Raw genomic sequence first — 144,179 nt, forward strand, 5'->3', positions numbered from 1 at the left:
TAGTTCACTCACTGAACAGTTCCTGGCTAAAAAGACGCATGGAACATACAAAATTCTTAATTGCGGCTATCCTAGATTCCTTCTTTTACTCGATTCCTCAGACACCCCTTCTGAAAGCCGTCAGACATTTTGGCCAAAAGAAAAATGGCTACGGTAGAAATAGAAAGCCTATATCATTTTATAAACGTCCTTTCCCCGCACATTTCATTGCTTCAGTAATTTCAGCAGCCTTTATGTAATTACGGCTCGAGACAGCCACAAATGCTAGCAGGGTTACGTAATAATGTTCTGAAATGTGCTCCTTGATATAAGTGCGCGAGGATTATGAGAAAAATGCAGCGCAAGATTTTTTTCCCAATACTCGACAACTGACACTGCATCACTAATTCAAATTGTTCAGCCATAAGTGGTACATTATGGTTTTCGAAGGGCACTGCGTTTATCACAACGGCATCGCCCTGCAATGAGGTCTGTGTGCTTGAGGTGTCATGGTGTTGATACCAGGCTACTTTATGAAAGGAACTCTCGCGCCTATGCAGGTTAAAATAAAGAAAACAAGCATTGGAATAGCCAATAGATCTCGCCTTTGGGACCTTATAAGTGTTTAGCCAAGCAACAGTTAATGTTGTTGCACCAAGGAAATTGTGCTGGATAACAAACACTTATAAGGTCCCAAAGGCGAGACCTATTGGCTAAGCCACTGCTTTTAAGTTTTAGGCTGGGCATGGGTTTCGGAGATGAAATTTGGGTTGTATTATGGGGTAAAACCTTAAATTTGGGTGGCGTATTTGGGGTCAATTGTGAAATTTGGGGAGTGCATTTGGGTGAATTTGAAAATTGGGGTGTGTATTTGGGTCAAATATGATTTTTCTGGTGTGTTTTGGGGGCTTAAAGATGAGTTTTAGGGTTCAGGGTGTGCTTTGAGGTGCAAGGGTTAGCTTTAGGTGTGCACTCATTGAAGTGGAAATAGTAGTTTTTACATTTATGCTATCCAGCACCTTCCCCACTGTTGCAATATGCCAAGTATTAGTATGCATTGAAACGGAATGGGATGTAATGGTATGCATTGTAACTTTATATATACTGTTGGCACACCAGTGGTATGCCCGCTGCACATAGGTGCACAGCGGCCATCATTGAGTAGTTCTGCGGGGGGCTGGACAGCTGGAGGTGGGAAACGCCGAAAGGACACTGGATGGGGCGGGGACGCGGGGGGTGTGTGTGAGCGGGTGTTGTGAATATTTACATGAGAGACATCTTACCTCGAGGCCAGGTCCCATGTCTTCATTGCTCCTGCTCTCCTGAGGCTGCTTCCTGGAAAAGGGGGTAGGCAGCCAGGCTCCCTCACCTAAGCCAATCACAACGCTGCAATGTGGCTTTGGGATTGGTCATTGGCATTGGAACAAAGCGATATCCAGGGTCTGGAGGGGTGGGCATGTTCTCCATGCAGGCTGTAATGCAGCGTGCATTGTGAACAGGACAGTGCACATGACTGCTTTGGGCGGCCTGAGTGGGTGGACCAAACAGTCACTGCGCACCTGAGTGGGCATGCCACTCTGCCCCTGCCCTGCTCCGTCAGTGGAGCAGCCCTACCCACCCTCTGGCCAGCAAAGGAAACATAGCACGATTACATCAGGAAGTCATCATCATGTGATGATTTTTCTTCTTCATGCACTGCTTGAAAGCAGTGGGGTGGTGCTTTTCCCCCTTAGCGGATGAGCCGCCACTGGGGTGCGTCATCTACAGGTGCTAGGCCTGGGCGACTCGACCCCCGGGTCTCCTCCGCTATGTATCTCACCTTCTCCTTACCTGGACATTGACAATGTGGCGCAATCCACAGTACTCTCTCCAAATCTGTGACTCAGGCAGCAGGAGCCTCAGCCAGGTGGGATTTCACAAGCTTGGGTACAGCAGTCATTGCCAAGTCCACTGGTGAACCTCCCCATGCAGTTTATGAGGCAGGGCCCCCATAGGTGTGAAGTTGCAGCGCACCCGCCACACAAGTTTGGCGCAGCTCAGTGGCCTCACCCTCCAGCTCAATATCATCCATCCTGTGATGTAGAGAGGCGCCGCCCACCATTGGTAATCCCCTCCATGCACCCCTGTGTAGTGGTGGATTGTAGCAAGCAATCTAGACCTCCCCACGTTGGTGCGAAGGAACCCTTGACCATTCACAGCTCCAAGGGTCTCAAGGTGGTCTTCTCACACATGTCAGCAACCTGTCTCCATACGACCTGCCAGACTTCACCACCAGGTACGGGCAATTGCCGCACCTCAATGTCTACCGCCATGGCTCTTCGACTCCACAGCACCTCCGCATCACACTCCAGGACCCATACGCAGGTCCAGCGAGGCATCCAGGCTCTCATTCTGGTCATCCTGGATGTTGGGTGGCTTGAGGGGGGTTGTTGATCTATCCTGCACTTGGCCCTGGCTGCTCCATTCTGCATTTCATTGTTTTTTGCCTATTCTCCTATTTGAGGTCGATTTTTCTAACAGAGGCAATAAAACCTAATTTTGGCTGACTAATGTGCGTTTTTTGCCGCTAATGGGCCTTTCATTGCTTACCGCCTGCTAACGCCGGAATTCCTATAGCCATCACGCTAATGTTAGCGACAGTTTTCGCCGCTGATCCCTGAAGCTATCACCATGTAGCGATGTCTTGTAAATATGTTGCTAACATGGTGATAGTTTTCAGTGGTACGCGGCGGTAAGAAAACTGAATCTAACTAGTGTTAGCGGTAGTTATCACCAATCCTTGTACATATGGCCCTTTGTCCCTTTCTATCTCAGTGTGGATGGTACTGAGCTAATCCGACGCTTAAAGACTATGATAGAAAAGGAGACATTTGAGTTGAGCAAACTTAGAGTGTTGCTGGTGTTGAGAGTGCTCTATATAGGAGCTGCTTTCCATCTTAATTTGAGAATTACCCAGAGTTCTCTGCTTCTTGTTTGCATAATTTATATGTCACTATCTGCCTGAAAGGGTTTTCTTTTGACTTATAATGTGTGCTTCCTTCTGTCTGGACAAAACTTTACCTCTCTGAAGAGGTCTAATGAGAGTGAAACAGGTGTCAGGGATTACTTTTATTCATTCCAGGTTGGCTTGGATGGTATTTTACCAATCCAAAGCTGTAATAGTGCGCCTGGAGTGGTAACAGGTTTTGGCCATTTTACAGCTTGGCATGAATAGCTGTGTGCTAATCCTATGCTTACAGACTTCGCTGTAGAAATGGCAAAATACTTTGTCCCTTTCTATCTTGGCGTGGATGGCACTGTGCTAATCCTATGCTCAAAGACTATGATAGAAAAGCAGACATTTGAGGTGAGCAAATTTAGAGTGTCAATGGTGTTGAGAGTGCTCTATACTGGAGCTGCTTCCCACCTATACTTGTGAATTACACAGAGTCTCTGCTTCTTTTTCTGTATAAATATATATATATATATATATATATATATATATATATATATATATATATATATATATATATATATATATATATATATATATATATATATATATATATATATATATATTACCTACTGGCGGTTGCCAGTAGATATATATAGTTAGGATTTTTTCTCTATGGGATTTTTGAAAATTCTATGTCTAATAACTTTGGCGTTTGTGGACGGAATTGGCTGAAATTTTCAGGAAAATGGAACATTTTGTTTCTGAGCAGCCCCTGACAATTTGGGGGGGGGTTTCATCAAGGGGGGGCCGAGAAAAAAGGGGGGTCCCAAAACGCGTTTTTCCCATGTTAATTTCCATAGGGCGGTTGGCCTCACTTTTAGCTCGAACGGCTGAATGGATTTGCACGAAACTTGGCAAAATTGTAGGGACTGTTAGCCCGATGTGCCTTTGCTAGGTCTCAATATATGTGCTCCAGTGGATTTTGAGTAATTTAGGTTCAAAAAAAGATATATATCTGGGCGGAGCCTAACCACACATCTGATCTGATTGGCTGTCAGCACTTCATCCAAGAAGTGTTGGCAGCCATCTTGGGACCAATATACATGATAGCACCTCATTAAAAAGCATTGTAGTTAATAGAGGGTTTTAGGACTTTAGTTACATTATAAATCATTTGTTGATGGTACCATACTCGTTTTAGGAATTGTGGTGGGTTCTAAGGTGATTTTACCATGTGAAAAAACCTTCTGCTGTGATATCATGAATATTGTTTGAAAGAAAACTAATATCTCATGATTTTCCCACAGTGGTTTGGAAGGGGATCTATAAGCTAAACTGAAAGCATATTTTCTGTAAATTCACATTATCTTTCTCAGTCATGTGAAAATGAAGTCTGACATTCTCAGTAAAACATGTACATCCAACAAGGACAGAGACTGTCAGTTGATTCCTTTGTGTTCTACTGCAGCCTCCTAGAGTGTTCTAAAGAACAACTAGAGCGCTAACAGTCGTACTTATTACAAAGGTATGGCACACCTGAAGCCATCTTGATTGGAATAAAGTGGTAACTCTTAAAACATTTAATTTAAAGAGAAACAACATGAGTGGGTATATTTTGCCATAGAAAGTATGATTAGTGCTGCAGAATGAAAAATTAGGGCACATTTTGAGTGACTTCTCAAATCCTTTTCTATTTCATTAAAACATTCTGACATGCAGTCTCCCAAAATGGCCACCAGAGACAAAAGAGCCCAAATGTAGCCCAAATATCACCCAGATGTAGCCCAAGTATAGCCCAATGACAGAATGTCCCAGAGTGTTCTAAAGAACAACTAGAGCGCTAACAGTCCTACTTATTACAAAGGTATGGCACACCTGAAGCCATCTTGATTGGAATAAAGTGGTAACTCTTAAAACATTTAATTTAAAAAGAAACAACATGAGGGGGTATATTTTGCCATAGAAAGTATGATTAGTGCTGCAGAATGAAAAATTAGGGCACATTTTGAGTGACTTTTCAAATCCTCTTCTATTTCATTAAAAAATTCTGACATGCAGTCTCCCAAAATGGCCACCAGAGACAAAAGAGCCCAAATGTAGCCCAAATATCACCCAGATGTAGCCCAAGTATAGCCCAATGACAGAATGTCCCAGAGTGTTCTAAAGAACAACTAGAGCGCTAACAGTCCTACTTATTACAAAGGTATGGCACACCTGAAGCCATCTTGATTGGAATAAAGTGGTAACTCTTAAAACATTTAATTTAAAAAGGAACAAAATGAGGGGGTATATTTTGCCATATGAATTATGATTAGTGCTGCAGAAAGAAAAATTAGGGCACATTTTGAGTGACTTCTCAAACCCTCTTCAATTTCATTAAAACATTCTGACATACAGTCTCCCAAGATGGCCACCAGAGACAAAAGAGCCTAAATGTAGCTCAAATATCACCCAGATGTACCCCAAGTATAGCCCAATGACAGAATGTCCCAGAGTGTTCTAAAGAACAACTAGAGCGCTAACAGTCTTACTTATGACAAAAGTATGGCACACCAGAAGCCATCTTGATTGGAATGAAGTGGTAAGTCTGAAAACACTCAATTTAAAAAGGAACAACATGAGGGGGTTAATTTTGCCATAGAAAGTATGATTAGTGCTTCAGAAAGAAAAATTAGGGATCATTTTGAGTGACTTCTCAAATCCTCTTCTATTTCATTAAAAAAATTCTGACATGCAGACTGAAACATGCACTTTGAATACCAGCAGCAGGCGTCCCTGGTGAGCAGTAGCTTTACTACAGTGATCTAATGTGCAACTAGAGTGCTAACATTCAGAATTTATGGCAAATGTGTGACACATCTGAATGCCTTCTTGATGGAACCAAAGTAAACAAGCATTGAAAATGCAATAGATCTCGCCCTCGTTTAATTTAAAGCCATTCTGTTTGTAATGAGGTGGCTTTTTAGCTTTGCTTTTATTAGTGTTTTTTCAACTTTCATGTAAATAACATGCATCTGTATGCATATAAGTATATGTATGCATGCATTTATGTTTGTATTTATATAGATATACAGATGATATATGTTTATATATGTATGTATATATATATATTCACTGAAAAAACCATAGGTTATAGACCATATATAGTTAGGAATTAGCATTTACAAAACCTTGAAAATTCACTGAAAAAACCATAGGTTATAGACCATATATAGTTAGGAATTAGCATTTACAAAACCTTGAAAATTCACTGAAAAAACCATAGGTTATAGACCATATATAGTTAGGAATTCGCATTTACAAAACCTTATTTTACTCACACAAAACCATTGAAATTCCATATATAGTTAGTTGCACTAACTATATATCGCGCACCCGCAATCCACTGCTGATGATGTCACATATTACATCATTCATGACATGGTCAGTGACATCACTGATGACATCACTGATGACATCTCAAATGACATCACTGATGACATCACTGATGACAACATCCAGTGACTGTATGTTTCTGTAAAGTTAAAATATGTCTTACATATTGAAGAATGAGTGGATGTATAAGTGTCTGGATGAAGGATTTAGTAGGTGCATGACTGACTGTATGAGTGAGTGATTAAATGTGTCTCATTGAGTGCATGGGTTAGTGACTAAACTGTCTTAATTTGTGCATCATTATGTCTGTTGTTCTGTAAACTGTTGCATGTGTTGATAAGTAGCTATATGAGTAACTATATGGGTTATTGATTGGTTGCCCAAGTATTTGTATGGGAGACTGAGTGTGTGTGTGGGTGGCTGGGAGGTGTATGACTCTGTGCATAGATGTGTGAGCAGTTGATTCACTAGATGTATGGTTTCAAAAGTTCATGTGGAAACAGCTGTATGGGCGGTTGACTGTGTGCATGAGTGTATTGGTGAGTGAATGGATATCTCAGTGCTACATGTCAAAGTAAGTACATATGTAAAACACAGTACATGTGAGAGTTGACATATATAAATAACTGTGCATAAGAGCCAGTGAATGTGTGAGTGGCTGTATGGATCATTGTGAACTTGTATCAGGGATTGTAAAAGAGAGTAAATATGTGTTAGTATATGTATGAATAAGTAAAGTTTGTATAACTGTATAGTTGAGGAAATGGAGGTGTGATTGATTCTTTGCATGACTGACTAGGTGTGTGAGTAACTCCATGGATGAGTGACAGTCTGTGAGTGTCTGTTTACACTGATTGTATCTAAGGTTATATTAGAGTCTGAAGAGGTTCATCGTATTATCACATGAATGATATCATCAGTGATGTGATCAGTAATGTCAAATGAGATGTCATCAGTGATGTCATCAGTGATGTCATTTGAGATGTCATCAGTGATGTCATTTGAGATGTCATCAGTGATGTCATCAGTGATGTCACTGACCATGTCATGAATGATGTAATATGTGACATCATCAGCAGTGGATTGCGGGTGCGCGATATATAGTTAGTGCAACTAACTATATATGGAATTTCAATGGTTTTGTGTGAGTAAAATAAGGTTTTGTAAATGCGAATTCCTAACTATATATGGTCTATAACCTATGGTTTTTTCAGTGAATATATATATATATATTCACTGAAAAAACCATAGGTTATAGACTATATATAGTTAGGAATTAGCCTTTAAAAAACCTTGGAAATTCACTGAAAAAACCATAGGTTTTAGCCCTTATATAGTTAGGAATTAACATATAAAAAACCATTGAAATTCCTCCTATATAGTTAGCTGGACATTTTATTGATATAACACCAATGAAATTCCACATATAGTTAGTTGCACTAACTATATATTTCGCCCATCCGCAATCCAATGCTAATGATGTCACATATTACATCATTCATGACATGGTCAGTGACATCACTGATGACATCACTGATGACATCTCAAATGACATCACTGATGACATCATCCAGTGTCTGTGTTTTTTTGTAAAGTTTAAATATGTTTTACATATTGAAGAATGAGTGGATGTATAAGAGTATGGATGAAGGATTTGATTGTATAAGTGAGTAAGTATGTGTTAGTATATCTGTGAAAATGTAAGCTGTTCTGTGTTTAACTGTATAGATTAAGAAATCAAAGTGTGATTGATTCTTTACAGGTCTGACTAGGTGTGTGAGTAACTCCATGGATGAGTGGCAGTGTGTGAGTGTCTGCATAGGTGTATGAGTGCATATGATAGTGTTGTAACTATGAGTGACTGTATGTACGAGTGACCTTATGGGTGAATGAATGAATGTGTGTGTAGACGTAGGAATCAGTGAGTGCGTATGTAGTAAATGGTATTGGTGTGTCAATAGTTTAAAAAATGATACTCTGTATTTTACACTAGGTGTAACAGATGTTATATTAGAGTGTAAGGAGGTGCATTGTATTATCACATGAAGTATATCATCAGTGGTGTGATCATTGATGTTAAATGAGATGTCATCAGTGATGTCATCAGTGATGTCACTGACCATTATTATTATTATTATTATGTTTCTTATATAGCGCCTGAATCGACCCCCGAAGGGGTATCTCCGCGCTTGCCTTGGAAACCCGTCCTGGCTTTTCCCTGTGAGATAGCCCCTACAGGGCAATCCCAAGGTGAATGCCAGGCATCCCGCCGCGGGGGGGCCGTTGTGGAGATTAAGCAAGCTTAATGCCCAGAGTTGCAGAGTGTGAACCCATGATTAGGTCAGGCACCGAAGCGAGAATTATCGAGTCCATGGACATTTGAGCTCAAGACCCTGCCGCGTCGGGAATTGAACCCTGGTCCCGGGTCTGACCTCTGCTTCAGGGTCTGCCTGCTCTAACCAGTGAGCCACACTTCTCCACCATGTCATGAATGATGTAATATGTGACATCATCAGCATTGGATTGCGGATGCGCGAAATATATAGTTAGTGCAACTAACTATATGTGGAATTTCATTGGTTTTAAATCAATAAAATGTCCAGCTAACTATATAGGAGGAATTTCAATGGTTTTTTATATGTTAATTCCTAACTATATAAGGGCTAAAACCTATGGTTTTTTCAGTGAATTTCCAAGGTTTTTTAAAGGCTAATTACTTACTATATATAGTCTATAACCTATGGTTTTTTCAGTGAATTTCATTGGTTTTTTAAAAGCTAATATATACATCTATATATATATATATACATATATATATATATATCTTTTCACTTCTCTCTCTTTCTCTTTCTTACGGACTCTCCCTTGAAAGTCCCACTGCCCGTTCTCTCTCTCTCTGTCGAACTCCTTCTTACTCTGCTCCATCTTTCTCTCTCCACCCCTCTCTTCAACTCTACATTCTAGCTCTGATTTATTTCTTCTCACTCCCATCTGTATTTCTCTTCCTCTCGTTATCTGCATCACTCTCCCATTCGTCTCATATATATATATATATGGAACCGTGGCAACCACGAAACTGAGGAAGTCTTCAGGGTGGAGTCGTGGTGTCATGGTTCAGAAACAGCTGACCTGCTTCGTCCTGCTCAGTAACGATCAAGACTTGTGGAAACTGATGTCATGCATAATGGTAGCTCAGTGGGTGAAGGACACGCTCCCGAGATATGCGTGAACACTGTTTGCGTAGGTTCCTACCACTTACTGATACTGCCTCGCGCCTTCTGTCGAGCTTTACGTGTATCTCGTGGTGCACGGGTTCGAGTGCAGCAATACGCCCAATCACGCAAGCGCAAAGAGGCAGCTCAGTTTGCGGCATGCGCTATAAAAAACGCTCAAACCCAAATCAACAAAATACACCTCTTCACAGTATTGAGTGATTCTGGCCCACACAAGAATTGGACACCATTCATTATTGTAAACATGCGCAGGCGCCATTAGCTAAGGTAGCTCAGTGCACGAGTAAGCATGGGCGGAAAATCCGTTACGCTCGCGGATTTTCGGTAAATTCGCAATCCGCGAGATTCGCGAATTTCCCGCAAAATCCGCAAATCCGCGAGCAGCGGATTTTATGGCTTGCTCGCACTGTTTGCGTGAGTTTGCGGCTTCCCAGTTCAACTTCGCGCCCCGCGAATAAGCGCTAAATTGCAGAAATACGATCTTAGCAAAACTGAAACTACTTACCAGGTTCAAAAGTTCAAGCTCATCATTAGTAGCCATTTCCTGTAGTGCTTCCTGAGGGGCCCCTCCAGAGTTCAGTTGCCTACTTGCAACTATTATGTGACCCTGCTCTGACCCTCAGAATAGTTACACAAAGGTCCTGAATTACAGCTAAGGCAGACAAGCAGGAGCCAGGTTGGAAGTTCAAATCCAGTGACACATTAATCAGCCCCTAATTCATTATTGTCAGTTGGGGCAGGGCAGGTGTTGTAACTAATTTTGCAACAATGAAAGCACTTAGCAAGTGCAAAAGATCACTAATCAGGAAGCACTAAGGAAGCAGGTGCCAGCTAAATAAATATTCTGTGACACATTAATCAGCCCCAAATTAATTCAGGTCACTTGAGGCAGGGAAGGTGTGCTCTGCTTTGCCAAAATAATGTACACTGGACAACCAGAGGGTGCTGTGATGAAACAGAGGGTGGCATGGGTGGGCCAGAGGGTGGCATGAGTAGTCAGAGAGTGGCAGTGGTGACAGAGAGTGGCAGTGATGAAGAAGAGTGTCCCAAACAGGCTGGACACGTAGAAACAACAAGTTCGCAAAACTTGCGACCCGACAGGTAAGTTCGCGTTTGCGAAATTGTACAAAACCCTCGCGAACTGGCAGAAACCCGCGCGAACACAAAAAAAAATCCGCAAATTCACGAGAATTCGTGGATTTTGCGGATTGCGAGTTCGCAAATCCGCAAAATTCGCGAACGCGAGATTCGCAAAATTCGCCCATGCTTATGCAAGAGCGCCTGCTGCAGAAACCCGTCTGTGGCCTGGAAGCCCCAGCTCCTGCTTCTTTTTTCGGCAGACAACACAGCGAGAACCATTGTGAGGTAATATCAGCACCTCCCGCTAGCGCCTAGAAACGATAGTTAGTTTCTACTATATGTGTGTGCTTGGTGTGAACACAATATCATCCTTATGTAATTACTACTGTAAACCATTGCAGAACGCATCTGCACCACCCACGATAGTTCTAATACAAAAAAAACCACAAACATGTATTTGCATATTCCTTGTTTGAATGGCTCAATACTCTAGCGTCTGCACAAGACAGCGCGCCCTAAATAGCACGTGTTACGACCACCCAGTTGAGCTGTTTTTACCCACGCGTCTCCAGCATGCGTATCAACCCTCTAGGCTATCTTAAGAAACTGATCTGTGTTCGCGAACTGAGATTTTGTTTGGCTCCCGTGCAGGTGCGGAGTCGCTGTTATCGGATATAGGGGCGGCTGAGTCGCATGCTTGCCCCCCTCCCCACACACACACACCCACAGGCAGACACACACACGAACACTGTTATTTGTCAGCCTGGCAAGAGCAGACCCAGCCTCCCGCCGCCGTCACATGCGCACACTGCGCTCACAAGCCTTCCTGTTACTACCCCGATTACATCTGAGAGAAGGATTTGGGAGTCTGCGGGCGGCTGCTCCGCAGATCAAAGGCTAGGTGAGCGCTCCAGCCCAGAGGCCATGGAAATGACAGGGGAGCGAGTCTTCCAATGAATATGACCCCCCCCAAATTTCACTGACAAAAAAAACGTCTAGGCAACGGCAGGCAGACGGGGAGCTCCCCATTCAGGGCTCCAAAACAGTGACATCATCACAGGGCAAGCGCGAAGACACAAACATGCTGTCAAACACACGTACACGCAATCACGCAATCACACCAAGGCACACGCAAGTAGAAACGCCTGCACAACCGCAGGTAGGGGCAAAACTACACCAAAAGCAACAGCACGAAAACACGACCATATCTAAACACACCTAACCGCACTCCCACAGATTACACAAACACACAATGCACACATGCACATATCCAAAGTTAGGCACACAACCACACGCGTGCGCACAATTGCAAAGACGCACGAGTAGAATCGGATGCATCGACACACAGCCGCAGTCACGCCACACCCACCAGAGCAGAATTAATTTGGTATAGCCGGGAATAAAACAACAGAAATGAAACGTAATTGTGTGTAGGCAGCCGTCATTTTCGACCCCGTTTGCTAGTAGCAAGCACACAGAACCAGGGATGCCGCCTCACACACTGCCCCCCCACCTCGGAATGTCATTCACATTCTTGCTAGACTCCGCCCCCCTGAGTGGCACGGCCTGCCCTCCACTCCCCCCCCCTCCCCCTAGCATGGGACTCTGAGCCGCGCTGACACCTGCAGACCTCGCTCACCAGGAAGGGACAGCCAGAGAATCCCCACTCTGCATTTCAAGCGAAGACATGTGTGACCCTGTGCATGTGCGAGCTTGTAGCTATGCGACTTCATTAGGACACAGACAGGCCATGTCTGCGGTCTCAAAAGACCTCACGATGAACACACACATTTACATCAACCCAGAGCTCAAAACAATCACAGCTGACCAAATTCTGAATGGAAACGCGCAAGTTACACCTCCAACCCCGGTACTCAAAGACAACTCAACAGGTGAAAAGGTTACAACGCACTTCAGGCAGCAAGGGGTGGGGGAAGGGTCAAGTGTTAGCCGCAATGTGCACAGAAATAGTGTGCTGGGCACTGTCCGCTGTGATGGTGAACCATGGGCGTGTAAAACGTGGCCGTGCATAGTGATTTGTGTGGGTTGGGTGTGGTGTCTGCGCCTTTGGCTCTGCACGTGGAGAAATCGCTGCCTCTTAGGAGTTGTGAATACAGCCCTGTCCAGTGACGTACCCCGTGCGTCGCGAGCCCTAGTGCTAGAAAGGAGGTGCCCCTCCCCCTGGCCGCTGTTTGAAATGTGAAATACAGCAATAGTCAATGTTCGGTGACCCCTCCGGGCTCTGGTGCCACTGCACCTGCTGCACCAGGAAGCTACGCCCCAGGCGCCATCATTACAAACTTGATGCTCACAGTTGTCGGTCCCAGCTGCATCTTACCCCGTTGTGCTGCTTCTGAGACCCGACTGCTTTCGCAGCTGCAGAAGTGCAGATGACGCGCTCACACTCAGAGGCCCCTCTGCGCGTCACAATGTATCCCGGGCCCCGCCCACAACCAGGCGGCGGCCATCTTGGGGTGGCTCGGGCCGTGGCGGTGATCTCGGGGGTAAAACGAGGGGTGGGCACCCTCGAAATAAAAAAAAAAACATTATAAAATAAAAGACAGAAGCCCCCCAAGCCCCCCCCCCCCCCCCAAAAAAAATGTTAACGAAAAATCGCGGGGTGCCAACACTTCTTCGATGAACTGCTGACAGCCAATCAGATCTCACGATGAGATGCTGACAGCCAATCAGATCTCACGATCAGAGATATGTGGTTAGGCTCCGCCCAGATATATAATTTGATTCTCTTCTGATTTTCTCAGGAACTACTGGAGGGATTTACACTATTTAACAAAAAGCGTGATCTGCGTACCAGACACTACCATTTTGACAAGTTTGGTGTAATTCCCTTCAGTGGTTCAAGCTGTAGCCGAGTCTAAAGGTCCTATGGAAATTAACATGGGGAAAACACGTTTTGGGACCCCCCTTTTTTCTCAGCTCCCACTTGACTAATCCCCCCAAACTTTCAGGGAAGGAGAGGAGCGGAGCGAGCCATCTTCTTTGAGAAATTTGCGAAGATTCATCAACCAGCGCCAAAGTTATTCCCAATAGAATGTTGGTGATTTCCTATGGAAACTAGGTCCTAACTATATATACCTACTGGCTACCGCCAGTAGGTAATATATATATATATATATATATATATATATATATATATATATATATATATATATATATATATACCCACACTAAACCCTAAAAACCGATATTTACCTAATACTTTCATTTAAAACCCATATGCCTTTACCATTCATGGCTTTAGAACGAAATTTGTTGTAAAGGCATATGTCGTAAAGGCATGTGCGTGGAATAAATGTGTGTCATGGTACTGCATGGAATGGTATCTGCGTTGTGATAACTGCGTTATAATGGCATGCATTAAAATGACTGCGATTTAATGGTTGTTTTCCATGTGGGTGATATAAATATACACTGTGGCCAAATTATAACATTTAACTGACACACCACTGCTACAATTTCTGCACTGCCACCCGTGGCCTCACAGGAAAGTTTCATTTAACAATTGGGTGTAACCAATTTTATGAATAGCATTTTAGAACCAAATTACACACCCTCTGGCTCCAAACAGGAGCATCACAGGGCACAGAGTCCTAACACCAGGAGAATCTGTTTTCAGAAAAAAGACAAAACTTCAAGATGACCATGCAGAAAAGACAGATCCACTACAGATACATACATATGTACATTCTTCCTTGATTGATGGAGCTTGTCAGTCTGCTCTGTGCCTCAATAGTTTTCTGTCTCAACCCAATCATGAAAGTGAGCTTTCTGTGACAGTGGCAAATCGAAAAACTTTTCCATCTCCGCTAAGGCAACACAGCGTGATCTCCTTTTCAATCAAAGGGGCTCTTCTGCTTTTTGAAGGCAGGGATCAACTGACTGTGAATTACAAGGCAGTCCTGATTTATGATTTTTAGATAATAGTAAATCCACTTGCACCCCCAATCACGCTGGTTACTGGGAATTGCTTTGCATGGCCTATCATGGAAAGCAACAGAAGGCTCATGCCTCCCTTGATGTCTGAATTAACATCTATTTTGTCAGTGTTCTTTGACTCCTGAGAAGATCACGTAATTCTCTAGCAGACATCTCTAAATAATGTACATAAAGTAACTAAGACTACATAGTCCCATTTCTTCCCTGCCTGATTCTGTGCCCTGCTTCCTTCAGTCATCTCTTCCTCCTCCTTCTTTCACTGCTCCTCCTTTGGAGAGAAAGAGGGTCGCCCCACTTAATTCCCCCAATGATGAAAAATAAAATGGTAATTCATCACAGCAGTGATTGACATCAGCAGGAAGGAGGGTGGGCTGATTCCTCACTTTTCAAAGTGTGCATGACCCTTTGGGTGACCGTCTTGCGATGGCCAACCACATATGCCCACTTTGAAAGCTGTAACCGGGCTGTCCTAAAACAGATTGGTTAGAGTAAGTGCAGGGTTTCAGTGTCCTCCGGAATGGCGAGTGAGCCGCTCCCTCCAATCAGGGCACTGCTCTCACAGCATGATAGCAGCACCAGTATTGGTGTCCCCTCTGCATCCAGTTCCAGAGACGACACGGAGTACGTGGGATAAGGTAAGTGTTAAAAATTTTAAATAAATTTTTGTGCGCGTGCCCCCCCTCCTCCTGGCAGATGACAGCCGCCACCCCTGCTCCCAGTAATTCTGTGGCAGTTGTCATTATAATGAAATATTTGGAGATCTTTGACATATATTATGCCTATTAGTTGTCCCTACGAAAGGCCTGTCATAAAAGTTTGCTCAAAGGCAGTTCATATATAGCGTACCTTTTAGACCTCAATGCCATAAAGCAAACCTCAATTTATACCTGGGCAGGTAAAACACACACTCAATTGTAATTCACACCCCCTCCTAGGCATTCACTACAACAGCCAGCGCCATTATTTCTCTTCGATTACAGATGAATGGTAGGCCAGTGGCATACATGAACACATTGATGATAGCACTGCCATGCAAATGCTAATAGTTTTGTAAAGCGCGCAAATGCCGATCAGCGTCTTGGCGCTAATGCCAGTTATGACTGAAACAATGCAAAGGCAAAAAGTGGAACTTAGACAGACAAGCAAAAAAGTCAGGTATTTAGTTGTTTCCTAAATTTTAGGAGATCAAGCTGAGCTCTAAAATGGGCGGGCAATGAGTTCCACCATTTAGATGTGGATCAGGAAAAACTCCTTCCTCCCAAATATATGCTTCTTTGATTCTAGGAATGATTAACTGTCTCGCTGTACTAGACCCTAGGGTACAAATAGGAGGGTACCATTTATAAATATCTTGAGAAAGAGAATGCCTACCTGATGCAAGGTCTTATGAGCCAAGCACAAGGCCTTGAACTTAATTTGTGCCCTAATAAGAAGCCAGTGCAATTCCTTCATAGCTTGGGAAGCTGAACAGAATTTTGGAAGGTTCATCAGCTCTTGCGTGGCTGCATTTTGGAGTGTCTGCAATTTGTTTAGAAGGCAATTTTGAGAGCCTACATTTAAAGTATTCCAGTAGTCTAGTTTGGAAATTAATAAAGCTATAAAGACTGTTTCTCACAACTCAATCAGGAGGAAGGGAAGAATGTATTCAAATATTTTTAAAGTGAGAAAAGAAGAGGAGGTTGAAATGAGTCTCACATGGGTTTGGCAGCCCACAGGACCACCAGATGACTTCTCTAAATTATGAATACCCTATAAAACTGCTTAAATGGAGTGCAGATGGGCTAATCCTGGATTTCCCAGGGTGGGAACCACAATATTCCACATAGGACACCATCAGATTGGTGACTACGAATTGTAAAACAATAAGGCAACAGGTTTGTCTATTTATCGAGTCAGGATCTAGAACACCATCCCAAATCAATCAGGGCCGCACCAACATTGATCACATTTCTGAAAAAGTTTAAGATGCACCCCTCTAAAAACACTACATCACAATGCAGTAACAGTACAGCTGTACTTGCAGGATCTAGCTACCTCTCTTATCACTCGTTCACAGAATGCTTGCCTTTGACCTCCATCTGGAGGTCCTCTGCCTTTAGGCTAAGATCACACTATACAAATGCAACATAGATATATGCATACAGGTACAAATATAGCCATCTATATACGCACCACTGACTTTGTGAACCTGGCGAAGTAATCTTATGTATTTACATTGGTTCTTCAGGATGTAGGGAGGGGTAGGACAGAGGGTTCAGTCAATCAATCAAGGGTTTGTAAAGCGCAGCTACTCACCCGAAAGGGTCTCAAGGCGCTGAGGGTTATCACACCTCAGAGCAGGTAGGCATCTCTGTCACCTAGTCACACCTTGACTACAGTTGTGATGTTATCTGTCTCAGTTTCCCTTCAAGCAGATTGGAACATGTTCTCAATCTCCCTCTGTCTGGTTTGTTAACAGTGCAGGGACAGTGGATAGCAGAAGAGTGGGGCACCTGACTGCAATCTGTTCATGTGCTGTCTTATTGTCTACATTTTAGCTGTAGTGCTCTTTGAAAGTAAAGCATATAAGGTGTTACAGTATAAGGTATTGTTACAGTTACTTTGAATATAAAGTCAACTCTGTAGTCCAAACTATATTTAGAGATAAGAACGTTTTTTATGTATTGCATTTTTCGATGAGCATGTTTAAGACATATTCTGCACAAGGACTTAAAAAAGAAGCATTTTTTAAGGTCTGGTAATTTTTCGAATACTATTATTTAGGAGTTAAAAAGTAAATCACTTTCACTTAAGTAGCCCTGTCATGCTATCAACCTTCAAATTAAGAACCAAAATTGAAATTCAGTCAGGTTTGCGGTACGTAATTTATTTCACAAACAGGGATGATTAAAGCTTTTTCAGTGAATTCATGTCTAATCAACAAAGAGGAATTAATTGCAAAACAAATTGGAGTGATGTAACAGATGCAGTTTAGAATACATGTGATTTTCCACCAAATGAAATGTAAAGTCTTTCAATTAGTATTACTTTGAAACCGAAGTGAAATTTGAAAGGCCTGCTTAAGAAGGAGTAATTGCTTTTTGTTCAGAGGGTGTATGCACAGGCATAGATCTCTTGCCTTCTGAGAAGAGAGGCTCAGACTATGCCTTTCTTTTATCAATTCAATGCAGGTTGAAATAGGTTGGTGGTTGATTCATTCTAGTTTGTTAGCTACGTGGACTAGTGCTTCTGCCCCAAGGGCCTTTATTTGGTGATATGGTCACTGTTTTGATTGGGCACTCTTATATATAGGGCACACTTCCCCTGTTTGCGGCAAGGTGCACAATCAGACAGGTGTGCCATGTGCAAATGTTGAAAGTGGCCCTAGTATGTTGAATGGGCTGACCTCAAGGCAGCCGCTAACATGTGCTGACATGGGGGCACTGCATTCAAGTGAAATAAAACGGCTTTAAAGCAGCTGCTCCGTGTTTCACTGTGCAGGTAGCAACCCCGCCGGCACTTTTTAAGAGGGGAGAGATCCCCTTGCATATGGGTGCAGTGAGTGACCGAACCTGCCTGCAAGGAGGGGCATGGGCGGTTCATGGGACCTCCCTGGCCCCCTCCAGAGGGCAGCCATCACGGGGCATACTGACAGTGCTCCACATTTTTGTGGTGGACTGTTGGTGCAACTCCTGACAACTTCTGTGCCTTTGCACCCATTTCGTTAATACGACATGGACGCAAAGGTAAATACATCCCCTCATTTGCATGGGGCCACTCCCCCATAGAAATGTGGGAATGCCCTCTTGAAATAGCGCTGATGCTACATGTGCGCCACCGCTATCTGTAATTACAGAGTGGGCCCCACAAGCGTCTGCAGCCCCTTCTGTAATACCAAAGTGCCCTGGGGGTTCACAAAGTGGGTGCAGATGCACGTTGAAACCCCCGGGTCACTTTCTATAATGCGGCCCCTGGTGGCGTGACTGTTAACGTGACCATTGGTATAGTAATGCTGGAGGCTTTTTAACATATAATGTATTTTGATGAAATGTGTATTTTCATTTAAAAAAACTCTTTGCTTTTATGGCTCTTGGCTGCTGAATAAAGTAATTTTGCTTGACTGACTTTCAGCCTTTAGAAAAATGAGTAAGTTGCATGGTAATAAAACATGAGCCAGGAATCTGCTAAGGCGGCAAGTATGCACTTTACAGATATACGATTATGTTATGCTATTCTATAAAGGACATGGTCTAGCAGGTTGAGATGAACCATGTGTTGTGGAACATTACCATTTTTTAAATATTGTTTTTTTTGTACAGTATTGAGAAAACAAACTCCTGTTTTGTCAGTTTGCTTTCCCCTCCAGCAGTGGTTCCCCTCCAAGTACAGATGTGCCTGCCTGGCTGATGGGGATTTTAAAATAGGGCTGACTGTCCTCTATAAGGGTAACAGAGGATAAAGCTTCTGCCCCACCTGGTGGTCCTGTGAACTGTCCACTAGGGTCTGAAGGACTCCATTAACAAGTCTGTCCCCGTTAATGAATGGGTCAAAAAAGAAGCCTTATGCTTTGAACAAAGCATCCACTAGAAAACAATCAGGCCTAGTGCTCAATGTAGCTCTAGAGAAAAAGTGAAATCCTTATTCACTCCAGTCGGTTATCAGGGGCATAAGAGAAAAAGGCTTGTCACCAGTAACTCACTAGCAAGTTCAATTTAGTCCGACACTCTATTTAGATTTGTAGGAAGTGCTGTGTCCACACCCTTGAAGCCTCTTCTGGTTCTGCCAGTAAAAACCACCCACTTGGTAGGTCATATTCAAGGAACTGCTGGGTTGTAATGACAGCTGTCCTGAGAGCAGGGTGACTGATCCTCTTTTTCACTGTTCCTGTCTGCTTTCCCTGATCCTCAAAAAGTCTGTAATTGTTAATAATGAAAGGGGCAAAAGATTAAACATTACCAGACACAAGAAAGTATGTAAGCCCTCGGCACCCCCTAGAAAATGATCAAGGTTAGTGTTCAAAGGCAACTGTAGAGAAGAAGTAAAACCCATGTAATCAGAAGTAGCCAACCCTCAATCACTCCAGTCAGTTATCAGGAGCTGAAGTGAAAAAGGATGGCTCAGGATTAACTCTGTGGCAAACTCAATTGATTCCCCCACTCTATTTAGAATTGGAGGAAGTCCTGTGTTTACATCGGTGAAGCCTCCGCTTGTCCTACCAGTGTAAATCTCTGACTTATTGGCTCATCTGGTCCATGTCTGCCTTTTCAAGTCCTTAAAACCTTTGTTACTGTTAATGAAAGGGCAACAGAAGAAGCACTAACTGACACAAGAAAGTGTATTGGGAGGAGTGAACCTCAGCCGTGGCCGGTGAAGGTAAGCATGGTGGGGCGGTGGGGCGGGGCGAGGTGGGAGGAAGTCGACAGACGTCGAAATAGAGAAAATGAAATAAATCCTATTCCGTCGTCTGTCGACTACTGTACCCCTCGCTGCCCCGTGTCTCTCAGCCTGGTTTTCCCTTCTGTGCCCTTTGCCTTCTGTTTCCCAGCTGCCCCTGTATTCTTGGGTGCTTTTTGCCTTCTGTGCCACTCGTTTTTCCCCTGTATTTCTGTGCCCTCTTGCCTTCTGTGACACTCGTTTTACCTTGTTTTTTGTGCCCTTTTGCCTTCTGTTCCCTTCATCGTCCCTCACCGCCCTGCCGCTTCGTCCCCTGCTGCCCCGCCCCCCTGACTGCCCCCTCGCTGCACCTGCTTCCCACCTCCCAGCAGCTCCTCCATCCCACCTCTCCATATATGCCGACCGCTGTGCGGCCGAGCGCAGCAGCCGTGCCGCTGGCACGCCAAAGGCGCGCCTAAGGCAAGCCCATCTGTGCCAGTCCGAGCCTGGACCGTGCCCAGCACCAGAACCCCTGGCCCCTGCACCCACCACGTGGACCGCCGCCACTATGACGCCATCACTCTGCACGTTCTTAACTCTGGATGGACCCCCACCTGCTTCAAGCCAACCCTGAACGCACACACGGTACCTTCACCTCCCGGAACTGCAGCTACACCAGCCTCAGAGCCAACGAACCACCCGCTAAGAAAGACCCCAACCACCTCCGATGCATACTACTGAACACCCGCTCCGCACGCAAACACCCTGTCAAGCTCTGGGACCTGCTCGACACAACATCCCTGGATGTCGCCTTCCTGACTGAGACCTGGTTGAAAGACTCCTCTGCACCCGACATCGCCATAGCCATCCCAGACGGCTACAAGATCACCCACAGAGACCGCACCAACGGAGTCAGAGGAGGAATCGCCATCGTCCACAAGAACAGCATCAGGGTCTCGAGTAGCACCGGTGACGCGCTCAGCACCGCCAAACACATGCACTTCCAGATCCACACAGTCCCCAACTCCACCCTCAGAGGCACCCCCATCTACCGACCCCCGGACCCCGTCCCCAGTTCAGCGACTCCATCACTGACTTCATCAGCACACACGCCTTGACCTCTACTGACTACATCCTCCTCGGAGACCTAAACTTACACCTTGAGAACAAAAACAACAACAACTCCACATCCCTGATCGATAACTTCGCCAACATCGGACTGAAGCAACTCATCACAACGCCCACCCACTCCGCCGGTCACGCGCTCAACCCCGTCTTCTCCTCAAGCCCGCACGTCTCCGTCAGCCACACCACCGAACTCCTCCGGACCAACCACTGCTTCATCCACTTCGCCTTCCAGAAACCCACCACACACCACCGCACCCAATCGACCCCCCGCCGCTGCTGGAGCAAAATCACCAAAGAGCAAATACATGCAAACCTCGCTCTCAGCCCACTCACCGAACCCTCCCAACACCGACAACGCTGCCCCCAGCCTCAGATGCTGGATCGAGGACTGCGCCAACACCCTCGCCCCACTGAATAAACCCCCCCACAGAGACACCATGAAGAGGGCCAGCTGGTTCACCCTAGAACTCCTTATCTCCAAGCAAGCCTTCTGTAAACTGGAGAAGGAATGGCACAGTGAACAAACTCCGGACAGCCACGCAGAACACAAGGACACCATCCGCAGCCACCACCACCACCTCATCAGGACGGGCAAGAGGACCTCCTTCAAAGAACGCCTCGACAACAACGCACACAACAGCAAGGAGCTCTTCAACATCATGAAGGAACTCTCCAACACCAGCTCCAACACCAACGACATCCCGCCGTCGCAAGGCCTGTGCGACTCCCTCGCCACCTTCTTCCACCGCAAGATAGCAGACATGCATGACAGCTTCAACACCCAGACAGCCCCAACAGACAGCAACACAACAGACCCTCCGCACACCATCGACCATGACCCCCTGCTAGCCTGGGCCAGCATGAGCGTCGATGACACCATCAAGACCATGAGCACAATCCACTCCGGCTCTCCGTCAGACCCATTCCCGCACCACGTCTTCAACAAAGCAAGCAGCTCCATCGCACCCCACCTGCACAACGTCATCAATCTCTCGCCCCGAGACCGCAACCTTCCCAGAGAGCTGGAAACACTCTGAGATCAACGCCCTACTGAAAAAACCTAAAGCAGACCCCAAGAGACCTCAAGAACTTCCGGCCCATCTCTCTGCTCCCCTTTCCGGCTAAGGTCATCGAGAAAATTGTCAACAGACAGCGGACCCGATACCTCGAAGAAAACAGAATCCTGGACCCTTCCCAGTCAGGGTTCCGCAGCAACCACAGCACCAAGACTGCCCTCATCGCTGCCGCCGACAACATCAGGACACTGCTGGACAACGGTGAGACTACAGCAGTCATCCTCCTAGACCTCTCTGCCGCCTTCGACACCGTCTGCCACTGCACTCTACACGCATGCCTCCATGCCGCAGGGATCCGAGACAAGGCTCTGGAATGGACCACCTCCTTCCTCTCCGGCAGAACCCGGAGTGTTTGCCTCCCCCCATTCCGTTCCAAAGCCTCAGAGATCATCTGCGGCGTACCCTAGGGATACTCCCTCAGCCTGACACTGTTCAACATTTACATGGCTCCGCTCGCACACGTCACCCAACAGCATGACCTCAACATAATCTCCTACGCTGACAACACTCAATTGATCCTCTCCCTTACCAAGGACCCCATCACTGCCAAAGCCAACCTCCACAAAGGAATGAAGGCCGTCACCGACTGGATGAAGATCAGCCATCTGAAGCTGAATTCAGACAAGACGGCGGTCCTTATCCTCAGCTCCAAACCTTCTGCCTGGGATGATTCCTGGTGGCCGACTGCACTGGGGGCAGCCCCGACACCCACCGACCACGCACGTAACCTAGGAATCATCCTCGACTCAACACTCTCAATGACTAAGCAAGTCAAGGCCGTCTCCTCCTCCTGCTTCAATATCCTACACATGCTGGAAACACTCTGAGATCAACGCCCTACTGAAAAAACCTAAAGCAGACCCCAAGAGACCTCAAGAACTTCCGGCCCATCTCTCTGCTCCCCTTTCCGGCTAAGGTCATCGAGAAAATTGTCAACAGACAGCGGACCCGATACCTCGAAGAAAACAGAATCCTGGACCCTTCCCAGTCAGGGTTCCGCAGCAACCACAGCACCAAGACTGCCCTCATCGCTGCCGCCGACAACATCAGGACACTGCTGGACAACGGTGAGACTACAGCAGTCATCCTCCTAGACCTCTCTGCCGCCTTCGACACCGTCTGCCACTGCACTCTACACGCATGCCTCCATGCCGCAGGGATCCGAGACAAGGCTCTGGAATGGACCACCTCCTTCCTCTCCGGCAGAACCCGGAGTGTTTGCCTCCCCCCATTCCGTTCCAAAGCCTCAGAGATCATCTGCGGCGTACCCTAGGGATACTCCCTCAGCCTGACACTGTTCAACATTTACATGGCTCCGCTCGCACACGTCACCCAACAGCATGACCTCAACATAATCTCCTACGCTGACAACACTCAATTGATCCTCTCCCTTACCAAGGACCCCATCACTGCCAAAGCCAACCTCCACAAAGGAATGAAGGCCGTCACCGACTGGATGAAGATCAGCCATCTGAAGCTGAATTCAGACAAGACGGCGGTCCTTATCCTCAGCTCCAACCCTTCTGCCTGGGATGATTCCTGGTGGCCGACTGCACTGGGGGCAGCCCCGACACCCACCGACCACACACGTAACCTAGGAATCATCCTCGACTCAACACTCTCAATGACTAAGCAAGTCAAGGCCGTCTCCTCCTCCTGCTTCAATATCCTACGCATGCTCCGCAAGATCTACAGATGGATCCCAACAGATACAAGAAAGACAGTCACCCAGGCCCTCGTCAGCAGCAGACTTGACTACGGAAACGCCCTCTCTGTGGGAACCCCGATCAAGCTCATCAAACGACTACAACGTATCCAAAACGCCTCGGCACGACTGATCCTTGACGTACCACGACACGGCCACGTCAACCCCCACTTGAGAAACCTGCACTGGCTCCCCGTCAACAAGAGGATATCCTTCAAGCTCCTCATCCACGCACACAAAGCACTCCACAAGACCTGCCCGGCCTAACTCAACAGACGGCTCTCCTTCTACATCCCCAACCGCCAGCTCCGCTCCGCTGACCTCTCACTCACCACTGTCCCGCGCATCTGAAAAACAATCACCGGCAGGAGATCCTTCTCCTCCTCGCCACCAAGACATGGAACACCCTGCCACTGAGCCTACAATAGACCCAATAGCTGCTGACCCTTCAGGAGGATACTCAAGACCCTCCCCAGCACCTTGAGACCCTTGTGGGTATGTAGTGCACTTTACAAATGACAAATGATGATTCAATATGCAGAAATGAAACACTTGGGGAAGCCAAGGTTAAAAAGCACATCTGGTATGACAGTATCAAACATGCCTACTACATCAGAACTCTGGTGGGAATTGAGAAATTTTGGTGGCTCAGCCTGCTTTAGATGGTAGGATGATTTGATGTCATCCATTTGTCAAAAAGTACAATAAGAATAAGCACTAAGAGAGAGTTGGCTTTGAGTCAACCTACTACATCTATTGGCTTTCATAGTTTGTCATTGTTCGGATTGGTTGTCCGTACAGGTCATGCTGTTTCGTGGATGGTTGCGTTTCCCCATTTTCGTTTCCATTAGTTTCATGCAATGGTGTATCAAGTAGTCATTTTGTTAGAACGCAGAAACAATATAACATATAAATTGTACTTGAATACTAGTGTATGTTCTTTTAAGTGTTTTCTGCTTTAGCATATGGAATTTTAAATGCTGATCTGTGGCTTTATATGATTAGGACATGCCTACTCAGGAATCCACAGCCTTTCATAAAGTCACAGTACTAGCTCTTGGAAGTTCTTTGCTATACAGCATTTTCAAAGATGCAATGAAAATATTGGCTCTTGGTTGAATGCATCTATATGCATTGCAGTGAATGCCTTTCTAATTCACTACTTACATTATATTCTGAAAACTTTTGGTAAACAACTTTCTTGAGGGTACAGCTTAACCCTGCTAATGCATTCTGTATAAGAAATAGATCCTTCTCACAGCTTACATAAAGTTCTAGCCCACTATGTTGCTTCATTTTAAGGGTTTTCTTTCTAAGATAGCTGGGGGCAGCATATGCAAAGTCTTGCAACTATTATCAAACACTTCGCAAGAGACAAAAGTTACACCTATTGGCTTTGGTAATGTGTTTTATTATAGCCTTATACCCCGCCGTAGAGGGCTATACCGGCTATTAAAGGCCCTCTCCAGCGTTAAAGGCCCCGACCCAAAGGCGAGGGCCTTTAACAAAGGAGAGGGACTTTAATAGCTGTATAGCCCATCTATGAAGGGCTATAAGGCTATTAGAACATTCTGTCACCAGAGGACAGAATGTTCTAACAAATAAAACAGGTTCCCTGAAGCCTTTGTTCACAGCCAGAGCTGTGAACAAAGAAACATTGGAATGTTGGAGCTCCAGGCTTATACCAGCCATTATAAGCCCAGAGCACTCCATTGTTTTCAATGGAGCCCCCAACATTCCAATGTTCTAATAGTTGTTCAAATGGGTCTGAATTTGCATATTTGTCAATAAAGACAGAGTGAGAAACCTTTTCTGCATCTGTTTGTGGTTACTGAGCAGAAACCAAGAAATCAGAATTGCAGTTCAGTGTCCTAGTTAATCCAGTTTTACACATGACTAATTTTAGAAAATAGAAGAGGGATTGTAACTCAGATGCTGTTATCACATTCAATATACTTAATGTCCTGCCACATCTATCTCTTTCAAAGAGAATAGGAACCTTATTTAAAGGAGGACGCTATAAATAAAAACTTAAATTGTGGTCTGTGGCTTTTCTTAACCATCCATTACACACCAATTAACCATCTTCTGATGGGTTCATGTGTATAAAGGATCACATTTACTATTATTCATGTAACGTGCCACGGAAAGAAAATGTGCTGCGCTGCAGTGTGTGAAAGAGAGAGAGCATAAATACAACATATTTACAGAAAAATTGAGCAGTCCTGCTCTTTCCTAGTACCGGTACACTGTGTACTGCCCAGCGTCAATGCAGACATCCTTGTACAATACTGCAAGGGTGCCTGAGTTACAGGCAGGATTGGTTTTGTGCAGGAAGCGATATCTACCTGCACAAAAAACAAACCAAAGAGGCATACTCCTCTCTCTATGCATGAAGCAGAATACATACCACATAGAAAGAGGAAATAAGGAGAAAATAGATGTTTCTCCTCTATACGCCCTACTCTGGGAGGCATAATGATTTGAAGCAATCCCAGGTTTACAAACCATTCTAAATCCAGAATTGCATCAAATCCCTGAGTGGATGCATGGGAACACTTATGTTCACCCATGGAACGCCTCCTAGCTTGAAATGTAACGCAACGCGGCACAAGCATCAGTGTTTCATAACATTTCTTTACAAAGCCATGGAAGACGGAGCAAATCGCTGAATTACGGAAATGTCCGCGCAAGGACAATGCAACTCCTTAATGAATCTGGCCCAATGTATCTATTAACAGCCTCTACCAGATACAGGCTTCCTCAGCTAAGCTGGCTCTTTCTTTCCCTAAGGCTTCTTCCTCTGCTGCACTCATTAGATTCCACTGGGTCCCTGTGCCAAAATGAGTTCTTTTTCTATCTCTCTGTATCACTCACAAAGCAGTTCATCAGACAAGCGCTCCTTTTCATCGCAAAATCCATTGTTATTTGCTGCAGAGAACTCTGCTTTTCAGCCACAGCCGACCTCCTGATTGTTCCTAATAATGAGAAATCCAGAGCTGGAGGCAGGGCCTTTTCAAGCTTGTCTACCCCATTCACTGAGATTATTTCTGGTTTATTTGCTTTCAGGAAGTCCCTGAAGACATGGCTCTTTACTACCTTGCCTATTCCGACTCATTTTAATCTGTTATTATGGTGACAGGATACATTTCAAACCACAGATGTGCTTCATAAATGTAATAAAAAACCAAATGTAAATCAAATAAAAAACTCCACCGCCGCAAAGTGCCCTGTGCAGATGCAATTGAAAGTTGATTAGCCTAGTTGTCCTCTTTACATATATGTTAACACTACTGAGAAAGGAAGGCAGTGCTTGATTTTGTTAAACAAAAAAGCTTTCTCTTCAAACTGTGTTAACTCAAATATAAGTTAATAGGGAATTAAAATTCACCCATTTTTCTTCTTACCAGCTGTCTCCAAATGCTTCCATGCAACTTATGTTATGTTTTGCTATGTGTGGTAAATGACAATGCAGGTAGCCAATATAGGTGAAACAAGATCAGGGTTATTTACAAGGTAGGAGTCTCAGGTAACAGGTAAAGGTGGTAATAAGTCTGTGCTTTACAATAACGCATAAATAAATAAATAAATAAATAAATAACCAGCATCGTTGCTCCTCAGCCCACACACTCCAAATGATGTTCACTGAACCAGGCACAGATCAGCATTCTAATTACATCACAGTCACTCTGGCGGAGCAGCAGGGAGAAAACACTAAGAGGAGAATGCATGGCATAGATGAAGATACCACTTTATGTTATGTTTATTTGCTAAACGCACCTATGCACAGCTTCAGGGCATTTTCTGCACAATAAATAATGAAACCACCATTCATGAATGGACCTGTAAAAAGAGAAAATCTAAAACTAGCATCAAAGAGGTATAGCTGCTAATTATAAAGAAAGGTTTAGAGTCTTCTCTGAAACTGTAACAGGTTTTGCTTTGGCCACAGGGGTTGTGAAAGTAGGTTCCAGTCCATTGTCTTGGCCACAGAAAATGTCCCCTGATCTTGCAGGTAGAGCTTGGAACTTTAAGGCCTAGTCCCTATAAATCAAGGCTCTTGGAATTATTTAAAAAAAAGAGATTTCAAATGTGCGATTCCAATTTTCACCATTTGTTTGATAGTATAAATGATCTCATATCTATATTATTTTGCATGGCTGTTTATTGTTATGAGACATTTATATGTAAACCAACTCTCCCATGAAAGAAAGCTTCAAGTGCAAGGAAAATAGGAAATTATTTGAGTTATAAGTAGCCGAATAACCAAGATTATGCAAGCGTAATAAAAATTATAGAGCAGCCTAGATCTGACCAACCCTGGAATCCGAAGAACCCTGAGTCCTAAGCCCCCATTCTCTAAAAGCATGAAGTGAGTGCTGCAGGATTTTGGCTCAGACTTAGATGGAAAGTATAGAGTATCTCTGTTTGTTGCCTAGCTAGGTACAATGTCAAGTCAAGTCATAACATTTGTATAGCGCACTACATACCCAGAGGGTTTCAAGGCGCTTAGGAAGGGGAGGAGGATTATTTGTCAAATATCCATGTTTTAAGCTGCTTTCTGAACGCTAGGTGGTTGTGGGTGAGGCGAAGGTAAGCGGGGAGTGAGTTCCATGTTTTAGCAGCTAGGTATGAAAAGGATCTGCCTCCCATGGTGGTCTTGTTGATGCGAGGTACAGTGGCGAAGGCTTGGTTGGAGGAGCGAAGTTGGCGGGAGGGGGTGTAGAAGGACAGTCGAGAGTTGAGGCAATCTGGTCCGATGTCGTAGAGTGATTTGTGTGCGTGGGTAAGCAGTCGGAAAGTGATCCTCTTATTGACGGGTAGCCAGTGGAGGTCTTTAAGGTGGCCAGAGATGTGTTCGTTGCGAGGGATGTCTAATATGAGCCTGGCTGAGGCGTTTTGGATTCGTTGTAGTTTCTTCTGGAGTTTAGCGGTGGTACTATGGTAAATATTTGATTTACCGTCCTAATTTCTATGCAGGTAAGTACTTAATCAATAATAACTCAATCGGAAAGAAAGAGGCAGAGTCTGTGGTGTTAGAGTTCTTAGGGGTTTTATTCCTTAAAAAGGAATGGTCATGACCGGATATCTTGTTCCTGCCACCACTGGGGTGCAGGAAGGGATAGAGCAATATTTTATTGACAATACATAGCTTATATACTTAAGTTACATTATAGAAACCAATACAGTAGGCGTAACAGCTGAGAGAAACAAGATAAAACACACACGTGGTAATGATACGTATTTAGAAGGCGTGAACTAGGCGTGACCATAGAGGTGTGTGCTAGAAACGTCACAGGTAGGTGTCACAAGTGGGTGGCAACAAAGCAGAAACTTGTAATGTCAGCAGAAATCTGAGGCCTGGATGCGCGCGCAGCTGCATGACGTGTGATTGACGTGGAACTGGAGGGTGCAGGGGACTTGACATTTACACTGGCGGAAAGAGACAGAAGTCTGGCATGTCAGATCAACTCGTACTTCTATCATATCTGATATCTGATGTTTAGGAACCATATTATCTAAAAGGAAAAGGTCTCTGGGGCAGAAGCTATTCTATACTGACTGTGAGTGCGTGTATAAGCGTCTAAGTGTCTGCATGAGATGAGAGGGGGCATGGGCCTACCATGGTAACAGAGGCTATGAATTACTTGCACGGAGACAGTGAGGCCGGGCCCTTTGCTCTGCAGCTGGGGGGATGTTTACTTAAACTAGTAGGCAGGAATGCATTTTCGAGGAGCGGAACAGATAATTCGAAGGTTGAATACAGTCTTGGCAGGCAGCAGGCTGAGCTAAACGCCGTAAGCCGCACAGGGAGTAAGGCAGAGGTCACGGGTACAGAGGCAGCCTGGGCTGAGGCTTTCGGAGTCAGAAAGAAGGAAAAAAGGCTCGATGGCAGAATTCAGGGCCTACTTCGCCAGAGCTGAAAAACGTGTAAAGTACACCACAAAAAGACGTTGGCATAGCATACTTAGAAACGAAATATTCAACCCATTCAGGGTGGGTCTGAAAGAGGACATGTTAACGTTGGACGCAAATGTATTTGCGTCTTCATAGCTGGCACAGGAGGGAAGTTACATGCACTTTAAACTGGTACATGGAGACGGTGGGGTACACGTTAGGGAACATTACTTGACCATAAAATTTATATTTCCTCATTCCCTCCTTGTTCCCTACGGACCCTTCATGATATTTCGATCCTCATGAATCGATCAGTCTGTTCTTGTAACATCATTTGTTCTTCTTTCTTCCTTTTACGCTTTGAGAGAAAACTGGAATGTTCAATGCACGATGTGGCACACAGTCCACAAATCGCTGGCCCACACAGTAGGCACAGGCAGCAACTGAATACTATGACAAGGGCAATGCCTAGGAAGGATAGGATCTTCCATCCCCAAGCGGTTAACGTTGTCCAGAACCAACCGGACCAAGTCCAGGTGCCTGGATTCTGATGTATTCAACTTGCAATTTTATGTAGACATGTAATAGCTTGGTATACCGTTGGCGCGTTTTCTGGAATGAAAACACAGCAACTTGACCCGATGACCTTACAAGCTCCGCCTCTATCTGCCAAGATGACGTCAATAACAAGACGATTCTGAAGGACAACAACCCGCATGGCGGACTGCTCCTCTGTTAGGTTACCTAGGGCGGAGGCCGTTTCATTTACTACTGCTTCAAGTGTTCTAGTTAATCTGCGTATTAGTTTACTGTTTTGGACGGGGCCTGTGAAGAAAAAGAATCCTTTATTGAAATCGGTGTATTGCTCCCATGCCGTCTCAGTGTAGTCGACAATCGGGAGATCTCTTCGGAGTCTATTCTTTACTAGGTTTGTATTTCTGTGATAATCAGGAGGGGCTAGGAAAACAGGTGGTAGAAGGAATGCAATGTAACAGGTACCATCCCAATCTGGAGGCAAGCGTATGTATGCGGTATGACCACAAACAAAGTAGGAATGACGAGTACTTCTAAAGGAAGATTTGCCTTGATCACTGAATTCGACCACAGTAGTACATTTACTATGACCTAAGTGTACTGAACCCTTCTTACTGACACATAAATCACCAGTGACTGGTAATACTGACATAGCAGGGAGAACTGGTGCAGCTTCGGATTCAACAGTAAGAATCATAAGGTTAATTGTATAATTACCTAATCCATATACTTCATTTTCTAGATCAGTTCCTATTCTAATGGGAAGTCCCTTCTTGTCAGGGTAACAGGCATTAAGCAGAACTAAGTTCAAGTTTCCCCAAACCCAGCTCCCTTTAAAAACAGCGACATCAGGATCTAAGGAATTAATTATTCTAAACCATGCACCACAGGAGCCATTGTGGCAGAACTCCCTTGTATTTCTGATAGGGAGGGAGTCGGCCACATATCCAGCAGTTTGTAGCGTTGTTAGTCTGATGGGAGTGATGTAACATACTAATGAATGTGTTGTTGCGCAGCGCGAGTCTGTAAGAAAGTTCGTGGGGAGGTAATTCACTAAAAGAATGTTCGGCAGTGACATTGTAAGCAGATTGTTCACGCTTGAAAATAGGGTAATATATGGGAAGCAATATACTAGCAACAATAATCAGAAGACTTAGAAAAAACATAATCAATAACGTCACTATACAGTGACTGCGCAGTGATTTACAATATGTACGTTTCTTGAGTTGTCTCTCTCTCTCTCTATCTCGATCTAGGGGATACATGTCAGAAACTATTTAACCGATTCACCTAGGGGAGGACTTAAACAATTAAACTGTCTGACTTGCTAGATCGAAGTTTCATTCGGTACTCTTCTTGGGGAGTTTTCTCTTGTTTGGGAACTTTAAAGTCACTAGGTTCGATGCAGTCTTTGGAGGGGGTGGACGAGTCTGTTTCTGGCAGCAGTTCGTTACAGTTTTTTTATATGACTCGTATGGATCCACCCCTTTCGGCCTTCCACCTTGATAGCGGTCCGTGTTGTAAGAAGGACGGTCTTCGGCTCTTTTCAGCGGGGCTCCAGCGGACTTTTCCTGTCGAAGTTCCTAATTAGCACTGTATCACCGGGACGGACATCATGTGGCTTTACATCAGTGTTGTCAGGGAAGGCTGCGGCAACCTGATTGGAGTGCAGACATCAAGGAGGCAAGGTAATCTGTCAGCATATTACAATCAACATCTGTAATTTTCTTAGGGATGGGCGTCCCCCACATATTCGGTGGTCTCCCAAAGACCACTTCATACGGGGATAGTCCTGTTCTCGAATGGGCGACCATTCTCATATAGAACAATGCAACTGGCAGGGCGACTATCCAGTCGACCCCTTTCTCTTTACAAACTTTAGCAAGGCGGGTTTTTAGTGTCTGGTTATGCCTTTCTACAAGGCCGATTTACAAAAGGGGGTGGTGATGAACAGAGTGTCTGAATTGAGCAGACCACTCTTACCCAGTCCAAAGATCAGGGCTTGATCCATCACCGTTATTTATCTCACTGCCCCATCCCAGCTCAGAATCTGGCTATATGCAAATCAGTCTGTCCCTGGCCCAGTGCATCATGGGAACAGGGCAGACTAAACTACCAAGCCAATTCTTTACCAGAAAGGAGACAAGCTACCGGGGACCGGTTTCTGGCATTTCAGCCTCTTCGGCCCGGCTTGCTTGAATCCTGATGGAGCAGTGAGAAAGGGACTCATGTCTGAGTATACCCTGCCACACCTATAGTGGCCAAAATCGATTTACAAAAGGGGGTGGTGATGAACAGAGTGTCTGAATTGAGCAGACCACTCTTACCCAGTCCAAAGATCAGGGCTTGATCCATCACCGTTATTTATCTCACTGCCCCATCCCAGCTCAGAATCTGGCTATATGCAAATCAGTCTGTCCCTGGCCCAGTGCATCATGGGAACAGGGCAGACTAAACTACCAAGCCAATTCTTTACCAGAAAGGAGACAAGCTACCGGGGACCGGTTTCTGGCATTTCAGCCTCTTCGGCCCGGCTTGCTTGAATCCTGATGGAGCAGTGAGAAAGGGACTCATGTCTGAGTATACCCTGCCACACCTATAGTGGCCAAAATCGATTTACAAAAGGGGGTGGTGATGAACAGAGTGTCTGAATTGAGCAGACCACTCTTACCCAGTCCAAAGATCAGGGCTTGATCCATCACCGTTATTTATCTCACTGCCCCATCCCAGCTCAGAATCTGGCTATATGCAAATCAGTCTGTCCCTGGCCCAGTGCATCATGGGAACAGGGCAGACTAAACTACCAAGCCAATTCTTTACCAGAAAGGAGACAAGCTACCGGGGACCAGTTTCTGGCATTTCAGCCTCTTCGGCCCGGCTTGCTTGAATCCTGATGGAGCAGTGAGAAAGGGACTCATGTCTGAGTATACCCTGCCACACCTATAGTGGCCAAAATCGATTTACAAAAGGGGGTGGTGATGAACAGAGTGTCTGAATTGAGCAGACCACTCTTACCCAGTCCAAAGATCAGGGCTTGATCCATCACCGTTATTTATCTCACTGCCCCATCCCAGCTCAGAATCTGGCTATATGCAAATCAGTCTGTCCCTGGCCCAGTGCATCATGGGAACAGGGCAGACTAAACTACCAAGCCAATTCTTTACCAGAAAGGAGACAAGCTACCGGGGACCGGTTTCTGGCATTTCAGCCTCTTCGGCACGGCTTGCTTGAATCCTGATGGAGCAGTGAGAAAGGGACTCATGTCTGAGTATACCCTGCCACACCTATAGTGGCCAAAATCGATTTACAAAAGGGGGTGGTGATGAACAGAGTGTCTGAATTGAGCAGACCACTCTTACCCAGTCCAAAGATCAGGGCTTGATCCATCACCGTTATTTATCTCACTGCCCCATCCCAGCTCAGAATCTGGCTATATGCAAATCAGTCTGTCCCTGGCCCAGTGCATCATGGGAACAGGGCAGACTAAACTACCAAGCCAATTCTTTACCAGAAAGGAGACAAGCTACCGGGGACCGGTTTCTGGCATTTCAGCCTCTTCGGCCCGGCTTGCTTGAATCCTGATGGAGCAGTGAGAAAGGGACTCATGTCTGAGTATACCCTGCCACACCTATAGTGGCCAAAATCGATTTACAAAAGGGGGTGGTGATGAACAGAGTGTCTGAATTGAGCAGACCACTCTTACCCAGTCCAAAGATCAGGGCTTGATCCATCACCGTTATTTATCTCACTGCCCCATCCCAGCTCAGAATCTGGCTATATGCAAATCAGTCTGTCCCTGGCCCAGTGCATCATGGGAACAGGGCAGACTAAACTACCAAGCCAATTCTTTACCAGAAAGGAGACAAGCTACCGGGGACCGGTTTCTGGCATTTCAGCCTCTTCGGCCCGGCTTGCTTGAATCCTGATGGAGCAGTGAGAAAGGGACTCATGTCTGAGTATACCCTGCCACACCTATAGTGGCCAAAATCGATTTACAAAAGGGGGTGGTGATGAACAGAGTGTCTGAATTGAGCAGACCACTCTTACCCAGTCCAAAGATCAGGGCTTGATCCATCACCGTTATTTATCTCACTGCCCCATCCCAGCTCAGAATCTGGCTATATGCAAATCAGTCTGTCCCTGGCCCAGTGCATCATGGGAACAGGGCAGACTAAACTACCAAGCCAATTCTTTACCAGAAAGGAGACAAGCTACCGGGGACCAGTTTCTGGCATTTCAGCCTCTTTGGCCCGGCTTGCTTGAATCCTGATGGAGCAGTGAGAAAGGGACTCATGTCTGAGTATACCCTGCCACACCTATAGTGGCCAAAATCGATTTACAAAAGGGGGTGGTGATGAACAGAGTGTCTGAATTGAGCAGACCACTCTTACCCAGTCCAAAGATCAGGGCTTGATCCATCACCGTTATTTATCTCACTGCCCCATCCCAGCTCAGAATCTGGCTATATGCAAATCAGTCTGTCCCTGGCCCAGTGCATCATGGGAACAGGGCAGACTAAACTACCAAGCCAATTCTTTACCAGAAAGGAGACAAGCTACCGGGGACCGGTTTCTGGCATTTCAGCCTCTTCGGCCCGGCTTGCTTGAATCCTGATGGAGCAGTGAGAAAGGGACTCATGTCTGAGTATACCCTGCCACACCTATAGTGGCCAAAATCGATTTACAAAAGGGGGTGGTGATGAACAGAGTGTCTGAATTGAGCAGACCACTCTTACCCAGAATGCCAGAAACCGGTCCCCGGTAGCTTGTTTCCTTCCCAGTGTAAGAATTGGCTTTTGTAGTTTGGTTTGCCCTGTTCCCATCATGCACTGGGACAGGAACAGACTAATTTGCATACAGCCAGGTTCTGAAACTGGGATGGTGCAGTGAGCTAAAAAACGGTGTTGGATCTAGCCCTGATCTCTTGACTGGGTGAGAGTATTCTGTTTAATTCAGAGACTCTGTCCCTCACCACCCCTTTTTGTAAATATTTTTGTCCACCCTAAGCGTGGAAGGGTATACTCAGATGTGAGTCCCTTGCTCATTGCACCATCAGGATTCAAGCAAGCCGGGCCGAAGAGGCTGAAATGCCAGAAACCGGTCCCCGGTAGCTTGTTTCCTTCCCAGTGTAAGAATTGGCTTTTGTAGTTTGGTTTGCCCTGTTCCCATCATGCACTGGGACAGGAACAGACTAATTTGCATACAGCCAGGTTCTGAAACTGGGATGGTGCAGTGAGCTAAAAAACGGTGTTGGATCTAGCCCTGATCTCTTGACTGGGTGAGAGTATTCTGTTTAATTCAGAGACTCTGTCCCTCACCACCCCTTTTTGTAAATATTTTTGTCCACCCTAAGCGTGGAAGGGTATACTCAGATGTGAGTCCCTTGCTCATTGCACCATCAGGATTCAAGCAAGCCGGGCCGAAGAGGCTGAAATGCCAGAAACCGGTCCCCGGTAGCTTGTTTCCTTCCCAGTGTAAGAATTGGCTTTTGTAGTTTGGTTTGCCCTGTTCCCATCATGCACTGGGACAGGAACAGACTAATTTGCATACAGCCAGGTTCTGAAACTGGGATGGTGCAGTGAGCTAAAAAACGGTGTTGGATCTAGCCCTGATCTCTTGACTGGGTGAGAGTATTCTGTTTAATTCAGAGACTCTGTCCCTCACCACCCCTTTTTGTAAATATTTTTGTCCACCCTAAGCGTGGAAGGGTATACTCAGATGTGAGTCCCTTGCTCATTGCACCATCAGGATTCAAGCAAGCCGGGCCGAAGAGGCTGAAATGCCAGAAACCGGTCCCCGGTAGCTTGTTTCCTTCCCAGTGTAAGAATTGGCTTTTGTAGTTTGGTTTGCCCTGTTCCCATCATGCACTGGGACAGGAACAGACTAATTTGCATACAGCCAGGTTCTGAAACTGGGATGGTGCAGTGAGCTAAAAAACGGTGTTGGATCTAGCCCTGATCTCTTGACTGGGTGAGAGTATTCTGTTTAATTCAGAGACTCTGTCCCTCACCACCCCTTTTTGTAAATATTTTTGTCCACCCTAAGCGTGGAAGGGTATACTCAGATGTGAGTCCCTTGCTCATTGCACCATCAGGATTCAAGCAAGCCGGGCCGAAGAGGCTGAAATGCCAGAAACCGGTCCCCGGTAGCTTGTTTCCTTCCCAGTGTAAGAATTGGCTTTTGTAGTTTGGTTTGCCCTGTTCCCATCATGCACTGGGACAGGAACAGACTAATTTGCATACAGCCAGGTTCTGAAACTGGGATGGTGCAGTGAGCTAAAAAACGGTGTTGGATCTAGCCCTGATCTCTTGACTGGGTGAGAGTATTCTGTTTAATTCAGAGACTCTGTCCCTCACCACCCCTTTTTGTAAATATTTTTGTCCACCCTAAGCGTGGAAGGGTATACTCAGATGTGAGTCCCTTGCTCATTGCACCATCAGGATTCAAGCAAGCCGGGCCGAAGAGGCCGAAATGCCAGAAACCGGTCCCCGGTAGCTTGTTTCCTTCCCAGTGTAAGAATTGGCTTTTGTAGTTTGGTTTGCCCTGTTCCCATCATGCACTGGGACAGGAACAGACTAATTTGCATACAGCCAGGTTCTGAAACTGGGATGGTGCAGTGAGCTAAAAAACGGTGTTGGATCTAGCCCTGATCTCTTGACTGGGTGAGAGTATTCTGTTTAATTCAGAGACTCTGTCCCTCACCACCCCTTTTTGTAAATATTTTTGTCCACCCTAAGCGTGGAAGGGTATACTCAGATGTGAGTCCCTTGCTCATTGCACCATCAGGATTCAAGCAAGCCGGGCCGAAGAGGCTGAAATGCCAGAAACCGGTCCCCGGTAGCTTGTTTCCTTCCCAGTGTAAGAATTGGCTTTTGTAGTTTGGTTTGCCCTGTTCCCATCATGCACTGGGACAGGAACAGACTAATTTGCATACAGCCAGGTTCTGAAACTGGGATGGTGCAGTGAGCTAAAAAACGGTGTTGGATCTAGCCCTGATCTCTTGACTGGGTGAGAGTATTCTGTTTAATTCAGAGACTCTGTCCCTCACCACCCCTTTTTGTAAATATTTTTGTCCACCCTAAGCGTGGAAGGGTATACTCAGATGTGAGTCCCTTGCTCATTGCACCATCAGGATTCAAGCAAGCCGGGCCGAAGAGGCTGAAATGCCAGAAACCGGTCCCCGGTAGCTTGTTTCCTTCCCAGTGTAAGAATTGGCTTTTGTAGTTTGGTTTGCCCTGTTCCCATCATGCACTGGGACAGGAACAGACTAATTTGCATACAGCCAGGTTCTGAAACTGGGATGGTGCAGTGAGCTAAAAAACGGTGTTGGATCTAGCCCTGATCTCTTGACTGGGTGAGAGTATTCTGTTTAATTCAGAGACTCTGTCCCTCACCACCCCTTTTTGTAAATATTTTTGTCCACCCTAAGCGTGGAAGGGTATACTCAGATGTGAGTCCCTTGCTCATTGCACCATCAGGATTCAAGCAAGCCGGGCCGAAGAGGCTGAAATGCCAGAAACCGGTCCCCGGTAGCTTGTTTCCTTCCCAGTGTAAGAATTGGCTTTTGTAGTTTGGTTTGCCCTGTTCCCATCATGCACTGGGACAGGAACAGACTAATTTGCATACAGCCAGGTTCTGAAACTGGGATGGTGCAGTGAGCTAAAAAACGGTGTTGGATCTAGCCCTGATCTCTTGACTGGGTGAGAGTATTCTGTTTAATTCAGAGACTCTGTCCCTCACCACCCCTTTTTGTAAATATTTTTGTCCACCCTAAGCGTGGAAGGGTATACTCAGATGTGAGTCCCTTGCTCATTGCACCATCAGGATTCAAGCAAGCCGGGCCGAAGAGGCTGAAATGCCAGAAACCGGTCCCCGGTAGCTTGTTTCCTTCCCAGTGTAAGAATTGGCTTTTGTAGTTTGGTTTGCCCTGTTCCCATCATGCACTGGGACAGGAACAGACTAATTTGCATACAGCCAGGTTCTGAAACTGGGATGGTGCAGTGAGCTAAAAAACGGTGTTGGATCTAGCCCTGATCTCTTGACTGGGTGAGAGTATTCTGTTTAATTCAGAGACTCTGTCCCTCACCACCCCTTTTTGTAAATATTTTTGTCCACCCTAAGCGTGGAAGGGTATACTCAGATGTGAGTCCCTTGCTCATTGCACCATCAGGATTCAAGCAAGCCGGGCCGAAGAGGCTGAAATGCCAGAAACCGGTCCCCGGTAGCTTGTTTCCTTCCCAGTGTAAGAATTGGCTTTTGTAGTTTGGTTTGCCCTGTTCCCATCATGCACTGGGACAGGAACAGACTAATTTGCATACAGCCAGGTTCTGAAACTGGGATGGTGCAGTGAGCTAAAAAACGGTGTTGGATCTAGCCCTGATCTCTTGACTGGGTGAGAGTATTCTGTTTAATTCAGAGACTCTGTCCCTCACCACCCCTTTTTGTAAATATTTTTGTCCACCCTAAGCGTGGAAGGGTATACTCAGATGTGAGTCCCTTGCTCATTGCACCATCAGGATTCAAGCAAGCCGGGCCGAAGAGGCTGAAATGCCAGAAACCGGTCCCCGGTAGCTTGTTTCCTTCCCAGTGTAAGAATTGGCTTTTGTAGTTTGGTTTGCCCTGTTCCCATCATGCACTGGGACAGGAACAGACTAATTTGCATACAGCCAGGTTCTGAAACTGGGATGGTGCAGTGAGCTAAAAAACGGTGTTGGATCTAGCCCTGATCTCTTGACTGGGTGAGAGTATTCTGTTTAATTCAGAGACTCTATCCCTCACCACCCCTTTTTGTAAATATTTTTGTCCACCCTAAGCGTGGAAGGGTATACTCAGATGTGAGTCCCTTGCTCATTGCACCATCAGGATTCAAGCAAGCCGGGCCGAAGAGGCTGAAATGCCAGAAACCGGTCCCCGGTAGCTTGTTTCCTTCCCAGTGTAAGAATTGGCTTTTGTAGTTTGGTTTGCCCTGTTCCCATCATGCACTGGGACAGGAACAGACTAATTTGCATACAGCCAGGTTCTGAAACTGGGATGGTGCAGTGAGCTAAAAAACGGTGTTGGATCTAGCCCTGATCTCTTGACTGGGTGAGAGTATTCTGTTTAATTCAGAGACTCTGTCCCTCACCACCCCTTTTTGTAAATATTTTTGTCCACCCTAAGCGTGGAAGGGTATACTCAGATGTGAGTCCCTTGCTCATTGCACCATCAGGATTCAAGCAAGCTGGGCCGAAGAGGCTGAAATGCCAGAAACCGGTCCCCGGTAGCTTGTTTCCTTCCCAGTGTAAGAATTGGCTTTTGTAGTTTGGTTTGCCCTGTTCCCATCATGCACTGGGACAGGAACAGACTAATTTGCATACAGCCAGGTTCTGAAACTGGGATGGTGCAGTGAGCTAAAAAACGGTGTTGGATCTAGCCCTGATCTCTTGACTGGGTGAGAGTATTCTGTTTAATTCAGAGACTCTGTCCCTCACCACCCCTTTTTGTAAATATTTTTGTCCACCCTAAGCGTGGAAGGGTATACTCAGATGTGAGTCCCTTGCTCATTGCACCATCAGGATTCAAGCAAGCCGGGCCGAAGAGGCTGAAATGCCAGAAACCGGTCCCCGGTAGCTTGTTTCCTTCCCAGTGTAAGAATTGGCTTTTGTAGTTTGGTTTGCCCTGTTCCCATCATGCACTGGGACAGGAACAGACTAATTTGCATACAGCCAGGTTCTGAAACTGGGATGGTGCAGTGAGCTAAAAAACGGTGTTGGATCTAGCCCTGATCTCTTGACTGGGTGAGAGTATTCTGTTTAATTCAGAGACTCTGTCCCTCACCACCCCTTTTTGTTTCTACAAGGCCAGCGGCTTCGGGATGTCGGACACAATGAAATCTCCACTGATATCCTAGCAGCAGGGAAACCTGTTTCATGAGTTCGGATGAGAATGGCTGTCCGTTATCTGAGTACACGACACGAGGCAAGCCGTATCGTGGGAAGAATTCTCGAACCAGCTGCCTGGCAGTGGTCGGAGCAGTGTAATCTGGGACTGGATATGCTTCGGTCCAACGGGAAAGTGCACAAACAATTACGAGGACATATTTGAATCCTCGACAACGGTCCATCTGGATATAATCCATCTGGAGGACTTCAAAAGGGTGATCGGGAGGATGAAATCCACCTTGCTCTACAGGGACGCTTTTACCTGGATTGAACTGACAACAGATCATGCAAGTACGCACTTTCTGTTTTGCTGCTGCTCGTAAGTGTTTGTTGTACCAGAGATTCTGTAAACTGTCTAACATCGCTTTCTCTCCTAGATGTGCAGGACTATGTGCTGTATTGATTATGACTTGAACCATAGAGTCGGGGAGAAACCATGTAGATTTTCCCTTCGTCATCCAACCTTGATCCGTCTGGATCCCTCCTAGTTCAGTCCATTTCTTTATTTCATCTGCAGTAGCATGTGTCTGAATATCTATCACATCTAGTGCGGGATCCCTAACTGTCATACAATGTGTCGGTACTATTGTCTTTGTCACGTCAGTTGTCTGGGTGTGAGTCAACGCTGTATGTTTTGCTGTCTGGTCTGCCAGGTCGTTACCCTGGGAAACAGAATCTGTAACTTTAGTATGTGCTTTACACTTCATGACGGATATGCCTGAAGGCAGATGTATTGCTTCTAACAGTGCTTGAATGAGGGAACCGTGTTGGATCGTGGCACCGTGAGAGGTCAAGAAACCTCGTTCTTGCCATAACATTCCGAAGTCGTGTACGACTCCGAACGCATAACGGGAATCAGTGTATATGTTAACATTTCTGTTCTTGGCTAGTATACAGGCTCGGGTCAGAGCGATGAGCTCTGCTGCTTGAGCAGACAGTGTGTCAATACGATATGTTTCTTTTACTTCAGTTTCAGTGGTCACTGCATACGCGGCCACTAATTCTCCTGTACTTGTTCTCATACATGAACCATCCACATAAAGTGTCAGGTCTGGATTTGTCAATGGAACATCTGTTAAGTCTCGTCGGGGCTTTGTTACTGCATTAATGATCTCTATACAATCATGCGGGGCTGGATCTGTCATAATTGAAGGTAACAATGTTGCGGGGTTTAGAATGCTGCAGCGTCTGATCTCTATGTGTGGCTGGAACAGCGTCAATTCATAACCTGTCAGTCGTGCTATAGTCAAGTGTTGAGTCTGAGTTCTGTTTAAAAGAACCTCTACAGAATGTGGAACTTGTACTGTTAATGGATGTCCTAAAACAATTGAGTCGCTCTGTCTGATTGCTAGTGCTGTTGCTGCTACTGACTTCAAGCACGCAGGGAGTGCCTGGGCTACTGAATCCAATGTACTTGAAAAATAAGCGCAAGGCTTATGTGAACCTGCTTGGTCTTGAGTGAGGACAGACAATGCTGTACCATCACGTTCTGTAACAAAAAGTGTAAAAGGTTTGCTGTAACATGGTGTTGCTAAAACTGGTGCTTGGCATAAAGCTTTCTTTAATTCTTCAAAGGCTTGTGTATGTTCCTGAGTCCAAGGAAGGGCAGTCGAAGTCGCTGCCTCCTGTGTTGTCAACTGAATGAGTGGTTTAGCTAGAAATGCATACTGAGGGATCCATTGTCTGCAGTACGAGGTGAGGCCTATGAAGGCCCGCACTTCCTTTTGTGTCTGGGGTCGTGGCATATTTACAATTAACTGGATACGGTCAGGAGTGAGCTGTCTCCCCACTTTGGACAGCAAGTGACCCAAGTACACAACTTGCTGAACACAGAATTGTAGCTTCGAAGGAGACACCTTGTGTCCCTTGTCGGCCAGAAAATGTAAAACTGTCAGTGATGCTTGTTCACATTCGGGTTCACTTCGTGCGGTGATCAACAGATCATCGACGTATTGCAGTAAGGCGGTGTTAACTGGCATTTGAATACAATCAAGTTGTCTTTTCAGTGCTTGACTATAGATGCTGGTGCTTTCTGTGAATCCTTGAGGTGCGCGTGAAAATTTGAAACTTCGTCCATTTAAACTGAATCCGAAGAGATATTGGCTCTCTGGGTCAATAGGCACGCTGAAGAAGGCGTTCTTGAGGTCAATTACAGTAAAGAACGTTGCTTCAGAATCAATGGCAGTCAATAGGGATGAGATGTCGGGAACCACAGGGTACTGTGGTACGATACATTTATTCAGTTCTCGTAAATCAATCACCAGCCGATATACTGGCGGTGCATTGGGATCAGTACGTTTAAGAATCGGAATGATAGGGGAATTACAGATATTGGAGCCGGTCTCTACGACCACTCCTTGGGCAATGAGCTCTTCAATGATTTCCAGTAAAGCCACTACAGCATCGGGTGGTAACTTGTATTGTCTGATTCGTGGTAAAACAACACCTGGCTTTAATGTAACACGGTATGGTGTAATGTGCATGCAGCCTACATCGGTTGGGCCTTGTGCCCACAGGTGTTCTGGTACATTTTTCAATCTGACATCAAACTCTCGTAATACATAGTGACCCTTAAAGTCACGTAAGAAAAGTCTAACTCCTTCCGGAGAACAACATATCACTGCTCCTAGAGCCTTCAATGTCTTTATTCCTAACAAGTTTTCTGGACATGATTTCGTAAGTAACAAGTCTGTAACACGTGATAATGGACCCACAGCTAAGGGGACTGGTTCTGATACCTCATTTACAATAGGCTGTCCTGAAAAACCAAGGGAAACATTCTGTGAGCCAGAGAGGGGTGCCCCTGGGACTTCATTATGGCTGATTGTTGTGCGGCTTGCCCCTGTGTCAATTAAGAATTTTCTGTCTTTTCCCAATACTTGACTGTGTACATAAGGACCCTCTTGATCTACAGGAATCTCAATAAGAGGCAAGCCAAACTCCCTCTCTAGGCTGTTTCATGTGTAACGCTGATAATCGGGATAATCAGATTGGGCATAATTGCACATCTGCCGTGAAACTTGCTGCGCTGCGGCAATGGGCTGTGGCTGTGACTGCGACTGTGATACCGCAGCGGTCTGTCCTGTATGTGATGAAGCATGCATAGGTTGTGGATTCTGTGAAGTCTGTTGCTGACCCTGGTCGTGTCTAGGCGGATGCGGTCTTTCTTTAGTTTTACCTGTTGCTATATTGTGTTTCAGGACTGGACATTCATGTACGTAGTGACCTGGCTGCTTGCAATAGTTGCATGTCCCTTTAACGGGAGCTGCTGCATTACCTGTCTGGGTCGTACCCTTTCTCTGGCCGTCGGCTGGAACCGACTGGGCCACTAACATTTTCATTTTCGTGTCCTTCATACGTTTCTGTTCATGATCCTGTTCTTCTCTGATTCTATTCTGATGGTATTGTAACATTTGTAACATCTGGGATGGCGTATTTGCTTGCCATGTACTTTCAACTTTATATACACGGTTCTTGACTAATGTCAGGGAATTCTCTACTAACTTTGATACAAAAAGATGCGGGTACGACTCGCTACTTGGTTTAAGACCACTATTAATAATGAAACATTTCTCGAATCTGGAATAGAAGTCACTAGTATCTTCGTCCTGTTTCTGTTTACAGGCTGAAATAGCGTCCCAGTCTTCCTTTCTAGTTGTCAGTAATCTTGGCAGAACCTGTACTATTAAACCTGGTAATGCTTTAGTTTTCTCCCCAAGGCCTAGCCCTGGGGTACGAAGTTTCTCCTCGTCTTCTATTTCTGCCCATACAATCTTTTTGTCTCCCACCTCCCATTCTCGTTCCTTAAGTTTCTCGTAGATGCCTGTGGGCAACAATACCTTTAACATTTTCATGATGTCTGCATATGTGTAATCTCCCATCAGTAGCATGTCTTTAAGTTCTCTGTGAAAACCTGCAGGGTCTTTGTCGTGACAGGGTACTAGTTTCTTCATTTCCAATAGTTCTAACTTGGTCAGAGGTGTGTGTACATACACACGTTTCAAGGTATTATCGGTACCCATAACTGGATGTACTTCTCGTAAAGGGTTCTGCCTTTCAAGACATTCCATATGATACATTTTTCTTTCTGGGGGCGGGGCGGAAGCATATTGTGAGCTTAAGAAAGTGTTATATCTGTGCCGTTGTTCTAGAATTATTTGTATTAACTTGGTACTTAGGCCTCTCCATCTGTCCATGAGTAGTGCTTCTAATGTATTGTGTAAGGGACCTGGATCAGAATGTTGATTTCTGTATAACTTGAGGAGGTGCTGAATCATATATGTGCCTGCTAATTTCTGCTCGTCTGGAGATAGGTTCAGAAATGTCTGCGCTACTGTGTCATCATTATATATATTAGGGTTGTCAGCCCATAGTACTGCTGACCGGGCTAGTTCTTGTTCATCCATAGAATTGAGTACATGGTACCCCAGTCGTTCTCGAAGCATTTTATCAGTGTCTTGAAACTGATGTTCAGGAGAATTCGGTTTTGTTATGCCAGAGAGAAAAACTCTCTTGCTTTCTGGACGAATGCCTTTCCTAAGGTAAGTTCCCTTACCTACATATGCTATCGTATCAGTAGTCTTTTCTGGTTCTTCAGGTGCTTCCTCCTCCTCGGAAGAGGAGTTTTCTTTTTCTTTTTCGTGTATTTCTATTACTGCTTTTCTTATTTTCTTGTACATACTAGATATACAATTCACTTTATCATGTTTTCCTTCTGCTATATTTTGACCCCACTTGTTTAGTGCTTCCATGTCATCATATTCTGTTTCTGGCCTGTCTCGTTCTCTTATTAGACAATTTATGAAAAAACGTAATATATATGCTTTAGTTTCAACTTTCTGATGTTCCAGGGCCTCCTTAATACTTTCAGGATTTTCCCCAGTCTGGACAAAATGATATATTTTATCTAGATGATCAGTCATCCCTGAGAATAACGTTAGGTAATCTGTAGCTTGTCGTAAGCGTATTGATGCTAATAACATTCTATCGTCTTTGCCTGGTACTGGATCATATCTGCAAGCTGAAAGCGGTGCTTTGAGTATGTCAAGACGGGGTGATTGGAGCGTAAGGTGGTTCTGCATGTCCCTAAGGTGTAATCTGTGTGTTGCTGGCGGGGTCTGGTGACCCCCGGTCGCACCTCCTGAGGCAGAGGCTTGGGCAATATCCCTCTGTGGAGTCTGTGTATGTACTTGATCTTATCTCTTAGTAGGATCAGGTAAAAACGGATTTGGCATCTTAACCTTAGGTGTGAGAAGTGGTGGGGCTGGAGGAGGAACGACAGGCTGTCGGATGGGGGAACCTTGTTGCGGTAATGGCGGGATATGGTCTGGAGGCGGGTTGCCATCTCCGTCACCGTCAGTAGGCGGGACGTGGGCACGTGGATTGGTGTAAGCGGGTGCTACATCGTTTAGATAGGAATTCAGAAATATGTCCTTAGTAGTCCTGTGATTTACTTTAATTGGAACCAATGGTGGCGGCAGATCTTTCGGTATTTCTGAAGTGGCTTCAGGCGAACCCTCGGCCACAAGGTACATGCCATTTACAAGATTGTTTCGTGCGCGATCTACTTGTTCTGATTTTACTCGAATCCCTTCAGTAACTAATTCGTTTTCTCGGGCTCTATCTGATTCTTTAAGTCTGTCTTCTCTACGGAGTGCTTTTTCAGCACGTTTATGTGATTCTTTACGCCAAAATTCTATGGCGTCTTTCTGAGATTGTCTGGCTTTCTTTTTCCATAGTGCTTCTTCTACCTTCATGATGCACTCGGCATCCCATGTTCCGGTAACAGGCCACCTGTGTCTCTCGTCTAGATGCTTAGTATAATCGGCCCATAAATCTAGATACAATATGGCATCTAAGCCATGCTTCTTATACATGAAATTTCCAGGAGTGTCCCTAGGGGGGATAGGAATTTCTTCCTCTAGTATCCCTTTCCTAGTTCCTATCTGCTTTAACTTATTGAAAAACGGCATCTTGTTTACTTAGTACTGAATGCTCAATCCTTGCTATTTAATTCTGAACACAACTAGTTACACAGAAACACAATAATGCACATTAAAAACAGTCACTCATACCACGACATTAATCACATGAAAAACATTTGAGACATATATGACTACCCCCCTATACTGGATGTACTGCTAAACAGCACAGATACACTGTCCAAGACAGTGCAAGGACTGAAATAACTGATGTACTGCTAAACAGTACAGATACACTGTCTAAAACAGTGCAGACCGAATTTGTGTACCCAAACCCGTCTTTACCGGATACATAATAATGCACCCGTCTAGATACGTCCCAGCAATGGTACTCACCGGGAAGCACGGAAACAGAAGGCCTCGGAAAACTCGACTGGACTGGACCGGACTCGACTCGACTCGACACGTGGATACTTCGGAAACTGGTGGGCCTCTTGACACCTCGGACCTTGCTTCTTTCGGCTAGGCTCTGGTCGGGATCCTCCGCACTCCTCACCGCCTCGTCTGGGTGCTGATCGCAGTCTTCGTCACCTCCGTGGGCCAGAGGGAGATACAGGAAATCCTGCCAGTACGCGTAGTTCCGTCTAACTGATGGCAGGGGACAGAGCTTGCAACGCACCAACCGGCGCGTGGGGTGGGGGAGGGGTCCCTGTTCGGGCGCCAGAATAATGTGGTAAATATTTGATTTACCGTCCTAATTTCGATGCAGGTAAGTACTTAATCAATAATAACTCAATCGGAAAGAAAGAGGCAGAGTCCGTGGTGTTAGAGTTCTTAGGGGTTTTATTCCTTAAAAAGGAATGGTCATGACCGGATATCTTGTTCCTGCCACCACTGGGGTGCAGGAAGGGATAGAGCAATATTTTATTGACAATACATAGCTTATATACTTAAGTCACATTATAGAAACCAATACAGTAGGCGTAACAGCTGAGAGAAACAAGATAAAACACACACGTGGTAATGATACGTATTTAGAAGGCGTGAACTAGGCGTGAACATAGAGGTGTGTGCTAGAAACGTCACAGGTAGGTGTCACAAGTGGGTGGCAACAAAGCAGAAACTTGTAATGTCAGCAGAAATCTGAGGCCTGGATGCTCGCGCAGCTGCATGACGTGTGATTGACGTGGAACTGGAGGGTGCAGGGGACTTGACATTTACACTGGCGGAAAGAGACAGAAGTCTGGCATGTCAGATCAACTCGTACTTCTATCATATCTGATATCTGATGTTTAGGAACCATATTATCTAAAAGGAAAAGGTCTCTGGGGCAGAAGCTATTCTATACTGACTGTGAGTGCGTGTATAAGCGTCTAAGTGTCTGCATGAGATGAGAGGGGGCATGGGCCTACCATGGTAACAAAGGCTATGAATTACTTGCACGGAGACAGTGAGGCCGGGCCCTTTGCTCTGCAGCTGGGGGGATGTTTACTTAAACTAGTAGGCAGGAATGCATTTTCGAGGAGCGGAACAGATAATTCGAAGGTTGAATACAGTCTTGGCAGGCAGCAGGCTGAGCTAAACGCCGTAAGCCGCACAGGGAGTAAGGCAGAGGTCACGGGTACAGAGGCAGCCTGGGCTGAGGCTTTCGGAGTCAGAAAGAAGGAAAAAAGGCTCGATGGCAGAATTCAGGGCCTACTTCGCCAGGGCTGAAAAACGTGTAAAGTACACCACAAAAAGACGTTGGCATAGCATACTTAGAAACGAAATATTCAACCCATTCAGGGTGGGTCTGAAAGAGGACATGTTAACGTTGGACGCAAATGTATTTGCGTCTTCATAGCTGGCACAGGAGGGAAGTTACATGCACTTTAAACTGGTACATGGAGACGGTGGGGTACACGTTAGGGAACATTACTTGACCATAAAATTTATATTTCCTCAGTACCTGCGTAGAGGGTGTTTCCGTAGTCCAGTCGGCTCGTGACCAGAGCGTGGGTGACTGTTTTCCTTGTTTCGGAGGGGATCCAGCGAAATGTTTTTCTGAGCATGCGAAGAATGTTAAAGCAGGAAGAGGATACGGCGCTGACTTGTCTGTTCATTGAAAGTGAAGAATCCAGGATGACGCCAAGGTTCCGTGCGTGGTCTGTCGGGATGGGTGCTTTTCCGAGGGCTTCCGGCCACCAGGAGTCGTCCCAAGCAGAGGGGGATGTACCTAAGATGAGGACTTCTGTTTTGTCTGAGTTCAGTTTCAGACGGCTTTGTTTCATCCATTCGGCGACTTCTTTCATTCCTTCGTGTAGGTTAGTTTTGGCGGTGCTGGAGTCCTTGGTGAGAGAAAGGATCAGTTGAGTGTCGCCCGCGTAAGAGATGATGTTGAGGTTGTGTTGGCGGGCGATGGCCGCGAGGGGGCTCATGTATACGTTGAAGAGGGTGGGACTGAGTGATGATCCTTGTGGTACGCCGCAGATGACTTCAGAGGCCTCGGACTTGAATGGAGGAAGGCGGACTCTCTGGGTTCTTCCGGTGAGGAACGAGGTGATCCATTCAAGTGCTTTTCCTTGGATTCCGATGTTATTGAGGCGTTGTAGAAGGGTGCTGTGGCAGACTGTGTCGAATGCTGCAGAGAGGTCGAGGAGGATGAGGGCGACTGTGTCTCCACTGTCCAGTAGAGTTCGAATGTCGTCTGTTGCTGCGATGAGGGCGGTCTCAGTGCTGTGTTTTGCTCGGAAGCCAGATTGTGAGGGGTCGAGGGATTTGTTGACTTCGAGGAAGGCGGCGAGCTGGTTATTGACGGCTTTCTCGATGACTTTGGCCGGGAATGGAAGAAGCGAGTTGGGGCGGTAGTTTTTGAGTTCGGTGGGGTCTGCTGTTGGTTTTTTCAGAAGGGCGGTGAGTTCAGCGTGTTTCCAGTCTTCTGGGAAGGTAGCGGAGTTGAAGGAGCATTTGATGACGTCTCGGAGGTGCGGTGCTATGACGGAGTCTGCTTTGTTGAAGATGTGGTGAGGGCATGGGTCTGTGGGGGATCCCGAGTGGATGGAGTTCATCAGGCGGATGATGTCCTCAGTGGAGATTGGGTTCCAGGCCATTTATGACACTAATGTCGATATCCAATGGGCTCTTTAGTCCGCTTACCTACACCTACGTGCTTACTTAACTTCTCTAAATACAGAAGGTGAGTAAAAGTTTTGTCAATTCATTCTCCAAAAACTTTAAAATCTCCAAACCTAGACAGTTTGCAAACGCTCAAATGAGCAGTAGCCTGAGGTAGTCTAGGTAGCCACTGAGTAGAGGTGACTGATGTTGATCTTGTGATTATGTGAATTCTGTACCCTGAGTTTTTTTCTAATTTCTTTTTCTTTTCCTCTATCTTCTTAATTTTTGTAGAGAACGCGAACGGCCCTGAAGAGAATCCCTACAAACCATTGGGATTCGAAACGCGTAGGCCTCAGCCACCCCAGTGTCTGCTCTAGTGATAAGCATAAAATGACATAACAACTGTGGCTTGTCACTATTCCATGTACATTATCCTTTTGTAGAAAATCTAAGAACTATTCCAAACATTTAGTTGTAGGAATGTACGCTAAAAGTGATTGATTATTGAAACAATTGACTTAAGTGTTTTTTGCAGACTTTTGGCTTCTCTTGTCCCATGTACAGTAGTGTATCATATTGTAAATATTGTATGTTTTGATAAATTTTGTAGTTCCTTTATTTAGTGTTCCCCTTCTCCCCCTGAATGTTTGCTGATTGTTTGGTTGTGATATGAGTGATATGGTGAATGATTACCTGTATTCTTTGAGTTTGGTTATTGAAGTGTTCTTTTATATGTTTGTCTTTGAAAAATAAAAAAGTACTTTATGATAAAATCGTAAATAAGAATAAAAAGCTATTAATTAGCATCCAGTCTTGAATCCTTTCTCAAGTACTGTGGTTTGAATTTTCGTTACTGTGGTGTTATCAGTACTGGCAAATTCTCTTTTGTTATGTCCAATTTGCTGAGCAGAGCATTGGTGGATCAGTAACTTGTCAGTCAGAATATCTTTATTCGACTTTTTACAAGTCATACAAAGAACAAAACAATAAAACAATTACATACAATGCTTTTTCCTACATTTTCCTAGAGGGGAACCGTCTAGGCGTTCAAGTTAAAAAGTTTTATACATTGTTAAAAAGGGTTTTACATTTCATATCAAAAGTGCATAATAAAAACCGTTAACTTTAAGGCGAAATTTGGCCAACAGTTTTCGCCCTTACGGCGGCTACCAAGAAATTTGCCATGCAAAAAGTGATGCGAGGATTGGGCAAAAGTTGTAAGAAGAGCAAAGCCGGTCGCACCTGTGTAAAGCCTGCTTCTTTCAAGATGGGAAGCAAATATTTCTTTCTATGCTCATGAAACAAACTACAAAACATGACAAAGTGCATTGTGTCCTGCACAGAAAAGTGGTCGCAGCTACAGGGAGGGGCCAAATCAGGCTTCTGCCAACTCTTAAAAGAACCCAAATAAAAATGTAGCAAATTAAATCTAAACTTTGTTAATAAAAACCAGTGATAGGGGAATGTGACAAAACTCAGATAAGGGGCGAGTGAGGATGAGCAAACCAAAAGGCTGTGTGCCCTTACCGCTGGTTTCAACAATTCATGTTCCTCCCGACGTGCTTCCTGCCTTTCCTTAAATGACTTTTTAATAAAGGCTATATCCTGTACCCTAATTTTCTCTGGGGATGAAAAAAGTTCCGGGCGACCCAGATCTGGGAATGTTTTCACTAAATAGGCCAACCAAGGGACACTGTTATATTTGTCCAGGGATAGGACATCAAGCAGAATTTTATGGTTCAAGGGGAGATCTTCTTTCAACCACATTTTTAGCCACAGAATCAGGGGGGCTAGACTCAATGTATCTGACAGATAGGGTAGGCCCACCTCTTTGTGGATAGAATAAGTTGGGGTTGCCTGTGGTACAGAGAGCAGGGATCTGATAAATCTGTTCTCTGCTCTCTGAATTGGGTCGAGATTTACATATCCCCACAAAGGGGAACCATATAACGCTATGGCCACAGGTTTACTCATGTAGATTTTTAAAAGAGCTTCCATTGGCCTAGCCCCTAACTTGCCAGCAAAACCCAATACTGCTGAAGACGATCTTATTACTGCCAACCTCTTTGCTCTTATCTGAGGGCCCCAAGATCCTTTCTGGTGAAACATTACACCCAAATAGGGAAATGTAGTTACATTGGAGACGGGGACCCCCCTACAAAAGAATGTTTTGTGTCTTTCTTTATTACACTCACGCCCCATTACCATCGTGTGTGACTTAGAGGCATTTACCTTAAGGTCCAGATTTTCCATAAAAGAACCGAAGGCGTCCAAGAGATGCTGTAGGCCGACACCAGTACGGGCGATCAACACTGCGTCATCCGCATACAGGAGTGCCGGTATTTTGACACCTCCTGCATACGGGACGTCAGCTTCCTGACCCCGCAGGTAACCGCCCAAACCATTGATATAAATGGTGAAAAGTAAGGGGGCTAATATGCAGCCTTGCCGTACCCCCTTTAAAGATTTAAACAATGGGGTACGTCTGCCATCATTTGTTACTCGGACAGCGGCAAAAAGCTCCTGATGCAGGGTGGCCATAAACGCAACCAATGACTCATCTATACCCATCTCCAACAAGATCAACCACAGTTTTGTCCTATTAACCAGGTCGAAGGCAGAGGAGAGGTCCATGAATGCAAGAAACACTGAACCCTCCTTGGCCACGGTGTATTTTGAGATAAGTAGGTGCAGATTTATACATTGTTCAATAGTCCCTTTTCTTTCTCTGAATCCATATTGTAATTCGGACAACCCACCACAGCTCTCAACATTCTCCCTCAGTCTGACCAAAAGAACTCTACCCAAGATTTTTATGGTTGAGTCCAAAAGGGATGTAGGCCTATAACAAGCGGGATCATCCCGCTGGCCTTTATTTTTTAAAATAGGAACAATGGTGGATGTGGCCCAAGAGCTAGGGGCTTGGTTATCAATAACTGCGTTAAACACATTTGACAGAACCTCCGCCCACAATTTAGGTGAGTACATAAAGAAGTCAGCAGGGACACCGTCAGGGCCAGGTGCCTTATGTCTTGTAGTAGCCAATAAAGCTTTTTCCACTTCTTGGGGATTAAAAATGATAGGGTGTGCAGCTACAGTAGGCAATGGGGCATCTTTAGTTCCTTCTTCCTCACCCTCATAGATTGATAAATATGGATATAGTTATGCCAATTTGCTGAGGAGAGCATTGGTGGATCAGTAACTTGTCACTAGGGCAGATGTCAAGGCCCAATCCCTTAGCATGAATATGGGCTACAACTGCTTAAAATGTTTTACTTAAGCACAAAGGGTCCAAATACATATCTATTGGAGGACAACAGCCCTGAAGTATCATGCCTCTCCACTCAACCTTTAGGAAATGTTAATCAAGCAGTGAACATCCTTGAAGTTGAGTCAGGTCATCATGCAAGAGATAGATGTCCTCTATCTTGGGCTGTATGTATACTGTAATCGACCCCTGAATATCAATGGTACAGAATATCGAGAACAAAATATGTGTACTTACCTTTCAACATTTAGTCCCTCAATATGGTGAAGAGAGAGTTGGAAGGCTGTAACAAGTGAGCGGGTAGGTGCCAGAGTATAAGAGATGGCACAGACTTGGGGTATTGTGTTGGGAGCATAGTTGATCTGTGAAAGCACAGAACCAAAGAGGGACTAAAGCAAGATGATGATACAAAGAATAACTCCACTAAGTCCCTGGGGCGGTGTGGGAGCCAAAGATGTGGCGCCAAGCTTCATGAAGTTGTCTCTAAAGCAGGGAAAGGGCAGGCTTGGTCAGTGCCCTCCTGCCAACCCATCAAGAGGAAAGGATAAATGTTTCAGTCACCTTCTTTACAAGAAAAGGGAGGGTGTTGCTGTCAGTCCAGCTTGCATTATTCACTGTTAATGAATATACTAGAGAAAACACTGACAGAATATCGGAACTAAAAATATTGTGTGGACAATATATCGTCAAAAATTGAAAAGGTAAGTGCAAATAGGTCAATAAAGATTTACTACTCTTAACTCCATATCTAAATACGAAGAAAAAAAAAACAAATATTCACTGAAAATAACATAGGTTTTAGGGGTGTTATAGTTAGCTGGACATTTCACTCATACAAAACCATTAAAATTCCTCCATTATACTTAGTTGTTCTAACTGTAACTCTCGCGCCCGCAATCCACTGGTGATGATGTCACATATCACATCATTCATGACATGGTCAGTGACATCACAGATGACATCACTGATGACATCTCAAATGACATCTCCGATAACATCGCTGATGACATCATCCAGTGAATGTGCTTTGGTTCCATATGTCAATTTGTATTATATATATATATACCAATCTGCATTGAAGAATGAGTGGATGTATAAGTGTCTGGATGGAGGATTTAGTAGCAGTGTGGTTAATTGTTTACTTGACTAATTTATAGTGTCTCACTAAACATATTGGATAGTGAATAAACTGTATGAATATCTATATTATTTTCTCAGTTGTTGTGTATACTGCTGCACCACTAGCTACGTGAAAGTGTATATTAGTTATTGATTAGTTAACTGATTATTTGTATGGGAGAGTGAATGTGTGTATGGTTTGGTGGTGGGTGTGTGACTGCCCAAAGATATGTCAATAGGTGATTCAGTAGCTATATGATGTTAAGACTACATGTTATAATAATTGTTTGGGTGAATGAATATGTATATAGATGTGCTGATGAGAAAATATATCTCTCAATGGTACATGCCCAACAAACTAGAATAATAAAAGGCAGTGTATGTGACATTTGTTCTATATAAATAAAAATACATAAGCCTCAGTGATTGCATGGGTGACTGTATGGATATCTATATACTTGCAATAGTGATTTTATAGCACACTAAATATGAGTTACTATCTATATGAATACAAGAAGTAGTGTTTGTGTAAGTGTATAGCTGAGTAAATATAAGTATGATCCATTGTTTTCATAAGTGAGTAGGATGACTGTGTGCTGATGTGTAATGTCAATGTAGGTGTATAAGTATATTTGATAGTCTTCTATTGATCATTGACAGCATGTATGAGTGAATCTATAGGTAATTGATTATATGTTTGTGTAGATATAGGAATGACTGAGTGGGTTTTTAGATACTTGTATTGGTGTGTCAATGAATTCAAATATGGTACTCTGTATTTTTCAGTGAGTGATGAAAGATTATAATAGTATATGATGAGGTGTATCTAATTGTCACGTGGATGTTGTCCTCAGTGATGTCATCAGTGATGTCATTTGAGATGTCATCATGATGTCACTGACCATGTCATGAATGATGTAATATGTGACATCATCACCAGTGGATTGCTGGTGCGAGAGTTACAGTTAGTACAACTAACTATAACGGAGGAATTTCAATGGTATTGTATGAGTGAAATGTCCAGCTAACTTTAACACCCCTAAAACCTATGTTTTATTCTGTGAATTTCTAAGTTTTTTTAAATGCTAATTCCTAACCATAACCTGCCTGAAACCTATGTTTTTTTTAGTGAATTTTAAAGGTTTTGTAAATGCTAATTCCTAACTATAACCTGCCAGAAACCTATGGTTTTCAGTGAATTTTGAAGGTTTTTTAAATGACAATTCCTACTTATAATGTTGACCACTTCCCCATATTTTCAACAAGCAACCAAATTTGCAATGGTACCAAAAAAATCAGGCAATAGTTCCACTTACCACTAACAAATTAACATCAACATTTAAGTACTGTAAGAACGTCGAATATGTACTGCATGAATTACATTCAACTCACACCCATGTTTAAAGAGCAATATGTGATAGAGTTTCTAATTATACACTTCCCACACCCAACAAAATCAAAATACCCAGTGCCACCATCACCACAACCATCCCCATGGACCCCTTCTCCCTACTACCTCAGAGGCAGCGCAAAACAGGACAAGGAACTTTTCAAAAATAATATATCCCCTCCTCAGTACACTAGCTCAATCTACAGAGATGTGGCAACCAAGTATGTATAATGGAAAGAACTCGAACATCAAAAACTTTATTTTTACCATAGAAATCAAAAACTTTTCAGTGTGTACATATACCATTGATACGTGTAGTGTACTGAATAGTGAACGCAACCATATTATCTCAGACACTGGGGAATATTTCGGTCACGTAGCTGTGTTCTCCTCCCTCCCCTTTGAAACAGAAGCGGAGTGGGCTAGTCCAACATAAACAACATCAACGTATGACTATAAATAATTAGGCAACGCCTTGGGCATGGTTCACTTCTGCAAAGACAAGAGACTCTGCTGCAGCGAAGCTCCTCACCCTGCCACGTGGCTGCCGCCATGAGCACGGGCCGCCTCGATACAGGCCCATTCTGAACTCAACGCCACAGCACTGCAGACTATTGTCTGTATCAACTTCTGCCTTCGATCTCCATTGCGGACAGCAGGGTTCACAACTTGTATTCCGATTTGCATCTGTAATACGGACAGCATTGAATCCAGCCTTGCTTTATTTAAGGTAGAGACAATTGGATTCTATGTCTTCCGATTTTGTAAAAGGATGTGACAAAAACCATTCATCTCTAACTGTGCTGACTATAGCCTTTCAATCTACACTGCGGAAAGCAGGGTTCTCAACTTGAATTCAGCTTTGCATCAACACTATGGACATCATGGAATCCAACCTTATTTTATTCAAGGAAGAGACAATTGTACTGTGTCCTCAGATTCTGTTAACTGTGACAAAATACCATTCATCGATCTTTGTGTCGACTATGCCTTCAATCTACACTGCGTACAACAGGGTTCACAACTTGAATTCAGCTTTCCATCTACACTACGGACAGCATTTAAGTTATCCTTGATTTATGTAAGGCAGAGACAATTTTCTTAAAGTATGAACAGTAGGAAAAACAGTCTTCATTTATTTATTGCAGAGACAATTCTACTATATGTCTTCAGTTTTTGTTTACATAAGTGACAAAAAGCATTCCTCCATGTCTGTCTCAACAACTGACTTCAATCTACACTGCGTACAACAGGGTTCAAAGCTTGAATTCAGCTTTCCATCTACACTACAGGCAGCATTCAAGTTAGCCTTGATTTATGTAAGGCACAGACAATTTTTGTTAATGGATGCCACAAAAAACATTCCTCAATGTCTGTACAAAGTACTGCCTTCAAATGTACACTGCGATCAACAGAGTTCACTTCTTGATACCAGAAGCAGAGAAGCACTACAAACAACATTTAATTCATTCTCGATTCATTTAAGGCAGAGACAATTGTACTGTGTCCTCAGATTCTGTTATCTTTGACAAAATAGCATTCATTGATGTTTGTGTCGACTACTGACTTTCAATCTACACTGTGTACAACAGGGTTCACAACTTGAATTCAGCTTTCCATCTACACTACAGACAGCATTCAAGTTATCCTTGATTTATGTAAGGCAAAGACTTTTTTGTTAAAGGATGCCACAAAAAACATTCCTCTATGACTCTAGTGAGTTCTGTTTTCAAATTTACAGTGCAATCAAAAGAGTTTACAGCTTGATACAGGGTGGCGGATAAGCACTACAGACAACATAAAATTCTATCTGAATTCATTTAAGGCAGAAAAATACTACTGTTTCGTCAGCTTTTGTTAAAATATGTAACAATAAAAAGCATTCCTCGATGTCTGTGTCAACTACAGCCTTCGATGTACTCTGCGGACAGCAGGGTTCACAACTTGAAGTCACCTTTGCATATATACTACGGACAATAAGGAATTCAACCGTGATTAATTTAATAAAGAGACAATTGTATTGTATGTTTTCAGATCAGAATGACGATTGCACATGACGCATTCCACTAGACAAGAGACATTATATCACTGCGACCCTACCGAACCACAAATCATCACAGGGTACGCACACTCTGAGTTCTTTCGGTACCACTAACTCACTGCACCACAAGTCATTTCCCCGTAGCCTTATTAAAGCAGAATTCACTAGGCAAAAAACATTGCTCCCAGTACAGCCCCCTGCATTACGCATTTTTCAGGATACGTACAAGCTCAGCGCCAAAGATATTACTAACTCAGTACACCATAAATCATCGGAAAGAAGAGTGAACAGTTTTATGTCACAGTGAGACATACTGTCTCTTTTAAATGGAAGTCATACAAAATTCAATCAACAAAAGACATTACTCCAATTACTGTGCCCCCCTTCACCCAGACCACGCATCATCGCTGAATATGTACATGCTAAACACCAAAGGTACTAGTAGCTCAGTGCACCAAAAATGGTTATCACATGGCCTTACTAAGGCACCATTCACAACACAAAAAACATTACTATCAGTATGGCCTGCCCGGACCACGCATCATCGCAGGCTCCACAGAACCTTCTTGTTTTAGATACCACTAACTCAGTGTAAACCAAACTAAGTATAACACCTATCCAACCCTACACAATATTCCTTTATTATGCTCCTTTGAAAGATTTATTTTATATGACTTATAGATTTAGTTTATTAATAATATACACGCTGCATATATGTTCTATCTTCCAATTCAATCATAATTGCAGATGATGCACTTCACCCTAAGATGTACACTGCGGACAGCAGGATTTACAACTTAAATTCACCTTTGCATCTACACTATAGACAGTATGAAATTCAGCCTTGATTTAGTTTAATGCAGAGAGAATTATAAAGTATATATTCAGATTTTGTTAAAATAAGTGAAAAAAGCATTGTTCTATAACTGTACTGACTGCTAGCTTCCATATACACTGTGCACAGTAGAGTTCACATCTTGAATTTACCTGTTCATCTACACTACAGACAGCATTAAATTCAGCCTTGATTAATTTAAAGCAGAGAAAAAATAGTGCTGTTGCACTGCTAGTATGTGCAAGCACCTTCAATTGTTGCATTCTGTGAACTATGATAACAAAGAATGTAGAAAATTGCGTCAAAATGTTCCTCCACCACCGGCAATACCAAGTACCTCTGGGACATCACCTTCAACAACGCCACCAGACATATGTCCTCATTTTGAGAAAGTTAGAATGCACTACATGAAATGCAATCGTTTAATTTGTTATGGGGGCAATCAGTAGACCTAGTTTACAGAGTAGTTGATAACCATCAATGCTAGTTCCCCCCGCAAAGTTCATATAGTCCAGTATGCAACACTGAATGGTTTGAGTGCAGCCCGCTCAGACCACGCATCATCGCAGGGTGAGCACACGATAAACACCACACGTACCACTAACTCAGTACACCGCAAATAATCGCCATGTGCCCTTGTTAAGGCAAAATTCAATAGGCAAAACATATTTTTACCAGTGCGGTCTGCCTAAAATACGCATCATCGCAGGCTCCACACAAACCGCACCTACTTCAGTACGCCACAACTCATGAACGCTTTACGATAGAATGTTCTGTATAATATTTCACATAAAATGTTCCTACCTTTGTACAACAGAAGTCATAAACGGTTATGATTAACTGTATATGATATCATGATTAATATTCTACCTGTTACCAACAACAACGTAATAAAATGGAGTCGAGCACACGTGCCCGTACCCACTTCAACTATCTATCTGTGTCTGTGTATTTATTTTGTTTGTACAATGCTGCTCCTCCGCCCTACCATATTATATTGTGCTATAAATAGTGTATGCAACCAACTTACCTATGACAGTCAGTGTGGGCTATTCCTCTTTTTTTTTTAAAGTATATTTATATAGCGCAAAATCAACCCAAAACTATACCATCTAATTACATAAGCACCATATTTACAATACATTTTCAGGCACGCGTACATTACGTCATTACTTTACAATAACAGCATGTGCACGCAACTCCGACACTCGAACACTGATTTCCAGCATCAAGTTGTACAGTGTACCTGAATGACAGCATACGTATATATATTAGCTGCCCTTCATGTGCCAAAAACTACAACTTAAACTTTTCACAGCCCTGTATTACTACAGCTACAACACTCCACTGAATGTACAATAAACATTCATAATCGCAGAAATACGTCATGTCTACCATATTTTATGTAAGCAACTATGAACGAATATAGAGTCAGTGATACCCCGTACCTTCCATGTTCCATGTTCCATGTTGGCCAAGTTGTAGAACTTTACAGATATAATGACACATTTGCTTTTAAGACACGGGTGACATCAGCACTACAAAACGGACACCCGAATAACCTAATTTCTGATATAGCTCACGACGGGACCACGCCCATAGCTTCGGAATCATGCTTCAGAGCCTCGCGCAGCACTATAGTACATCAGGCCAGCCCACTTCACTTACGCTACCAGGAAAACACAAAAACGAAACATGGCCCAGATTTCCATTGTAGGGATTTCTTAGTTCCAGGTCTAGTTGTCAGAACAGCACACATACTCCCTCATAGCTGATATATACTCACACCACACCCATTCAACGCATCCGTCACTACACACATGACCGTACCTATAAAAAAGATGGGGCGAACGTGCTGTACACCATTTTAGAGTTGCTCCCATCGCAAACACTGTGATGGCCCGTGCTGGTGGTTCAGACGCCTCATGTAGGTCCGAACCACCGAACAGTGGGCCCACCACCACGTGTGTGGCCTCTTAGGTTACTGAGTTAGTGGTACCGGAAGGACTGAGCGGGTGAAGAACCTGCGATGATGATGATGGGAGCACACGTATGTCGTTAGCCATAGAGATATCAAGTCTCAGCACCATATGTGAGACTTCTTAGTGGCAGAGCAGGACTACATGATGTAGAAGGTGTCCTGTCCATGAAAAGGTGAGCAGTGAGGCCTGGGTGCGCATCTGAGGGAGTCGAAGGGCTGCAGCAGACTGGATACAAAAAAGCGAAGCAGCGATTTAGATGAACGCAGTCATATATATTGTATCAAATTGCATGTATATATATTTTTCCAATAGCAGGAACGATTTTATAATCGGTCAAACGTCCGGAATATAAACTATACAAATAGTTCTTTAAAATGTGAGAGGGAACGTGTGTGAAAGGGCAACATTAAGATAGTAACAAATACCAATCATAACATCTTTCTTTGACTATCTTTTAGATGTAGAGCTTCAGGGTGCATTATGTCCCGGCACGTAGTGAAAAACACACTGGTGACAGAAAGGTGAGCTGCGAATATTCTTTGCAGTCACTCTCTCACTTCCACTCTCCTTTGATTAAAAAATGACACAATGTTAACTTCCTTTTTATCTTACAGGTTGTGTTTCACAAATTGGCATCCCCCAACACCTCTAAAACTCAACGTTCAAGGATTCTGTGATGATGCGTGGCCATCGTAACAACTTCTGAGACAGCTGCTTTGACACGTAGTGCACCCTCTTTGAATCACGCCAACTGCACAAGGTGAGCAAAGAAGCTTGTTTCCGAAACAACAACATGTCATCAGTGAAAGGAGAAAGTGGGTAGTGTGCAGCACCTTCACTGCGTAGGAATGTACAACTAGTACTACATATTACTAACTCTATATACTATCATTCAGATCACTAAACTGGAGGGTGCACTATAAAGCAGCATGTCCTTGGGCACACAACGGAGGCAAAAGGTGAGCTACGAGTATGTTCTCCAGTATTAACTGCTCCATCTATAACTTTCTCTCTCTCACACTTTTAATGTCGTTTTATCTGTCTTTCTCTCGCTCACTTTCTCTCACATCGTTTCTCTTTCTCTTTTAAAGTTATGGACGCAGCTGTCCACTCTGATGTATACAACGTTAGCTGAGTTCAAGTTTTGAACTCTGTTCGCCACAGTGTTTACACAAGGTACGCAGAGCGGGCTAGATATACAATGTCTCTGATTAAATGCATTAGAAATAAAAGAGCTTATTTACAAGCCCCTTGCACCACTTTTGCGTCACTTTCAACATGAGAAAAGTAACACAAAAGTAACGCAAGAGTCTTGTAAATAAGCCCTAAAGAATATTGTCCTGCATAGTGACTTGATCTCTCACCTAATTCTGTCTCATCTCTGAATCATTTTAAAGACCTGTTGATCTGTAATGTAAATCTGATGCAGTATGCACTTTCATACAGACACCGCTTGAACACAGTCCTATAAGACAAGTGAAATGTATCAGGCACACTGCACACGTAAAAATAAGAAAATATTGTCAAGTGTTACCTTGACTTGTAATGTTTGACCTCATTTACTCGCACCGATCTAATTTTAAAAACAAATGTTCTTCTTTGTTTTGCAGATTACCTACCATACTTCTATTGGAGTCCATATCACATTTTGTTTATTATATTGTTTTGTTAAAGTTATGTTTCTACTTATTTATTGTATTGTTATCTTTAAGTTATGTTTCCAGTATTTATTGTTGTTTTAATAAAAGTTAATTAAAAAAAGTATATATGTCTTTTTTTTTGGGGGGGTAGCGTTCCCCAATAGAAATGATATTTATAATTTGAAATATAATTATGATGCTAACTCTTTACCAGATCTTTACCAGAGTTCATAGCTACGACTAACGGTTCCTATGGAAAAGTTTTAAAACTCCAGCACAGTAACTTTTTCCATTAGCAACATTGTGTGGTGAACTTCTAACCTCTGTGCTCACACAAGTGTTCCATGAACTGTTACGATGGTAACAGGCAGAAAGCTGTTTGGGGTCGGGTTGAAAGGTACTGGCTGCACAAAAACCATTATATTTACCTTGGATCCTCTACATGACAGAAAGAAAAGCAAAGTAAAACAAAACACTGTGTACCAGATTTACAACCCCCTTGCACCACTTTCGCATCCAAGGCCCCCCTACAAAATTCGAAGTGTGTGGGCCTCAATGATACTGCTCAAACCCCGGGAACCACCCCCCCTGGGGATTTGTGTATTGTGGGAGGCAGGCTGTGTGGGGCTTCCCATGGCCCTCGAGGGCCCTGGGGACCGCCACGCCCAGGGCCAGTTCCTACAGTGTCCCAGGGTGCCTACCCCCGGGATTCTGCTATTTGCTTTGAGAGGGTGAGAGTCTAGCCCCTTCCACCCTCCCACAGCAAACTTAGTTTGCATTTTGAAAGAGAGAGCAGTGAAATCTGTTCTCACTTTCAAAATCCAAAACAGATTGCATTCCCACTTGCAAGTTAGCATCTCCCCTTGCGGAAAAGCAATGCTGGCTCCCGAAGAATGCGGGAAGCCGGCGGGACCATGGGGGCATTGTGGCTCCCCTCACGGTCCCCAACAGTTTTTATAAGAACCGCGGGATATGAACCCCAGGATTATTAGAAAGTACTGATAGGGGCTATTTTTTAACGGAAAAAGTAAAAGTTGCGCACCCAGCGCAGCGCTCAGTGCGGCCCCCTGGTGTGCACGCACTGGATGCACGACTCATAATCTGTAGGCTGCACGGCTCCAGTGCCTTTGCTGCACATCTTCTATGCGTTTGGGAGCCAGCATTACTTTTCCACATCAGGAGCTACTAACATGCAGCTCCTCATTTGGAAAAGTAATCTGATTTAGAATTTGAAAGAGAGAACAGATTTCCTTGCTATTGGAGGGCGGGATGGGCCCCCCGGGACACTGCAAAAGGCGGCCCTCCCACAATACATAAAGCCCCGGGGAGTGGTGGCCCCCGAGTCTTTGGAGACCTTACAGCCCCCCCTTCCCAGCCATGATTTTTTTTGTAGCCCCGGGGGGTAACGGGGCTCTGAAGTGCTCCAGGAGAGGGCCGCGTAGTCCCCCTTCCACAATACATAAATCCCCGAGGGGTGATGGTCCCAACGGCTTTGAGGACCTTCGACCCCTCCCCCCACCATTTTTTTCTTTTTAGCCCCGGGTGGGTGGTGACGATCCCCTAGCCTGGGGGGTCCCTTTGGGCCCCACATAAAATTTTATAATTTTGCCCCGGTATTTAACCCCCCGGGGACTATTTATTAAAAAAACCTCCATTTTATTTTATTTATTTTACGGCACTGTCCACGCACCCTACACGCACCTGCTGGGTTAAAAAAAATGTGGGCCCTGGGGGTCCTTCTGGGACCCCCTAAGCAGGTCTAGAGGGTAACATTATTACCATTATTACCCTGCCCCCTTTCTCCGTTTTGCACACATATTCCACTGACTTCTTCACCCTCGCTTCTGCCGACGCACAAAATGGCTGCTAACAGTTCCTGGTTTCGAATGTTTACAACCACTTGACAGCCAATAAGCATTCAGCGCGTGTTTGGGACGGTGCGCTTATGGTACGATGACAATCCTCGCATCCTCCGAGGATCTACAGCGCCCATAGATATATAAATGACTTTAACTGTAATTTTCTCAGGAACTACTGAATAGATTGACACCATATAAGCAAAAGGCACAGGTCGGAACTGAGGACTACCTCTTTGCCAAATTTGGCGTAATTCCGTTCAGCCGTTCGTGCTGTAGCTGTGGCTAAAGGTCGTATGGGAAATTGCATGGGGAAAACACGGTTTGGGACCTCCTTTTTTCTTGGCCCCCACTTGACCAATCACCCCGAAACTTTCAGGCTAGGAGCGGACCAGAGCTGGCCAAAAGTTTGGAAAATTTTGCAAAGATTCATCAACCAGTGCCAAAGTTATTGGGAATAGAATGTTGCAGATTTCCTATGGATAATAGGTCCTAACTATAACTACCTACTGGTGTCTATAGTTTCAAAAATGGCAGTCTGTATTTTAGAATGGGTGTTTCAAAGTTTATATTAGGGTGTGAGGAGGTGCATCAGATTATCACATGGGTATGGCATCAGTGATGTCATCACTGATGTCATTTGCGATGTCATCACTGATGTCATTAGTGATGTCACTGACCATGCCATGAATGATGTAATGTGTGACGTCATGAGCAGTGCATTGCGGGGGCGCGAGTGATAGTTAGCTGAAATAACTATAACGGTGGAAGGTTTTTTAAATGCTTAAATGCTAATTTCTAACTATACCGGGCCTGAAATCTATGGCTTTTTCAGTGAATTTCAAAGGTTTTTTCAACGCTAATTGCTAACTACAATATGCCTATAATCTTTTTTTAAGTAAATTTTAAAATCACGTGTTAACTTTTTATAGTGAAAACAAACTTAACAGTAGTCTAATATAACTCATAATTATGACTCCTGGTTTTATAGTATTTATTTTTTGGGCATTTCTGTCTGTATTTATCCACTTTTAAAAAAAAATAATTGTATCTGTATTTACCCATTTATGTTTTGTAAAAAATGTATCTGACATGACTATATTTCCACATTTATTTGTCTGATAAATATGCACTCATACCTGAAGGACTGACCGTTTTCAGTCAAACACTCTTAGATGATAAACTATACACAACCCTGCTATTAAAATTTGCATGTTTTCTTATACAAGCACACATATTGCTCTTTAAAGCTCTTCACTAAAATACTTTTATTGTTTTAACCCTTTTACTTTTAGAACGCCACACCTATTGGCCTGGTACTCATCACTGACAGCATTTAGAATCGCTAAAAAAATAACCCAATTTCCGTTTTTATCCACATTTTAAAATAAATACAGAAAGGAAAAAAAAATACATTTCTGTCTGTATGTATGTGTAAAAATCAGTAAAAATGGAAAACAAGCCCTACTTATAATTTAACAATGTTTTCAACTTAATTAATAGTAATTAACATATAAGTGTAGTAAAAGTATGACGCAGCACCTATTATACCTGACTTCGAACAACATTGTTCACAGTTCGATTCCCGACTCCAGCAGCATCTTAGCCCACCACTATCTCACTGTGGGTAACACCTTGCTTAATCTTTCCAATGCCCCGAGTGCCGGCACACCTTTCCGGGGGTAGCTTTACGCTTTACAAATGCTGCCATTTTTTTTTTATTTAACAGCACAGTAATGACAAATATTAGCACGTTTTTTTCTTCTTCTATTGTGAACAATTTCTTTTTATGTCTTCCATTTACATGTTTTTAATCATGAGAATGCAAATGACACAGTTTACCGGGTCACACTTTTTAAACTCTCCAACGTATGTAGATATTAAGGACCTTATAAGTGTAACAATGGAAATCGAAACCTTTACAGTTTCACAGTTTGTAACTTTTCCCAACACGTGCACAAGTTAAACAGTTAAAACGTGAGCATGTGTAAACTGTAAAACGTGACATCTAAATGGGCGGAGCCGCATCTTCCTTCCATAGACTACTCAATAACAAAAAAGTATATAAACCACACCTGTTGTACGATTAGTTTCATTTTTGCAAGTTATTTCTCCGTGTCCATTCTGCGATGCAGGTTCCATTTTCTAGCGTTGTATTCTTGTTTTGCATCAAGAAAACATATTCTGGAGTTGTAAGTTGTTCGATTATGGCATAGTAGATATTTTTAATACGTAGCTATTTGTCAATATTTAAACATTTATATGTAGAAAAAAAAGGAATTGCATGTTTTTGCCTTTTTTTTCTGTAACATCAGCAGCTTGTTTTTAGAAACAGACAGATTACAGCAAACATTGCTCATTTTCTGGCTCCTTTGAGCTCATATACTGTGACTTTGTATATTATAATATTGACACGATACTTGACCTCAGAGGTGTTGGTTAGCCGTCGGCGCAAACCCGAAACATTTACAATTAACGTCACCACCTTCCAGTTGTTAATCTGTTTTCCCCAAGGGATCATATACTGTTAATATGTATATTATAATATGAACAGTCATGGTGATCTCAGAGGAGTTTATGACCCGTCGGCACAAAGCTGCACGGCTGGTCCTGAATGTTCCATCCAGGACTCCCTCCCACCCCCTCCTTGTAAAGCTCCATTGTCTTCCCATCCGCCAACGAATTAGGTTAAAACCTGTTGCCTTATCCATAAGGCACTCCAGAACCTGGGCCCTCCCTATCTTTCGGAGAAATTTCTACCCTATGCACCCTCACGATCTCTCTGTTCCAGTGGTAGACATCTTCTGGAAGTACCTTGTGTACGCGCAGAGATACCCCTTTGGGGGCCGATTTTAGCGCTATACATACAAATAAATAAATATAAGCAACATCACCAGCTTCTGGCTTTTAGTCTGTTCCCCCCTTTTGATCATATACTGTGAATATGTATATTATAGTTTTCACAGTCCAATGATCTCAGAGGAGTTTATGACCTATCGCCACGAACATCAAACTTTTCGACGTCCCGGAGAAAAGAAGCTCAGAAAATAATTACTGCTCGAAAGTATTTCGTTATGGATCTTTTGTTCTATTCATTACTTTATTTTCCTTTCCATTTTTGTGTAACAATGGTATCATTCATTATATTGTAATAGACTGTCCTATTGTTACAGAAGAGGAATTGGAGATTTGTCGGCGCCACTTGTAATACAGCTTCCTAACCTTTATATCTTACTTGAGCATATTTTACGAAATTGAAGTCTAAAAAATGTAGCTTTCATACATACTTTGTTACCTTAAATATTTGATAAACTCTACATTTCTGAACGATATTTTGTAATTTCAATTTCTCAGTTGAGGTTCCTATTCACCTTTTCCCAATAGAATATATAGGACCAGTACTGTATATTATAATAGTACTATCCTATATATTCTTAAATGAGTTTGTGATTTGTTAGCGGAACAGTGTGCGATCTCTAAGCACTACCACATAACGTTCCCGAATTCTACAAAATACAGTCCGGCTCTCTGCTTCTTGCAAATGCTGAGCCCAGAAAGCACTTTATTTGTGGTTGGTTTTTAAAAAAATGCATTGAGACTGGGAAAAAGCCTCCCAAATTAACAGAACCTTGTACTGTAGCTACAGTTCTAACCAAATTTTAGTTCACACATTTAGGATGAAAACTTTTTAACTTGTTTTGTATTAACTTGTGAATGAATTATTTTACTATTTGAATAAGTTTAATGCACATATTTTTAATGATATAATTGTCCTTTTTACTTCTGAAATACTGCTTTTATGGTTTGCTATTTGTAAAACCGAATAAAGTATTTTGACTATGACTACAAAATACAAATTTGAAAAATAATAATGCAAATGTTTCGATCTAATATGAAGTCATTTGTGTTTAACTGTTTTTTACTTGTCTTCTCACTTCAGATAATGTAGTGTAGGAGTGTTTGTTGTAGCACTTCTTTTCTACTTTGTCTAAAAGTAACTGATGCCCTCTTATATTATCAAGAATACGGGGCAAGGGAGGAGCCTAGCCGGCGACCAAGATGGCCGCCTGAACCCTCGGCTCCGCTGGTCCGTTTACTTTCTGTCCGAGCCGCTAATTATCCTGAAACCTATACCGAACCATTTCAGCGGCATCGGACTCAGAAGGCGACGCTGCGCCCGACGGTGTGCTCCCCATCGCTCTCCACTCGGCAGAAGTGGAGGAACGTCCCAGTCTGCCTCCCGGCGGTTCCTGATGGCGACCAGGTCTTTGTTCTCGTGGGTGGCTGGCCCTGGCGGAGTGAAGCTGCGGCCATAGACGACGGGTCGGAGTCGGCTGGCGGTAAATTGCTGCTACAACGAGTCATCGGCAACATTGTAGCATCCGCTTTCCTTTCCACGTCGCATTGTGATCGCGGCAACCAGCGATACTTTGTATCCCTCTCCTGGAGATCTTTGCGAGCTTTCGCCTTCCGACGACTTCCCGGGGGCCATCTTGAGCCGGGCGCTCCTGAGCTTGCTGCTGAAGACCCGGCCGGACCCTGAGAGTATTGCTGTCTGCTGCCCTTACATTATAGCCGGGATATCGCCGCTATGGCAAGTGCAACCCTTATTCCCGAGATCTGGCTGCGCAAGTCGAGACTCCGCAGGTTCACCGTGCAGCTGGAAAGTGGTGTTGGCAGAGGGGCCCAAGAAATGCCATTTGATTATGAGCCCCACGGGCAAGATGTTATACCGTCCTTTTCTCCTGACCTGCCCCTGAGCATAGGGGACATTCTCGACGCCCTGGCTGAATTGCGAGCGGATGTGCGGTCCAAGGCTCGGGACCTGGGGGGTCGACTGGACGCCAGTGGGCTCGCCTGCCCCCCGTCGATCAAGCCAGCGTCCACCTGCGGGACGCTTCGCCACACCCTGAGCTCGATTGTGGTGCACCGTCTGGCCGGATATGTATGGGGGTGTCAGTGGAACTGGAGCTAGTGACCGCCTCGAATTTGCCTGAATTGACTGTGGATTGTACAGGAGCTCCTGAATTATCGCACCGACTGGAGAGGTGCCTCTGGGAGCCATGTTCTGGACTTTCCATGGGTACCGCTGGCGGCTCTGACTACTGTGGCGAATCCATGTCACCACCGTCTCGCTGGGTTGTCGTTGGAGATTCGCTGCACTGCACTGCTTTTTTCTATACAGTTTGGGATCGCACGGCGCTGGACTGGTCGGACACTGGTGGCAGGCGCTTTGTCCCGTGGTGGTTGCTGAGGCTGCCTGCACTGCACCGGACGGCTATTTTGTTTCTACACCTGGTTGGCGCACTGGATCGAAAGGGACAGGGGTGAAGGCGATTCTTCTTTCTTGATTGCTTCTAGTGGACTGATTTGCCGGGACTGTGGTGGGTAGATGGGTGAGCCGGGCGTTGGGTCTGTTTTTCTTTTTTCTCGCTTGGGGTCGAGGACGGGGTGGCCGTAGATATACAATTTTGCTCTCTTTTGGACACACAAGTTTGGCCCTCCTCCGGTTATATAGGTACACCTTTTTCTTTCCTTTCTTCTCTTCTTCATTTCGGGTACTCTTTATTGGGCGACAGACACACTGCTAGGGGGGGGTAGGCCGTAGCCTCTGCATGCGTGTAGGGTGGGGGGGAATTTTTCTTTGTCATTTTTAGTTCTATGGGCCTTAATTTTTCTCCTGTCTCTCCGTTTCTTTTTTCTTTCCCCTTTTTCTCTGGGTCACTGGATTGTGGTGGGGTGGGTGGCGTCCGGCACTAATCATCCTCTGTGATTATCGCTCCTTTCTCGATGTCCTGGTGCCGCCATCTTGGTTCTGTATTATTGCCTGCCTTTGTTTGCAGGGCGTCACCCATGAACGTACTTGAACGGATTGTTTGAACTCAGATCCTTTTCAATGTTTACTATTTTATTGTGTTCTATGTATTATAATCTTAAATCTTCAATTCTCCTTCTTTTCGGTGGTGCACGTATTGCCGGTGTAACACTTATATTTCTTTTCTTCCTTTTCCCTATGGAACTTTTTCTCTTTTCTCCCTTTACTTGTTTCTACATTTCGGGTTCTCTTTTTGGGGCGACAGACACACTGCTAGGGGGGGTAGGCCATAGCCTCTGCATGCGTGTTGGGTGGGGGGTCTTCTTTGGTTCCTTTTTTTGTTTCTATGGGCCTTATTTTTCTCCTTTTGTTTCTCCTTTCCTTTTGCTCTTTCCTGGGTCAGTGGGTTGGTTTGGTGCTAGGAGGGTAGCGGCTGGCGTGCACCACCCTTTGTGTTCCATCATCCTGTTGTGCTAGCTCTGTGCCGCCATTTTGGCTATGTTTATTGCTCGTTGGATTTTGCTGAAAGACGTTGCCCGCTTATTACTTAGATGGATGTTCTGTACACTGATCCGTTCTAGCTTCTGTATCTCTTTATATAAAAATTTCATTTAAAAATTAACCTTAACTTCTCCTGACACTCGGTGCTCGTGAAATTTAGTGTAACACATGTTGTATGCTTTTATGTACTGACGTGCTATCGAGTTGACGTAAATTTTGCTACTAAGCTTACGAAGTGTCGAGGCCGGCCGGTTGGTTGTAGGCCCGTATTTGTTCTCTGAAAGTGCAAAATAAAGGTTTTCAAAAAAAATAAAAGAATACGGGGCAACACTTTTACAAACTATAGCAGAAAAAAGGAGGGTGTCGCCACACTGATATTTTATGAAATTCCATTTATATTTGTCACCCCTTTGATATATACAGCGCCAGGTTCCGAAGAAAGTTTATTTGTAATTGCTAAACAAAAACAGTTTTAAACCTAGACTGAAATTTTTGCTGCACAACCAAACCTCCCCGTCAGATAAGTAAACACCACATTATAAGTAAATAGTGCTCCTGGGAAGTATCCCACCCACAAACTTGATAAAAAGAAGACTGCAAGACACAGTTATTTTTCCGCCGTGATTTGTACACCCCACGGCAATGATATAATTGGCCCTTAAAATATATAAAAAACATGTTTTACCTTCACAATCCCTGTCCACCACCTTGTGACCACTGTACAGAGTTAATAGTGTTCCTACCCTCCCCTCTACTATTTTGTTTTCCCGTACTCCTTTGGAAGTGCTTCACAAAACGACTGACAACAGTGAACCGTTCCCACCCAACAAGGAGCAAACTTGTACTCGGAACACTTTAGCCAATAAAATGTCCATGCTGTTCCACAGAGGAGGAGGGAATGGCTGCCAATACTTCTACTTTTAATGCGTCACAGCCAATGAACATTAAGCTTTGGAGGGTCCCGCTTGGAACACGTTACCCAATGAAATATCCCTAATACTCTGCAGAGTGGGAAGGAATAGCTGACAGCACTTCTACTTTCAATAGTTTGCAACCAACCAACATGGAGCTCTGGAAACTCCTCCTTAGAACACGTCAGCCTATCAGATGTTCCTCCTACTCCGCGGAGGAAAAGGGAATACTTAGCAATACTTCTACTTTGAATAGTTCGCAACCAATCAACATTAAGCTCAGGAAGGTCCCCCTTACAACATGTGAGCCAATTAGATATCCTTGCTACTCTGCAGTACCCCCTGAGCAGGCCTAGGGGGTTAGGGGGTTTCTACCCTGCCCCCTTCTCTTATTTTAAACCTTTGTTTCTCAGTTTTCTGGTGACTCACTTCTACCGAGCCGCAAGATGGCTGCCAACACTTCCTGGTTTGGAGTTCCTGTGCCTTTACTCGGAAAGAATTGGACAGATCTGTGGCAGTAAGTAAATATATGTGTGTGGTTACTAGTATAGCAAGAGCGTAGCCTGGGAATGGGGCAATGGCAAATATGACCAAAGATCATATAGAGATTTTGGCTGCGAAACCCTGTGCAGCCAGTTAAGATGGAGAAGTGTGGCTCAACGGTTAGAGGCGACAGACCCGGAGGCAGCGGTCGGCCCGGGACCAGGGTTCAATTTCCAACACGGCCGGGTGCAGGACCAATGTCAGCGGGCCCGATAAATCTTGCCTCTGTGCCACTCTAACCATGGGGTCCCACGCTGCAACTCTGGGCAATAGCTTGCTTAATCTCCACTCCGGCCCCATCACTGCCGGGGATACCTGGCTGCACCTTGGAGATGCCCAGTAAAGGGACCATCTCACAGGGAAAGCCAGGACGGGTTCCCCAGTGGTACAGCGCTGGGACACTTCCGGGTAACCACGCGCTCTATAAATCCAACATTCATTCATTCATTCTATGGTGCCAGAATGCGGTGTTCCTTCAGTGGGTCGTCAGTCTGGCCTTTGTTTTTGCACACAAGGCAAACTGCTGAAAACCTAATAGCATGTCTGCCTTGAACGCTGACTTCTTTCATGTGTTGCAACAATAAATCAAGGAGATGCCATATCCAAAGGGTGCAATAAGTAATTTTCACACATCAGTCAAGACTATTGCATTTCTTACAAAGCACCAACCATAAACCTAAGACAAATTGCAATCAATACTCTTTAGCAACAGATGTCTTTTTGGATAGATTTCAAAACATAAATGTGCCCTCTCAATAGGAGAAATGAAAATCCTCAACCTCCGTATGTTGGTGTCATGCAGAAATCTTTTTTTCTACGGGGTGTTCTTATGTATTTTAGGCACAGAAAGTAATGGAAATGCAAATTCACATACACTGCAGCAAGATCGACCTATGAGAGCAATTTTCACAATATTTGCTGATTTGCAGAATTAATAGGCACTGAAAAAATCAATCTGACTATAGATGATGCGTGACAGACAAGCCGCGCTCAACAAACTCGAACATTGTTCAGGGCTTAAAGAGATGATTGTGTTTAAGGTGCATGGCCAATAGTCAAATCCATCTTTCTTGAAACCATGAGGATACTGATTATTAATCATGGCCATTGCCAACTCTCTGACGTCATCATATCGGATGGAGGGCTGTGGACGCTCAGATTAAGGTTTGATAGTTTTTCCTTGAGCTTTCCCACTGACGAAAAGAGTTCTAAGCAAAGAAGAACAAGCACTGGCAAAGCCAAATTGGCCTCGCTTTCTGCTGACAACAATAGATTACCCAGTTTATGGTACTTCCGTCACTGAAGTTGGAACTTGGATGACCTTGAAGGATGAGCACTCCCACCTTCTCAAGGCTTCCCGAACCTTCAGGCAGGGACAGTGGCAGGGACAGGGACTGGGTAGGATGCAGAGGTGGTTGAAACAGTGCAGTGCTGAGAGGTTGTACTGCGGTTTGGGGAATAAGGTGCTTTGGGGTTTTAGTGTAGTATTGTGAAATGATAGTGCAGTGAGTCTACAATCCTGTCAAGTGGGTGTACAATGGTGGAGTTGCTTATGGAGCAGAGTGACGTGGCAGAGAAACTATCAGGAAGGAATGTTGAATGTGCGAGGTGAAGAGCCCAGCATGGGGTGGTAGACATACAGGGTGTGGGAGTGGAACCACTGTAACACTATATGCTCTCACAGATCAGTATAAGAAACACTGTGGGCCTGATTATTTTTTTGTAAATATCTTTTTATTGCAGCAAGGTCAAGGAAACATACAGTATATTCGAGCCATTTCCCTTGGCGCTCAAATAATGCGTGACATCCCCACTCCCGTGTCACACAGCCATTCAGCTCACATCCCGGAGGTTGAGCGGCAATATCATGGGGAAGAAACTGCGCTGAAGAATACTGTGTTGGTTCATAACTACCAAGCGGTCGGGAAATGGCAGTGCTGCTTTTCAGTCCTCACGCTCCCTCTTCCGTGCCCCAAGTCCAGGCGAACCAAGAGTCACTCTTCACCCTTGCTGAACGACCAACCCCCCGTCCCCCCTCAACTCTCCCATCCCCGCCTACTCCCCTCCCCTCGCCCAGAACCTCCCAGAACCGCCCGCCCGGACCCCCCAACCACCCAGGCGTGCTAGAGTACCACCGATTCGAGTCCCCATCCCTCCCGGCTAAACCAGGTCCGAAGCAAAGCATCAGGATTTATCAGCAACTATCCGTAAGCCATCACAATGGAATGCAGATAGGGGAGCAGCAGTGGGGGCCTAAGGCATCTCCACGTCAGGCGGGCGCACCGCCGGAGCCGGGCTATGCACCGGAGTGTCCTCCTCGTCCATGTCCAGGAGCGTAATGTACAGGAACAGTCCCTCCCACGCCCTGGCCCTCTCTAGAGCCACGTCATTACTTGCTCTGAGCGCGGCCTGCAGACGAAGCTCTCCCTCACACCGGGCCCATTTATGCAGCTCAGCCTTCCAGCGCTTTACTGAGGGGCCCCTGTTCGCCTTCCATTGGGACGTAATGGCCCGCTTCGCCAGGAGGAGCCCCAGGTCCAGGAATTTGCTAGTAACCTTGTTTTTTTATGTGTGTGGGAACCAGTGTAGGATGCAGTGTGCCATGGTGAGTTGTAGGTCCCTTTCCGTCACCTCCCTCAGAACCTCCACTACCTCTCTCCAAAAGGGACCCAGCTCAGGACAGGACCAGAACATATGCTGGAAATTGGCGAGATCTGCCGGGCAACGTGGGCAGGACGCTGGGTGGGTCGGGAAGTATTTATGTAGTTTGTCAGGGGTCAGGTAGGCCCAGTGCAGGACATAAAAGTGCACCAGCTGGAACCTCGCGTTGCTCGTCCCGTTTCGGGCCCTTTCCAGTATGCCATCCCATGCCTCCTCGGGGATCTCAGTCGCCAAGTCAGCCTCCCATTTCGCCTTCAAGGCCAGCAGTGGAGCGACGGACTCCGAGACCATGCGTCGATATAAGCACGTGACAGCCTTGACCGTCCCCGCCATCATCACGACATACTGGCAGCCCAGAGACAGCGGCGGCTCCAGCATACCCGCCTTCCAGTGTTTGCGGATCGCCGCCGTTAGTGCCGCGTGAAGGAGGAAGTCCCCTCCCGCCAGCTCAAAGCGGTCCTTCAGGAGGTCGAAGGGCAACAGCGCCCGTTTTCGTAAAGGTCGCCCATGGATGACAGCCCCTTCTGGTCCCAACCATCTAGCCCGCGCCACGAGCCCCCATGCGGAAGTGCCCCGCAGAGTTTAAGTGGGATCTCAGGTGCGTACGGAACCGTAATACCGCACCATCGGCGATATCTGTTCCAGCATTTCCGGACCGTCGCAAATTCCTGAGTGAGGTGGAAATCTCCCAGCGGCAGTCCCAGGACAATCGGGGACAACACCTGGACCGGGCCCACCGGTTCTCCTGATCCGTCCTCTCCCTTTCTGGCTCTTGCCACCCATTGCGTTAGCCATTGCAGTTGCGTTGCCAGGTAGTAGAGCTCATAGTCCGGCACTGCCAGTCCTCCAGCCGCCCGAGGGCGGAGCAGTGTGGCATGCGCCACCCTGCGCCTGCCCGCCCCCCATAGAAAGCCTATAACCATCGATCGCAGCCGCCGAAAGTAGCTTGCCGGGATCCAGATCGGGAGGGTCCCGAATAAGTAAAGCAGCCGCGGCAAGGTCACCATCTTGAGCAGCGCCACTCTCCCGATGAGTGACAATGGGAGCGTGCTCCAAAAGTCAAAGTTCCCTTTAGTGTGCCTGATTGCCGACCCGATATTTCCCTCGAGGATATCGTCCTGTCATGGAAGATCGAGGTGCCAAGGTATCGTAGGCTCCTCTCCTCCCACGTCACTCCCTCCATGGTTTGTGGGCACATTCTCCGTGGGCGGGCCGGGAATAGGTGGGACTTCGCCCAGTTCACTCGGAGGCCCGATACTCTGCTCAACGATTGTAGGAGGGTCTTAGCTCCACGCAGGAAGTCCGCCGAGTTCGCCAGGAACAACAGCAGATCATCTGCGTACAATGCGATGTGGTGTACCTGACCATAGACGTCCAGGCCCTGATACGCCCGGCCCAGCCGGGCTCGCGCCGCAAGGGGTTCGACAGCCAGGGCAAACAGCAGGGGGGAGAGAGGACATCCCTGGCGGGTGCCCCTGCCCACCATGCACACCTCGGAGATGACCCTCCCAGTTCTGACCCTCGCCGTCGCGTTCTGGTAGAGCAGCATCGTCCAATGCACGAAGCCTTCGCCGAGGCCCAGCGTGCGCAGGACGTGGAAGAGATAAGGCCATTCCAGGCTGTCAAAGGCCTTCTCCATATCGACAGCAAAGACCACTGCCTCGTCGTCGTCGTAGGTGTCAGCCTCCAGTACATGCAGGAGTCGCCGCACATTAAGCTCCGTATTGCGGGTCGGGATGAAGCCCGACTGGTCCGCGTGAACCAGCATGGGCATGTGGGGGAGCAATCGCGTCGCCAAGATCTTACTTAAAATCTTGTAGTCCAGGTTGAGCATGGATAGTGGGCGGTACGCTGTTCTGTCCCACGGTTGCTTGCCCGGTTTCAGCAGGGGGACGATCAGCGCCTCCCCCGTGGTCGCAGGAAGACGTCCCAGCCGCTTCGACTCGTTGTATAGCCACGTCAGCCGGGGCGCAAGGAGATCAGCATAGGTGAGATAAAATTCCATTGGGAATCCGTCGGTGCCCGGCGTCTTGTTCCTCGCCATGCTCTTGATGGCGACTCGCACCTCTCTCTCCTCGATCTTATCCCCGAGCCGCTTCACGTCCTCCTCCCCCAGTTCCGGCAGGTCAAGATCTTCCATAAAGGCCTGGAACTCCTCCAGCGATGGGAGGACCCTGCTGCGGTACAGTTCCGCGTAGTAGTCATAGAACAATTCATTTATCCCTTCTTGATCAAATCGCGCCGCCCCCGCGTGGTCCCTGAGCTCAAGGATGACCGAGCTCCGGCGAGCCGGATTGGCCAGCCAGGCCAGAAGAGCTCCCGACTTGTCGCGTTCCGAGTGCGCTCGCGTTAGGTAGGCCTTGTAGTCAAAGCACCGGAGGCGCTCCACCGTCGCCGCCACTGCCTCTCGCGCCTTCAGCAGGGCCTCGTGAGTGTCCGGCCGTTCAGGCCTTGCCCTCTCCAGCCCCCGCAGTGTCTCGTCCTCCTTCGCGACTTCCTCTAGTAACGTTCTCCGCACCCCCGACGATGTCGCAATGCACTGGCCCCGCATCACAGTTTTGAAGGCGTCCCATTCGGTCGCAGCTGAGCCCGCCGTGCCCGCGTTCACCCGGAAGTACGCTTCGATGCCCGAGGCTATTGTGGTTCGGAAGAGCTGGTCGTCTAGTGCCTCAGGGCAGAGTTTCCAGGCTGGGATCCTCGGGCGGAATTGCGACTAGCGCATCCGCACGAGAAGCGGGTTATGGTCAGAGATCGAGCGCGTGAGATACTCACTGTGGCACACCTCTGCATGTACGTCCTGGGAACACAGGAAGGCATCTATGCGGACGTGCAATTCATGGAGAGCGGAGAAGAACGAGTAGTCCCTGTCCGACGGGTGGTTAGCCTTCCAGGAGTCGACCAGTCCCCACTGGCGTTGCCAGGCGGAGCGCGCAAGTGCAAGTTTGCCAGCTGGTGCATTCGGTAGGGGGGGTGTGATCTGTCCAGGGCAGTGTCAGTCACGCTATTAAAGTCGCCGCCCAGGAGCAAGGGTTCCACTAAGTACGGGGCCAGTTTTTTGGACAGTAGAGAAAGAAATGGAGGCTGGTCCACATTCGGGGCATACAAACAACCCAGATTAAGGTCCCTCCCATCCAGCTTGCCTCGTATCATTATGTATCTCCCCTCCGGGTCAATTACCTGTTGCGTGCACTGGAAGGGTACCCCCGCCCGTATCCAAATGGCCACCCCCCTAGCATAAGCAGAGTAGCCAGTGTGATAGACCTGCCCCCTTCAACGTCGCTGCAGCGCCTTCCCTTCCTCAGCTAGCAGATGCGTTTCCTGAAGGAAGGCGATGTGAATGCCCCGCCTGACTAGATAGGAGTGGATCTTGTGTCGCCTATGCATCAAGTGCATCCCCCTTACGTTCCATGTGAGACATTTGTAGCCTAAGTCGGATCCCATGGTAGAGTCCACCCTGTCCTATCTACCCCCTCAGTGACCCCCCCAGCACGCCTAGGTCCCACCCCCGTCCCCCCCCCGAACTTGTGTAATCAAACTACCCCAACTCCCACACCCCAGGACAGACAACCAACATGGAAACCCCATCCAAACTCAAGTATCAAAAGCATATCACTACAGAGTAGGGCCGGAGCGGCCGTGACGCCGACCCCAGGCAGGCCCGAAGCCCCCCGCCCCCGCCCCACCTCCCCCAACAACACTCAGGAGAGGTCTCCCGACTCTCCCCTCCCCCAAGATCTCAGTGATAGGCCCCGGGGGTATCCGCACCCCACTGCATAGCGTCCAAGTGCGACCCCCATCCATACCCCAGTACCTTACATATTCGGCCAGTGTCCTATGATCCAGTTCAGCCGAGGATACCATCCGCTGTTTGGGGAGTCACCACCGGCAGGTCCGTCTCCGAGAGCTCGTGCTCACTGCTGGAGCAGGGCTGGGAGCACTGGCCTTCGACTGCTCCGATGCGCTACTGGAGGGGCTGGCGTCTCCCTGGCTGATGGCCACCACTGCCTGCACCGCCTTGGCCCGTTCCTGCTGCCATCCCAAAGGGGAGCCAGATCGGCGTGTCGACGTCAATTCCGTGGAGCGTCTCCTGGGTGGGGTCTGCGGCGGGGGATCCGTGCCCGGCTACCCCCTGGCATCCAACCAGCCAACCAGCTCCAAGCCTCCTGTGGTGTTATGAAGAAGTGGGTGCGCTCCCCAGCGACCACCCGCAGCCGCGCCGGGAACAGCATAGCGTAGGGCAGCTGCAGCGACCTCAGTTTCCGCTTGACCGCCAGGAAGGAGGCCCTTTGTTTTTGCACGTCTCTAGTGAAGTCCGGGAAGACCATGACCCTGCTGTTGTCGATTCTCAGGTCCGGGAGGTCTCTCACCCTCCGCAGGATATGGTCCCTGTCTCTAAAGTGCAGGAGACGCAGTACGATGGGGCGCGGCGGCCCCCCCGGCTTGGGGGGGCGCGCAGGGACTCTGTGTGCCCGTTCAATGGCGAAGAACGGGGAAAGTCCGTCCGGGGCCTCCTCAGTCCGCAGCCAGCCCTCCAGGTAGGAGACCGCATCCTGCCCCTCCACTTTTTCGGGAACCCCCATGAGGCGGAGGTTATTGCGCCGAGAGCGCCCTTCACTGTCCTCTGCCCTGAGCTCCAGTACTCGGACCTTCTGCGCCATCTCTGCCAGTGATGTCTTTAGCGCTGCGACGTCCCCAGGCAGACTTTTCAGGGTAACCTCCGAGGTCGCCACCCGCTCCTTTAGCTTCCTATGGTCGTCCTTCAGCAGGGTCAGGTCCGATCCGATGGTATCCATGCGCTTTTCGAGAGCTTCCCGCGATGCCACGATCGCCTGCATGATGTCCCCCAGGGAAGGATCCCGCGGGTGGGTCAAGCTCCCCGCCCCAGGCCCCGGTGGGTCGTCTTCCACGAGGTGTCCCGGGTCATCCAGCTTCAGGGCTTCGAAGCCCTTCTTTCTGCCTCCCCGCACCATGCTGGTGGGCAGCTAGCGTCGTGGGTCCTTGCAGTGGCCGCCGGCGCTCCTGCTCTCCGCACCAACTCCGTTATAGGCGCTCTGCTCTCTCGTGCCTCTGGGCTCGCTTCACGCGGGGTCTAAATCAAGAAGCAGGCCAAGGGTCAGGCCCCGCTCCACCAGGACCGTGGGGCACCAGCGCTCTGTGTCCGGTCGTCTGGCAAGGCCTCCTCCGTCCGGGAGTCTCAGAGTGATGTCGCGCCTACAAGCCCCAGTCCTGATGTGGCACCCGATACGCAGGCTTCTCCGGCCAGGCAGGTGCTCCTTCCCGCCTTCAGGACAGGCGTCTCGCGGGAGCGGGCAGCCGGTGCCTTCTCCCCTGCTCCCCTCGCCGTCACTTGCTGTGCGCCACTGGCCTGCTGGTGGTGCGGGATCCGTGTCTAATCCGCCACCAGGAGGGCGGACTTAGTGCCCCACGAGGTCCCAGGTGCTCCGCAGACGGGCGCCAAGGCAGTTACAGGCACTCGGGCAGCGCCATCTTAGGGTCAGGCAGAACCGGCCGTCCCTCGCCCTCCGGTCTCGCGTACAGTGGCGCCAGCCAGCGCTCCTCACCTCCGACGGATGCCAGGGGATCCCGCCCGACAAACGGCCAGCCGCCACAGCGTCCCAGGGCTCCTCGTCTCTTCTAGGGCTCCGCTGCCAGGCGTCTCAAGTTGGGACGGCGGCCGCCATTTTGGGCGCTCGCTGCCCCGGGTGCCTTGCTCTCCGCAAAAAGTTCAGTGAGGGCAGATACAGGGGCCCCCAGACCTCCGGGTCCCTCCTACGCACTCCTGGTACCCTCCTGGGCACTTTTGTGGGCTCGGGGTCCGAGTCGGGACTCAGGATATGTGATGGTGCGAGGCGGGCACGGAGGAGCTCCGGAGTCCCGCTTCCACCTACATCAGCGCCTTAGCCACGCCCCCCCCACTGTGGGCCTGATTTGCAAAAACATCACGGATTGCAGCGCAGGAGCCAAACATGCAACACTGCGTTGCTCGACAGGGAGAAAGCAGGAGAGCGCCTTATCCACAGAGATATGGCTCTCTCCTCCACTCTCCCTAGCACTGGCGCTGCTGTGCACCAGACACACACCTTAGTGCCATAGTGGTAGGGTGCATGCCTGAGTCTACCTTAGGATTTGTTCAGGATTTACATAGATTTGTACAGGTAGGATACCCCTCCAGTACAAAATACTATACCTAGAAACTCCTTAAAACTTTTCCTACTTCGTATGTGTGCTGCGCATTGCAAGACGCATGCAAAGCCGGAAAAGAAAAAAGAAATAAAAACATTTCTCCTCTTAATGCATCTGTTTAAATGGCTTTTACTTTTAGGGCTACACCTTGTCTACTAGTCTGTATAGATAGGGTTTTGCCTCAAAAGCCCCATGTACTATATATGTCACATCCCCTCGACACTAAATAATGCAAAACAGTGCTTTGCCACACTTTCAGGGTATGTAAATGAGGAAAAATACAATTGTACAGTTTAGCGTCACTTTTGTTAGTAAATCTACCACCAAATATTCATGTTTAAGTGCAATGGCAGTTTCAAGGGTGATGGGCATGTAGCATGCTTAACCCATGGTACATATTCTAGTCTTTGCTTCCTTCCTGCAATTCACGTTCATTTTGAAGACAGCACTTTCCTGTTTTTCTAGTTAACAGGACCTCTTTCCATGTGAGCGAAGCTGAAGATTGCATGGAGCTGCTAACTAGTCTGGTGGTGGGTTCTGTAGATTTGAGGGGTCATTATTGACAGCATCTTAAAATGATTTCACCATCTTTTTCCCACATTGATGCCTCTCCAAGATCACATGCCATTATGACAAGCATTGGCTATGCTAATAGGTCTGGCTTTAAAGGGATGTTGTTTGGTAATGTGAAGCTTTACAAGTAAATTGCATGGAAATGAATATGTATTTGTATGTAAGAAAGAATTGCAGGATAATATTGGTGTAGGTAAGGCGAGATGTGCACTGTCAAGCCATGACTGCCCACCTCCTATCTGTGCTCCTGCCAGAGAAAAACAACATCAATTAGCTAGTTATCTAAGACACTTAAATACCCTGCCAATGTCATGTGTGCAATTCCTTAAAAGTTCAATCTTAGGATGCTGGATAAATAAACAAAATGATCCCAGCTGTGTGGTAGGGAATCACATTTGTTAGTTAAAGCACAAAACTTCTGTAGAATCAAATCATGTATTTCTGGCTCCCAACATGTGAGAAGAGACAAAGCCCTTAACTAGTGATTCTCACATAATAGTCTGGCGACAACTGCACGGACAAGCCAGACCATAAAACGACTCCCACTCTGACAAAAGATTGTCACCGAGAATGCCGCATGTGTAGTCAGCCACAAGGTGTATGTACTCTTGAGAATAATTCATGTCCTTTTCCATGGTGATGTCCTTTGTCAAACAACTTGGGGCTGAGCATGCAACAGCTGAAATAGTGCATAGGTGATACACGTCTGTGTGTGTGTGTGTGTTGGTGCAAGTGTATTACACACTTCCTAATTTGTTAGTTTTATTGCATTTGACATATTGGCGATCACAATTCTGGATACCAATTCCACTTCATCAGTGGCTTGATGGCCCGATGCGTCCCGAGACCGTTCAGAAATAAGTCCCCGGTGTAAGAGGAGACGAAACAGGGAATAAAAGAATGTGCAGGCAGCCATGGACACGGCAGGAAGAAAGTAAGGAAGGGAGGAAAACAGAAGAGGAAGAAACGGAGAAGATAAAAGGAATAAAACAGAAAGGGAAAGAATGGAATGAGGGAAAGAAAGGGGGAAAGAGAAGAAAGGAGGAAGGAAAAAGAAGGGAGAAAGGTATAGTGAAGTTTTCTTTTTGTCCTCCTTCCACCATCAGATTTTTTCTGATACCTTATGTAGCCTTTGTTTTTTCATGACAACCAGGTAGATGCTGGTACACACCATTATTATGCATCTGACTGAGCTCTCTCAGATATATCACAGGAACAAGTGAAAAGAGAGCATGCAGAGGCACATTAGGCAGATGGAAATGGAAGGGAGAGAGCGTGGAAAGACACGCACTCCAATGAGTGCTCACTTTTTAAATAAAAAGGTATGCAGTGGAACGATACATCTCATCGAGTCAAAACACAGTGAGATTGGAATACATTTGGGTAGGAGACACAGAAGAATAGAGAGGTAAGCCAAGGAATCAGGAGAAGACAACTGAGATAAACAACAAAGCCATATAATCAGGAGCAAGTGGCTAACCCAAACTCACTCTATGTTATGTCCTGAGAACAGTAGGAAAGGGTAGGAAGCACCATATTTAACCACATATGGCGTATTCCTGTCCTGTTGTGTAGCTCCTATAAACCTATATAGGATCTGCGCATTTAGACAACATACACTATAGGCTTGGTGTTGGACTGATTCTAGACACCCCTACCGGGTATGTTAGCCGGTATACCAGCTAGCTCACAGTGCCATTAGAAACCCCTCTTATCAAGGAGAGAATAGTTCTTGAAAACTATCAAACATGATAACTCTGTTCCATCAGGGATCGTGGAAACAGTGCCACTTTCGCTTAGTCACTCGTCTCAGAGAGATACACTAAATAAATGGTGGGGACGTTTTTCAATACGCATTTATTGAACCAGCATCATTCTAGTATAGAATAGGTGTGCTGAAACAACCATTAGACAGTAACAGATATAAATGATTATAGGTACTAACAGAGTAAAAGGATGGTAGATTTCTACCATTGTGTTAAAACAATGAATACAGGCAAGTATATAAAATACATGACAGTAGAATGCGTACTCCTACGATGCAACCCTAACTAGATGTACCTAAGTGTACCTAGCATGTATGTAGGTGTAAGAGCCAAGAATCCCTCTAGGATAAAGTCAACCCCATTACCTGAAGTGACAGACTGTGGAAACCCCTCTTGGTCTCGAGAGAGGCACCCTGCAAGGGATGTCAGACCACTGTGAACTGGAGTGTCTGCGTTCAGGAGCCTCACCGTCTCGCGCCAGTGTGTCAGCATGGAAGTACTTTTCTCCTCTCACTACCACAGCAAGATGCGGTGTATATATACCCAGAGTGGTACCCTCTGGGTATATACCTTGCTGTGTAATGTCAGGCTAGGAAGACGGAAAGAATAACCCTTATACATTGTAATTATGCCGGAGATGGTAGGCCTGCTGTCCTGCTGTGATTCCAAGAATCCTCAAGCAGAACCAATGAGGCTTAAGCTTTTCCGAGAAAACCCCCTGTCATCTCTTTACATTATCGTAACTAGGTAAAAGGGCAGTACTAAGAACCGTTATGCAGTGTAATGGTAGGGGGGAATACAGGTGAAAGGTTAGGTGGTTACCAGAGCGTATATTGGGGTAACTATATGGAACATAAAAATCCTTTCCTTGCGCTGGTGAACTCTTGGCTGCCTAGCGCCGACGCAGGCACCCTTCCACCATTGTGCCAGGATACCTGCTTGTAATCAGGATTATGTTTGTGCAGGAAGGCACACTTTCCTGCACAAAAAAATCCTGCAAGACATTTTTCTCTTTCTATGTGTTCTGCAGAACACATAGAAAGAGGAAAAAATGAGGAGAAATAAAAATATTCATCCTCGTCACGCCTCCCCTCGGGAGACGTAGCATTTTGACTCATACCCAGGTGAACCACTCATGGTAAATCTGGAAATGCACAAAAATGCTTGGGTGGATGCATGGGAACACCCACGCTCCACCCAAGGAACGCCTCCCTGGGCAGAGTAACTCAAGGCAGTGATTTGTGCTCCTTGCTTTTCTCCACTTTTATTAAGCCATGCAGGGCCACTCAATGTGACCTTACATGGCTTGATAAATTTCACTTAGATTTTGCTTCGCGCTTGCGCCCCCTTGCGTTAAGCAAGGGCGACGCAAGACCTTGATAATTCTGACCCTATGTCTCTTAACAGATAGGTGAACCTATCTGTAGCAAAGACCCAAAAGTAACCAAAGAGGCAGTGACACAGAGAGGTACAAAGTCTGAGGAGTCACCAAAGGATTTCCTCTGAGAGATATGCACAGGCAGCAGAGACCTTAGCTGTGACTGGAACCACTCACAACACACTGAGTCAGCTAGTGAGGACAACAGTAGAGGGACAGCAGCAGGTACCCTCAGGAATGCAGCATGTGCAGTGCACCGGGAAGAAAGCCTGCACCACCCAGAGAGCCACCTTGTCAACCTAGATACCCCTTCATCTAGGAACCCTTGACAGGAGGGACCTCGAAGCAGGAGAGACCAAGTGCACTGGCATTAGAAAGTGCAGAGAGACAGAAAACAGTGGGGCCGATGGAAGGCGAAGTGAGCCATTGCAGGGAAGGGACGAGGTGTGGAGGTAGGGTGGGGTGGATGGGAACAGTAAGGAACCACCAGATGCAGAAAATCAAGGAGAAAGTGGAGATCTGGAGAGGGGAGAGAGAAAGGGGGGATGGTACACCCTAAAAGATTCAAGGGCAGGACAAGCTCAAGAATAGGGAGGTACACCACCGAATAGGGACTAAGGAATTGAAATAAAGAGAGCAATCCAATTAGGAGTAAAGGCAAGCTCGAAGCCTACTCTAAATATACTTTATTAGTTAATTATTGGTAACAATGCTCTCTGCAATAGACAGTTAAAGCTGTCTGTAGCTAGACCAAATAAATTACCCTTATGAAGAAATAGTATTTCATCTTTCCATCTTGGAAGAAAGGAAGGCTGGTAAAAAATACTTACTCTGGAATGCAGGGTTTGTATCTGCAATACTGTACAACCTTAGAGCAAAACATTGAACTCATCTTTTTTCCAAATCCCACTTTTCTATTTACCTTATTTTACTGTTGCTTCCTCCAGTAATGATTCTACTAAATGAGACTTCAGATAGGTTGAAGCACAAGCTTTCACTGTTATTTTCCAAACAGTTGTGTCTAATATTCAAATACATTTTCCTATTATAAACTCAGCATGTACAACTTAATATTTTTATGGAATGCTATTCAAACCAATTGCTAAAAGGTTTCATCCCTTATGGTAAACATGAATTTCTGATGGTTTCAAAAGACTTTGATACTGTGATATACTAATGTCACATACAGGCGTGAAAAATGAGATCAGAGAAGTTAAGACAATTGGCAAAAACAATTGCAACTTTAGCCTTCATACAGCAATCGCAGAACAAATTGATGACCTACTTAACTAATTTTCTTTGCTTCATTACTGAACTTTGAAGTATGTGAGTTCTGACACAGCCCATGGATCTTTCATTCTCCTTCCAGCCCTCTCCTTTCGCAGTCTATGAGACAGGGTGACTCCCACACTTTTTTTTTACTTGCTGTCTATATTGAAGGCAGAATGATTGTTACAAAGGGAACTGGCATTATGAGGTATTAGAACATTTGAATGTTGAGTGTTCCACTGAAAACAATGTTCTAATGGGTGGTAGAAGCCAGGAGCATCAACATTCCAATGTTTAACAAAGACCTCATGGAGCCCGGGGATCTCAACCCCTTTGGATTCCGTGAGGCCTTTGTTTTACAAATTAGAACAATCTGCCTTCTAGGGTCGTAATATTCTATTAGCCTTAGAGCCCTCTGTAGTGGGCTCTACCAGCCATTAAATGCCTGCTCCCTTGTTAAAAGCCCTTACCTTCAACTCAAGCATTTAACGCTGGAGCGAGCCTTTAATTGACAGTAGAGCCTGCTATGTCGGGCTCTAAGTCTATAGTGACAGGTGCTGTGTTCAGAACAAAAGTATTATTGAAGCATAGGTTTCTGGCTAGGCTGTGTCAGCCCAAGGGAAGGCCTGATTACTTTGTTCTTCACAGTGAAGTGGTGGCTCTAAGGGAACAACAATTATTCATGAAAGAGGTAGTAGGCACAGTATACTCATCAAGATGATATCTTTTTTGGTTAGTGACAAAGTAAGCAGATTAGAAGGCTACTGGAGGTAACATACGGGTCTCCATTCCCCAAAAGGGAGAAAGGGAGAATGTAATCTATTTTTTGCTCTAAATCTCTTCAGCCACAAAGTTGAAGAGTTAGTAAAAAATAATTTTAGAATCAAAAATATACTAAGCCATTTCAGAAGTAGTTTCTTGGTGTTTATTCAGGTTCCCATGACTCGCCCTAAAAGGTAATGCTGTTAGGGGAACCTACTTCATCTAGATTCTCTTGTTCTAAGAGGAAAGGCTGTCCCGCATTTCAGATATTTTGAAAATGGAGATGGTACAAGAATTATGGGAGTAACCTGAAGGAGTCAAGAGTCATAGTAATTTCCTGGCTAAGAAGGGAGAAAAAAGACTAGTGTTCAGTTTCAGGGCCGGAGTCACAAACCTAAGCGTACACTTTTGTTTAAGTTTATGACAGTTGTTATTTATGAAGAGATATGTGAGTAGTGGCTTTACGTATGCGGACACTCTGCACATAAAAAGATAGTAGAGTCCTTTCTTTTTATGTGCAGAGACTCCGCACTCGTAAAGATACTACTGGTAAATCCCTTTCTGAATAGTGAACTTTTGTATACTTACACAAAAGTGTATGCTTACCGTTATCAATCAGACCCTCAATCTGAGTCATTTTAACCACATGCGCGCTAGCGCAATTCCCCTCCTACGCGATGATTTACTAAATCCCATGTTACGTGACGAGCTGGGCTCGGCATCAGCGTGCGAGGAGGCTACGCCATGATGAGCCCAGCTCGTCATCAGCCCCGAAGGGGTTAAGGCAGCCTTTCAGGGCCCCCTGCTGGAGCCAAATCTGTTCTGCTGAGTCTTGACCCGATAACCTTGAATAATTCCTAAACATATTGTTTCAAATACCGTTTTTCTTTAGTTTATTTGTAATTTATTTATAATATGGGTGATATGTGAGAGTCTATTGCAGACATTTTGCAGAGAAATGCTGTGTTTATGTTTCATATGATAGAGCCTTATGTTATTCTGAAATTTGTAGGGGTGCATCATAATCGTGGTTAGTACGCACCTACATATTTACGATATATATTAATGTGTGATTAGTAATATTGTAGCGTTAATGGGAATTAAATTTGAGTATGTTAGCATTAATATCATGTTATTTGTATTGGTTGATAGAATGTATAGGTGAAATAGTATATTAACGTTGTTCAAGTGATATTAGTTCATGTATAATGTGATGCATTAGATTTAAACGTGCACCATATTAAAGTCTGCACATGTAGGTTGCCTATTCATTTAAGAAAATATAATGATTAATTGTTTATGGATGTAATGTTATTAATGTGTGGTTTGAGTGTGGAAAGGCCTAATCACATATACGTTTAAGAAAAAGGCCTGTTTTTTTTTTATGTTAGCTGAATATTGTAGGCCGAAATGTATTTTCCCTTGAGAAGGCTCTCAGTCAGCAGACTTCGGAAATAGAAAGATTTTCGTTAACATGCTTCAGATGCAGGTGCAAGGACACACATCTCGTTAGGCAGAATAACCCTTTGCTTTAGGAGTTAGGATGGTAGGAGAAGCCACCAAGGGAGTGTAAAGGAATGCAGATACGATACTTTCAGCGAAGAAGGTGCCTGGGACCCAAGGACACACCAACGGTTTCTGGATGAAGTCAGAGTTTCAATGGAAAAGTACAGAAAAGAAGACCTGTCCAAAGAGGCATGTAAAGGGCGTATTTTACTGTTTTGTGATTTGTATTAGGGATAGTGCCCTAGAGGGTGGAGCAGTTGAGGACTAGAGGGGAAGCTAGCAGGAGCATCTTAGAACGAGCTCTGTAGCTTTGGCTACTTACCTATGCAAAGTGAGTGTACTTCTAAGGAAGTCTTCACTACTGACAACTTTTTCTCTCTTGCCTGGGGATGATGCTAAGTAGGGATGTCATCTCAGTAACAGTGTAGGAACAGATTAATTGCTTTTCTTTTCTATGCTACTGAAGACTAAAATAGAGATTGGTGGGAAATGTGGGAAATGTGAGGGTGTCACAGATTATTTGCAGTAATATTTGTGAGCTGCTACTGTGTTACAATATTGAAAACACACATCACTATCCCTGAATATTAGATGTAACAATTTTAGAATTTTGACCAGTGTGCCTGTGCACTGTCAGTGACCTGGCCAACAAGGGCATGAAAAATCTGAAATCAGATCTTAAATTCAAAGTTGTTCTGAACATGGACCCCAAAATACGCTCTGACCCGGGCCCCAAAATCCTTAACCCCTTCGATGCTCATGACGGAACGGTTCCATCATGAGCATCGGTTGAGCTGTGCTCATGACGGAACCGTTCCGTCATGACCACACCCATTTTCATTATGGGTCAGCACCGGGCGGTAAATCGTACCGCACCGATGTGGTTAAGATGTTCCTGCATTCAATGTCTCGCCATTTCAACATGGAGAGTTATCAGCATGATTCTAGTAACAAGCCTCTGGCAATTTTCCTCTTGTGCATCCCCAGGATCTATACCAGATTCCTGTGCTTCCGGTTCACCTCAAACTTTTCTAATTTGACATGTTCAATTATTACTATGCAAAAACAACAAGGTGATGGATGCTTGAATTAATCTCAGCCACTGGCAATTGCTCTGAGCCAATTCACAATCCATTGTTCTTCAGCCACCATGGCTCCTCAGCATGAACACAACCATATAGAAATTTAGTTTTGACCCTGCTCTGAACTCCCAGGTCAGGTCCTCCCTGAACCAGAACACAAGCAAACTAGGAGCAGTTTTGCCCTAGTTAGGTCTCTTCAGCCAGGGAAAGCTTGGTTCTAGTGGAACAGTGAGCCCGGGACCCATGTCTGGGCATACCCGGTGCACTTTAGTGTGTCAAATAACAAGGTGATGTATGGAATGCTTAAAGTTAACCTCAGTCACTGGCAATCATCCTCAGTTTAGACCCAGCCATATGCACATCTGTCTTGACCCTTCTCCTCATGGGGAACAGTCTAGTTGAACTGCCAGACTGGTCCTCCCTGAACTGGAACACAAGCAACCTAGGACCGGTTGCTCCCTAGTTCCATTGGCACTGTGAGCCCGAGACCCAAGCCTGGGCATAAATGGCTCCCTAAGGGCATCAAATAGAAAAACAGCAACATGCTGGATGGAATGTTTGGATTAATATCAGCCACTGGCATTCACTTGGGAGGCATCCCAATCCATTCTTTCTCACCCGCCATGCCACTTCATTTTGGACGAACCCATATGCAAATCAGTCTTGACCCTGCTCTTCATGGCAGCGGTACAGCGTACTGCCAGGCCAGGTCCTCCCTGAATCTAAACACAAGCAACCTGTGAATGTTTTGCCCTAATTAGTACTCTTCATCCAGTTATAGGTAGGTTCCAGTGGCACAGTAACCCTTGGACCCACGTTTGGGCATACTCAGATCATTTTGGGCGACATATGCAAAAGCAGCAAGGTGATGGATGGAATTCTTGAATTAATCTCAGCCACTGGCAGTCACTCTGGGCTGCATTCCTATCCATTGTTTCTCACCCACCATGCCACCTCAGTTTGGAGTCATCCATGTTCAAATTCATTGTTTACCCTGCTCCTCATGGAACAGTCCAGCCCAAACTGCCAGGCCAGGTCCTTCCTGAACCAGAACACAAGCAAACTATGTCAGGATTCATGTTAATTAGTGCTCGTCAGCCAGGTATAGCTTGGTCACTGTAGCACAGTGAACCCGGGACCCATATATGGGCATAAATGGTGCCTTTAGGGGCTCAAATGCAAAAACAACAAGGTGATAGATGGAATGCTTGAATTAATATTAGCCACTGGCAATAGATTGTGCTGCATCCCAATCCATTGTTTGTCACCCACCATGCCACCTCAGTTTGGACCCAACTGGTGAAATTTGTCCTTTCTGCAGGCGCTCCCCCAAGCTTTTGCGTTCCTCCTCCCCCTTTTGCTGAATTCGTTTTTGTTGGCTTTGGGACTCTGGGGACTTTACCATTGCTAACCAGTGCTAAAGTGCATGTGCCCTGTACTCTAAACATGGTAACATTTGCTCATCCACAATTGGTATATATAATTTACTTCTAAGTGCCTAGGAAGGTGCTCTATATGTGCCCAGGGCCTGTAAATTAAATGCTATTAGTTGACCTGCATCACTGATTGTGCACCCACTCAGTAGCCCTTGAATCATGGCTCAGGCCTGCCATTGCAGCCTGTGTGTGCAGTTATATACTGCCATTTCGGCCTGGCAAATTAACCTACTTGCTTGGCCCAAAACTTCCTTTTCATTATATGTAAGTCACCCCGGAGGTAAACACTTTTTAGCCACATGGGCAGGGTGCAGTGTATTTAAAAAGTAGAACATGTGCTTTTAAGTTTTACATGTTGTGGTAGTGAAATCTTCTTATATTCTTTTTTTAATTACTGCAGGCCTATCTCTCCTGTAGGTTAACATTGGTATTGCCTTAAATACCTCTAAAGTGTAATTTCCAATTGGGAGCAGATACAAATTTGGAGTTTGATGTCTCTGGACTCAAAATTAAAACCACAACTTGTGGTGAAGGCGGATTTCTAATTATAAGTCTGAAAAGGCCACTTTTAAAAAGTTGCATTTTCTTACTTTTACCATTTTGTGCCTCTACCTGTCTCTGAATATACCTCTGGGTTGGACAGCTGGGCTTGGTGCACTCCCTCTAGATAGTCACACAAATGGAGCAGGCTGATGGGTCTTCCTGTGGTAGATTGGGAGGAAGGTACTGCCACTTGCACCTGAATAGATGTCCCGATACAAAGAGCAGCATACCCCCTGTAGAAGTTCTGGAGCCAGGGCAGGAAAGGCATTCTGCCAGGAAAAAGAGCTGATTTGGGAGGGATTGCCACTTTGCTAACTGCTTTGCTGTGTTGGCCTGCTGATTGCTGTGCTATAGGAGGGACTGCCACTTTGCTACATGCTCTGCTGTGTTGGCCTGCTGCCTGCTGCATCTTGCCTGGGAGTGAGAGGGACTGGACCTGCTCTCTGCATCCTTGGACCCAAGATTATTTCAGGGCTTGCTGTCTTGCCTCCTGTTTTCTGAAGTCACAGGGAGACAAAAGACTTCTTGCAACTCTGCTGGTGCTGCTGGACTCTGCCATCTTTGAGCCTTGCCTTGCCTGAGGTGCCCCCTGCAGTCCTGGGCCTCAGAAGTGGGTTCTGCAGCTGTTGTTTTAAAAAATCGATGAAGTTGCCCCTTTGCGCTGACCAAGACCGACACAGTTCCTTCGACGCAGTGCCGACTCAACGACAATGTTAATTCCAATTACGAGGTTGGACGACAACCCAGCGCTGACCTGTTGACACCATCTATGAGGCTCAACTATGATGCAGAGCTAATCCTTCTACGCCGTCTGTGGGGCTCGACCCTGGTGCCTCGATCCCACTGCGTGGAAAAGAATGACGCATCGTGCTCTCGACGTTGACGTTTTGCTCCATACAAGGTACTTTTTCAGTGGACTTTGTGCGGGTGCTGTAGCTGTCATACCCTCCATTGTGGTCAGCCGAACTATGGATCTGCACCGGTTCCTCTTGACCTCAAGTGACCTTTCGACTGTTAGTGACTTCTAAGCAACGTTTTTGCATCTAATCTTTAGAAATTCATATATCAAGTTATGCTTACTGGGTGATTGTAGTTTTGGTCTTCTTTAACACAGATGAATATGCTCTATTTTTCAAAACTGATGTGGTCTTTTTCTGGTGTTTTAACTGTTACTGTAATTTAAGTTTTGCGCATATACTTTACACATTGCCTCTTAAGGTAAGCCTGACTGCTCTGTGCCAAGCTACCAGAGGGTGAGAATAGGTTAATTTAGGTTGTGTATCTGACTTACCCCTGACTAGGATTGTGGCTCCTTCTTGGGCAGGGTGGATACTCTGCCAACCAGAAAACTCAATTTCTAACACAAACCATATGGCAATCAGTCTTGACCCTGTTCCTCATTGGGTGACATGATTAATTAATTAATTAATTGTGTGCTTATATAGCGCAGGACTCACTCCCGAAGGGGTACCTCCGCGCTTCAACCGCTGCAAAACCCTTCCTGGCTTCCCTGAGAGATGGTCCCTTAGTGGGTATCTCCAGGGTGAGACCAGGCATCCCCGGCGGTCTGGTGGGGCCGTTAGTGAAGATGAGGCAAGCTAGTGCCCAGAGTTGCCGAGTGTGATCGCTGATCAGAGTGGGCACCGAGGCGAGAGAATTATCGAGTCCGCTGACCCTGGTCCGGAAACCTGCCGCGTCGGGAATCGAACCCTGGTCCCGGGCCGTCCTCTGCTCTCGGGTCTGCCGCCTCTAACCAGTGAGCCACACTACTTAACTTGATGGGTAAAAAACGATGGTTTAGGATGCGGCTCAAGTGATTGCCAGTGGCTGAGATTAATTCAAGCATTCTATTAATCACCTTGTTATTTTTGCTTTAAAGGGACGATATTGTTTCAGACTGTTCATTAGTGTGGTTACTACTTTAATTCCCAAAACAACATTTCATTGAAAAGGTATCCTAATTCATGTTTTTCATATCTCCTCTTTTCTTCAACAGGTTTTCTTTATGTTGGTGTAATTTCAATCATTACATTCTTTCAATGTACACTAAAATGTTCATTCATTTTTTTTGGGTTAATTCTTTTGCAATTTTGTTTTGATGCTGCTGTTCATGTAGCACTTGCAGCTGTCTCTGAGGGAGAGCTTGCTCTCTGTGCCAAGGTACCAAGGGCAAACAATAATGGTTATGTAGTAGTATCAATCATTAGACACTGATCCCAAATACATGAGAAAGTAAATATTTACGGAAACACTTTCTCAATGCTTTTGACTTTTTCAAGTATTGATTTACTGTCCATAGAATACAAAAACACACACTGTGCTATACAAAGTGTAGTGTGAAAGACTAACACTGATTATACAAAAATAAAATTACATACAAAATACAGATATTTAGGGTTCTCAACTGTCAATATAATAGTCTTTTTAGGCAAAATGTATCCCTTTGTTCCTATCAGAGTTTGTGCAGTTCAATCTTCATACTATGCTATACTACTACGTCTGTACCGCGCCAGGGTCACACGAGTTGCATTACAGGTTGAAATACCTTGTAGAAGTATACTTTTTCCTCCCAACAGAACCAATATTGTTTGTGTAATTACCCGCCCAGGTTCTGAGGGTTACAGGGTTACCCCATTATCTCTAAAGGTGCCAAGGGCAGGCTCTGTACTTCTCACAGAAAGCTGGTTCCACTTTTGAGCTGTGGGTTATTTGACTGTTTTGTAGCTCAGCCTCAGTTGATATGAAAACAGAGGCCTCTTTCCCTTACAGGCCTTCAATCCAGTGCCCCACAGCGAGTGCAATTGCTTTGAAAGCAATGCACGAAAACCAGGGTTGGCAATGCTGTTAGCAATCTATTGTGACATGATTTAAATCATAAAGTTGAGAGGAACATTTTTACAGAAAATTGCCTGTAAACTCGAAAATATTGCTGCTGGCAGAGATAACATCAAACCTTTACCCAGCACACGTCGGTTTTCCGCGGTCCCCCCTCAGCACTATCAACTCGCCAGCGTATTTGTCGAGAACCGCTTTAAATTCCAAATAAACCCCCACCAAGTGAAATCATTGTGTGTTAAACTCCCCTGAAATACAGCTTGAAAACGCAGTAATACCAATCTGTTTCATGTGAAATACATTCACTTTTTTATTACAAATCTGTTTCGGTCTGAGGCGCCGCCGTGTTTGATGGTTCTGCATCCATCCCTTGGCAAACATGGCGCGCGCCGGGACGTGCCAGGAACACAGAGCCCATCTGCAGTCGGGCCCCGTGGGTGGTACTGCCGATGTCCAGCTGGTTCCAGAGCCCACACCGTCCGTGTGTCAGCTCGGGAGAACAACATGAAAATAAGAATGAGGGTGACTAATGCAGCGTGGGAGGAGGGCTCGAACGAGCGAGCTGCACCTTTGCCTCGGTGTCTCATGCTAAACGAGGTGTAAACTGTGCCGCCGCCAGAGGTTGGTTCGTGCAAAAGTCTGCACATGTCTTATAAATTTAAAACAACAATCCTACATTATTCATGCAATGGATTGGACTTTGCATATAATTCTGAAATAGCACGAGGTAATATTTTTAGCAAATTACAGTGAAAATACAAATCATTGGAATCTGTTTACATTTACTATTGTAAAAAAATGGAGAATGCAATAGTTTTTTTCTAGGGGCAGTAAATCACTTGTTAGTCCTGAACAATTTGGTAGTGTTTAATTTGTTGACCTCGGAAGGAGGCGCAGCTATGCTGCCCGGTCGAGATTCAATCACGGGATTTGCAAGTGACACATAAACGGTAGCAGCAAACACTTTACCATAGCTACTCAATTATCTATTTGTGGCTAGCAAAGTTGTCAGTACTGATTAACAAAAGACCATGGTCAAGGGGCTGGTCGATTTTATAGCGGGACCAGTGCAATAAGGTCCCGCAATTGTCACCGATTGTTCAGTGTAAATAGAATTTGAACAACACGACCAGTGCAAAAAGTCCATTTGCATTGACCCACTCGTGAAAAAAAGTACATTTGCTTTCACTGACCAGTGCAAAGTCTTTCTGATTTTAGCACTTATAAAGTCAGTTAGAAAATGACATCTGGTGGTTGGTATGTTTTTTATTTAGTAGCAAATTTGTATAGTTCCTAGAAGGCCCAAAAACTTTGGATGGCTTCATATAGAATAGCATCAATTGTGATAGGAATTAGGTGGCAAGTCATATGGGGCGACAATCTTGATTAAACAAACACAACAGAAATGCGGAGTTAAGCGGCAGATCAGTCCGAGTGAAGAGACATGGATATATGCAATATGCCAACAAGAATCTATACAAAGTGCCAGATCACAGTTTCATTGGTCCATCATGACTGTGATCCCATAGATACCATTATATAAAATCATCATATAAAACCAGCCCATCCCCATGGTGTGACTCCTGCCCCCCTCCCAGGGGCAACTCTGTCCACCAGGACAACCAGCCACAGTGGCTACTGACAACGGTCAATGATGAGAGCCAGGCCTCAGGCCAGTCAGGCCTCTCTAACATCTGTGGCGTCAGCAAGTGTGGGGGGGGGGCAGTAGCCCCATGTGCCTGGCACCTTCTCTCCACTCTCCTTCCTGCCAAGTCAGGTATGGTATCCTGACACTGACCCGACAGCCCAGGGTCTGTACCCTCAGGCTGACCAGAGCTCACAGGCGAGGCTCTCCTCTCCCTACCTCTCCTCCTGGGGTACCGCACTCTCCTCCCAGGGGAGGCGACCTCAGAACACAACTCTCCCACCAGTTCAGGACCTCTCTCCTGCAATTGGTCTTCTAATCTAGGGTCTAAACCCTCAGGCTGCACCAGGATCAGAGGCGAGGTCTCCCTCCCTCTGTACCACTTTCCAGTGGGCTGCACCCCCCCCCCCTCCCCTCCCCCCCAACTGGGGTGGTCCCCCTGGAAGCCCAACAGGCCGGGACACTGGTTACAGTCATCCTTCCCTCCAGGTCAGGCAGATCCTGACCTCCCAACCTTGGGGCTAAACCCTGTGGTTGAACACTTGCCTGGCACACCAGGACTTCTGGGGACTCACACAGTATCCCCTAGGGTAACACATGACTCATGTGAAGTGTGACAGTCTGCCTTGCTCAGATCTCGCGACCCCTGTCCATCTGACAGCGCGCAAAGATCCCCCAGGACAGAAGTGGTGTTACCATGATCACTTTTGTGAGGCTCAGACCTTCTGGCTGCCACCTGACCCACTGGTTCTCCCACTGGGGACACATCCCCCTCTGACCCCTCACTCTGGACTTCTGCACCCTCCCAACTGGAGCGGCACTGCCAGACACCAGGACCCCTGAAGCTCCGGTTACGGATGCTCTGGGTTCTCCTGACACTAGGAGATCCCCCTCAAATGGTCTACTAGTACAGCCTAGGCCCCGATCCTGGTGTTCCCTTAGGGAACCCTCCAGGCCCTGAGACTGTGTTTCGGGCACCTTGGGGCACACAGTCCCACACTCACTCCTTCTCATCTGAGACAGGACGTGAGCCCTTACACCCCTCCTCTGACACTGGGACCTAGCTGGGCTACTCTGAACCTCTTGCACCACACGGGACCTGAAGATACCCGAGCCATTCCTTTTAGAATCACTCCCCAATGCCTCTTCAGACCCTCTGGAATCCACCAAGAGGTCTGCCTCCAACGCAAGCTCCCTGGAGTCAGAGAACTCACACTCCACCAGGTGTTGGCATAGCTCTGGAAAATAGGGACTTAAAATATGCTCTCCAACAAATGAATCATACAGCCCCCCACAGTTGTTAACTAAGCTACCCCTTGCCTCACCCTCCAGTGCCTCACACAAGCACCCCCAACCACTCTCCTGAGATTGGTAAGACAGGGTCTGACTGTCTCTCTCACTCAACCCACACTCTTCTGGGCGGTCGTCACACTCACACACCTGGATTTCTACCATGGGGAACCCCTCTCCCTGCACCTCTCATCTAGAGTCAGTAGAGCGTCCCTCCCACCACTAGGAATATGATCCTCTGGGTCAACTAACCAATCTACTTCATGGACACTGCACACCACTGGAGCTACCTCATAAACCTGTAACCCATGGTGTATGTCAACCCCCTCCCTCAAGTCTGGCGCCACATCTCTGGGTGTGTGTACTTCTCCCTCAGCACTAGATTCAATAATCTTGCTGCCACTATCTGAGCTGGACTCCGCCTCCAACTCAGCAAAACTCACTTTCTGGGCTCAGACACTCATGGCCTCAAGCCTCTTGAGCACCAAACCAAGTTCCCTCATTCTTAACTCATGTGCCAAGGTCAATTTCAATTCTTCCAAAGCATACATCTTCTTGCTCTCTTCCGCTTTCTCTTTGAGCCTCATAACTTCTAACTCATGATCTCTAACCCTTTGGTTTTCCTCCAACTCCTCTGGAGAAAAACTGCTAGGAGAATGGTTGATGCCAGCCCTGGAGGCTGCTCTGGACACAGGCAGATCCTGTGATCTGCAACTATCCCCTTGTGCATCCTCTGCCTCCCCAGCCTCTTTGGCCTCCCACCAGGCACTTAAGGCCTTCTGTAGCTCCTCCTTCCTGGAGCTGTTCTTCATGGGACATCCAAAGTTCCTGCAGAACTGCTTGAGTTGACCTACTTTGTAACTACTCAAAATTTCAATATCAAAGCCCAGTCCTGCAAAACCCCTTTCCCTTCTGAGACATGATGCGTGGATGACTCAAGGATCAGATCAAAAATGGAACCAAAAGAGGAAAAAGAAAGTCCAGTGTGTGGTTGCGTAGTGTTCTGCACTAATCCAGTGATGTACACCAAACACTGTGGGTCAAGCACAAATACAAGTTCAAATCCTCACCGCTGACCACCAATATTAGAAATGGAATTTCTGGTTGGCTAAGGCTTGTGCCAAAGCCAGGCAAAAATCCAAAGTCTAGTCAGGGCAAGGGTGATACACACTGTTGATAACCCCTGCTCACCCCCTTGGTAGCTTGGCAGGAGCAGACAGGCTTATCCCCAAGGTAATGTGTAAAGTATTTGTACCAACACTCACAGTAATATAGGGAAACACCACAAAAGGACATAACACAAGTTATTTATAAAAATATAAATCACTTTATATGGATTAGTCAGATCAAAACGTCATAAAAATCACATTCACAATTACTCTTATCTTAGAAATGTTTCTCTGGAAAAATTTTCTTTCAGCAATGTTCTTTTGTCTTAAAATATACTAGCAAGCACCATGTATGTAAGCCCTGGTTGCTAGCGTGTGGAAGTTATTGTAAAATGCACAACAGGTGCTCCTTGTCAATGAGTCTCCTGGTGTAGGGCGTTTCACCCTAAAAATGGTGCCCTTAACAACAAAGTGCCCCCTCTGTAGCATGGAATGTGCTATCCTCGTCTGTTCACTTTCCCTTCAGAAAGGGCGAGCGTGCACTAGTTACAACCCAAGGATACGATCGTTGAATACTACCCGCTATACTAGGGATCACCACCAGGACACTTCCTTATCTCTTATCCCCGCCGTAGCACAGGACGTGCTTACTCTCAAAATCAGACTTTTCTCCAATGCAAGGCCGACAACAGCGCATCAATGCCCACAACTCCCCCAATGCCAGCTTCGGTCCAGGATCGGAGCCGGTTACCTTTTCTTTATGCGAAGGGGGGCTTGGCAGTCCGTGCTGGTCCCGGGCTTCGGTTACAGCATCTCCATTGAAGAGCGAGAAGACACCCCGCGCTTCTTCTAATCCTAGGGCGGCTTCGGCCTGACAAACCCAACTGTTGCTAGGCGATGCACCGCACTGAGTCCAATCTTAGAGCAGCTTTCCCCTGACGTCAGCACTGGCTGGGAACATGCTGGCGAGGCTCCCGGGCCGGCGGCAGTGATCTCTTGACCCAGTGCTTCACTTTTCTTCTTTGTACCGGGACAGCGGTGGTGATCTTGGCCCTTTGATGTGACGGCCTCGAGGAGTGCACGGGCACGCACTCTCAACCGCTGAGGCAGATTCTCAGAGAATTCGCGGTGGAGGCACGGCAGGCCCCACGCTGAGCCCGCTGTGTGGCAACAAGCAGACCGAGTCCACACCACACGGCAGTCAGGGTACAGGCCACAGGGCCATCGTCAATGCGCAGCCACACCCAATCAGTGCTGGAAAGGTGTTTGTCCTCTGCAAACGTTTGTGCCCCTGTGTTTGGTAACAGGAGGCCAGCTCTACCCAGGCCCTTGGAGTTAGGTGGACTTCAGAGGGGGCAAAGCACACAGCACAGCTCCTCTTCAAGTGAGGGGGACACAGCACACTGCAGACAGTCCCTTAGTCCTTCTCCTCAGTAGTAACAGCAAATGTAGGTCAGTTTCCAGACACTCAGCAATGGCAGCACTTTTCCTCAGTTCTTCCTGGCTGTTCTTCTTTGGCAGGGATTCCTTCTTGATCACAAAGTTTCCTAATCTAATTTTACAGGGGTCTCAGGTCTACTTTTATACCCCCAAAGTCTTTGTTCTTCCTGTGTGAGGTGTCCTGGACCCAGTCTAAACCAGTTCTGGGTGAACTCTGCCAGGGCACATCTTCTTCCTTTGTGAGTGTGGGCCAGTGCCAGGGCCATTAGAAGCGCAGCAGGAGGTGGAGCCAGCATTGTGGTAGGCAGGCACAGCCCTATTCATACCCAGGTTCTACTCCTCCCCACCACTCTACACGCAAATGGGTCTATTCAGCCTAGTGCAGGCTCACCCAGTCTCCTGGAACCACCCCCAGCCCCTGTCACTCACAAACCAGACAGTCAATCCACAAACAGGCAGCGGCACATAGAAAGGTTGAACAAGAAATTAACCACTTTCTAAAAGTGCTATTTTCAAACTTAGAATTTAAAACCATCTTCATTAAAATATGTGTTAATAAATTCTGAGTGTAGGGAATCCAGATTCCATGTCTATCTTGTGCTATGGGAAGATATGCAGGTAAATATGGTACACAGCATTCCCCATTGATTTACTCATAGCTGTTGCTTTCCAACAAATCACCAAGTCCTGGAAGGATACCTCCAAGATTTCCTTCCAAGCCTGGTGGTATGGAGTCTGCTACAATCACAGATTAGATAGAGCTTATGTTTACACTGCTACTCTTTCTATTAAAAGAGATTTATTGTGGTTACCTATTAGAAATTTTTTGGACCTATCTGCCCGATTTATCCCTCTACATTCCCCGCATACTGAAGAAGTTCCCAAACCGCCATGAATATGCATTTCTCGCCTATCTGTTATATTCAATATTTTTATGCTTATATACATTGTTTACAATTGTTTTAACAGACTTTATACATGTAACGGTTATTATTACATTTGACTACTTGTTTCACTCCTTCTTTCCCTTGTCTTTCTTGTTTTTCCCTCCCCTCCCCCTCTCTCCCTCTTTTCTTTTCCCTTTTTCTTCTTTTTATTTATACAGCTGATATTGTTCTAACACCAATTTGTATTGTAATGTATTTTGCCTATTCAATTTTACTTCCTTATTGCTCAATAAATTCTTCTTTAAAACTTAAATATGGTACACAGCATTCCCCATTCTAACCTATGGTCTAGATAGCCTTTCAATAGTGAAAAACGAAATTGGCAGTATTTCACTATCAGGACATGTTACCCACACTAGTACATGTCCTACCTTTCACATACACTGCACCCTGCCCAGTGTGGTACCTTAGGCCTTCCATAAGAGTGTCCAATGTGTAAAAAAAAGGGAAGGATCAGGCCTGGCAAGTATGTTTGGCAACGATGCAGCCACACGGTCTCAATGACCGGATTGAATTTTTGTGTTATCTGTAATGTCACTGTCTAACTTTACATGTTCTCTACTTTATCTGTAACGATGTTATTGCACTTAATTTTGGGTTTATAAGCTATTCACACTAACCATCACATTTCCTTGTGATATATTTTCTCCTTCACTGCCTTTTCCAACATGGCCCCACCTTTTGAGTGCAGCCCGTTTTCAGTTTTTCACTCGTTCAAACGAGAGTCCGTTTTCTATTGCCACATACTAACACACTGCGATATTAACGCCGACGAGCAAACACAACCCCGGGGTTCCCGACACCGAGGCGACTACGCTCCGTCACTATCCTTTGTTATGTAAGTACCCTGTCAGCGGGGACCGTGATACCTTTCCGGCACTGTTAACCGGCTCGAATATTGACACGCTCTTTTGTCCTCTCTAGATAACGCGCCGTACACTGCTAATAAAGCCGTGAGTATGGTCCTCACGCAAGCGCATTTGTTTCACTTTGGTATTTTAGTTGCCACTCGGTGTGGAAAGCGGGATAAACTTTACACTAATCTTCACACATTATGCACGTTTATTATTTGGGCACGGTGTGGATATACATGTGGAGCTAATTGTGCAATTGTTTTTTAGAGTTCATGCACTACATGGGTGAGACAATTGCAGTTATGAACACAGTGCCACTTATGCAATCTTGGTTTCTGGTAGTTAATGATTGTATTGGGTAACTGTATAGAGATTAGTTGAGTCTGATATAGTGACACCATGATTTGTTCCTTTTTTTGTAGAGTAACCCCCTGAGGAAGGGCTATGTTATCAGCCCGAAATGCATTGGGGAAGTTATATGATTGGATTATGTGAATAATGGATGCAATACCTGAACCTTTAATCGTTTTGAACTTTTGATGAAGCATTAAACATTTTTGGAACCCCAAATGGAACTAATCTTGATGAACTGTTTATAGACTTCTAGTCTATGTTCTATGCTGTGCAACAGGGTGTCTCCGCCCGAGTGGGGGGAGCTTTGCATTAGTTTACAGTTAACCGCTGTGAGGTACAGACAGCGTTTGACCCTGTTTGCACGCTTCAAATTTACACTGTGGAAAACCATTGGATTATCCAGCTGTGCAGGTCCTTCTCTCATTGTTCCAAGTATGTACACTGGTCAGGACAACATGGCAGTTCTCAGACAGTGCACAGGCCTGAGACCCCATTTTAGAGCTACTCATGTGGGTGGTACAATCATTGCTGCAAGCCCACTAGTAGCATTTGAATTACCAGCCCGGGCACACTCAGTGCACTTTACTAGGGACCTATTGGTAAAACAAATATGCCAATCTTTAATAACCAATCACAATAAACATTTACAGAGAGAGCATATGCACTTTAGCACTGCTCAGTAGTGGTAAAGTGCCCGGAGTCCTATGGCCAACAAGCACAAGTCAGCAAAAACAAGGGAGGAAGAAGCAAAATGTTTGGGGATAACCCAGCAAAAAGGGCCATTTCCAACACCCTGAATACCGATGTATTGTATAACCGAGATAAATGAGGCTATCAATATGTCTTTAAATAATGTATAGAATTCAAGAGGAAGACAATCTTCCCCAGCGGCCTTACCCGATGGTAGGGTCGATATTGCCACTTCTAACTCTCCCCTTGTAATATCTATACAATAGAAATGGAAGTAGCTGAACGTAGAGAGATATCTTCCTTGTACGTAAGACTGGATATCCTCCTTTTTTGGTTATATGGTTCAAGTATATAATTTTTGATAATATATAGAAAATTGCTCTAAGATCTCATGTGGTTGTGTATAAAATATATACCATTTGCCCCTTTTACTCTTCTAATATAAGTTTAAGCTCTATCATCTGCGAACTTGTGAGCTAGAATTCTACCTATTTGCTCTCCATACTCATATTGTGTGGAAGAGTATTTATCAAATCTAGCCGCTATTCTTTCTCTAAATGTCTTTTTTATAGCTACTCTGAGATCAATTAAAGTACAATTGCTCTTGATTTTGGGTGACCATCAAGATTGCCTCAGCATGTTGTTCTTCTGCCCTTCAAATAGCTTGAATGACCTCCTTGGTTGCAGTTTTTTTATTTTATCCTGCTGTCATACATATTATTGAGTTGTAACTCTGATAAATGCCTTCCAAGTATCCCAGACCACCAATGGTAAAGCAGACCCCACATTTTCAGTGAAGCGGTAAGGGGTTGACCAGCTTTTCTGGTCAGAGCCTGCCTTGTACCTGTTGCACCGCCCTTGTACTAACGGAGTACAAGTACGAGGACGGTGCAACAGATAACCCCTTACCGCTTCATTCCTGGAAGCATTGGCTGCAAAATCTAAGCGCATATATGAGAAGGGAATCCCCTCTCACACTTAGAGAAACACCTTAGTGAGTGTAACACATAGCCTGGATTACACTCCTTTTTATCCTGCACTACACTCTATTTTAAAAAGGTCCTGAGGAAAGCCAGATTTAGTTTAAGGCACTGGCTGAAACATGTCGACCAACTGATGGATGTAGGAGGTAGTAACTCGCCTCCCTTAAACATCCCCAAGCCTTATTTTAACCGCTGGCGGGGGGCCCAGTTAATAAAATGTAATTTACCCTCGGGTACTGGGACCCTCACCAAGCCGTTTTAACTCACACTTCACTTTACACTCACACAGCACTCTCAGTAAAATACCAGCTCCACTGTAATCAGGCGTCGCAGCACACCCGGGACACATTAGGTGTCACTGGGTGGGCTCGATGATGAAGCATGCCACCAACCAGTTTGGTGGGTGAGGGCTTCATGAACTCACCAACGAGGTGCCCATGACAAATCTAATAAGAGTCCTAACAATATTGGTCCTATTTAAGCTAGTCTCTTTTGATAACAGATACTTTAGCTTTCAACATTGTCCAGTTCATCCCCGACTTGCCCTGCCATACCCTGTGTCTGAATCCTATATAGCCTTGGAAATCAACCAATTCATCAAATGTGCCAAACTTAGGGGAGTGTGTTAGAGAGAAGGAGAAGCCCACCTGGTGTGTTCCCCAATAATCAATGTACCCTCTTAATGTCTCCAAGCATGAAATGTGGTCACCTGCATTCTTCATAGGCACAGCCCTCAAAATCATGTCTGCCCAATGACCTCTCCCACAACAACTTCTTTGAATCCAACTATTACCAATGCTACCTATTATCAGGAATTCACATGCACCAGTGTCAATCAGTAGCGCCCCGTCCCCTGCCAAAGTGGGGTGGCGAGCCAGGCCAGCGGAGGGAGGTGGGGAGGAGGGAGATGGGGACAGCGTGAGGGGCAAAAAAATACAAAAGAAAATAAACTTACCTTGCCGCCGTCTTTCTCGCACTTTGCCTCCTCCTTCTTCTGGCCCTGGACACAGACTTCCAGCCTGTCCTGCAGCCAATCATGATGCTGTTCTTGCATGAGAGCTACTTCAGGATTGTCCATAGTGCCGGCAACGTAGAGATGGCAATAAGGATTGTGGGAAAGACACAGTTATGGATTACCAACTAGCTAATCCTTCTTGCGTTCATGAGAGACGTCGGTGGAAGTCGTATAACGAAACTTGGGGGGGGGGGGGGGCTGCCTGCAAAGAACACAGAGGGGCCCCCCTTTCTCCGGCCCACAACCTACCACTTTTGCTGAGCTAGCCCCCTGGAGCACAGGGGCCCCCAGCACTGCGGGGACTGTGGAGGCTTATGTTACACCACTGTTTGGTGGAGGAACTATGTGACTCACGCTGGTAACAAGTGCCCCAGTGCATTGTTGCAATTTAGTTGGCAAATCACAAACTCTTAGTCCCACAGTAGAACTATGCACCCTATTCTGAATTCAGCCAGCACACTTATCTCATGATAATGTGCAGAAGGGTTACTATGTGGTCCTACATGAATGACCCCTTCATTTTGCCATCCATCCAAGCTTCCGTAGCACTATACGCTTTGGTTTCTGCCTTGTTTTTGGTACAAATGTGCTATGTCGTTGAGAAAGATTAACCCAGATACAGAGAATTCTAACCAAAAAGCACATTTTTTCCTCCAATCTCTCATAAAACAATCGATATCTTTGAGGAAATGGTTAAGAAAGATATACAAAAAGTGACAAGCTTTACCACCAAACAAAACAACATTTCCATGAAAGACAAAGCTGCTTTGAAAGCAATAAAGAACTATCAAATATTAACCTTCGCAGCAGCAGACAAGGGGGGGGTGCCCTAGAAGTAATGGACCTTTTTTTATGAAAGAAAGGTTGAAGAATACCTGCTGGATGACCTCACATATCTACCTTTACCACTAGATCCTATGCCAGCATTTTTGGAAATGTTGGCTTCAATATTGACAAGAGCCATAGACATGGAAAGGATTAGTGAAAAGAGAAAACGTTTCCTGTACACAGAACATCCTAGGCGGGCTTGACTGTATATGCTTCCCAAGATCCACAAAAACCTTCCAGACCCTCCCTTTAGATCCATTGTCTCAGGTTGCGGATCACTACATAAACCCCTCAGCCAATATTTGGATTTTTTCTTGCAATGGCCGGTTCAAGTGAGTGCATTGTACCTACAGGATACTACACATTTGCTAAAACTATGAACAGACGTTCACTTCACAAGAACACAACAAATGTGCCTATGCACAGATGATGTGGTAGCTCTTTATACATCTATTCCTCACAAAGAAGGAATTGAAGCAACAAAATTGAGACTCCTCCAGGAGGATGAAATGCAAGTTAACAAGATATTTTTACTTGCATTGCTCCATTTTTGTCTTTATCATAACTATTTTAAGTGGAAGCAGACATATTATCTTCAAGCAAATGGCACTTCCATGGGCTTTTCTGGGGCCCGAGCTATGCGAATCTCTTCATGTTGAAATTTGAAATGGAACACATGTTATCTAAGCAGAGCTGGACACAGAAGCTCATCATGTATTGACGATACATAGATGATATTTTCAGAACCTGGAAGAACACTTGGTGGATCTTAACCGCAAGAATCATAGAATGCATTTCACACACAGTATTGAAAAATGGAGCATCGCTTATCTGGATATAGAAATTATACTCATGCACACAGCGATTCTGACAAAGGTTTACTAAAAAGCCCCCTGACAGAAACAACTTGTTACTGTACATTAGCTTTCACCCACCGGCTCTCAAACAGCACTTGCCTTTCTCATGATTCACAAGGATTAAACGTATGACATCAGACAAGGATAATTGTGCGTATATGATACAGGAATAAAAGCAACAATTCTCATCACGCGGATATTCTAGAGAGGTTTTAGATGGAGCGGAACAATGAGTACATGCATTAGACAGAGAAGACCTATTGAAAAGCCACTTAGAGTAACTAAAGAAAGAAAGGTTTTTGTTTCTACATTTTCCACCAAGTCTTCCACCATCAAAAACATAATTCTAAAATGGTGGGAGTTACTACAAACAGAACCTGACTTCAGAGGAATATTAATCCATCCACCTTTATTCATGTATTAAAGGTTCTGGAATATTAGAGAACTGCTGTCCAAACCAGAGAAGGCGCACATTACTGAGCACAAAGGCATGATGAAATGTCACAATTGTACACACTGGAACAATGTGCTGACTGGCAAGTGCATTGCTCATCCCTGGACAGGCAAGCAAAACAGTTTAAATTACACAGCTGATTGCAACACACACAATGCAATTTATGCCACTAAGTGCCCATGCGGGCTATTCAATGTGGGCAAGACAGAAAGGGAAATTAGGACGAGAATCACAGAACACAAAAGACATATCAGGACCAAGACACTGGGTTCAGCTCTGGCAACTCATTGGAATGAAATTAGCATACCATCACGCAGGTTCATTTTATGATTCTAGAGGTAGTGATTCAACAACCAAACAAGGACCAGACAGTTACTTTCTCAACGCGAAACTTATTGGATACGAGTCATGGATTCTCTCAGCCCCAAAGGTCTGAATGATAAATTGGAACTTTTTGTTGCTTCCTCTAAAAGTTGTATGTAAACGGGTTGTGACACCTTTCTTTTCATGATTCCTCCAAATTTATCTAGAGTTCTTTATGACGTTGCGTGCTCAATGGTGTCGTGCCCAGCCCAACAGACACGTGTATTAAACTGAACTCCAACATTAGGGGTAACCTTCTACCCCTGACCACTGGCACAGCGGGTTACATTTTGCAGCATATTTTCATTAATGTTTTCATTGCTGAATCACTTTCTTAACCGTCAATTGTTCACTCCATTTTATCACCACTCTTATATTCAGAAACATTCCAATCCCCATGCAAGGAATTGCGGCAATTTGCCAAGTTTCTAATGTTCCTGCTTTGCCATCCGAGCCTTTCATCAAGAACACGACATAAGCCAAATTCATGTGTAGCAGTTTATTCAAACCCAATGCATTTCGGGCCTAAAGAGGCCCTTCATCAGGGAAAACTGTGAATGACAATTGATCAATAATTAAAAATCCATTTCATCAATATGTAAACAAACATTTCATTTTAACAATTTTTTTTACTTTTCATCATGGGCTCAGCTATTCATAATCTCTGAATGTATTGATAACATTGCTCAACTCAAAACCCCCCAGCCACTCTATCAAAAGCTCGATGTTTTCACTTGCCACTAACATTATTAAACATAATTACACTTGGTGAATAATTACTGTGTTTTCCCCGACTGCTCATTCCTACAATCCCATCCTTCCCCATTAGCTCTCTCCAGACTAAACCTTCCTTTTCCTCCCCCCCCATCATGACAGCCCATTTCCCTTTACTCACTCTGCCCTGCTGCCTTTCTTCACTTGATCACGGGAAACAACCGTTACAACGCAACTATTACAACGGACTACTTTTACAACGCAACCACTACAACGCAGGATCCTTTACAACGAACGCCTTTACAATGCATGACATTACATCGCAGATGCTATTACAACGCATGCCATTACAACGTAAGTATGGGTAAGTATATCATTTAATTAAAACATTTATTTCATTTTAAAAATAAATATTTAATTAATTAAATATTAATAATTTAATAAATATTAAAAATAAAAATAATTATTTTTAAAAAGTACTTTAAATAAATTAAATAAATTAATTTAAGTAATTTTAATATTTATTAAAAAAGTAAATAAAAAAATTGTAATTTTTACCCCTACACTATCCAGCACTTACCCTACTATTACACCCCCCTGGAGCTAGAATAGTAGTTTTTACCCCTACACTATCCAGCACTTACCCTACTATTACACCCCCTGGAGTTAGAATAGTAATTGTTACCCCTACACTATCCTGCAATCACCCTACTATTACACCCCCTGGAGTTAGAATAGTAATTTTTACCCCTACACTATCCAGCACTTACCCTACTATTACATCCCCCTGGAGTTAGAATAGTAATTTTTACCCCTACACTATCCAGCACTTACCCTACTATTACACCCCCCTGGAGTTAGAATAGTAATTTTTACCCCTACACTATCCTGCACGTACCCTACTATTACACCCCCCTGGAATTAGAATAATAATTTTTACCCCTACACTATCCAGCACTTACCCTACTATTACACCCCCCTGGAGTTAGAATAGTAATTTTTACCCCTACATTATCCAGCACTTACCCTACTATTACTCCCCCATGGAGTTAGAATATTATTTTTAAACACCTACACTATTTAAAAAAAAAAAATATATATATTTACAAATACATTTAAAAAAAAAAATTTAATAAATAAAATTAATTACATATTTATGAATTACATTTTTTTTTAAATTATATACTTACCTATACTTACGTTGTAATTGCATGCGTTGTAATAGCATCTGCGATGTAATGTCATGCGTTACAAAGGCATTCGTTGTAAAGGATCCTGCGTTGTATAAATTGCGTTGTAATGGTATGCGTTGTTAAAGTATGCGTTGTAACGTCATACATCCCTTGATCACATACCTGCTAACAGAGAAACTTCCTACGCTCACCATCTCGACAAAAATCTCCATTTCCCTTTCTCCCATCTGTTTTTAAAACTACTTTCACTCCTCCCATTTAGCAGCCTGCCCCCTAATCTCCACATAATTATCACCTGCGCCACTTTCAACCTTCCGTTAAAATGAAATGTTTGTTTACATATTGATGAAATGGATTTTTAATTATTGATCAATTGTCATTCACAGTTTCCCCTGACGAAGGGCCTCTTTAGGCCCGAAATGCATTGGGTTTGAATAAACTGCTACACATGAATTTGGCTTATGTCGTATTCTTGATGAAAGGCTCGGATGGCCAAGCAGGAACATTAGAAACTTGGGAAATTGCTGCAATTCCTTGCATGCGGATTGGAATGTTTCTGAATATAAGAGTGGTGATAAAATGGAGTGAACAATTGACGGTTAAGAAAGTGATTTAGCAATGAAGACATTAATGAAAATATGCTGCAAAATGCAACCCGCTGTGCCAGTGGTCAGGGGTAGAAGGTTACCCCTAATGTTGGAGTTCCTCTAAAAGTTACCACACTTCATATCTCTTAAGCCAGGCACACTTCCCATTTCTAACAGTTTTTATTTCCCTTTCTTCATCAGTCCCAACTAGGTCTTCTCTGTTTCTTTACAAGTCAGCTTTCTGGTATATTATTTATCAATCTATTTTCTACATTTCACCACTAGGTCAGTTCAACACATTCTAGCTGTTTCTATTTACCTGTAGTGTTCACAATGAGTGGGTGGTTTTCATTGCGTTGAACTGATTTTTCTGACTCTGCATTTTTAAATACATGATGCTCATGTACTATTTTATTTTCAATTTTACTATTTTATCTGTTTGTGTACACAACACCTGCAGTGGATTATTCGAGTTACCTGATATATGACCAGTCATACATCCTGTTCAGTTCTAGCTATTATTTTCAATTGTACCCTTTTATCATTTTGTGTTTTCAACACCTGCAGTTGATTATTTATGTTACTTGTTATATGCCCAGCCATACATACTGTTCAGCTCCAGCTATATATTATATTGCTTGTGTTGCATCCAATAGGACCATGCCCCAGGTCCACAAATGATGGGATAATTCAAATCTTGGGTATATGGTACAATACTCACATTGTTATGTCATTCCAGATAGCATTTGTAGTACTGTAGACTTTGGATTTAGGCATTCTTTGAGGTGACTTCAGTGGAGTGTGGACCAGTTTTTCTTGCTGCATTATGTTTTATTAACTTGGTCTGATGCCTGATAGCTGTGAATCTGCAGTGGTATGTCACACAAACATCTTTTAAAAAAACTTTATTGTTCACTTTTTTACTTTTGCCACACTATGGGAGTCTTTTCTCTTTCGTGTTGGTTCCACGCTTTTAAGTAACACATTACGTGACTTGCACATTTGCCAAACCTTCAGTGTTGTGGTCCTCTACTGATCCGCTCTTCCGGAGGATCGCATTTTGAGAATATCGGGTAAGAACTTGAACTGGGATAAGGTCACATGCACTACATTGATGTAGACATGTGATAGATGGTAGTCTTTAGATGTATTTATCTTTTCCCTGTTAGTTGGACGTAGGTTTCCTGCAAGATCGTGCTTCATGTGTTACAACTCTCGAAGCATTCTATAAAAAACTTCACGGAGGGACAAGTATTTGTTAAAATTTGGTTTTATTTAGTCTCGGTTTTTTAGCTCACCCTAGCATGGTTTCTTACGCAGTTGCTCCGGGTTTACTTGTTTTTTGAAGTTGGGTTCTAAACCTCATTAGACAGTGGTCAGTTACTGTTGGTTTCATCTACTGCTATTTTAGCAGCAAGTTCAAGTTCAAGTTTAGCATTTGTATAGCGCACTACTCACCCCGGGGGTCTCAAGGCGCTTGAGGGGGGGGGGGTAGTTTACTTATCGAATATCCAAATTTTTAGTTGCTTTCTGAAGGAGAGGTGGTTCTGTGTAAGGCGTAGGTGGGTGGGGAGAGAGTTCCAGGTTTTGGCCGCTAAGTAGGAGAAGGATCTTCCCCCCATGGTGGATCTATGGATGCGCGGAATTGCGGCGAGGGCTTGATTGGACGATCGCAGTTGGCGGGTGGGGGTGTAAAAGGACAGGCACGTGTTGAGGCATTCGGGTCCTAGGTCGTAGAGGGCTTTGTGGGCGTGGGTGAGGAGACGGAACGTTATTCTCTTGTTGACTGGGAGCCAGTGGAGGTCTTTCAGGTGACCAGAAATGTGAGCTTGGCGGGGGAGGTCTAGTAGTGTTTTGGATGCGTTGGAGTTTTTTCTGTAGTTTGGCTGTGGTTCCGGCGTAGAGGGTGTTTCCGTAATCCAGTCGGCTTGTGACCAGTGCGTTGGTGACCGTTTTTCTTGTTTCGGCGGGGATCCAACGGAAGATTTTTTTGAGCATGTGTAGGATGTTGAAGCATGATGAAGAGACGGCGTTGACTTGTGTGGTCATCGAGAGGGAGGAGTCTAGGATGAAGCCTAGGTTGCGCGCGTGGTCCGTAGGTATGGGTGCGGTTCCCAGGACCGGTGGCCACCATGAGTCGTCCCAGGCAGAGGGGGATGAGCCTAAGATGTAGACTTCCGTTTTGTCCGAGTTCAGTTTTAAACGGCTGTTCTTCATCCACTCGGCTACATCTTTCATTCCTTCGTGTTAGTTGGTTTTGGCGGTGTTTGGGTCTTTGGTGAGGGAGAGGATCAGCTGGGTGTCGTCTGCGTAGGAGATGATGTTGAGGTTGTGCTGGCACGCGATGGATGCGAGGGGACTCATGTATATGTTGAAGACTGAGAGATGATCCTTGTGGTACGCCGCAGATGACTTCGGTGGCCTCTGATCTAAAAGGTGGGAGGCGGACTCTCTGGGTTCTTCCGGCGAGGAATTAGATGATCCAGTCCAATGCTTTTCCTTATATTCCGACATTGCTGAGGCGTTGTATGAGGGTGTTAAGGCAGACTGTGCCGAAGGCTGCGGAGAGGTCAAGTAAGATGAGGGCAACTGTTTCTCCGTTGTCCAGTAGTGTTCGAATGTCGTCTGTTGCTGCGATGAGGGCGGTCCCGGTGCTGTGTTTGGCTCGGAAGCCGGACTGAGATGGGTCAAGGGAGCCGTTGGATTCGAGGAAGGCGGCGAGCTGACTGTTGACGGCTTTCTCAATGACTTTGGCAGGGAATGGGAGGAGCGAGATGGGGCGGTAGTTCTTAAGTTCAGTGGGGTCTGCTGTGGGTTTCTTCAGGAGGGCGCTGAGTTCGGCATGTTTCCAGCTTTCCGGGAAGGTGGCAGAGTTGAGGGAGCAGTTGATGACGTCTCGGAGATGGGGAGCAATGATGGAGTCTGCTTTGTTGAAAATGTGGTGCGGGCATGGGTCGGGTTGCGATCCTGAGTGGATGGAGTTCATCAGGCGGATGGTGTCTTCAGTGGTGATTGGGTTCCAGGCGCAAAGGTTGTTAGAGGGGGGTTTTGGTTCGCAGGTGGGTGGAGTGGACTGGTCTTCGGAATGGTTTTCAAAGCTGTTTTTGTTGTGGAAGAATGAGGCTAGGGAGTTGCATAGGTCTTGGGAGGGAGTGATATCGTTGGTGCCGGCGGTGGGATTGGTAAATTCTTTGACGATGTTGAATAGTTCCTTGCTGTTGTGGACGTTGTTGTCAAGTCGATCCTTGAATGCTGCTTTCTTGGTGGATCGGATCAGTTGGTGGTGTTTGCGGGTGGTGTTCTTGAAGGTGGTCAGGTTGTCAGTGGTTGGGTTTTTTCGCCAGGCTTTCTCGAGGGTGCGACAAAATTTCTTGGATTTCTTAAGGTCATCTTTGAACCAGGGGGCTTTTTTGCTACCTTGCATGATTTGATGTTTTTTCAGGGGTGCTAGTTTGTTGGCGCTGTTGGTGATCCAATGTGTGAGGTTGGTGGCTGCTTGGTTTGGGTCCGATGATTTGGCGGGAAGGTTTTGGTGAAGTGATGTGAAGAGCTGGTCGGTGGTAATTTTGTTCCAGTTTCTTCGGGGAATTGGTTGTGGGAGGTTGTGGGTCGAGGTTTTTTTGTAGTTGAAGTGAACGCAGCTGTGATCCGTCCAATGGAGAGCTGTGGTGTGGTTGAAGGAGATGTGCTTGCTGGAGGTGAAGATTGGGTCGAGTGTGTGCCCGGCATAGTGGGTGGGGGTATCAACAAGTTGTTCGAGTCCGAGGTTGGCCAGGTTGTCCAGAAGGGTGGTGGTGTTGCGGTCGTTTTTCTTTTCCAGGTGGAAGTTGAGGTCTCCCAGTAGAATGTAGTCCTCGGAGGGGAGGGCGTGTGTGCTGATGAAGTCAGTGATGTCTTCGCTGAATTGTGTGCGGGGTCCAGGTGGCCTGTAGATGAGGGTGCCTCTGAGTGTGGTCTTGGGGTCGATGTGGATCTGGAAGTGAAGGTGTTCAGCGGTAGTGAGGTCATCGTCTGAAGTGGCCGTGATGCGGATGGTGTTCTTATGGACGATGGCGATGCCTCCTCCTGTTTGGTTGGTGCGGTCCTTTCGGACGATCTTGTAGCCGTCCGGGATGGCTATGGCGATGTCGGGCGCTGATGAGGCGTTCATCCAGGTTTCTGTAAGAAAGGCGACGTCCGGCGATGTAGTGTCGAGTAGGTTCTAGAGTTCAATGGCGTGTCTGTGGACTGAGCGGGTGTTGAGCAGGATGCACTTCAGGTGGTTAGTGTTGGAGCTCTGTTTGGAGTTAGTGGATTTGGTGTGGGTCCTGATGCAGTCGAACTTGCAGGAGAGGCAGGTGAAGGGTCCATGGCTGTGTCCTGGAGCGGCTGCGTAGCAGTTTGGGAGTCGGCCAGGGTTAAGAGCTGAGAGGGTAGCGGAATCGTAAGTATTGCGGGTGGAGAGGGGTTTGCGGGGGCCAGGGGGTATGGCGCTGGGCGCGATCCAGGTGCGGACGGGCGTAGACAGGCTTACCTTTGGCGCACCTTTGGCGCGCATAGGGCGCGACTGCTGCGCGTGAATGCTGTGCGCAAAAGCATCTGTCATATGTAGATAGTGGAGGGGGCGGGGCGAGGGAGGAGCAGCTGGGAGGCGGGAGCGGGGTGGGGAGGCTGGCTTCCAGGCACAACAAACAAAATGGCAGCGAAAACAAACCTGAAACAGGACGAGATTGGGGCACACAGATGAATGACGCTATGGGCAGTGGTACCAGCACAATCAGGCAATAATAATTAATTTTAAAGTCCAGCAATGTGAGCGCCACAAATTAAATGCGAGCAAAGGACAATAGCAGGCACAGGATCTTAGCGAGTAATGAAATGCGAGCAAAGGACAACAGCAGGCACAAGATCTTAGCGAGTAATGCTAACAAGCGCTACGATACCCAAGCAGCAATATTTTTAAAGGCAAGCAGTGAGAGCCAAACGCTGCGATATCCAGGCAGGGAGAGTGGGGAGCAACCGCTTCTCACAGAGTAAGAGAGGTCACAGCGCTGCTTTCAACGGGACAAGCCTAATCAGTCCGTGGGAGGGAGGAGCAGCTGGCAGGCGGGAGCGGGGTGGGGAGGCTGGCTACGAGGCACAACAAACAAAATGGCAGCAAAAACAAACCTGAAACAGGACGAGCGACTGTTCATCGAGGTAACGTGACACATAAAAATATTGTTTCTCAAAGCCTCATGGCAAAATCCATGATACTAAACAAGCATGCCTGATGGTAAGGGCAGTTTTAATGCATACTCATTTGAATGAGTTTTCATTCAGTTGTGGCACACTTAATGTTCTCTTTTAAAGCACTAAAGTTCGGCATTCTTGCAGGTGAACTGCATGCAGGTCAATCACTTTCAGTAACCTTCTTAGCACATTTTGATCTCATCTTTACTTTGTTTTTCTGGGAACATTTATTAAGCTGAATCCCAGAGCACATTGTTGAGACTTTTGGAGACATGCTGTTTATTGTTTAGGTGTTCTAATTCACCTTATTAGGGTAGAGATTGGAGTCTTTTGTGATGGTTGAGGGTCAGCTGCATCTCTTAAATACACCAAGAATTGCCCCACATAGTATGAGGTTTTATAATTAATGTTGTCAGACATTGATTTTGGTATATGCTTTTCTGATTGTAGATACCCATGACGAAGGGCTATTGTCATAGCCCGAAATGCATTGGGATGAATTACATCGTTAGTCTTCAAAGAATATCAAGACTAGCATTTATGCAAAAGAACCACTGATATGAATCACGTCTTTGCAATTAAATAGACATGATTTAGACTTTGTTCATGAGTGATATTATGTGCAACATTCTTGCTCTTTGTATATTTATGTTCATGTATTTACACTTTCTGGCCATGTTGTTAAAGGAGCACATATTAGAAATTAAATCGGATTGTATCGCCGTGGCCGGGAACCAGTATTGCACACTGTGTCTAGAGCACTCGTTCTTGGTACCTTCTTAGTTTTCAATTCAGGGGTGAGGGTGGAACTCCTTCACAGAGTGCACACAAAACTTGACAAAATAGTTTAAGAATTGTTTACTAGTGTATTTCCAGTTGAGGACTATGAGTCATATTTGAGTGCAACACAACTCTTTATTCACACTTTTTAAAGTGGCATGTCTAAAACAGTAATGTTAAATCCAACTTCACCAGTAAGTGAATTTATATTTTCCATTCTAAAAACATGAAACATGATTACAGCTTAAAAGTTTATTAAGGAATTCCCAATGCTGGCCTATGAGAGAGGTAGGCCTCAAAGTAGTGACAAACAAAATAGAGTGCTTGTTACTACCAGGACATGCAAAAGATACAAGTAAATGTCCTACCTTTTATTTACACGACACCCTGCAATTAGGGTTACTTAGGGTATACCTTAATGCTGACTAATTTGTAACTATGGGCCAAAAACTCGTTCCACTCGCGGAATTTGCGGATTTTTCGCAATTTCGCGAACCGCGAATCTCGTGAAATTACAGAAAAATCCGCAAATCCGCAAGCGGGACAAATGTTTTCCAGGAAACACTTACAGGGTTACAGCAGTTGCCCAAGTTGAAATTAACTTCAACTTGGGCACCTGCTGTAACGCTGTAAGTGCTTCTTGAGTGGTGCCTCATTTCCTACTTGCAACTATTCTCTGACCCTCGAAGCAGAGTCAGAGAATAGTTACAAGTATGGCATGAGGCTCCGGTCACAAAAATTAAACCTCAACAGGAAGCACTGACAGATAAATTAAGCAGGTGCCCGAGTTGAAGCACAAATTCAGTAACGTTTTAATCAGCCTAAAACATTAGGTAGCGTGGTCGAGGCTGGGCAAGTGTGCTTTAACCACATCCCTGCCGTCGGAAATTAGCTGTAATACTCGAGGGAGGTCTTTGCATCCTTGAGTTTCTCAAGCGCGATCCCCTTGTAGGTTCTGTGGCCAGGAGGCTGCTTTCTCCTCACCTGCTGCCCTGCTCGCTCTCTGACCCTTTACACAAGAGGCATGTGTACATACATAGAAGCCCCGCACCACACACTAGCAGTATTAAGCGTTTTTTCTGCCCTTTCCCAACTATGATGGACAGCTCACTCAAGGGACCTCAGCGCCTTTTGACGCAGTGGCGAACTTACAGGCACACATGGTCACTGGGGACAAATCTTCTGGCCCTTTACGCAGCTGCATTGTAGGAAAAGCACTATACATTTACACAACGAGGTAGCACTTACTGATTAGCCAGTACTCCAGTTGAGTAGAGGTATTGCACAAACCGGTGGCATCTTCGTGGACAACTATGCAATGCAGGATTCATTCTTGCACGAGGCTCCTGTCACAAAAATTAAACCTCAACAGAAAGCACTTACAGATATAGCTGGTGCCCAAGTTAAAGTTCAAATTCAGTAAAGTTTTTATGAGCCCAAAACATTAGTGAGCATGGTCGAGGCTGGGCAAGTGTGCTTTAACCCCAAATCTGCCGTCAGAAATAGCTGTAATACTCAAGGGAGGTCTTTACATCCATGAGTTTCTCGAGCACAATCCCCTTGCAGTTCCTGTGGCCAGGAGGCTGCTTTCTCCTCACCTGCTGCCCTGCTCGCTCTCTGACCCTTTACACAAGAGGCATGCGCACACGCATAGAAGCCCCGCACCACGCACTAGCAGTATCAAACGTTTTTCCCGCCCTTTCCCAACTATGATGGACAGCTCACTCAAGGGACCTCGGCGCCTTGTGACGCAGTGGCAAACTTCCAGGCACACATGGTCACTGGGGACAAATCCTCTGGCTCTTTACGCAGCTGCAGTGTAGGAAAAGCACTATACATTTACAAATAGAGGTAGCACTTACTGATTAGCCAGTACTCCAGTTGAGTAGAGGTATTGCACAAAACGGTGGCATCTTCGTGGATAACTATGCAGGGCAGGATTCATTCCGGCACGAGGCTCCTGTCACAAAAATTAAACCTCAACAGGAAGCACTTACAGATATAGCTGGTGCCCGAGTTGAAGTTCATATTGAGTAACGTTTTTAATCAGCCCAAAACATTAGTGAGCACGGTCGAGGCTGGGCAAGTGTGCTTTAACCCCATATCTGCCGTCGAAAATTAGCTGTAATACTCGAAGGAGGTCTTTGCATCCATGAGTTTCTCGAGCGCGATCCCCTTGTAGTTCCTGTGGCCAGGAGGCTGCTTTCTCCTCACCTGCTGCCCTGCTCGCTCTCTGACCCTTTACACAAGAGGCATGTGCACACGCATAGAAGCCCCGCACCACACACTAGCAGTATCAAACTTTTTTCCCGCCCTTTCCCAACTATGATGGAAAGCTCACTCAAGGGACTTCAGCGCCTTTTGGCGCGGTGGCAAACTTACAGGCACACATGGTCACTGGGGACAAATCATCTGGCCCTTTACGCAGCTGCAGTGTAGGAAAAACACTATTCATTTACCCAACGAAGTAGCACCTACTGATTAGCCAGTAGAAAGTACTCCAGTTAACTATGGCGCGTGAGTTTGCGGACCGCAGATCCGCAAAATTTGCCCGTACTTACTTATTTGTAATAAAAGGGGAGTTTAAGGCTTGGCAAGTAGTTTTAAATTTAAAGAGGCAGTAAACTGCACACACAGGCACTGCAGTGACAGGCCTGAGACAGGTTTGAAAGTCTTCTTCTGTGATTGGCTGTAGGGAAATGTGTTTTTGTTGCAGTAGCCTCTACATTTTGTCTGATATTTGATTCAACTTTGATTGAAGTGCACCAAGTTCCTGCTAAACAGTTTCCCAGTGCATGTGTTCCTTCCCCAAAACAAGACAACAGGTCATTTGATCCCCGCCTGACCAGCCCTTTAGCACCTCTCTAAGTCCCTAGTAAGTGGTACTTCTGGTACCTAGGGCATAGGTACTAAAGGGGGTCCCTAAAAGCTGAAGCATATCTCGCGCCACTCTGAGGGACCCAGCACCAAACTCATACAGACTGCCACTGCAGGCTGCGTGACAAGGTGCTCTAAAAAGTGCAAAGACAACATGCCACACACCTGTCCGCCATGTTCCCTAACACTGCATGTAAAATTTGTGAGACTCCTCTACAGCAAGCCTTACAGCCCTATGATAGGCTGCATTATATTACATATGTGAAAATACCTACCTGAGCAGATATGCTCCCTGTACTGGTCAGTTCAATTACTGCCAGTACAAGCAATCAGGGAATCCAGTTTAAATACATGTGCTGGGCACTGGTTAAAAATGAGTTCCGGTCTTGGTCAAGATGGCCGAGCTAGGAGGCTGCACTTCCTCTTGGCTCCCCGCTCTGAATTTCCTCTTTTGGCCGATTCAGTGCATTTTCACCCCGGTTTTGCGTGAATCGGAGCCGGGTGGGGTGCAGGAGCGCTAGGAGTGCGGTCTGGGGTTCTGCTGCCCGCAGACACTCAGCGGAGCAACGGTCCGGGGCCTGCTGCCGTGAAATGGCGGCTGTGTGAGGCGGACGCCGTGGCAGGTGTGCCTGGTTCCCACGGGAGACCCTACAGCTGAAGAGTCGCCGAAACTTGGCGCTGGTTGGCCTTGCGGGGCATGTGGAGCCGCGCAGAAGTGTTGAGCGAGGACATAGACCATGAGTGCGGCTGGAGGCCAGTGAGGGGCCCCGTGGCGGGGGACGTGAAACTCGAGGTCCGGGCGTCCGGGCCTTCCGGCTTGGACCTGACCGGTGGCTCCGTCGTGCCCCCAGGTGGTGGTTGGGGGCTGGGCCCTGCTGTTCGCCCCCGGGACTGTAGCTGGGAGCAGAGCACTGGCCGAGGCGACAAGGGCAGAGGTGAACGGGCTGCAGCACCGGTGGTTGGAGCTGTGGCAGAGCCTTGCTGGGGCTGGCGTGCAAATCAACACCGCGGCTTCTGGGCCTGTGGGCCGTGGAATGGAGGCGGCCTGAGGACCAGTGGAGGGACCCAGTGGCAGAGACTGGCCATAGGTCGCATCAGTGTATCTGGCGGTGAGGAGTGGACAGTGGGGGCCACTGGCGGAATTGCGCCCCAACCCCACTGCACGTCCAGCAGGTTCGGGCGCTCTGGGTGGCCGTGGACCGTCCGGCTATTAGGAGCGGAAGTCTGGAGCTGGGACTGGGACCCCTGTCGGGGGTCGAGCGGGGGCGGCGGCCTTGGCTCCTGGCTGCACCTGTGTCCTCTGTATTCTGGGAAGGTGGGAGCCCCGCTACTCAGCACGAGCAGTGTGCCCCCCACAGGAGGGGATGACTGGCCCGCACATTATAGCCCAAGGACTGTCTGAAGACCAGAGCGGGGGGCCCGAGAGTTTACAGCAGCTGCCTCCAGAGTATTGGGAGGACCGGAGGCCAGAGTTTCCCAGGGTGGAGCGGCGTGGTGGGTGCCTAGGTGGCTCCTCGCCCCCAATGCAGCATTCTTTCCCGCCACTGGACTATTCTTCCACACAGCCTGCAGAGCTGGATGAAGTGTCCACAGTAAGGCAGCGGCTGGTGCAAAGGTCAACGGTGCTTCCACACACGCAAAGGGGTCCAGCACTATAGTTACCGCACCACCAGAGTAATGCCCTACAGTGAGGGCCCTGCGACAGCATGGTCCTCCGTGCTATCTGCTTGCCCTGGCAAGGGTGGGTCATGGCTACCACGAGGAAGAAGGGGGAGCGCTCCCTCAAGGAAATGCTCATTAAATCACCCTCTACAGGGAATGCCGGCGGGGTGTCTCGGCCGACTGCCCGGCTGCCACAGGCTCCGGGGCCTACGGAGAACCCTGTGACGAGGGAGTTCCTGGAGACACTATTCAACACTCTCCGGGAGGATTTCTGGTCACTAAAGGAAGACGTAGCGGGCGAAGTAAGAGAAATTCGCAGAGATGTTGATGGACTGGGGAAGTGGGTCGTCGCTGTCAAGGAGAGCGCACACTCCAACTGTGAGGACATTGAGGCCCTGCAACAGAAAATCATTCGCCTAAAGGACCAACAATTGGACCTTCAAGCTCACGCTGAGGACCTAGAAAATAGGTCCCGGCGCAACAACATACGCGGCAGAGGAGTCCCATCGTGGGAAGAAGGGTCCGACATGGTGGGCTACCTTCAAGGCCTCTTCCGAGACATTTTGGGCGAAGCTGCGACTTTGAGATACGCATTGACAGGGCACATTAGGTGGGCCTGGGTAGACGGGAGCCAGCCCCCTCCAGATATTTTGTCTTTCCTACCAGACTTCGTCCTAAAAGAGCGTATTTTGCAGGAGGCTAGGAAGAAACAGCCTCTCCAGTGCCAGGGTCATGCTGTAGCTCTCTATCAAGACCTTGCCTCCATTACATTACAAAAGAGGAAAGCCTTTAAAGAAGTGACCTCCTATCTAAGGGACAAAGGGGTACCGTATTCGTGGGGACACCCCTTCCGCATAATTTTTAAGTGGGACGGCAAGTTATAGCAGCTGAGATCCCTTCAGGAATCCTGCGACCTGCTTGGCATCGAGAGGCGGAGCAGTGAGTCTTCTCCCCCTCCAACGCCACGATCGTAGAGAGATGGTTGGCAGAAAGTGGAATGCAGGAGCTCTCCAAAATCAGCTATGAAGCTGGACGCAACGGCGGTGGCTCAGGAAAGAGAAGCGGTCCTGGAGGCGGTGAAGCGGGATACCTCCCCTGTTGAGTGAATGTACAATAGCAGCTGGGGTATGCTTAGCACAATGCTTTGGCTGGCTGGGGGGGCGGGAGCTGGGGTGCCTGGACTCCACTTAGACCCTCAATTTTTCTATATTCCAACTGCCGGGAACTGTGGACATCCGGTGCTGTACAATGGTGTTGGGATGGGGCTGCATTGTTGGGGTTAGGGAGGGGGGTTGGGGGAGGAGGCGGAGGGCTGTTTTGTTGGAGTTGGGCGGCGGGTGGGGAGTTGTTTTGTTGGGGTTAGGGTGGGGGGGCTGGGATGGGGTGGGGGAGGGGTGGGGTGGGGTGGTGGGGAAGGTGGAACCGGTGTGCGGTCTGGGTGGGAGGCGGGTGTTGGAGAGTCAGTGCCATGGAGCTTCTGCATCATAGAGGTCCACACAGGCACAGCTTCTATTTTTTTCCCTACCAGTGAGCCGCTGTACATCATAGCCAGACCCAAGTCTCTTCTCATAACTCAGGTTTTATCACTTAACGTAAAGGGTTTGAACAACCCAATTAAAAGGCGTGCAATCCTGAGTTATCTAGAGAATTCCGGGGCCTCTATCTGTCTATTACAGGAGACACATTTACTACCTAAAGACTGGCATAGAATGAAGTCCCGAGCCTTCCCCCAGCAGCTCTACTCCTCCGTGCCGGATAAGAGAGGGGGGTAGCCATACTCCTAGCACAACACTTTCAGGGGAAGGGTGGAGATAAGTTGGCAGAAGTGAAAGGAAGGTTTTTGGTGTCCAGATTTTGGGTTGGGGATACCTCTGTAGGTATAGGTTCCATCTACGCCCCTAACTCTGGATTAGAGCCATTTCTCGTCGATCAATCTCAGATACACTCCGTCATCACCATAGGTGGGTCTTATTGGGAGGGGACCTTAACATAGTCATGGACCCGGATAAGGACAGATCAGGGCTTAGGCGTGGGGCTACCGGGGCTATTTCGAAGGAGGGGGCTGGCTGGCTCTGTGATAGAGGGTTGGTGGATATTTGGAGGGTAGCCTATCCCCATAGTACGCAATACACCTTTTATTCCCATGTCCACCATACCTATGCCCGCCTTGACCACTTTATAGGGTCTTCCGAACTTAATGCCCTGGTCAGGTCGGTTGACATCATCCCGCGGTATTGTCAGATCAAGACGCGATACAGCTGACTATTGACTGGCGATCAGTGAGTTGAAGAAGAGGGAAGTGGCATCTACGGGAGTCTCTGCTGCAGCGGCCGGACCCCTGTCGGTAAGTGCGGAAATGTCTGGCAGATTACTTAGCGTCTAATGATACCGAGGGCACTACATTGACAGCACTATGGGGGGCCCTTAAAGCAGTGGTGAGAGGCGAGCTCATAGCGCTCTCAGCAGCTAACAACCGTGCATGTAGGGAAAAGAGGGAGGAGCTGACAGCCAAGGTGCTGGAACTTGAGCGGGTTCATAGCGGGACAGGGGCCCCGTGTATGTGGCGACAACGCAAAGCAGCCAGAGCTCAGTGGGCAAGTTTGGATCTTGACCGGGTGGAATATGCCGCCCTCCGGCTTAAGCACTCCTACATATATAGGCGTTGATAGGACAAGGAAGCTCCTTGCCTGCAAACTTAGGGCACGAGCGGAGCGCTTCAGGGTCGCGACTGTCCATACCTCAGATGGGGTTAGGGTTGAAGGGGACGAGCAGATTGCAGAAGCATTCCGGGTGTTCTACGCCTCATTGTACAGCAGGGACCCCACCGTTGACGGAGCAGGGGAGGAATATCTTGGCCGAGCCGTGACTACGGCTCTCATTGCATTGGGGGCTGCGGTGCTGGACGCTCCCATTAGGGTGGAGGAGGTGATCAGCGCGTTAGCGCGACTCAAACCGTTGAAGTCTCCAGGCCCGTACGGGTTCTCCGCGGGCTTTTATAAGACCCTTTGCCAAACCTTGGCGCCCGTGTTGATGCGCTTGTTCAAATCTTTCAAGGCGCCTGGGTCCATTCCGGCGAAAATGTTGGAAGCTGACATTGATGATCTTCCTAAGCCCAGGAAGGACCCCACCCAATGCGTGGCATATAGGCCGATCTCCCTCCTGAATCTCAATTTAAAATTATTCACAGGTGTTTTAGCAGCTAGATTGGGCCCGCACCTTCCAGGTATATTCGAACCTGATCAGTCGGGCTTTATTCCCAACAGGCAAAGCAGCGATAACACCAAGAGAATCCTGCATCTCATTGATAAAGCCCATTATGTGGGCCTGGATGCCCTATTGCTCTTGGTCGATGCTGAGAAAGCATTCGATCGGGTGGATTGGGGGATTCCTGGATAAAACATTGGCCCATTTTGGTGTGGGAGAGCGCTTTCGAGCTTGGGCGGCGAGTTGTTACGACAGACCCAGGTCGACAGTCCGGGTTAATGGATTGTGCTCCAAACCTTTTGAGATTAGGCGGGGCATAAGACAGGGGTGTCCCCTTTCCCCCCCTGCTCTTTGCATTGTATGTCGAACCCTTAGCGCAGCGTATCAGAGACCACCCTTATATATCTGGTATCCCCTTCCGGGGGAACAGCACACAGTCAGCTTATACGCCGATGACATCTTGGCGTCGTTCACCTCTCCCCGGCTTTCTGTGCCTGCTTTTCTGGGAGAGCTTGAAGAATTTGGCAAGGTATCGGGTTTAATGTCAACGTGGGGAAATCTATGCTTTTACCTCTGGGCCTCCATGAGGGCGCCCCGGCGGATGTCTTTCAGGAGATGGGGGATTGAGGATCCAGAGTGAAATCCCCTACCTTGGGATCACATTAACCCCGTCTACTAGCTCCACGCTCACCCGCAACTACATTAAGCTCACCCTTCAGGTGACCGCCGCTCTGCAGCGCTGGAGAACGTATCCTCTGTGGCTGTTGGGTAGGGTGGCTGTGGTAAAAATGTCCACATTGCCTAAGATACTGTATGTTTTTCAAACAATACCGGCAACACCTCCCCAACGCAACATCCGGGTGCTACAGTCTGAGATCCAGCATTTTATATGGGGTGGGAAACAACTGAGGCTTCGCCGTGACTTTGCCTCTCGTCCCCCTGATGAGGGTGGCCTCGGGATCCCTCACCTTTTGACATACTACATATGACGCAAGAGCTTTCCCTCAGTGGCGTGTATCGCCCTGCAGATCAGCATGTCATCTTTTTGATCTTCAGGGCTTCATTTCCTATTTGGATTTGCCTGATTGGTATGAAATTAAAGACCCCAAACGATTTCAATATTTTCAGCTCGTTATTGGCTGCTCCATCCCGATGTGCACCCCTGGGTTAGCCGTAAACTTACGGCCTTCGAGGAATGGCTCCTTTCTAAGCACTCAGATCGTAAAACGATCTCTGAACTGTACCCTTTGCTACTCCCCCCAGGGTTGCAGCGGGTCAGCGTCGCTTGGAAGCAAAACTAGGCCGTAGTCTTTTGCTAAAGGAATGGCACCAGATCTATTACAGGGCTCACCACACGGCACGGAATGTGGGGAGTAGGGAAGCGGCAGTAAAGGTAGCCACCTATTGGCATCTGATACCAGCTCGCCTGCATCAAATCAATCCAGACCGTAGCTCTGAGTGTTGGAGGGGATGTGGGGAAACAGGTACTATGACTCACCTACTTTGAGAGTGTAGTTAGGTTCAGGGCTTCTGGGAAGAAGTTCTCACAGATGTAGACACCTCCTTTGAAACAGAGATTCCTCGCTTCTCTGCTTACACCCTTCTTGGATTACCTTAATGCACTCAACTTTCCACTTAAGTCTGTATGGGGGAAACAAATGGGAATAGCCCTAGGTGCAGCTGTACATCATATCTTATGTCTCTGGGGCTCGAAGACTCGGCACTCACATACGGGGTGGTTGCATAAGTTATGGTACCTTATCGGCATGGAGCGTATGCAAGCTACTGTCACGGCCTCGACAGCCTCCTTTTCAGGAGGTGTTGTGCCCGATCCTCTCCCTGCTGGTGCAAGAATGTAATTAAGTGACTTGCCCTAAGTATTTGCGATTGCTTAGACTCACATAGGCCCCGGCTCCTGTGGAAGGGTGTCCGGACGGGTAATCTATTGTATTTCCATGGCCCAAGACACACCGGTTCCAGGTTCTGGGCTGGGGGTCAGGGGGGTGGGGGGGGAGGGGGGCGTTGGGCTTGGGCTAGGGAGGGCGGGTTCAGAGGGGTGGTGGGATAGGTGCGGTTAAGGGAAGACATGTTTGTTGTTGACTACAGCACCACTGGCATACATAGACCGGGGGCAGATACTCCACTTCTGTCCTGGGCGATAGCTGGTGGGATATGGAATACACATGCTGGGGCTCTATGCTTGGGTTCTTGACAGTGCCTGTTGGAATCTGTTGGGGGCAGTGGGTGTCTTTCCCTGATGTAATGTACCGTTGTCTGCTTGAAGTAATAAAATCAATAAATAAAGTTAAAAAAAAAAAAAGAAGTTCCACAGTTACATGATGATTTCATTGATATCAAACATCTCGTATAAAAAACCGCACACTGATTCCAGTGATAGATTTAATAATATATTCACCTAGAGGGCACCTTAGAGGTACCCCCTGAAAATCTACCAACTACTAGTGTGCTGATTGACTGGTCTTAGCCAGCCGGTCACCACAGAAGAGTTTCTGACCCCCAAGGGTGTGGGGCTTTGCTCTCAGGAGAGCAGAAGCAAAGCCTGCTCTGGCAGAGGGTGTGTACATCCCCTCCCACAGGACGACTTGCGAATTAGCATTCCAAAGCAGGTAGCTTCAAAGAGCCCACCACTTTTGTATGCAAATCTGGCTTCTTGCACAGGAGAGGATGCTGACCCGCCCCCATCCAGGGCCCATTTGGCACCTAGACAGGTGGGAAAATGAGTAGTCATTGAGGCATATCCATCTTCAGGCTAGGTCCACCCCTAAGGTGGGCTACCTGAAGTGAATATGAAAATTAGAAGTCTGCCATCTTTGTGTTGGCAAACGTTAGAACTCTGGGAGAGGGTTATGCCCACTTCTCGCAGGAAGTGGTCATATAGGAGGTGTAGTGACCCCAGGAGTAAGTAGCCCATTATCTGCCAACCTACACTCCCCTAACGTCTTGAAATCTAGTATTTAGGGGAGCCCCTGGCACAAAAAGCAAGAACGGTGGAAGGAGCAACTGACTTGGCATCCACCCTACCAGCCTATTCGCTTATCCTGACAACTGCGCCAAAGTCGACTTACCCTTTAAGCCACTGTGCCTCCAAAAGTCTGCCACCAGAGTACCAGAGAAAGAATTGTGAGGACTCCGGACCTTGTAAACACGACAACAGCCAGCCCGACTGCACCCGTTGCTCCAAGCACAAGTAGAAACGGGCCAATGGTGCCAGCGTAGTCCCCCAGCCCTCCAGAGAAGAAGCACAACCTGGATATCCCAGAAGAGGACTCCTCGCAGCCACCTGCAGCCTCTTTTTGGCCCCCACCCTGACTCAGCAGTGAAAATCCTGACGTCTCAAGACACCTCTGCACTTATTGCCACTGGCCCATGTGAAAGTGGACTAAAGTGTCCCAATGTCTCCGAGCATTATGAGACCTGCGCCCCCTTTTTGGTTTAGCCTGTCTGGTTTACTAGTCAGTACCTGCAGCCTCTTTCTGACCGGACCGATCCTGCTTGACTAACATTGGGCACCCATCGCCCTGACATACCTCTGCACCCGGGCGCCCCAGAGATCCCGAGATGACCTGTTGGTATGGCCTTGGACCTTGCCCCATACTCACCTTAAACCCAGGCAATTGGGCCTGTAAGTCACCTTGAAGTGCCTGAATGCAATACGTTTTCCCCATAGGATAACATTGGCATCCAACACCCTAACGCACCTCTGCACCAAGATGCCCCAGAGCCTCCCGAGGTGACCTGTTTGTGTGACCTTGGACTTGCCCCATGCTCACCTTAAACCTAGGCGATTGGGCCTGTAAGTCGCCGTGAAGTGTCTGAATGTACTACATGTTTTCCTCCATAGAATAACATTGGGCATTCAACGCTGAAACATACCTCTGCACCTGGGCTCGCAAGAGCCTCCGGAGGTGACCTGTTGGTGTGGCCTCAGGCCTTGGACCTTGTCCCATACTCTCCATAAGTCCAGAAGATTGGTTCCTTAGATCGCCTTGAAGTGCCTGAACGCAGTACATGTTTTCCCCCCATAGGATAACATTGGGCAACCTACTCTGAAAATCACCTCTGCACCCGGCCACCCCAGTGCTGCCTGAGGTGCCCTGTTGGGGCTGCCTTGCACCTTGCTGTTTACTTAACTTACGTACAGGAGATTGGTCCTGTAAGTTGCTGTGAAGTCCCTGTATGCAGTATGTGTTTTTCCTCCATAGGATAACATTACCGCCACTAAAAATTGAAATGTGTCAACTTTTGAAACCTAAAAGTATTTCTATCTCAAAGCGTACTTACCTAATTTTGATGATCTTGTTAGCTAAACATATATAAGATAAGAGTTATTTTTATAAATTAGTGTGGAGCTCCTGATTGAGGTGTGTCTGTTGCTAGGGTTATATACAAAGTTACAACAAGTAATAAAAGGTTTCGTTGTACCATATATGGTGAGGAATGTTGGTTACTGCCTTAGAGTAAAAATTAATGGTCAAATGGTTACTACAGGTGGGTCTCGAGCTTACGTGGACACAGTGTGGCCAGTGGTGAATGTGTCCAGATGTCCGGCATGGAGAGCGTGTGATCACTACGTGTGCTAGATCCTGATTGGCTATCTAATGGCGCATCTGACTTTATGGTGCTTTCCGAAGCACTCGTGCCCCCTCGGGCCATGTGTGCTTCATTGGGGGCAATCCCACATGAGCATTGTAAATGTGGGATTGATCAAGAATTTCCTGCCCATGTGTATGCACCTTTAGACCTGTGACCGATCAATCAGTAATCCCGGGCCTTGGTCGCAGGGCCTACCTAACTACATACTTGTGTGTCGAGGAAGATGTGGAGTTCATGATGGGTGATTCTATTAATAGGGACAATACTCATTTTTATCAAAAAACTCATCAATATCCATTTTGACACATAATTTATTGACTGTGTGTGTTGCAGATGTGTAACACTTCTCTCTAATAAGCCTAAGGCTGCTCAACCACACTATTCCCTAGAAGAACATCTTGGGAATGCTAGAGCAAGACCCTCTCCACTTATAATGGAATACCTGGACTCTTTTCACAGTATACCTCTTTTCGGTATACTATATAAAGAGCCAGATTCTTACAGTGACCCAGTCAGTGCTGAAGCCCAGTAGTAGCATTTGAAGTACATGCCCTGGGTATATGGTATACCACTTTACTAGGGACTTACCAGTGAAGCAAATATGCCAGTCAGATATTCACAAATGCCATCATGTATAGGGGAAAAGCACATCATCTTTAGCACTGGTTGCAGTGGTAAAGTGCTCAGAGTCCTAAGACCAAGATAAAGAATCACAAAAATGAGAGGCAAAAGGCAAAAAGTCTGGGGAAAGACCACCCTAAGGATGTCAGGGATAACAGGTCAATCGAGAAACAATAATTTTTTTACCGTCCCTTACAATTTTTCCATTGAACTTTGTCTCTGCGATCTTTCTAGAACTTTCCTGAGAAATCACCTCCAAACTGGATTTCTCCTTCATCTTTAACACGATTGCAATTTCCTTGTTTTTTATATTTTATGCTCTACAAATTGTTCTGAATGCCTCAGATTTATGTTCCCATACAACCAATAAAACTGAGCCCATCTGCACTTATTTCCTTGCCAGTCCCCGAACAAAGAAATTATGCCATCTGGGAATCTGCACTAAAGTAAAAAAGAAAAAAAAACCTGCACACATGTGTCACCCTTGCCAAGGGCAAGCCAAAGGCTTGAATTAATTTAAATGAAGTCGAAGGAGATATGTAAATGTTAGGCCATCTGTTCACACCCTGAAGAGCTGGGAAGGGAGTCAGTCAGGCTGTACATGTGCAGCATTACCATCAAAAACAGCCAAGGCGCTGTATAAAATCACATTAATAAATGTTCAAAGTGCTGAGCCTTCAAAGTCTAAGTAGCAATGCTAAAAATAATAGGTCGTGCTACATCCATCTCTGAGTGGAGGGCTTTCTATCCTCATGTTCGAATTATTCTCTTACTCCATGAGCTTGGTAAATTTTGTTCTTTCTACCTGGCTTTGTGCCAAAACACTTCATAGTAGAAAGTGGACTAGCAGTTTCAATAGATGGTCCTGCTTTTGACAAGCATTTCTCACTTCTTTCATTGCCTGGTAAAAAGCACTGTTGAAGTGTTGAAATTGTTGAAGGCCTGCCCCGGGGATGGGGTCATTGTAAAGCTGAACATCTTAAAAAAGGGAGCCCAAATTCCCAAATTAAAGTCCGAGATGATTTGTTCACACTAATGTGCTCATGGCCACTAGAGTGATCATTACGCAAGAACTTCAAAGAAAATCGAGTATATGTATATATAACGAGTCCAATAAAGCATGTCTAATTGCTGAAGAGAAACAGATGTACCTGCACAAAATGTAAGTACTGCATTACCTTTGGTACTGAATGACAGAGTTGGTAGTACTTATGATGTAGGAAAGTGTATTGATAATGCTCTATCTACTCACCAGTTCTTGGCACTGGTGAGTAGATAGATATTCCCCACGATATTCATGTGCTACAATAAATCTGTGGTCAATATTGAGTCATACAAGTTGTGTGTGCATGTGTGTGTTTGTATCACTGAAATAAGCAAAGGTTAAATTGACATTATAGTTATATGAATATGTTAGTGACAACATTAACATTTTGAGCAAAAAATCTCTGAAATGGTGAGTTAGTTTGTTCTATAGTTTACATCGTCGCAGGTAATAACCCTGTGACTTTTCTACCTAATTTTGTACAGCCTGTGTCCAGCTAATGAGTGTAAGTGTTTAAAAAACGCATATGCTCCTAATGCAACATAGGTGTGTAGAGGTATTGAACATGTTACACACAAGTTTTTTGGTACTGCACAACAAAGTTTCCAACAGGGCAAAGATTCTACATACTACATAACAAGTATTGTAAGCAACCTCTGGTTATTAGTCAGAATCGTCTCAGCATGACAATATCTACATAACATTGAAGACTGTGTGCACCTGGGACCTCAGTCTCCGGGGCCAAATACAATACAATTACGGAGGGGACAGGCTCCACCCCCTCCCCAAGATTTCTTGGGCACCTGGGACCTCAACCCCAGGGCCAACATCCAAGGGGTGGGGGGGGTGCAAACCCTCGAGCCCTAAAATGCCCAGAGACCCCATCCCCATGGGCAAAATATAAAAAGGGAGGTGTTTGGCCCCACCTCCCCAAGTGTTTTTGGAGCCGGGGACCAGGTCCCCCAGGTCCAGACCCGAAACAAGGAAGAGGGGCCATGCAATCCCCTCCCTAAGCCATTTTTGGACCCCAGGGACCCAATTCCAAAGGCCAAATCTAAGGGGAAGGGGGCATGCAGCCCCCCTCCCAGAGCCCTAATCCCCTGGGCCAAATACAATAAAAAAGGGGAAGGGGCTGCTTGGTCCCCCTAACCAAGCCTTATTTGGCCCCGGGAACCCCATCCTGGGCCGAAATATAATTATTGTGAGATAACTTTATTTCGATACAGTACGTATCATAAAAGCAGTACAACATCAAATAAAAACAATACAGAATATACAGTATAATGCTTTAAGATTCAAGGGATAAAAGCGTTAAAAACAAGTGTGCAGATAATAATAACCTTTTCCATATATACACCAGCATGAAATTTAGTTTTATCAAGGGACACTTACTGGAGCAGCAACAACCTTGAAGTTCTTAAGCGCCAAGCCCAACCTAAGAATTTCGCCATGCAACATGCAAAAAACGGGCGTGCATCTGAGCGCAATATGCGTAGGGCTTCAACATGTGACCTTGTTCCCAAAGTCTTACACAGGGGCTTCAGCCATTTCGATCTTGGCGCTGCATAAATTCCACACTCAAACAAAAAATGGGCGACAGATTCGACCTTTGTATCACAAAACGGGCAATAAGGGAGCATTTGATGCGGAGGGTTCCAAGAGGAAGTGAATAGTCCTAAAGGGAGCACACCCACCCTAAACTTAAAATACAGCGATCTGTCTCCAGAGTTATGAATTTGGTCCAGATAGGGTTCCCTATAAGGTAACTCCTTAACTAGCAAGAACTGGACGACTGATTTACAATGGTTGGGGTTAGTCATTCGCTTATTATCTACCCAGAGCCAATACACCTTCTTAAGTAACTGTTTGGGGGGTGCGGTTTTGTTGACCCAGGCATCTCCCAAACCCAGCTCGTAGAGCAGAAGTTTGACTTCCCTCAACCAGGGTACCTTATTACAGCCTGGGAGCGACAAAAGATCTCTTAGGGCATCCGCATAGCTACAGAGTTCAGGGACATTCCATATCCGAGACCAGAGTAGCAAGGGACGCAATTTTGCTTGCTCACAAATTGGGCGTGTGCCTGTATCTAACAAGAGAGGGATTGTGGGGGTACTGTGAGGTAGCCTCATCAGATCTTTATGAAAGTTGTTTTCGAGATGGGCCAGGGTATCAACTCTCTGTAAACCCCACAGTTCAGCCCCATACAGGGCTGCGCTCACAACCCTTGCTCTATAGATATCAATCAGTGCCCCTATTGGTTTTAAAGATGAGGCTCGCTGCTCTTTAAGCAAGGCTCCAGTAGCCCTTTTGTGAGTCAGAAATACCTTCTGGTGGTGAGCTTTCCAGGTCATGGTATCGCTGAGGCGTATTCCTAAATAATCGAATTCTTTGACTCTTTCCAGAGGGATAGAGTCTAAGACAGGAGGAATAACGGATTTCTTGGGGGGGTTGAGGACAAGGAATTTTGTCTTACCTATGTTTATTGCAAGTCCCTTGGAGTCGCAGAAGGATTTGAAGGAAGTGAGCAATTTCTGGATGCCCGCTGGAGATTTAGATATCAGAAGGGTGTCGTCCGCAAACAGGAGCGTGGGCACTTTTATGCCCGCCAGGGTAGGTGCATCTGCAGGATGTTGTAGCAGGTGCTCCACCACTCCATTGACATAAAGAGAGAACAGAGTGGGGGCGAGCACACATCCCTGGCGGACGCCCCTGTCTACTGGGATTCGAGATGTTTTTTCTCCCTGGACACCCCATCTGATCTGGGCGAAATTGTCCTCATGGAATTTCCTGAGCAGGGACAGCAAGTAGGGGGGTAGGCCTAGACCATCGAGGACGTTCCAAAGTAGTGCCCGTGGGACCAGGTCGAAGGCAGTACGCAAGTCAATGAAGACTAAATACAAACTGCCCCCTCCCAGCACCACTACTTTCCAGTAAAGCATTAGGAGACGGAATGTCTGCTCGATGGTGCCTGTCCCTGATCTGAATCCTGCCTGAAAGTCAGACAGGATCTTTTTCTCGTCGATCCACTGCAAAATCCTGCCCAGTACCACTTTTCCTGCCACCTTTTGGGTTGAATCCAGCAAACTGATGGGACGATAGTTGGCTGGATCATCCCTGCTGCCTTTCTTAAAGATTGGCACCACTTCAGCGCCTTTCCAAGAGACCGGAAAGGAGCCTCCCAGTAGAACCTCATTTGAGAGTGTGGCAATTAATCTACCCCATACTGCTGGGTGGGACTTCAGCAGATCACCAGGAATCCCGTCCGGGCCTGGAGCCTTGTTAGAAACAATACCACTAATTTCCCTTTCGACCTCCTGGGTAGTGAAGGGGTCGACGATGACAAGAGGAATAGTTGTTGGGCAGATCGTGGAGCCTTGAGGGGGAGTTTCCCCCGGTGTAGCAGAGTATAATTTGGAAAAATGGGCAAACCATACATCGCCGGGAATGTTGCAGGTTAACTGCTGATCAATGGGCTTGTTTCTTGCTCTCAAGAGATCCCAGAACCCCTTAGAGTCCTTCCTATTGCTTGCCTCAGTTAACTCCCGCCAAAAGTGATTTTCATGAATCTCCTTCGCCTCAGCCACTGCTTTTTTGTAAGATTTCCTTGCGGAACTGATGGTCACTGGGTCCCTATTTTTTACTGCATAGATAAGGTCCTTCTTTGCAGCTCTACATTTGGCAGAGTACCATTTATCTTCAGCCTTAGGGACACTATTAGCAGCAGACCTGACCTTAGGTTGAGGGATAACAAACAGATCACTCAGCACTTCTATGGTCTCTATAAATAAGGGTAACACATTTAGGCTAGATGAGCATAAAACATCGAGCTGAGACTCCACCCCAGACAAAATGGCCCCAGCTTGCAACAGTCTGCCCTCGTCTGCTTTGACTTTAGCCCACTTCAAGCGCCTGCTGCAGTTTGTCGGAGCAACATTATGAGATGATTTCCAGATATGGGGGGGCTTATCCTGCTTCTTTGTCTGCCACGGGGAAATAAGAGTTAAAGAGAGGGGGTTATGGTCGCTGTCGGTAGAAACAATAACCTCCATGTCATTATGGAGAGGCCAAAGATTGTAGTTCAACATGATAAAATCAATTCTGGAGGTGTGGCCAGTCCTGTTGTAAGTATGAGCGCCTTCAGGATCCGAATTGGAACGACCATTCGTCGAACGCAAATTGTGCTCCATGCAAAGTGCATTTATGTCTATCGCACTTTGCGTCCATTTTGGGATTGGATCAAGAGTCAATATCGGAATTCCTCTTTTTGTGTCCTCGTCGAAGGATTCCAAAATGTCCTCCTTTGCCAATGGCTCGAAACAGCAGTTGAAATCGCCTGCAAGGAGAACATAGGAGTCAATTTTGCAAGCAGCCAGGTCATTACTTAGGCCTGTCGATGGTAGGTTTGATGACCCATTCCTAGCGCCTCTCAGGTAGAGGTTAAAAACCTCTAAAATCCTCCCACCTTCGCAGTGGATTGAAATTCTCTGTAGGTCAGGAGATTTAGTGGGCCTAGAACTTACTTTCAGGCCCAAAGCAATGCTGACCCATATTAAAAGGCCTCCCGATGGTCGGCCCTTAGATCCACTTTGCTGAAGAGCTGGAACAAAGTAGGTTGCGAAGCCTACCCTATGTTTTGGTTCCTGTGACCATGTTTCTTGCAGGATACAGATGTTATAAGGCTCAAGAAACGCATTCCATTCTGGGTTATCGAGGTTGCGGACAAGCCCTGCCACATTCCAGCTTAAAATCTTTAGCACTGGCGCCTCTATAGAAGAATAAACAGCGGAGTGGGCAGGTTCGAATGTGGAGACCACAGCCTCTGCAGGAAAACTATCTAAGGGCTCGTTTTGAAGGATGTTAGAGGTCGTAGTATCCTCCAACGCATGGTTTGGCGCTAGCATGGCTTGTGTAGGAGGCAGAGGAGAAGTATGAAGGGGAACCAACTGGACCTTCCTACTACCTGGGCAAGAATCGCCTGGGGTCAGATCGACTGGAACGACCTTGCTCATAGTCCTCGGTCCACCCTCCCGAGATGGGCTGCTTGATGTTCTAGCCAGGTCAGGAGGGAGGTCGATGACTAGGGCATCCCTACCACCACAAGGAGAAACGGGGGGGCCTTCAGCTTCCAGGTCCCTGGGGAGTCAATCTACTTCCTCCAGGCCTCCAAATCTATTTGAAGTGGGGAACCCGTTCCAGTTTGGGTAGGGATCCACACGATTGTTAGGGCGGCTTCTCCTAGCTTGGTGGTTAACAAGTGACCAGTTGTTTAATTGGTTATATGTAGGGCGTGGAGGATAGAAAAAGGACAATGGCCTGGGGATGACAGATGATCCTTCACTACAGGGCCACGAGCATATATGCTGTGCTGCGTGAGGGTCGTCAAATGTTACAACTATACAATCCCCAGGGTTGCTCTTTCTCGTTTGACCTACCCATGGGGTTCTACGTACCATCAAGACTCTACTTCTATGGCCATTGGGAATTGGTCTATTGACATTAAGCCAATGCATTATTTTATTTTTCAAGGACCAATGATTCTCATATTGGTCGTTACCAATCTGAGGAACACCCGTTAGGACAACCACAAAGTCATTGGCCTCAGGTGGGAGGTCAATGTAGCCCCCTCTAAAGTTGCTCTTGACTGGGGGATCCTGAGTAGGCTGGTAGCCCTTGTCGCCAGAATGATTTTTGGGGATGGCTCCAGGTTTGGGATTTGCAGGGTGGTGTGAAGGGGCGCGTTTAGAGGCCTTGGGGTTTGTACCAGTTAAAATTTGATCCACAGGCACTGTCCTTGGTTTGGGGACCGGGCGAGTGGTAGGGATTATAGGGAGAGGTTGAGGGGCTTGTGGTGTTGAAACTAGAGGTGATATAATAGTGTCTGGATCAACCTTATTCTCAAGACTTCTCAGGCCGAGAGTGGCAAGAGCAATAATACTCTTTTCCATTTCAAGTAAATTATTTTCGATCCTTGAGAGTCTGAGGTCTAGAGGGGAGAGGAGTTTTTTTAGAGTTTCCCACACTAGATCAATGAATTCTCTATCGTTGTTGGCCAAACCATCTACCCGCGGGCCCTCATCTTCAGAAATCAAGGTGACCTGCTCAGGGGCTGACTTGGTGGTTAACCCCCCCCCCCCTCCATTACGGGCTGTACCACAGGAACCTGTACACCCTGAGTGGTGCTGACTACGCCATCTATTCCTGCTAAATCATGAGACACCGCAATCTTTGCCTTCTTCCGCGAATAAGCGGAGCGAGAACGGTGTTTCCGTTTAGGTAGGATTGCGCCAGGGGCATTAAATGTCATCGGAGATGGAAATTTAGCGCTTGCATTCTGGGTGCAAGAAGTGGCGGGTACACCCACTTCGATTAGTTTAGGTAGTTGGGCGGGAGGTGGAATAAGAGTCAGAGGGGGCGGGGTCGGATGGACCTCAACCTGTGTGACAACACACCTGGGAATGGTAGTTCGCTCTGGGGTGATAGCTGCAGCTATGGGGCCTAGGGAAGATTTTTTGGAAGTGGCAATAATTTCCGACAGCCTTCTAGCGGCACCCAGCTCTAGGGATACCCTGGCTTGGAGTTTCGATATTTCCTGATCTATAGCGATGTTAGTGCGGGTAATGAAGTCGTCCATAGGGCCACTAATCGGGTGGCCACTTTTGGAGGCTTTGCTCCTAGTCATCCTAGAGCTCATGCCTTAAGGAAATGGAGAAAAGTAGTAACACTGGGAGAGGGAGGGAGAAGGGGTCGCGGTAGTTTGTAGTCCTGGATTGGGGTTGGAGATGGTATGCGGGGCGAAAGAGGAGTTGCCAGTCCAGTCCGCTCAGTCCTCGAACGGCCCGCTCTTTGCCCGGTCTTCGCCCGCTTCTTCGTCCGCGCGCGTCCCGCGTTCGCGTTCTGGGCGGAGCTGAAATAGCGGAGTAGAGGAGGGGGCGGGAAGAGGAACCAGGTGCGCGCGGTGGACGGCGCAAGCACTTCTGGTCCTCGCAGTCCCGCTCCCTGTGCTGGTGGCCTTTGTCTCTCTCACTCGGGGTTGGTAACCGAGCCGATTGCTCCCAGGTCACAGTGAAGGGTTACTGGAGGGCTCCGTGAATGTAGAAGTCCCAGGTATGGCCGCAGGCAAAGTCCGCAGTCTCACTCCTTACACGAGCGGCACCCGCGCCTGCGGGGGATCCGAGGAGTATTTCTGCCCACAGGAAGGTCAGAGGGAGGAGGGGGCGGGAAGAGGAACCAGGTGCGCGCGGTGGACGGCGCAAGCACTTCTGGTCCTCGCAGTCCCGCTCCCTGTGCTGGTGGCCTTTGTCTCTCTCCCTCGGGGTTGGTAACCGAGCCAATTGCTCCCAGGTCACAGTGAAGGGTTACTGGAGGGCTCCGTGAATGTAGAAGTCCCAGGTATGGCCGCAGGCAAAGTCCGCAGTCTCACTCCTTACACGAGCGGCACCCGCACCAGCGGGGGCCGCGAGGAGTATTTCTGCCCACAGGAAGGTCAGAGGGAGGAGGGGGCGGGAAGAGGAACCAGGTGCGCGCGGTGGACGGCGCAAGCACTTCTGGTCCTCGCAGTCCCGCTCCCTGTGCTGGTGGCCTTTGTCTCTCTCCCTCTGGGTTGGTAACCGAGCCGATTGCTCCCAGGTCACAGTGAAGGGTTACTGGAGGGCTCCGTGAATGTAGAAGTCCCAGGTATGGCCGCAGGCAAAGTCCGCAGTCTCACTCCTTACACGAGCGGCAGCTTTCAAAGCTTTCCCCAAGCAGCCGAGCATCCGAGTTCACCGCTGCACCGAAATTCAGCGTGTGGTTTTCAAAGCTTTCAAAACTTTCCCCAAGCAGCCAAGCATCCGAGTTCACCGCTGCACCGAAATTCAGCGTGTGATTTTCAAAGCTTTCAAAGCTTTCCCCAAGCAGCCGAGCATCCGAGTTCACCGAAATATAATTATAAAAAGGGAAGGGAGCCACGTGTCCCCCCTCCCTGAGCCTCATTAGGCCCAGGGTACCTCATCCCACAGGGCCGTATGAATTCTAAAAAGGGAGGTGTGCTGCCAATCTCCCTGAGCCGTCATAGGCACCTGGGACTCCATCCACTTGTCGCGTATTTTATTATAGAGGGGAGGGAGATGCATGGCCCCCATTCCGAGCCATCTTGGTCAAGGGGACTCTATCTACAGGGGTCTGCCTTTATAATATGTGGGTGTCACAGTGCCCACCCTGGGCACCTACTAATCAACATGTTGGGAAGTGTTGGGGGAGATCCAGGACCTCTGCTGCCACAGACTGCTCTCTGTATGATGCGGGAGCCAGCATTGCTCCCACCTGGGAGCAGCTGCTTTTTACATGCTCCCTCCAGCAGGAGAAATATATGATTTGTTTCCCCGCCCAAATCAATGTGGGCAGGGTAACAGAACACAAGTCTGCTCACAGCTGGCGGGCACATTTTAAAATCTTCTGCCAGCTGAGAGCTGGCTTAGTGGTTTCTTCCATTTGGCGGGAGATTTAAAAATGCTACTAATGTGGGCTTCCCGGGACATAGTAGGTGAGCCGGCCCTGGAACAATTGAAGGCTCATGGAGCGGGCTCTGTGGTCCCTTTCCCTTTTAATGTAAGTTGAAGCCCTGGGGGATGCGGTACCCAGGGCCTAATTTGGCCCAGCGAGGGGGGGGTGCAACTCACCTCCCTTTAAAAAAAAAAAGGGGTCCTTCACAGGTTCGGGGATGGAGGCCACGTGGCTCTCCCATTATACCAAATCAGCCCAGGCATGGGGTCACCATTGGCTTGGGGTGTGGGCCATGCTCCCCTCTCCCCTCAAATGTACCTAGTCGTGTGCGATGGGGAATCCAGGGCCATAAATGGGCTAAGGAGGGGTGGCCTACTGATACCCTCCCCCTATGGAGGTCACCTGTAGATAGTTATAGGTAGGACCTAGTTTCCATAGAAAGAGAGTTTTTTGATTTGCCAATAAGTTTGGCGTCTTTTAGCGAATCTTCATGAAATTTTAAAAACTATTGGAGCAGTCACCTCAGCTGCTGTCCTGAAAATACCAGGGTGATTCGTCAAATGTGGCAGAGAAAAAGAGGGGTCCCAAATGCTTTTTCTCCATGCTAATTTCCATAGGAAACTATAGACACGGCTACAGCCCGAACTGCTGGATGGAATTACACCATATTTAGCAAAAAGTTAGTGCTTGGTCCAGAAAGTGACCTTTTTGTAAATGGCGTAAAGCCATTTAGTAGTTTCTGAGAAATGTAAAGATTTCTCAGACATACGACTGGCGGCGTTGGATCCGTGGCCTACCAACACCCCAAACCAAGTGTTGGCAGCAATGTTGAGACTCGGTTGAAACAAGTCACAAAAAAAAACTGTAAAATATATAGAAAAGGGGGCAGGGTAGGAACACCCTGAACCCTAGGCCTGTTCAGGGGGCCCTGTAGGGACCCCCAGGGCCAAAAAAAGCTTTATTTTTAAATGTTAGGCGGGAGTTACGGTGGGTCAACTAATGTAGCTGAAATTATTTTTCAAATCGAAGTGCAGGGTCCTGTACTTCATTTAATTTAGGCCCCCGCATGGGCCAGATCCCAGGGGCAACAAAAATTTGGGACTGATTCACTGAAATGTTGGCCCCTCCACTTCCCCAGGGACTGACACCACACTGGGGTTATATTAAAACATAATGTGTGGGAGGGGGGCTCAAGCCCACCGTACGCAGCCCCAGGGACTGCCACCTCCCCGGGGTTAATACAGTGAAATGCAGGGGGCACATGGCCCTCCCACGCAGTCCCGGGGACTGCCACCTTTGTGGGGCTAACACACTAAAATACAGGGAGGCAACGTGGCCCCCCCCCGGTCATGGAGCTGTAAATGGCCTTGGGGACCTCCACCCCCAAGGGTGGACTCCAGTAATGTCCAGGGTGCCCACCCCAGAACATTGCAGTTTGTTATGCTCTGCACTGATCCTGCCAAGCCATTTCAAACTCTTCAGGGAAATGAGAGCAATGAAAATGCTGGTGCTTCCATGAAGCAAAGCAGAAGTGCTTGTGGACGGAGGGAGCTGCATGTTTGCAATGCCCTTTGTCTTAAAGCAATGGCAGCTGCTGAGGCGGGGAGCCAGCAGGGACCACGGGGGCCTTGAGGCTCCCCCGTGGTCCCCAACAAGCTGGCTATGCCTCAGGGTCCCTCTGCCCCCCCCCATTGGGCATAGGTGTAGTGTATCCCTACCCTGCCCCCTTTTTTTAAACTTAAGGACAGAGAAGTAAGTCCCGAGTCCTGTAATTGATGCCAGCAACATTCTTCCCATGTTGCTGGCAGGCAATCAGAGCGATCACTCCAGAGATGGCCCAAGTAAAAAATGCTCCCTATGCAACTCACAATGCTCTATCTTTGAACTGGCGCTCCCGGGAGAATCTTACAGACCCAACAGTCCAGCTTCACAAATATTTTTGTATCTTTATTGTTCGAAAACTACTGAACAGAGGTACACCAAATCACAGAAAGAGCAATCTGTGGACCAATATCTAGCTTCCTGCCAAATTTGGTGTAATTCCATTAATCAGTTTTTGTGTAGCGCCGCTTAAAGAAGTCTATGGAAAATTTAATTAATTAATTGTGGGTTTGTAATGCGCTAGAATCGACTCCGAAGGAGTATCTCTGCGCAGTAGACCGCTGGGGAACCCGTCCTGGCTTTCCCTGTGAGATGGTCCCTACTGGGTATCTCCAAGGTGAAACCAGGCATCCCCGGCATATGTGGGGGGCCGTTGTGGAGATGAGGCAAGCTAATGCCCAGAGTTGCCAAGTGTGATCCCTGGTTAGAGTAGGCACCGAGATGAGAATTATCGAGTCCGCTGACCCTGGTCCACGACCCTGCCGCGCCGGGAATTGAACCCTGGTCCCGGGCCGTCCTCTGCTCTCGGGTCTGCCGCCTCTAACCAGTGAGCGACACCACTCCAAATACATGGCGAAATTGACTTTTGGGGCCCTCTTTGTTCTCAGCCCCACTCGATAGATCATCCTGAAATTTCCCAGAATCAGTTGGATTTAATTTGCTTTTTTGAGGGGGAAGGTTTTGTGAAGATTAATCAAACAGCACCAAAGTTATTACCAAACCATAAAATGCCTTGTCTATAGGAATTGTAATAATATCTTACTTTACATTTGAAAAAAACCTTAGAAATTCACAAGAAAAAAAAGAGGCATTATAGTTATGTGAAAATGTAATTTAGAATATACTATAGGCTGGTGATTCAAGAGGTGGGCACAATACTTGAGGCCGGTACTGCAGAGCAGGACACAATACTCCAGATGAGGGCTCCAGAACTGGACAAAAGACACAGTATGAAGGCTGTCCCATGACTTATGCAGTGGTAATATGTTCTGCTGCTTAAACCTGTCCCTCTCACCGGTTGCATCCAGCACAGGAGGAAACAGACATAGCTAAATAGCTGTGTTTCACATCACTCATGACGCAAATAAAAGTACTGCCATCGCCAGTCTCATGTTGATGAAAGGCAGAGTCTATCTTTGACAGGATCCAACCCAGCAGACCTGGTGGCTTAAGATCTCCCAGCTCACATCCTACCACACCCATCCACACTGGGCTATTTCAGTTATAGGGGCCTGATTATGAGTGGGTTGTTATTTCCCCACTCCTGCAGAAACCCCTGTTTTCTGAGGTTTTCGATTTAACATTTGAGTTTTATTTAACACATCCGATAATTAGCGTAGGTGCTAAATACCTTGTTAAATTTCGACAAGTGAAACCTGTTGAAATTTAACAGGGGCAAAGCATGCAGTATTTACCATATCATGCAGATTTTGGTGGGTTAAACACCGAAATCTGCATGTTATTCTCCAGAAACTAGTAATAAGTGCTATTTATTGCACCAGATAAATAACATACCCCATGGGATCGTTATTTATCAGGTGTGATATATAACACCTATTCTCATAATCAGGCCCTTAAGGTGTTTACCTGCCTGCTATTGAACATGTGGGACTACAAATCCGAGGATGCAAAGCATGAAGAATGGTGATATGCAGGCTTAGTTTGGTCCTAAAAGGTAAAAGTATCCAAATGTTGACCCCTTTTATTGGAAAAACTGAAATGAAATGCAGTGATAGTAGGAAAGCTTCACCTTCGATGTTCCTTGGGCTGCTTGAGGTGGCTACGGGCATAACCAGGAGTGGATAATTCAATATGACAAAGTTAAGCAGCACCAGTGTTTGTCTTTTGTTCAGAGACATCTGCCACTATGTAATTAATGTACATTGAGGGTTATTGTCTGTAGGTGGCAATCTTGACATCCTGGCATGGATTCCGCGCTCCTGGACTCCCAGATTGCCCAATGTCAGAAAAAGGATCTTCTGACAGGCCTGACGTCTTTGTTGAGGCCTGACGTTTTTCTTGCTGGAACTTGTAGTTTCCATATGCGTGCAGAACTGCAAAAAGCGGTATATGATGGCATAAGGTAATACCTAACAAGGGACACCTGAAGGGCCCATAGATCCTTAACGTGACATATACCCACTATGTTGTGCAGCAGAAACTTCATGACAAGAATGAATGTGAGTTGGGAAGGTAAACCTAGAGGCAGCAGTATATCGCTATGTATGATCCTCCTCCTCCCCGGCCTGGCCTATTTCAATGGTGTCTGTACTCACCTTTGTATCAGTTTTTGTATGTTAGGTTCATAATGCACAAAACCTGACTCCACTCACCTCCTAACACAACCCCCAGGCTTGAGGAAAGCTACACATTACAAGATTAGATAAGAACACATCCCATCAACCAACTCCAAGGCTAGATTACTCTGGAATAATGTTGGCTCCCCGTCAACAAGAGAATCACCTTCCGTCTCCTCACCCACGCACACAAAGCCCTACACGACCAAGGCCAGAGCTACCTCAACAACCGCCTCAACTTCTACGCTCCCAAACGCCACCTCCGATCGACCAACCACGCCCTCGCCGCCGTCCCCCGCATCCGAAGAGCGACAACAGGAGAAAGGTCCTTCTCCTGCACCCTGCCTTGAAAGCAATTTGCTGGGCCACTAGCAACCAGTGGAGTTTTTCCAACCCAGCTCTGATTGATTGCCACTTTGGTTGCTTCCAGATGAACCTTGCCGCCTGGTTCTGAACCATCTGAAGGCGTTTTAGTAGGCCAGTCGGAAGACCCAAATAAAGGCTGTTAGAAAAATCCAACCGGGAAAGGACAAGGGCAATCACTACCTGAATGAGTGCAGAATGTGTTAGAAGGTGGGCAATTTTCCTGATCTTCCTGAGTTGAAAAAAACTAGAAGAAACTACCATTCTTTCCTGTCCTTTAAGAGATAGATCCTCATTAAGTCTGATCCCTAAACTTTTAACTGATTGGGTCTTTGTAGGAGGAGCTCCCATATCAGTTGGCCAAAACTGTCGACCCCAGCTCAATCCACTTTCCCCAGGCAAGATCAATTCTGTCTTGCCTGGGTTAAGTTTGAGATGGTTTAGGGTCATCCATCTCTGTATATGTGACATTACAGCCGAACATTCGGCGGCTGAGTGCGGAGTATTTAGGGGAATGATTAACTGAAGATCGTCAGCATAGTTGTACAGGGTAAGGTTGCAATTTTTTAAAGAATAAATCAGTGGACGAAGATAAAGAGTAAATAAAAGAGGGGAAAGTGACAAACCTTGGGGAACACCACAGGTAGATGACATCCTGGGAGCTGTAAAAGATCCTAATCTCACTGACTGTGTACGGTTTGTGATGAAAGAGGCAATCCAGTTCAATGCGGGGCCCCTGAGGCTGGCCTGCTCGACACGGTCGATCAGAATGTTATAGTCAACCGTGTCGAACGGGGCCGACAAATCAAGGAGCACCAGGGCCTGATGGATACCCTTATCGGCATTAGATCTTAACGTGTCCTGGACAGCCAGAATGACAGTTTCCGTTGAGTGAGATGTTCGAAATCCCGCTTGGTTTGGTTCCAAATATTCCGAACTTTCAATAAAGTTGGACAGACACCTGTGCCTCCAGGAGTTTGGAGAAAAAAGGGAGGAGGGAAATAGGCCTGTAGTTGGCTGGATCTAGAGGGTCAGCTCCTGTTTTTTTCAGTAATGGGATCACAGTGGCATTTTTAAACCTATCAGGGACCTTGCCCTGTATAAGTGATTCATTCAGGAGAGGAAGGATTCCTGTTGGAATAGCTGAACACACCTCCTTTAGAATATGGGGGGGACAGCTATCTGAGGGCAAGCCAGATTTGACACGCAAAAGAAGTTCTGAAAAGGTATTCTCATCAATAGATGGTACAGTGTCTAAAGTGGCTAGATTGTAGTAAATGTCTTCAATAGGATCCCCACCAGGGGAATTTTGAATATTCTTTTTTATGATAGCAATTTTATCTATGAAGAAATCATTTAAAGAGTCACAAAGTTCCTGCAAGGTCGTCAAAGGAAGCACAGTTCTTTCGCTATTACACAGATCGTTTACTATGTTGAAGGTGTCTTTGGTTTTATTTTGAGAGTTTAAAATTTTCCCAGAGAAGTAATCAATTTTACTTTGTAGAATGGTCTTCAAATAATTTCTGCGAGCCGCGGTATATTCTTCCTTGTCTTGGGGCTTGTATTTTGCTCTCCACTTTCTTTCCTTCTGACGTACCTCGAGTTTTAAGTTCTTAAGGTCCGAGGTGAACCACTTGTGAGCATCCCTAGTGCGTGCACGTGTGAATTTTGTTAAGGGCACATGGGAGTCAGTAGCCTTTAAAAGCCAGTGTGAGATCTCCTCTTCCATAAGGTTTATCTCCTTATTGGGTGCTGGCACCGTGGATGCCAGTGTTTTAATAAAGGCAGGTATATTAATGGCTTTCCATTTCCTAATTTCTCCGCCCGCCATGGGAGGCAGTTTAGTATGCCCGCCAATAGTTAGCGCAAACTGAATAAGGAAGTGGTCAGACCAAATGCAAGGCATAATAGATGATAATGAGCAGGGGAGATTAAGCGACCAAATTTGGTCCAGCGTGTGACCTTTTTCATGCGTGGCCACATGTACATGCTGAGTTAAGTTGATGTTTGAGAGTAATTCTGAGAGTTCCAGCGCCTGGGGGTCACTGATGATATTATCGAACCAATAGTTTAGGTCCCCGACTAAGAGTATTTTTGGATATTTGGTCACAAGGTGTGCAATCTGTTCTGCCAAAGATATTGGAAAAGTGATCATGGTTTGAGGAGGTCGATAGAGCAGGACAACCAATAGAGCCCCGCCAGCTGTGTCCATTTTCATAACTATATTCTCCTTGTCACTTAAGGTCAGAGAAGGCAGTTGTATAAATGTATACTCTTTACGAATAATAGCTGCTACTCCCCCACCCCTTTTGCCCATCGGACGATTCTCAGCTATAATATAATACTCGGATGGAAGCGCAGCGAAAATGTCCGGCAATGAGTCCTGGGAAAGCCAAGTCTCAGTGACCAGGAGGATGTCAGGTTTTTCAGTGGTGAGTAATAGAAAGATGTCCGTTTGGTGCTTAACCATAGATCTGGTATTAAGGTATGGGCACCTTAGCTTTGTTTGAGGATCGTTGACCAGTGAAGTATTGGAATATGTAACGTTTGAGTAAGCTAGTGTGTCCTGAGAGATGCCGTAAATAGCCGTACGTCTCTGTATATGAGGAGCAATGGGAGGGCAGAGGTGGGGTGGAGGTCTAAGGGAAAGGAGCTCACCCGCCGAATAAATATGCTTTTGAGCATAGCCCGTGGCCCCAGGTCCCAGTCAGGCGCGGACGGGTGCAGACGGGCGCAG

Source organism: Lissotriton vulgaris, unplaced genomic scaffold, assembly GCF_964263255.1.
Source record: "Lissotriton vulgaris unplaced genomic scaffold, aLisVul1.2 SCAFFOLD_1208, whole genome shotgun sequence".
NCBI lineage: Eukaryota > Metazoa > Chordata > Amphibia > Caudata > Salamandridae > Lissotriton > Lissotriton vulgaris.